The following is a 144,179-nucleotide window of genomic DNA, read 5'->3' as shown; positions in this document are numbered from 1 at the left end:
TGAATAAATTTCCTTGCGACGGAAAGGGTCAACTGCACTGCGAGGACTGAGAAAGGTCGCAGTACATCATCTATGGGTATATGTTTTTTATAAGAAAAGAGATACTACAAATGAAATGTATGAAACAATCTTTAGGTTACAAAAACACTTTCTATATGTTTAGGAATATTTTCTATAGGAATAAGTATAGCTTAATTAAGAAACTTCAATTATAACCCAATTCTAAATATCATCCGTATGCCTTTATTTATTGAGCACTAATTCTGGACCATGTGGGATGAAGAGCACTAATTAAGCACTAATTACCTATACCGTTTAATTTGAATTTTGAAACAACTTTTAGAAAGCGTGAAGTTGGCCCAACCTTCTTAATAATCAATATATCTCGAGAATAAATTGAGCACTAATTCTGGAACCATGCGGGATTGAAAGCACTAATTAAGCACTAATTCGTGACATGAAAATTTTGGATTTCTTTCGAAGTGGTTGGGCCAACTCACATTTACCCCAAAAATACATATGCCCCGTATACCCTTATTTATTGAGCACTAATTCTGGGACCATGTGGGATGAAGAGCACTAATTAAGCACTAATTACCTATACCGTTTAATTTGAATTTTGAAACAACTTTTAGAAAGCGTGAAGTTGGCCCAACCATCTTAATAATCAATATATCTCGAGAATAAATTGAGCACTAATTCTGGAACCATGCGGGATTGAAAGCACTAATTAAGCACTAATTCGTGACATGAAAATTTTGGATTTCTTTCGAAGTGGTTGGGAGTAGGGGACATACGTATGTTTTGCCCCACTTTCCCCCTCCACCTCCTAGCTACCCCAAAAAATTATGAACCTGCCACTAACCATTACACTTTAACGCAGAAGGAACCAACTAATTATACAAAGTTATAGAGCGCAAAGTATTCCCATAACTACAATGTTAAAGTGAGATTGAATATACTTTTATGACACTTAAAATCATAAAAACTTACATCTAAAACTTATAACTTATAGTGCTGTCTTTAATTTAACAGATACTTTTTGTTTGATTAAAATCGATTCACAAATGCCCGAGTAATAAGAAGATGAACTTAAACTGTATATGAGTATTGAATAAACGCACAGCCACAGTATATATATATATATATATATATATATATATATATATATATATATATATATATATATATATATATATATATTTTCATTCAACCAACTCACTGATACATGCACACAGACACACACAATCCAGTTTGCTTGGTGAGAATAAAAAAATAAGTTGGACTAAAGCCAAGGTTATCCACTTCCATTGTATATGAGGATGATTCCGCATGCAAGCTGCTTACGTGACTTCCATATGAAATAGCTGTAGTAGAAGTCACAAGTTGCATTTCCCTCAGGCAGTCATACATGTCTTTCTTTTCTTTTTAGTAATCAAGCAGTATATGGAAGTGTAGTAATAACAATACCAAAACTGTCACGTTATAACTAAAACTAAGAAGTTTAAAACTTTTTCGATTGTGAAGAGAGAAAATTGTAGCTAGATAACGTGACAATGTAACGTGATGATTTTTACCTTCATGTGACAAACAGTGTTGGAAACTAATTCTTTTTATCATGTTTTTCCAGAATTGTTAAAATTATGAATTAAGCTCTGAAACTTACAAATGAACTAGTACTAAATAAGGTAAATATGATAATTTTTTGAAGCGATAATCAACACGTTTTAATGGCGGCTCATGAGGGAAAATATTTCCAGATCTTTATAACTTTGTTGTTTATTAACCGATTTTCAAAATTCAAACGACAATCGATAAAGAAAAAAATTTGCTATTTTTTGATTGTATTGCAGGTTGCATAACTCTAAAGATACTATTTCGAATTTGCTATAACTTCGTCAAATATTAACCTATTTTCAAAATTCAAACGACAATCAATAGACAAATAAATTTCCTATCTATTGAATGTCTTATAAATTGCATAACTCTAAGGATATAATTACAAAAAACATAAATAAATCCCTTATTTATATATGTATCTTTAAAATTCAAATGACATTGTGTTCTATATATCCAAAGGTCTTAGTTTTTTATAGTCTGATACTATAAAAACACTTATACACTTAAAATTACAAGTTCGGATATTGATAATGAAATCATAAAAACACTTATACACTTAAAATTACAAGTTTTATTTTTTGGATTCATTTCTAAAGTAAAACTGATGTATTTTATAACCATTATCTAAATCTTTCAAACTTTCATACTTAACAAAAAACTTACTCTTTTTCAAATCTTTCAATACTTGCTCAGTTTCATCATTATATCTTTGTGGTAATAACGTCTTATATTTCTCATCTAAATGTACTAAAACTCTTTGACCATAACGCTGTGCTTGAATCAATTTCCATAATGTTATCTCGTACGCTTTACCTTTTTCTAACTCATCTATGCGAAGGAATCTCAATGCTATAACATCATTTTTTTTATTCAAATAATTAGCCATAGTTTATTTATTATAAGGAAAATGCTCGTTTTATGAGAAATTCATAAAAACGATTCTCATTTACATACAGAAAATTTACATACAGAACTCAACAGTTGGATAATTATCTTTTAAACCAGTGTATTTGATTTTTATTCCATCTTTAACGATCTCATCAATCATTTTATCTGTTAAGTGTTTTGTAAATCTAGGTGGAAGAAATACCTTAAACTCCTCATACTCAACTAAAATACTCTTTCCAAACTTAGTTTTATTTAATCTTTTCCATTTTCACAATCTTATATTCTGTATTTAATTCTAATTCTCTTAATCCAATAATTTGTTTTTGTTCAAGACTTCCAAGTTTATTTAAAAGCTCAATATGACTCGACATCGTATTTATTATATAGAAAATCAATGAACACTCTTCAATTTTTATCTTCACCAAAATATATTTAATCATTTTTTATCAATTTCGTTTATGGAAAAACTTTAATACAAACATACATTTAACTATTTAAAACTCTTCTACTACTTTCTCATTCTTGGGATCGTATGTAAAGTTCTTTTGTCCAATTAAAATCGCATAACATATAGTATTAGCAGCCACAGCTTCTGCAAAGTCTACTACAATCTTTATGTTTGTTCTCTCATTTACCGATACATTCTTCCTCTTACTACAATTAATCACATACATTGGTCTATTATCTATAAACTCTTTAGGGTCATAGTACATTTCGGTATTGCCACATGTTATTCTCTTAAATGCAGTATAATCTTCATACATCTTAAAATAATCCTTGTTAGCAATATCTAAGTTTCTTGATTCTTTTGGAAATACCTCATTCCTCCCATTCTTAAGATAGATATTCTTTACCTTACAATGATCAAACTTACTTGCATCTGCTGTTTGTTTACCACTTCTATCAGTTTGGAACATTACAACTACGAAATCAGGCATATCAAATTGTCTTGAATTAAATTGAGTAGTAACATCAAACTCCAAGAAAGAACCTACAACAGTCTTCTGAACACATTGATAAGTATGGAATGAAAACATGATTTTAGGCTCTTTAAGAATATTCAACTTTAACTTGTTTTCATAATTAGATTCGTATTCAATAATAGGCATTCTTATCTCCATACTTTTTATTGTTATTTTTCCATCATGAGGAGCTGCTGCACCTGCCCCTGCTCCAACCCATTTGTACAAGACATCGTTATTGTTGTTAGCTTTTGTAAATGTTATTCTCAATCCACCTTTCCACATAACCTCTTTATAATCACTTAAGAAGCCAGGAATTAATCTTAATGGGTACAAAACACTAAAGTCCTTTCTTAGACAAAGTTTATCATCTGTTTCAAACCCGGCTTGTTTTAAATATTCAACTTCTGGTTTGGAAATCTTTAATGTTCCAATAGCTGTAGATGTTATTCCTGGTAGTTCAATCTTATCTATAACAACTCCATGCTTTCTAACCTCAATTTGAGAAAAGAAGAATGGGAAGAAGTTATCTATAAGTTTTATAGTGTCATTTGCACCAAATGTTCCTCCAACTGATGCACCAACAACTTCAAAAGTCATATGACAATCTGCTTTGTGTGGATGTACGAACCCATCCCCCACATCGAAATCGAACTCAATATCTTTGTTAGCTTCATTCAAATTATTAAATGTTCTTGTGTTAGCTTTAAAGCTCTGTAACTCGTAACTCTCAACACTATCCATTTATTATAAAGAAAATCTTGAAACAACGCTTTTATGGGATATACCCATAAAAGATTCATGCATAATAACAATTAAAAACTTATAATCCCCATCCTAACTTAACCTTAGCATTCATAGCAGTACCAACCCCAAAAGCAGCTAATCGTTCACCAATTGACGCATCACTACTAAATGCTCTTTTCCATGCTTTACTTTCTAATTCCTTATCTGCAATATGTCTTGATTCTGTATATTTATTGTCTCTGTAGTATATATCGTGTTCTTTACAAGCCTCATCTAATGGGTTAATACCTTCATTACCTCTCTCTAACCTTTCTTGAAGCTTCGTAAAAGGCCCGCAAAATCTAAAGCCTGGTATATGTAACTCCGGTATTCCCTTCATGTTTAAAATCTTATTCATTAGTCCTTTCCCAAGCTTCTCATCATTCCAGAATCGTGGTGGTAATGTATTTCAGATCTTAATCAAATAACTCATACCTTTTGGATCATTAGGAATAAATTGTGAAAGCTTATTATTAATCATACTCACTATACCTACTTTCTCATTATAAAAGTTATTATTACCAGCCTTTTCTTCTCCATCTATAACTATTAGCCGATCAATTAACTTTCTCACATCATCCATCCATATATATTCTTTAGGTATCTCTTTATATTGTTTAATTCCTTCACCAGTCCTTTTAGGAGTTGGAGGTAAAGATGGTTTAATATAATTATCCCAAATAGGCTTGATAATATTAATGTACTTTGAACCTCTACTAGATGCTACTTTTTTATCTCGATTATATTTTTGGAAGGCAGCATCTGATTCTATTATTATTTCCTTGTACTGTTCAAAATCATCATCGTCATAGTCTTCAATGGTTTTATTAGTATTCATCGTTAACAACTCCCATAGACCTTCTGTTCCTTTATAAGTTTTACCATTAATTATCAAATCATCACCATTCACTTTAACTTCAGAATTTCCTATCTTATTTATTATTTTTCCATCTTCTTCTACAGTTCTTATTCCAAATACACTTTCATTTCTTTTACTATAATATTTCGTTGCAATCTTACCAAATGATTGTGCTGTTGTTAAAGACTCTACTCCTTCCACTTTGTCTTTAATTTGTTTTCTCATTTGTTTTATTTCTCCCGTTATAGGCGTATCACTACTACTTGGAGAACTATCATAAGTTATCTTTTTAGGTGTTTCTAGTAGACTAGGATCTATTGAACCCGACTTATGTACAACTGGAACAAGTTCAGTTATTAGATTTTTATTTTGTTCTGCTACTTCTTTGATCTCACTTCCCAAGTTTTGAATAGCATCAATTACAGGTTGCTCTTGTGCTTTAAATTTATCGTATATACCTGCTCTTTCTTTCTTCCAAGATTTGAAGCCCTTTATCAAGAACTCCTTTAACTTTATATTCTTATTAATATCTTTCTCATCCATTTATTATATAGCAAACGAACAAACGTCAATAAATGTCAAAGAACGTGAAAAAACGTCAATAAACGTCAAAGAACGTCAAACGTTATAAGGTCAAACGTCAATAAACATCAAACGTTCAAGAAGTGTTTTATCTTGTTCCTATACTTACCATTGTTTACCTTCCTTGTCATATCAGTTACTATAAAACCATAATCTTCTTCCCAACATTTTGAACACATCTCTTTAAATTTATCATAAGACATATCTCCCCCCACAAACTCATTATACACATGTTTGAGATTAGTATCATCTTGTCTGAATATGCATAGGAAGTTAACGTTATCTCTTATAAGCTGTTTAGGTACTTTTGAATATGTTTGTGCAAGATAGAAACAGTCTAAATGTCTATGCCTACCTCTTGTAAAGTAATTTCTAACAGTATCTTGATTCTCCAAAATGTAATCGTCAAATACAACCACAGAGTATTTTTCACATTCATCAATAGGTACAATAGAATCATTACCGCTTAAGAACGTTGCTATTTGTTTCTTAAACTTTAGTTCTGCTTTTTCAAATCGATCTTTTAACTGCTCATACTTTGGCTGATTCATGCTTTTAGAATATATGTAGAAGTAATTATTGTTTAACCAACCTGGCTGTAATAAAAAATTAAATAACAAAAAAGTTTTACCACACGCCGACGGACCCACTATAAGACAACGAACATCATCAGGTATAAGCTCTCCATTTCTTTTCTTAGCTGTTGTTTCTTCTATCATCTCTTTTACATACCAATTAATAGTTTTCTTACTCATTTATTATAGAAAAAATCGACTCTTTTATGATCTTATATCTTTAAGTTGTTCTCTGATCTTAAGCAACGTATCTTTTATATATTCGCTATCCATTTCACCATTTAGTGTTATTATCATCTCTAACTGTTCTTTAAATGAGTTAATACAAGTGACAATGGTTTTATATTCATCTTTTCTTTTGCTCATGTTTAACTTAGAAGACAAACCTGTTATAATAGCACTTCCAGTTGCAAGAGACGTTGTTAATATCGAGTAAATTGTTACAGGTATGAAAATATTAATAAACCCAGTTGTTGCAGAAAGTATGACTGATAACGTGATCAAAGTGTAGTATGCATATTTAACAATTCGTAGTTTTCTCTTTTTCTTCTTTAAACTGTATTCTAACTTTTGAATGACATCATCAATTAACTTGATTACTTTCTCTCTTGGAATATCTCTAGGTAAATCAAACTCATTCATTTATTATATAATAAATGGCTAAGATATTTAAGCTAACGAGTGATACTTCTGTTTTAAAGAAGAAACTCCATTATAAATTAGACAACAGTAGCAACTATTTAAGTATAGGACTAGTTGGGTTTTACAGTACATATCTAAATCCAAACATAACAACAGAAAAAAACAGTTTCTCATATGGTGATAGACAAGTTTTTATACCAGAAGGTCAATATAATTTAAAATCACTTAATGAATATTTAAAATCTCAATCCATCAACATAACATTATCAGAAGATCATTTAAGAAATAGAGTTAAAATTGAAACTGATAGTAATGATGTTACAATTGGGAGTATAGGTACTGTCCTCGGGTTTAATGTTTTTGAAATTTTAGAAAAGAACAAAACACATATTGGAAGTAAGTTGCCAAAGTTTCATCCGTTTGATACTATAAATGTTCACTGTAATATAGCAGATGGCATGTTTGTGAAAGATACAGAATATACACATAGGGAAACAGGAATTTTAGCATTATTCAAAACAGATGCCGAGTTCAAACATAGTATTATTTACGAGCCTACTTATCCATTATTTTTCCCTATATCCAAAGACAAGGTTGACAATTTTGAGATAAGGATAACAGATGAGAATGATTCCTTAATTGATTTTGGTGGAGCAACAACAACTGTATTTTTACAAACTAAGATTTTCTCTTAAATAAATAGGAAGATGTGTTCTATTAAAGGTTGTATGTTTAGTGTTCCTTATAACGAACTAAAGGATTTAAATATTGATCATGTATTAACAAAGAAACAACTTAACGATAAATCTAAGAAAATTAAAGAAGGTAAAGGAATGGATTTAACTTTAACTACTGCACAAATGAAAAAGATTAAGAAAGAGCATATGGGTGGTTTTATCTTTACAATTCCAGCCATTTTAGCAGCTATAGGAGCAGTTGGCTCATTAGCAGGTGGTGCAGCAGCGATTACTGAAACTGTACTTGATGCTAAGAAGAATAAACAAGAACTTGAAGAACAAAAAAGGCACAATATGGCTATGGAAGAAAAGCAGGGAGCAGGTAAACCAAAGAAGTCAAAAAACTAAAACCATTGACCAACTTCGATATAGAGAGATTGGTTAAAGAATTAAAGATAAAACAATTTAGAGGCGTATTTATGAGTGATGAACTTCCACAAAAACCCTATATAAATGAATGTGGTGTAGTTAACTTTGATAAATCAGAAAACATTGGTACTCATTGGATATGCTATTGGAAAGATAACAACATAAAGTACGTGTTCGATTCTTATGGTGGTGTTCCTCCTAAACAACTAGTACAATATCTTGGTACCGAAAACTTATTTTACAATGACGAACGAATACAAGACTTTAGTTCAGTTATATGTGGTCATCTTTGTGTTAAGGTTTTAAATCTTCTAAATCAAGGGTATTCTTTTAGTGATTGTATGTATATGATTAAAAATGATTAAGTTTAAGTACTTTTATGGCTTATATTCATAAAAGTTTTGTTTTAAGATAAATATGGAAGCTATACACAATAAATTTTTAGATTATTTTGAGAAAAATGAGGATGAACTAGATGCACTAGTTACATTTAATTTTAATTGGTATTTTCGGGATGTTAGTAAGATAGACTTAAAAGATAGAAACAACGCATATACAGTTGTTCAGTTATGGAAAATGTTAATACCTAAATTTTTGTATACGGAAGAAGAGTTGGTAAAGTTATATCCAATAATTACCTTAAAGGAGTTGTTGAAAAATTATAGTTCTAGACCATTAAAATGCAGTAATTGTGGTAGTAAGTCATTAACAAAAGGTAGGAGTACATACATTTGCGATAATTGTTTTTAGCGAATGGTTTTGTTTACAGTACTAATGAAGGAATGAGAGCTTGCGTAAGAAAACCATGGTATGATACTATAAAAAGATTTAAGTTGCAGTTATCTCGTTTGCAAGCTTTACAGGATAGAATTATTCCTGAAGATGTGTTCAAGGTGTTAAATGATGAATTTAGAGATATATCAAAAGATTTAATATCAACAAAAGATGTTCTAGAAGTACTAAAGAAAAACAAATACACAAAATATTATGATGATGTCTATTTAATACACCATCATTTTACCGATCAGAAACCATTAAACTTACGACATATGGAAGAAACACTTATAGACGACTTCGAAAACTTATACAAAACCTTTAAAGAACTGTATCCGAAAAGAGTATTGTTTATTAACTTGAAATGTGTATTGTACCATCTGTTGAAAAAGCACGATGTTCATGTTGATATTGATTTTAAACACTCATCTAAGCAAATAGAGATGTTAAAGAAATGTTTTGAAAAATTAGGATGGACATTTTCTGTATAATAAATGAGTATGGATATATTTGGTAATGTTAAAGATAGAAAAGGTGATGTTGATATTAGTGAAGAAAAATTAAAATTGTTGGAGAATTTAAATGATATTGTTAGCTTAAGTCAACTTAGGTCAATAGAAGCCCAATTAGAGAACGATAGAAAACGATTTGAAGATGCATTAGAAACGTTACAAGACACATACGTCAAGAAAGATTTTCAAAAGGTTAGGATGGATACTACTAAATTGATTATGCAGAAAGAAACTATACCCTTATTATATCGATTAAGAGCTAAAAACGTTAAGGAGCCAATCTTTAGAATATTTAATCTCTCTAATGGTTACAAATTTCTCTATAATGGGAAAATAATGCACATGGAATTAAGTTTGGATAAATACTTTCTAGAGATACATTTGGGTGATACTTTGATTGAAAATTTACCTTTTAACTTTAACAAGAACGATATAATTACAATTAAACCAAATAAAAATTCAGCTATGGAAGAAGGTCAATTATTGTTTGTTGTAATCTACATAGAAAGAGAGCTTTCCTAAAGACGTTTGCTATACAATAAATATGGATATCTTTGGTAATGTTAAAATGATATCAGAGTTAGATAATACAGTTGTGAGAAAAGATATTGCTATGTTAAAAGAAGAGCTTAACTTCATCAAACGGAGTTATGTTATAGAGCTTCCAGGTCGATTGATATCAGAAAATGTTGAAACTCCGTTCTTTTTAATACATAATCAATCTACCGCATACAAATTTCTTTATAAAGGTAGGATAATGCATATAGAATCATCTTATAATACGTATTATATAGATATATATTTAAATGGTTCTCTAGTTGAAACTTTTCCATTACACTTTAATATAAATGATCTATTAGCAGTTAGGCCATCTAAAGATTCTGATCTGAAACATGGTAAATTACTATTGCTTCTTATGCATGTAGAAAGAGAAGACGAAGATAGTGATGATGATGGTGAGAATGTTGATAGCATAATATTAAATAGCGATAGTTATTGATTTTCTATATAATGTTGAGGCATGTCATTGATTTTATTCAAAAAGAGATTATTTTGGTAAAGGAAAGTATATTTAATAAATTGAAATGTTAAGAAACTCAACGTTATCATGTAATGTAAACACGTGTGTGTGGTTATGTGTTGACATCAATGTTGTGTGTATGTAATGAATGTTCTACGGCTAGACGCTTGGTCGTCAATTCGTAAGATATTGTAATTTGTATTTGTAATGTTTTTGAATTGTCATCAGATTGTCACATTGTAACATTGACACACTTTGACTGTGATATAATCGTTGAGTTCGCAGAAATTTGTGAGTCTGAGAATTTGATCACGATGTAATTCGGGTGAAACCAACGTTTTACCAATAGCTGAGATATACAGAAAGTCGACGACAATGGATTCCAAGATGTCTGGAATATTCGTATAAAACCTTATAGTTTTTAGAGATTGGGATCAGTCTCGAGGATCAGTCTCAGGAGATCATTCTCTGTAGAGCTTTTGTCTCAGAGTTCAGTCTAAGAGATCATCGTACATCGAGTATTCACATAGTTACTCATGTCACAGTAGTTACTTATCTGTGTTTCGAAGTCCAGTATTAGATCAGGAGATCTAATAGTTCAGCAGACCATTATAGTGGATAATGGTACACAATAGTCGACCATTCTAGACTATTGGCAGCAATATAAAGATCGTCCAGAACATCGATAGCAGTTCCAGTCATCAGCTGTATAAAAGGTACGTGTATCTCAGCTATGTTTGAGTTCATCGTGGTTAACTTCCTAGCTGCTTAAAGATATGTGATCTTGCGTTTATATTCAGTCGACGATCAATCACAATAGTACACAAGCTTTAATGAAAATACAAAGTTTTAATTCAAAGTCAATTAATGTGGTTTCTTTCCGTCATCCTGTACCTACTCATTCTAGATGGTGAGTAGCAGCGATCTTCGACCGTCATTTACATTCATCCCCATGCTATATAGGCACGACGGTGGAAGGTTTTTATGGTGGAGATAGCTGTGGTTCGATTCCCGAATAGTGCTAAGTGTAGTTCCCACCATTGTTATGGTGGAGTATGCTTAGGGTTCGATTCCAGGCGGAACTAGTGTAGCCATCGTGTTATGGTAGAGATGCTGGTTTTTGTAGCGATTCCAGGGCAGTTTTATGGTGGAGATACTTTGGTTCGATTTCCGAACAGTGCTAAAAGTAGGTCGCACCAATCTTACGGTGAAATTAGCTATGACTCGAATCCCGAAACGGAATAATTTTAGTGTTTAGAATATATTTTATTAGGTTAAGTTTGGTTATATTTAAGTTATTTAGTATGTTAAGAGTTTGTATTATAATCGTTCACCACTCAAAGATGAGAGTTGGTTCGGATCTCGAATAACTAAGGCAATTGACTCAAGTAGAATAAGTAATACGTTAACCCTCACCACCCACCCTCACTTCGTAATTAAAGTTGAATTAAGTATTAAGTTAAATGAATCAAAGAACTGTGTTGACTAGAGCACAGAAAGCGAGTAAGGGAATAAATATTGATGTGAATTTATTTGGTGTGAGGACACCAGAAAGACAAAATACTTCTTGTAGTCACGATAAAGTCGCGAGTCCTAAAATTGTTTTGAGTAAAGAACCAGTTTTTAATTTCCCAAGTAGTCCGGTGACGAAATCTGTATCGGAAGACTTTCCGTCAATCATAACTTTAGATCCGAAATTAGTAAATAGTGAAAATAAGGATTTTACGATGGCGTCTAACATTACGTTTTACGCAGATATTAATAAATTGCCTAAATTCGATCTCAAGAACGATAATGACATCGTGTCGTTTTTCGATGAATTCGACGATGCTTGTCAAATGGCAGGCATCGCCGAAAGCAAACGAAAGGAATTACTGCCCAATATTTTCAAAGGAGTAGGGAGGCAATGGATTAAATTGTTCCTGAAACGGAGAAACACGGCAGAAATACAGTATAAACAGTTGCAGTCGGAAATAATAGACGAGTTTACGAAATCTAATGTAACTATAGATATTGAAGATAGAATTAAGGAGCGGTTACAGCATGAAGACGAAGCTGTAATTAATTACGTTTATGACATGCTCGTTCTTTGTGAACGACTAGATTCAAAAATGAATGATATTAAGAAGATAGGTATTATAGTTGGAGGTCTACATCCATACTATATGGAAAAGGTCGGAACGCGAGAATACTCTAGCTTAGACAAATTTGTGGAGGATTTGCAGAAGATAGAAAAGAATAAGTGTAAGATAATAAAGCGTGAGAAAAAGGAATCCGGCAAGGTTACAATCAAAGATCTTGTTAAGAAAATTAGGGAGCAAGTAGAAGATGACGAGAGTGGATCTGATTCAGATCACGTAGTTGTAAGAAAACATAAAGAAGAGAGTAAGATAAAACAAGAACCTCCGAGTATTACGCAAATTGCGGAATTAGAAAAGAAAATAGACAAATTACAGTTAGCATTGTCGGCGAAAACACAAGACGAAGAGAAACAAGAGAATAACGCGAGAAAACAAGGGAAAAATCAGTATTATCGGAATAATAAGCAGAATAGAGGTAATCATCGAAATAATTACCGTGGAAATGGAAATAAAAATAAGAATTTGTACAGTAATAGTAACAAAAGTCAAAATAACAATAGAGGTAACACCGGTTATTACAGTAAGCGTGGTAATCGAGGAAATTATTGGAGGAATAATAGAGGACGTGGTCAACAAGGAAACTGGCAAGGACATTGTCAGAATTCGTGTTGTCACCAGTCTTATAATTTCGAAAACCCGAATCAGCAGAGATTTGTGCAAGTGGTACCAGCACAAGTAAATGGTACTACTTATTATCAAACACCAGGCTCGAGTAATTTAAACGGAACACATCTGTAAATGGGAGAGGCGCATTTACAGGCAATCGAAATGGCCGAATAAGAGAAATAATTGCCTCAGTTAATTTAGACAACAACATGGTATATTTACCACTAGAAATCGATGATAGACAGATTAAAGCGTTACTCGATAGTGGGTCGCAAATTTCAATAATTAACGAGAAATTAGTGCCACCGAGTGCAAAAATAATCCCACAACAAACTAAGATCAAAGGGATCACGCAGAACACGCTGGTAATTAACAAATTAGCCATAATTAAGTTCAAAATTTTAAATCAAACGTTTCATCAGGCTTTTAGGATAATAAAAGACTTCCCATATCAAATGTTGATTGGGAATGATTTTTTGCAAACGCAAAATTGTAAAATTGATTATGGAACTAGTAAAATTATTGTTCAAAGATTTGGGAAACCAATTAAACATTGTAGAAACGATCAGGAAACCAGAACAGTTTCTGATAATGTTGCAATTAGTATAAAATCAAGTTTAAAGCCAAAATAGGTTCTTGGTCATAGGGTGAAGTTGTTACCAAGAACTAGGACAACTGTCGAAGTTAACCTAGTTAATTCTTGGGCGAACAATGAATTTCTATTAGAGCCAGATAAATTGTTGGAATCTCAATATAACATATTTGTACCTAGAGTAATATTGTCGAATGAAAATAAGTGTTTAGAAGTAATCAATCCGTCAAATAAGACGATCATGTTGACGAAAAATTTGAAAATTGGAGATGCAGAAGCATGCATGAATGAATCGGAATTAAGAAAAGAAGGATTATCAGAGGATGAAATTGAAGAAGTGTTAGAGGCGAGAAAAAACTACGATAAATCGCGGTTAAAATTTGGCAATAATATCAAACCAGAAATCAAAAAGAAATTAGAGAAATTGTGCTACGATTACGCAGATGTTTTTGCGTGGCGAGAAAATGAATTAGGAAGAGTCAAGGGAGTAGAACATAAGATAGAGTTGGAAACGGAAGTTCCGTTTCGACGTCAACAGTATCCAATACCTATAGCTATGAAAGATAAAGTTAAAGAACAGATCAACATTTTACTCGAACAAAACATCATCGAGGAAAGTAGTAGCTCGTATAACTCACCTATGTTATTCGTAAAGAAGCCAAACGGATCGATTAGGGCCGTTTTGGACTGTAGATTGCTGAATCGGCACGTACGGTTCCATTCCGTGGCGTTGCCGTCTATCCATCAAATTCTTACAAGTATGGATGGTCACAAATTCTTTAGTGTGTTGGACGTTAAGAGTGCCTATCATACGGTATCAATTTCTAAGGATTCTAGGAAGTATACTGCATTCAATATTCCAGGCGTAGGGGCGTATCAATACTCTAAACTCCCAATGGGATACATCCAATCGCCCGCTATATATACAAAAATCATGGCAATGACATTAGCTAACGTTCATCCGGAGGCGGTGTCATTTTACATGGATGATATATTTTTATATGTAAACAATCAGGAGAAAATGGTATCTGTGTTACACTCAGTTTTTCAAAGGTTAAGGAAATATGGTTTAAAGTTATCAGTAGAGAAATGTCACTTCATGGAAGAGAAAGTAATGGCTTTAGGTCACATCGTGAGTGAAGCTGGTTACGAAATCAGTCCTAAAGTGATTCAAGCAATAAAAGCTTGTAAGCCACCTACAAGCGCGAAAGAGTTGAAATCATTCCTTGGGTTGACTAATTATGTGAGGAAGTTTTGTAAAAACTACGCGGAAATGACATCTAATTTCCAACAATTATTAAGAAAAAACCATAAATTTGTGTGGACGGAAGAACACCAACTTAGTTTTGAAAAACTAAAAGAAGCGTTAATGAGTGCACCTTTATTGGCACCTTTCCGTGAAAAGCTGGAAACTAGAGTGTATACGGATGCATCTACAAAATCAATAGGGGCTGTACTAATGCAGAAACAATTGAATGGAGAGTGGACACCTATAGCGTATTATAGCAGAGTATTGAGACCAAACGAAACACGAAGACATATAGTGGAACTAGAAATTTTGGCCGTGGTTAGTGCTTTCAAAGCATTTAACTATTATTTGTACAATAAAGAATTTGAGCTATACACTGATTGCAGGTGTATAAAATACCTTCAAACAACGCCAAAATTATCGCCGAAACTGTTACGGTATAGTCTAGAGATGGCGCAGTATCAGTACACGCCAGTACATTGTCCAGGAGAAAAAAATCCTAGCGATGTATTATCAAGAAACACGAACATCCAACCAACTGATGAAGACATCGATTTAGATGCATTACCAGTCAAGACGGAAGACCTTGAAGTCAACATCACGTTCGACGAAGATGTGAACGTGGCTGAGTTGCAACGGAAAGACCCTTTCTTCGGTGCAATAATGAAGGCTATAGAACATCCGGAAGAAGCAGATGAAAAAGCAGAAAAACAGGCACGCTGGTATGAAATTAAGGACGGAAAACTTTTCAGAACTCAAAAGATGGCTAATGGGAAGAAATTCCTATTATGCATTCCTTTTTCTTTGCTGGAACAAGTTTTCAAAAACTTGCATTGTTCGATATATGGAGGAGGACATTATTCCTATACGAAGTGTTATAATCGAGCATTGAAATCCATCTATTTCCCAAACATGAAAAGATTTTTCCAAGAGAAGGTCAGCCAGTGCATCAGTTGCCAAATCCAGAAACGTAAAGCTGGTAGGACACCACTGCATCCGCAAACATACCCGAGTTATATGCCATTCCAGCATGTAACTATGGATGAGATTGGGCCGTTTAAAAGATCGAAGAATCACAGGAATAAATATGTTATTGTATTTGTTGACAGCGCTACTCGATACGTAATTGCAAGAGCAGTTCCTGCTATAACTTCTGAAATTATAGCAGAAGCAATTTTTGAAGAAATAATTACAAAACATGGGATTCCTGAAATTCTTGCGATGGACCGGCATAGCACACACCGGAGCCGAGTGATGGAAGAGATGGCTGAACGGTTTGGTACGCGGTTAAATTTTGCCAATACAGATGCCCATTATAATATTGGAACATCGGAGAGAGCCATCGGGTCAATTCAACAAATTATGAAGCACTATATAGACCGTGAGTTTACAAACTGGGACGAGATCTTACCTTCGATTGTGTTTACCATGAATACACAGATTCATGACGGAACAAAACACTCGCCTTATTATTTGCTTACAGGGCGTGAACCCAGAACGTTCTTGGAACAGGATCTGGACATACCTTGTGAGTATGTGGAAAACGAAGAGCGAATACGAAATGTAAAGGAAGCCAGGAAGATCGCGTATCAGAATTTGCAGAAGCGGTTCAAATCCCAAAAGAAACAAATTGAGAAGAAGTTCTCTCAACCAAACTTCGACGTGGGACAAAAAGTTTGGATTCGTGAAATGCCAAGAGCAGGCATTCCAGCTTGTTTTGGAAAGCGATATAACATTCGAGGAGTAATAGTGCAAAAGTTGAATAATAACTCATATAAAGTGAGATACGAGACTAAGAAAGGACAAGAGAAGACAGATTCTGTTGACATAAGACGTTTGAAACCATTTGTAAGTGCAAATGAGGAAGATTCGGATAGACCAGAAGAAGAATCGGATTTAGACAGTGATGTCTAATGAAAAAAAAAAAACAACGCGTGGGAAAAACCAAAACGTTTTTTCAAAAGGACTACATCACAGAAAAAAAAAGTTTTTGCAACTATGAAAACACGAATAAGTTTTAGTAGACAAGTTTAATATTTTTTTTTTAGGTATCTGTAGACAATATGTTTTTGTCAGTGAAACAGCGAGGTGGACCGCTGTTTATCAACAAAAGTCCGTGTCCCGAAATCAAAGTAAATGTTGATTTCCATCTAAAATCCCTTAACTGGTAAAAGTATATTGTTTACAGAGCATAAAGTGACTAGGAAATTAGAGAATTTTTTTTTAAATTAGAGAGATATTTAGTAAATATATTTAAATTGGTAAAATAATCCAAGGTACACATACACAGTAAACTAAATAAATGAAAACATAAGTATTAAATAAATAAGAGATATAGAAATAATTAAAATAAATAAGTAAAGTCAGAATAGTAATTCTAAGTTTTAATTGTTACAGTTATCATCATGTTCAAGATTGTCGTTTGTCTAGTACTATTGATTAGTATTGGGGTAGCTGAAGAAGAACATCAACAAATTACGTTATCAGATATTGGACTAGCATTGACACAGAATGCTTATGCTGTTCATGCGACGAACATGGTGTTTACGACCGTTAAAATGCATTTAAATTTTCAAGAATCAGTGCCAGTACACGACAAATGTACTGACGCATACGAGATTTTAAATGATTATGCAGTAAAAGTGAGAGAGTTTAGACAGAATATAGTAAATTTATTGCCATGCCATTTTGTTTATGAAAATGGTATAACGAGATGTAATAATAATCACAGAAATAAAAGATTTATATTTTCGTGGTTACTGGGATTGTCGTCCATTGGTTTATCGACGTATAATTTAATACATAATAAACAATTGTCTCAGTCTATTGATAAGTTAAGTAAACATGAGAATGTATTAACTAATGAAATTAAAAATCTAAAAGAATCATTTAATAATGAGATAACAGTAGTCCACGGGATAGTCGTAAAAGTACAACAGGTGTTGCAAGATTTTAAAAATAAAATTCAGGAGCTATACTGTTATTTACATCAATCCCAACGCAGGATAATGGCAAACTTGTTTGTTCATCTTGTACAGGAGAGAGTAAATAAAATAGTAAATAGCATTTTAAATAATGAGTTAACATATCATATATTATCTAATGCTGATGTTAAAAAGTTAATTAATTTTCATGATGTTTTGAAAAATACTATTTATAGGTCAGACATTGGAATGTTTTACCAAATGTCTAGCGTATATTTAGTAAAATACCATTACGAAGATAATAATGTTGATTTAATAATAAAGACTCCGATAATATATGATACTAGCATTTCAATAATGTATGACGTTACATCAATGGGCTACTTAATAAATAACACAAGAATATTTTATCAATTACCGGAAGCAGTCTATTTGGCTGAAGGTAAATTTCATTCATTGGATAAAAGTAAATGCGAATTTAAAAGTTTTCTATATTTTTGTGAGAGCATAACTATGGACCATGAATCGAAATGTTTGAATAATATTATTTTAAATAAATCTCTAAAAGGATGCCAGCAAAATTCGGAAAAATTTTTGGGGAATGTGATATTCAGATATACACACGCTGGTGTGATGTATTCTTCTATTGAAGAAGCGTACATGACAAAAGTGGGTGTACATCAAGAAGTTACTTCAACAAAACTTGATCAAACAAAAGCTAAATCAAATTTCATAAACTATGATAAATTTGATAACATAATAATTGGAGAGTTGGTCATTCCATCTAAACGGATAATTCAGATTCAAAATAAACACATTAAATTGATCGGTAATTGGACTGAGAGACAAATAAATTTCACCTTGCATACGCAAGAGCTAAATAGTTTAACTGAAAAATTGTTAAAATTGAAAGTCGATACGTCGATCCCAGAACTACATTTAAAAACAGACTATATCATGTATGTAATTTTTGGAGTAATAATATCATTAATTTTGACAACAATATTGTTATTAGTACTGTATTGTAGGTTTTATAGAGCAATACGGAAATATAAAATTCAAAATCAGGAATAATAATAATAATAATAATAATAATAATAATAATAATAATAATAATAATAATAATAATAATAATAATAATCATAATAATAATAAACATCAAAAAGTAATAATAAAGTAAGCGTAGTATGTAAATCAATATCGTATGTGCCTTGGGTTATGAAAAAAAAAAGTTTTTACATTTATGGATATGAAGAAGAATGGAGTTTATTTAAAAAAAAAAAAAGAATCTAAGTTGCAATAAAAATCTGAAAAGGAATATCGGATTAACATTTAAAACAATTGGTAATAGGTAGAGATACTTACCTAACAGCATGAAGTAGTCGTGAGTTGAAAAGCCTTTGGTTATGTCATCCTAGATAAAACTAGGATTGGTCTAGTTGAGTCGGTGGAAAACGATTAAATCGTTGAATAAAAATGGTTATGTAGTACTAATACGGCAAAACTCTTTGTTTTGGTTGAAAAAAAAGCAATAGAAAATAAGCATAGATAATAGATCATCATAGATAAGCATATATAAAAGCATGTAAATAGATAATAGCTAAGTTAAATAACATCAGAATATTAGTGAAATCAGTAGCTTCAAGCTATAGAAAACAAAAGCGAAAAGAAGAAAATAGAAAAGTTGTCTATTAGTAAAAGCTAGATAAATAGACAAATCATAGATAAAGTAGATGCTAGTGTTATAAACTAGTTCAAGTAAGCTTACAAATCTACAATAAGAAGTCGTTAAAAGTACGGAAAAGTACGAAAAAGTCGTTAAAAAGAAGTAAATAGGTTCAATAGAAAAGTAGGAAAATCATAGATAAGAGATGAGAAATAGTTGGAAATAGAATACAATCATAATGCATCATATCAATAATCATCATTAAGTTATATGAAAACACATTATTTTTATCAAAATTCATTTTCTAAATTCACGTTTTTTTTAAAATGAGAGAAGAATTATTGATTTATTATTATTATCAAATGATCAATTGGCGTATAGATTATTTGTATAATAATAAGTTATTGTATTCAGTTGATGGATATTTTCGATATTCATGAGGATACAATAGTCCGTTTAGTAGTTTTCTGTTTTCTAAAACATACTACTTGCGGAAGGTCCGACGGAAGCCTGTTGCTTGCAGCTCGGGAGGACGAGAGAAGATGCGTTGCTAGGGGGCGTGACTTACGAGAAGATGGCCGCCGTCTTGGCAACGAAACCACTCCCACTGTAGATGAGTGTCGCTCATTCACAATGATTTTGATGCTTTATGAATGATTTCTAAGTACAGAGAGTGTTGGAATGTTAAAATAAGATAGATTGAACATTAATAAAGATAATTGCACCTACAAACAATGTTAAAACTAGTAATAAAGTGTATTTAAGAGCTGAAATATGCACGAAAATGTAGGATTTTACGACTTTAAAAAAAATACAATAACAGCGTCAAACGAATGAAAATGTAACAAGGATAGCATTTTTGTATCCGAATAGGTTACATAGTGATTAGAACACTAGTCATTATTTAGAATATGCATCGATTATGCATTTTATAGAGAATAATGAACGATTAATGAACATTAACATTAGGCCTATGCTAAAAGTATGAGTATATTATTCAGAAGAGAGTCATAGACCGCGATATAGTTATATTAGTTTTAAGGAAAATAAGAACGCGATTTCACACTTAGATTATCTATATTTACAGGTATTATGGAAAAGAAGTTTACCGTACTAGCTATTGCTTTAACATCGTTAACAACCTTAGTACTAGCAACGTCTATAGTTATCATTTATTTGATTATTAAATTACGTAGATTTAGTAGAAAGAAAAAACAGGAAGGAAGAGTAGAGAATAAAAAGGTATATGACGATATTAGTAACGTAGAAAACTGCGGATTATTTCCAATCTATGCAGAGATAAATAAAAACCACACTAAAAAGCACACTATTTGCACAAAACAAAATGCAGATCACTATCTTAAGCACAGAGAGGAACCACAAGGTAACTTGAACATTGTTGGTATGCACTGCACCAAAACCAAAGAGGGATGTATCACAAATCACGAATTATCCGGTTTTGAAGCAGAAAAAACGGATAAACATTTTGTCACAAACTTGAAACACGAAAAACTATACATTCGTCCATGCGACGTAGTGGTCCTGTGAACATTTTGCCGAAATTTTCACGAAAAATGCGGAGCACGTATTCAAAGTTAACTTTATCCATCGAAGCAACGCGGCAAACAGGATAAGACGTGGAAGTTTTTCAAGATCAGTGTCACAAAACGTTGCTGATACAACATTTTCGGAAGGAAGTGCATCAAGAGTTGCTAACTCTATAGATAGCAAACTTACCATAAGTGAAGTGAATAATATTTTCAAATTTTATTTTTGTGTTCTAAAATCATGCAACGACAAGAGACGTTGTTGATTAGTGTATTAGTGGTTTATAACAACATATCTAGTGTATATCGAAGTGCATTATATTTATGGAAGGCATCAGTGATATGGTCACTGGTATTAGTGGAAACTATGCGGAGACAATAAACACTGAGTTGAACTTTGCGACTGAATTCAGTGGAAACTTTTCAAGAACGAGAACGGAAAAATATATATATGAGCAGTTCCGAGCACAGGAAATGCAACACAACTTCAAGTAGTTATATATGTAACTCAATAGATGGCAGGAGCTCATATTTTTATGAGGACTCTTGACAAGTATTTTTTTTTTAAAAAAAAGGAAACAATGATTGTAAATAAATAATGTTTTGATGATTTCTTTCGAATGTGAAAAATGAATATAAAGATATATACAGGGTGATGGTTGAATATATATGATTATTTTATGTAATATATGTAATTAGTTTTCGGTCAATTTCAGGGAAGAAATTGAGTCGAGAACGGAGTTCTCTCATTTTGAAGGAGGGGCATGTTGAGGCATGTCATTGATTTTATTCAAAAAGAGATTATTTTGGTAAAGGAAAGTATATTTAATAAATTGAAATGTTAAGAAACTCAATGTTATCATGTAATGTAAACACGTGTGTGTGGTTATGTGTTGACATCAATGTTGTGTGTATGTAATGAATGTTCTACGGCTAGACGCTTGGTCGTCAATTCGTAAGATATTGTAATTTGTATTTGTAATGTTTTTGAATTGTCATCAGATTGTCACATTGTAACATTGACACACTTTGACTGTGATATAATCGTTGAGTTCGCAGAAATTTGTGAGTCTGAGAATTTGATCACGATGTAATTCGGGTGAAACCAACGTTTTACCAATAGCTGAGATATACAGAAAGTCGACGACAATGGATTCCAAGATGTCTGGAATATTCGTATAAAACCTTATAGTTTTTAGAGATTGGGATCAGTCTCGAGGATCAGTCTCAGGAGATCATTCTCTGTAGAGCTTTTGTCTCAGAGTTCAGTCTAAGAGATCATCGTACATCGAGTATTCACATAGTTACTCATGTCACAGTAGTTACTTATCTGTGTTTCGAAGTCCAGTATTAGATCAGGAGATCTAATAGTTCAGCAGACCATTATAGTGGATAATGGTACACAATAGTCGACCATTCTAGACTATTGGCAGCAATATAAAGATCGTCCAGAACATCGATAGCAGTTCCAGTCATCAGCTGTATAAAAGGTACGTGTATCTCAGCTATGTTTGAGTTCATCGTGGTTAACTTCCTAGCTGCTTAAAGATATGTGATCTTGCGTTTATATTCAGTCGACGATCAATCACAATAGTACACAAGCTTTAATGAAAATACAAAGTTTTAATTCAAAGTCAATTAATGTGGTTTCTTTCCGTCATCCTGTACCTACTCATTCTAGATGGTGAGTAGCAGCGATCTTCGACCGTCATTTACATTCATCCCCATGCTATATAGGCACGACGGTGGAAGGTTGTTAATAATAAACAGGATGTATTGTGTTAAGTGTAAGTGTAAGAAATCAACAGATACGAAGAAAGATACCATTAGAATAGAACAAAGAATGGAAGATATCTAAAGAAAGGTATTTGTTCTGTGTGTGGTGTTACTAAAACTCAATTCGTTAAAAAGCCCGATTGACTAGAAGAAGGTAAAGGTGTTAGAGAAGACATTATAGAAGAAATTCACAAACCATCTAGAAAAAACTTTGACAGATTAAACGTAGTTATAAAAGGTATCGATGATCTTTGGCAAGCTGATCTTGTTGAAATGGATAGTGGAGTATTAAAAGGTGTTTCCAAATTAAATAAAGGTTATAAGTATCTGCTAACGATTATAGATGTGTTCTCGAAATATGCATTTGCTGTTCCTGTTAAAGATAAGAGTGGAAAGAATGTTACAGAAGCATTCGAATCCATATTAAAAACGAGAAAACCTAGTAACTTACAAACTGATCAAGGTAAAGAGTTTCACAATAAAGAGTTTAAGAAGTTAATGGAGGAAAATAAGATTAATCATTACTCAACCTATAGTGGTAAGAAAGCTTCTGTTGTTGAGAGATTTAATAGAACACTTAAACAAAACATGTGGAAAAGGTTTACAACACAAGGAAATTACAAATGGATAGATACATTACCAACACTAGTTAAAGAGTATAATCATCAAATTCATAGAACAATTGGTTTAAAGCCTATAGAAGTTATTAAGAAAAATGAGCAAACAATATTGGAGAAAGTGTATCAAAAAGAATATAAGCATGTTAAGCCCAAATACAAGTTAGGTGATCATGTTCGTATAAGTAAATCGAAAGGGTTATTTGAGAAAGGATATACAACTAATTGGTCAACAGAAGTATTTGTTATTAGTGAAGCTATCCCATCTAATCCGCTACATATAGAATTAAAGATTTAGAAGAAGAGGATGTACAAGGTAGATTTTATGAACCAGAACTATTAAAGACGAAACATAAAGATGAATACTTGGTGGAGAAAGTGTTAAGAAAGAAAGGTGATAAAGCATATGTCAAATGGCTAGGTTTTGATGATTCACATAATAGTTGGGTTGATAAGAGTAATGTTGTAGTGTAAATATAAATGTTTGTCTTTTATGGAATAAGAGCCATAAAAGGATAGCAAACCGTTACTCTCTGTGTTAGATATTATGTAAGGGTGTAACGATTTCGAAAGAGTTAATACTTGATATGACAAGATGGTGAAATGAGAATTTATTTGTGTGGGTAAAAACTTCGCAAATGATTAAATTAACATTTTTATATAATAGATATGAGTACTATGGATAGTTCACTTAGTTTAAATGATATTTGCTATGAACAGATCAAAGATAACTATTGGTACGGTTTGTTTGGTGACTTTAAACTAATTATTGATAAGAAGACTGGTTACTTCAATGCTAATAAACTGTGTCAAGATGGTGGGAAAAGATTTGATAATTGGTTAAGGAACAAAGAATTAACAACACTAATAAAAAGATTAGAAGAAGAGCATCAATCTCAAAAAATATATTATGTGGTTACTGGAGGAAGAATAACAATAATCAGGGGTACATATGTTCATCCAGACTTGTTCCAAGAAATAAAAAGATGGTCTCAATTGAAAAAAGATAATGATAAGTCAGGTTTTATTTATATAGCAACTACCAAACAGCACCAAGAGAAGAGTATATATAAAGTGGGTTATACAAAAAACCTTGAACAACGCCTAGGTCAGTTTAATGAGTTTAGACTTGACTTCGAGCTATTTCATTATGAAGAAACGTATAAGACAAATGATGCTAAAAAGTTAGTCACTTGTGCATAAACAATTAGATGAATTTAAATATAAAGGTGAATTTTTCAAGTGTGAACTCAACACGATCAAAGAAGTTATAGAAGAAATTCAAGATGATGAAGTAATCGAAAAATTAAAAGGATTGGAGTTATAAGTTGAATAGTTATGTAAGGGTGTAACGATTTCGAAAATGAAGTTAAAAATCGACATTTTCTATATAATAAATATGAGTACTATGTATAATTTGTATAGTTTAAATGATATTTGTTATGAACAGATTAAAGACAATTATTGGTATGGTATTTTTGGTGATTTCAAGTTGATTATAGATAAGAATACAGGTTACTTTAATGCTACTAAGTTGTGTCAGAGCGGAGGTAGAAGATTTAAAAAATGGTTAGAAAATAAAGATTCAAATGAAATATTAGAATATTACAATAACAAACTAAGTGGACCGAATTCGGGTCACTTCAAAAACTCATCTTACACAGTAAAACTAGCTGGTAACGAAATAAATAATCTAATATCAGGAACATATATGTATAAAAAGATATTTCTCGCTATTGCTTTATGGATATCACAAGACTTCTATGACAAATGCTATGATATTATCGAAGACTATTTCGTTTCTAATTTTAAACAAATTCAAGAAGATCAAGAAGAGTTACAAACAAGACTACAAGAAATAGAACAACAAATGAATGAATTACGTATAAACAATGAGAAACAAGAAAAGGAAATAAATCATCTTAAAACAATCCCAGCACCATATACAAACGATAATTCAAAAGATAATTGTCTAATCATATATAAGAAAAACAAACCTAATGATCCTTTCCCTTATTATGCTATCAGATGTCAAAAGAGAAGCCTATATAAGCCTCTCAATGAAGCAGAAGAAAAATATCCGAATCATGTAATAATATATGAAAAGTTTAGAGATCCTAACAGTATTAAGCTATTCAATCTAATGCAACAAGAACTAGATATTCGTAAAGGTAAGGGTAATGAGTTTTGGACGCCACTATCAGAAGAAGAATTGATTAAAGAAATTGATTGTTTATATGATAGGTTATTATCTGATAATTAAGGTTAATATTAAATAATTAAAGTTACAACTTTTATGATATAATAATCATAAAAGATAATTAAGGATAATATCTAATAATTAAGGTTACGACTTTTATGATATAATAGTCATAAAATATAATTAAGGTTAATATTAGATAATTAAGGTTACGACTTTTATGATATAATAATCATAAAAGTTAATTAGTTAAACATTAAACAAACCATCTGTTGTAACATTGAATGCTAAATTCAATATACCACCTAAATCAGGATTATTATGATATTTTCTTATTATAACTCTGGAATCTACGTAATGTCTAAATAAATATATAAACTCTACAGAGAGGTGCTGATATATTGAAATGTTATGCCAATGAACTCTGTCTTTGAACTCTGCAATAAATCCTTCTGTTAAATCTTGAAACAATGAAATTATTTCCCAATCTACTTTGTCACCGTAATCTCTTATAAGGTTTTCTGATAATTGTTGAGTTCCAGATAAGCGCCCTCAAGAAACTTTATCTGCATGTTTTCGTATAAAGGGTTCAGAGAGTTTGTTTCTATAAGATATAGCATCAAAATCAACTTTATCTATAAACTCACTAATAAATTCTTCGGATAGGTTTTGATTATACGATACTTCCCCCCAATCAACTCTATCTGCAAATTTTCTTATAAAGTTTTCTGATAAGTCTTGGCTTGCTGAAATAATCTCCCAATCAACTTTATCTGCAAATTCTCTTATAAACTCTTCCGATAACTTTTTCCATAAACATATTTCAATCAAATTAACTTTCTCCTGATATTTGCGTATGAAGTCTTCTGTAATGTGATCATAGTTATATTCCTCCTCATAATCATCATAACCTATAGATAACCATTGTTCATTAGTTAGTGAATCTAATATCTCATCAGACAAGTCCATAACGTTTGTATAGAGAATGTTTTGTATAAGAAATGAGTTGTTTTCTTTATTGGCTTTCTTGAACAAATGATCTAACATACCTATGGAGATGCTAAAATTTATTTTGTCTTCATCATTATAACCACCAATATCTAAATATTTACATACACAATCAAATATAGGTTTGTAAGATAATATTTCCTTAGCACTAGTCATGTTTGCTTTTATTCTTAGATTTTTAAATTTATTTCATTTTTGTTAGTTTTCTATATAATAAATATGGAGAAAGAATTTGATTTATTACATGATAGACTTAAACTTATTCATCATGATCTTAAACTCTTAGCAGCACTAGTAGAGAAGCAAATAATGTTAAAGGAGTAGTAGGATTTTATATATAATAAATAAGATGAGTAATTATAGTAAATTTACTGTAATAGAGTTAAGACGACAATGTAAAGAAAAGGGAATCAAAAGATATTCCCGATTAAGAAAAGCAGAACTAATAAACCTTCTTAAACAACATGACGATGAACAAAGCAGAAGGCAGATTAGAGATATATTCCCCTTTAAACAAGAAGTAATTGAAGAACCGAAACCAGCACGTATACCTATAAAAGTAGAATTAGAAGAAACAGCATTCAAGAAGCGCTTACAAACCGTTAAAGTTGAAAACACAGGAGGATATAAAGACCCAATAAAATTTTTAGATACAAGTGGAAGAGTTGCTATTAACAAAATCAAAGAGGAATTAAAATTTCATCCAGTTAAAGTAAACCTTGTTCTCATTTGTGATTATATAAAAGATAAAGAAATACAAGAACGCAATTTCAAAACATCAAACGAGAGAATATTAGAATCAACTGACTTAAGTGAATATATATCTTATGCCAAACAAAAACTTCGTAGAGAAATGGAAGAATTTCAAGGCCGAGGATCAGGATGGACGTTACATCAAATTAAACACCTAGAAATCAGATTAAATAAGTATGTACCATTAAGAGCTTCTTCCTATATTGAACTTCCAAAGCAGATTAAAGATAAGAAAGCAGTAATGAATATTCAAAATAAAGATAATAAATGTTTCTTATATTCTATTGCAAGTTATTTAAAACCTATTGATAGAACCGTTTCAAAAAATCCTCAAAGAAACTCTCATTATAAACAACTTGTTAATGAATTACAAAAGAAATACTGTGATGGTATTGAGTTTCCTGTACAGTTAAAAGATATAGTTAAGTTTGAAAAAAGAAGTAATATCTCCATCAATGTTTACAGCTATGACAAGAACTATAATGTATATCCACTTCAAATCACAAAAAATAAACAGGAAACTCATATCAATTTATTATATGTAAAGGATGAAAAAAACAGTCATTTTTGTTGGATAAAAGACCTATCACGATTAATAAGAAGTCAAGTGACAAAACATACTGAGAAGTTATACTTTTGTGATAGATGTTTAACAAGACACTTTAGAAATGAGAAGCAGCTGCAAAAACATGAATTAGATTGTAAAGAGCATGAAGCTGTCAGAATAGAGCTTCCAAAACCATACGAAAATCAAATAGAATTTCAAAACTATAATCGATCTTTGAGAGTACCATTTTCGATAATAGCTGACTTTGAATGTATCTTATGTAAGTTAAAAATAGAGCATAATTGTAGTAAAACAGTAAAATATCAAAAGCATAAACCAATGAGTTTTTGTTACTATGTCAAGTATTCAAATGGAGACTACAAAGCCCCTGTTAGTTATATAGGTTCAGATGCTGCGAAAGTATTTATTGAAATGTTACAAAAAGAAGCAATAGAAATTAAGAAAATATATAAAAGGGTAGTTGATATGAATCCCCTTACCGAAGAAGAAATGGAAGCTTATAACAGTTCGGATACTTGTCATATATGTGAGAAAAACTTGAATGACTTACCACCAGCTGTTGAGAAGAAGATAGGTGTATTAAAGAAGAAAATACAGTTTTACAAAGATAAAGATGATATGAGTGAAAAAATAGAAGAATGGAAGCATGAATTAAAAAAATGTTTGTATAAGATAAATAAAAATAAAGCAAAGGTAAGAGATCATGATCATTTAACTGGAAAGTTTAGAGGTGCAGCTCACAGTTATTGCAATTTAAACTATAAAAATCCCAACTTTGTTCCTGTATTTCTTCACAACTTAACTGGCTATGATACACATTTGTTTATTAAGGAGTTAGCTTATGATACACAGAAAATTAAACTGATTGCAAACAATGAAGAAAGGTACATAACATATGAAAAATATGTAAAAGCAGAATCAGAAAAAGATGGAATAAATTTAAGATTTGTTGATTCATTTAGATTTATGCCAAAGAGTTTAGCAGAGTTAACAAAGAATTTAAAGCCAGAACAATTTCGAGAAACATTAAAGTTTTTTTCCGATTGATAAACTTGACCTAGTTAATACTAAAGGTGATTATCCATTTGATTATGTTGATTCATTTGAAAAATTTAAAGAACCTGTTCCATTATCTCCAGACAAATTTACAAACAGATTAACAGGAGAAAAAATGAGTCCTGAACGTCATAAGCTTCATGTACGAGTTTGTAAAGAATTCAATCTAGAGTTATTGGAGGACTTAACTGAACATTATAACAAAACAGATGTCCTTCAATTAACAGATATATTTGAAAACTTTAGAGATGTGTGTTTAAAGGCATATGGATTAGATCCTGCTTGGTATTATACAGCACCAGGTCTATCGTGGGATGCAATGTTAAAGATGACTAAAATTAACTTAGAAATGTTGACTGATTATGATAAAATACTAATGTTAGAAAAGGGTATACGAGGGGGAATCTCACAATGCAGTAAAAGATATGTAAAAGCTAACAACAAATATATGCAAGATTATAATAAAGATGAGTGTTCAACATACCTAGTATATCTAGACGCAAACAACTTATATGGATGGGCTATGAGTCAATACATGCCTTATAAAGATTTTAAGTGGGTTAAACCTTACATAGATATAATGAACATTCCGGATGACTCAGAAACTGGTTACATATTAGAAGTAGATTTAGAATATCCAAAGCATTTACATAACAAGCATTCTGATTTACCATTAGCTCCAGAGAACATGTGTCCACCCGGCTCAAAATTATTAACAACGCTTTACAATAAGGAAAGATATGTAATTCACTATAGAAACTTAAAACTTTATATGTCACTTGGAATGAGATTGAAGAAAGTGCATAGGGTATTACAGTTTAAACAATCAAACTGGCTAAAGAAATACATTGATTTAAATACAGAGATGAGGACGCAAGCTAAAAACAAATTTGAACAAGATTTTTATAAGCTCATGAATAACTCGGTATTTGGAAAGACTATGGAAAATATTCGAAAAAGACAGCCCATACAATTAGAATGTGATCCTAAGAGGGTAGAAGCATTAATTGCTAAACCCAACTTTGATTACAGAACAATATTTAGTGAGAACTTGTGTGCTATACATATGAAAAAAGAGCGATCAACATTTAATAAGCCAATATATGTTGGTATGAGTGTGTTAGAACAATCGAAGCTATTAATGTATGATTTTCACTATAACACGATGAAGCCGAAATATGGAAACAATATAGATTTATGTTATATGGATACTGATAGCTTTATATATGAGATTGAGACTGAAGACTTTTACAAAGATATAGCAGAAATAGTTGACCAGTTTGACACGTGTGAATACAAGGAAAATAACATATATGGACTACCACTAATAAACAAAAAAGTAATAGGTAAGATGAAAGATGAAAATAAAGGTAAGATAATGACAGAGTTTATTGGATTGAGATCAAAGATGTATGCTTATAGAGTAGAAAATAAAGAAGAGAAAAAAGCTAAAGGAGTAACTAAATGCGTAGTTGCCAAGGAGTTGCAGTTTGATGATTATAAAGAAAGCTTATTTAAAAATGTTAAAACGTATAAAGACATAAACCTCATTAGAAGTTATAAGCACGATATATATAGCATACCCGTTCATAAGCTAGCATTAGATTCCTCAGACGATAAAAGATATATACTACGAGATGGTGTAAATACGCTAGCTTGGGGACATTATAAGATAGAATAGGAGTAGATATAATTATATGTAGTGTAGTTTTAGTTATAAGTTTTAGATGTAAGTTTTTATGATTTTAAGTGTCATAAAAGCATATTCAATCTCACTTTGGGGTATCCTTCTGTGTTAAAGTACAATAGTCAGGGGTGGCTTCATAATTTTTTTTGGGTAGTTAGGGGGTGGAGGGGGAAAGTGGGGCAAAACATACATATGTACCCTACTGTTGGGCCAACTCACATTTACCCCAAAAATACATATGCCCCGTATACCCTTATTTATTGAGCACTAATTCTGGGACCATGTGGGATGAAGAGCACTAATTAAGAACTAATTACCTATACCGTTTAATTTGAATTTTGAAACAACTTTTAGAAAGCGTGAAGTTGGCCCAACCATCTTAATAATCAATATATCTCGAGAATAAATTGAGCACTAATTCTGGGACCATGCGGGATTGAAAGCACTAATTAAGCACTAACTCATGACATGAAAATTTTTGATTTCTTTCGAAGTGGTTGGGCCAACTCACATTTACCCCAAAAATACATATGCCCCGTATAACCTTATTTATTGAGCACTAATTCTGGACCATGTGGGATGAAGAGCACTAATTAAGCACTAATTACCTATACCGTTTAATTTGAATTTTGAAACAACTTTTAGAAAGCGTGAAGTTGGCCCAACCATCTTAATAATCAATATATCTCGAGAATAAATTGAGCACTAATTCTGGGACCATGCGAGATTGAAAGCACTAATTAAGCACTAATTCGTGACATGAAAATTTTTGATTTCTTTCGAAGTGGTTGGGCCAACTCACATTTACCCCAAAAATACATATGCCCCGTATACCCTTATTTATTGAGCACTAATTCTGGGACCATGTGGGATGAAGAGCACTAATTAAGCACTAATTACCTATACCGTTTAATTTGAATTTTGAAACAACTTTTAGAAAGCGTGAAGTTGGCCCAACCATCTTAATAATCAATATATCTCGAGAATAAATTGAGCACTAATTTTGGGACCATGCGGGATTGAAAGCACTAATTAAGCACTAATTCGTGACATGAAAATTTTGGATTTCTGTCGAAGTGGTTGGGCCAACTCACATTTACCCCAAAAATACATATGCCCCGTATACCCTTATTTATTGAGCTCTAATTCTGGGACCATGTGGGATGAAGAGCACTAATTAAGAACTAATTACCTATACCGTTTAATTTGAATTTTGAAACAACTTTTAGAAAGCGTGAAGTTGGCCCAACCATCTTAATAATCAATATGTCTCGAGAATAAATTGAGCACTAATTCTGGGACCATGCGGGATTGAAAGCACTAATTAAGCACTAATTCGTGACATGAAAATTTTTGATTTCTTTCGAAGTGGTTGGGCCAACTCACATTTACCCCAAAAATACATATGCCCCGTATACCCTTATTTATTGAGCACTAATTCTGCGACCATGTGGGATGAAGAGCACTAATTAAGCACTAATTACCTATACCGTTTAATTTGAATTTTGAAACAACTTTTAGAAAGCGTGAAGTTGGCCCAACCATCTTAATAATCAATATATCTCGAAAACCAATTGAGCACTAATTCTGCGGTCTTGAACACTAAGTAGCACTAATTAAGCACTAAATCTTGACATATTTTTTTTGTATTTCTACGATGTGGTTGGGCCAACTTCACGCGGCTCTAAACATTCCTTCCTGAGTATATATAACTCGATGCAAGGAAATCCACCATACTTGCAAGGAATGATACCTTTTTCTGGATGATTGTCACTTCCTTGATTTGCTTCATCGATGGAATCAAAATCTTCAAACAGTACCGACTTCTTCGTTTCCCTTAAAAGAATATAATCAAAGAGACAATGGTCTTGGTGCCAATTCGTAGGAGAAGCAATCTTCCAGATCTTCGTCACATTTAACGACTCCAATTATTTGATGAAACAGTATGTAGTATTTACAGGTACAGTCACATCATGTATCCGCACACAGTTGTCACTTCTGTCAAAAGACTTACCTTACTGTGTCGCTTTAGTTTTACACCTTTGAAATTGATTTCAATATTACTTAGTACTGGTATCATCAAATTTCGAGAGAAGCATGACAGTTGATTGTATCATCTGTAATGCCGGTAATGCCAGTAGCAATCCAGAAAAGTTTGTTGTGCTCAGGAAAAGGATTATAGCGTCAAAGCCAGTAGACTAACATCAGCATCATCGTGAGCTTTCCTTGCATGTTTAAGTTTTACATGTTGGTTATAAGATTTGTATTTGACATCACAAAAGTTTTCGAGGCTGTCGCTAATTCCAGTTTTGGCTGAGATACCCAAAATCAATTTAGGCACAACATTGTCTGACAGTCCGCTATCGTGAGACAGAGTTCCAATACTCTTAACTGACTGCATGAGACATTACTCTATAGTCAAATCAGTCCACAAACCACTCCAGAACTTACCAGTTCTTCTGATGGTAAAATGTCCACTACCACAGTACTGGCCGTACTTAGAAGTGAACATTTTGCTTTGGAGAGCACACATTTCCTGAAGGTACAGTGGCATAACTCCGCATAATTTAAATATCCTGTAGCGTGGAAGTAGGCAAGCATGCCATTAACACACTGAAGATGTAACGACCAGTTTCCACTTCTTCCAGTATGTATGAATGCTCGCTAGACTTGAGCTTGGAGAAACGGCGGCTATTTTCCAATATGGCGGCTAAAGCTCCACTCGGATTTCCCAGGACTTTTAGTATGTTGATTGGACCACTATTCCACATATCTCTTCCCATTTTTATCTCTTTATGAATTATTTCCACCATTTTGACTAATTCGCCTACACCATAACCAGTAACCGACAATAGGATTAATATTTTCCTGGGGAAAATTCCGCCATCACTGCCGTCTTAACGGAAGTGACTACGTCTTCTAAGAGTTAATGCTTATTGATATCAATGTATATTGTGGTGATTGACTTTGTCCTTGAAATAACCAGGAACCTATAGGGGGTAATAGGAAACTGTTATTCCCCGTATTAAACTTTGAGATACAAAGCACCTTTCCCAAAGCGAATCAATATCCCAAGAGATTACATGCAATAATATCAAATTGTTGTGTAACTTCTGATTTGGTCTTTCAGGTTACCACAAAATTAACAAGAGGGATAAAGATTTGCAAAGGTCATTAATATTTTTTCCTTTGAAATAACCGAAAACCGACAAGGCTATAAAGGAATCGAGTGAATGTAATTTTCATGGTTAAAGATTTCCATGTGGGAAGAATATCTAGAGGTAAATATCCCGGTGACACCTTCTCTATTTTTCTTTATATAACTTAGTTTCAAAAGCACTGAGTGTTAGTGTTCCTCTTGAAAATTGTTAAAATAGAAATAACAATAAAACTAAATTGTAATAAGAAGCAGAATTCAGATATGACTTCGGAACAAAAACAAACTGAGCATTCATGCTCTTTCTTCGGGCACAAAGTGTTACAGTATTTTGTATTGGGCTGAAAGTGCCACAGAAGGAGGCACATACTCTGATTAGGATGTACAGTCATAGTGAACCTGTGCAAACCAATATATGTACAGGGTGTCCTAGGAGGAAGAGGCAATATTTTGGGAAATGGTAGTATGGGTGGTTCTAAGCAGAAAAGTTAATATGAACATAGGACTTATTCTCAACGGTTTGAGAGCTACAGATTGTGAACCATTTTTTACTTTATATTGATTATTGCGCACTCTGTAGTTATTCTACAGAAATAGTACATAGCGGATTTGAAAGGTGATGAAATTATCTTTCCAATGATATGCAATATGTGGCCATGGTATCTTTGGAAGAGAAGTTATTGAGGGATATTTTGGTATCAGTGTTGCCATCCAATTTCTTTAGATAACCTTAAATTTTCCCTCAATAGCTGCCCTTCCAAAGACAACACTGCCACATGCTGCACACCGTTGGAAAGGTTATTCCATCACTTTTCATATCCGCTATGTCTTACCTCTGTAAGATAGTTACAGGGCGAACAATACGCAACGAAGTCAAAATGGTTCACAACTTGTAGCTCTCAAACTGTTACGATTAGGACTTGTGTTCATATGACCTTTTTTCCTTAGAATCACTCATACTACCACTTCCCAAAATATTGCCCTTTCCTTCTGCGACACAGGCACGTAGCCAAAGGGGGGTCCGGACTCCTCCTTCGAGACCAGAAATGTAAAAAATTAAGGAAGGATGAAACAAAATGAAATTTGAAAAAGAAGGATCAGCGTTTAAAATAAAAGAAACTACAGGAAACTTTTGATTACTCTTTCTTAAGAGGAGATTTGTATTACTTGCAATACATGGTGGCAAGGTGAGCAAAATAACCTGGAAGAGCCAGGGAATTTGAAATTTCTAGAAAAGTTACTTAATTCTCAGAATTTCTGTTACTAGTCAGAGAGATTTCAAGCTTCCGAAAGCATAGTGCCGTTGTGAAACAGCGTGGATATTTTTTTACCATAATTTTTCGTCATTCCATCCTTGCAATATCAAACATGATATTTCACAAACAATTTTCTACTGCTCGTCTAACCTGTAATTTGGAACACAGTAGTTGACGGAATAATAAAAACAAAAACTTATGTGGAAAGAAACTTCTCTTAACATTTGATTCAACGAAGGAACGCAAATATTATAAAACATTTTACAAGACATTATTAAGTATGTACTTTTTATAATAGTGACTATGTACTTTTTTATAATAGCTAAGGTCATAATGAAAGGAAAATTTGTTATATTTGAATGAACAGAGGAAGAACGTAAATACATTGTAAAATCTTTTTCAATAGTTTTATTATTATTATTATTTTACTCGAGATTTCTTCATAGTATGTTATTAAAATACCAATATATCCTCATTTTATTGTCCTAACAAACCAATACATGTTGATAGTTAGGTAGTTTAAACTGATCGAGTTCCTGGACCTTCAGAATTTCAAGTCCCTTCCCTACCGTCCTTTACGAAATCATTGCTATGTGCCTGTGGGACACCCTGTTTATATATATATATATATATATATATATATATATATATATATATATATATATATATATATATATATATATATATATATATATATATATATATATATATATATATATATATATACAGGGTGGGCTATTTTAATTAATCCACGGAAATATCTGAAAAATGATAAAACATAAAAGAAATTTTGGAAGTACACGTTATATATTGCTAAGGGGGAAAACCAATTCCGCCAAAAGTACCGTAAATAGGGGTAACGGGGGGTAACTTTGAAATGTCAAATGGGAACATGCGTCGAGTAATACCTCGTTCGAAAGGTCTTGGAAAACTAAGTAACGCTGTACCAAAAGATGTTTCATATTTTGCACCAGTTTCAAAATGGCCGCCATAATATGGTTCGGAAACTCCAGTAGCCGTAGTATGAAAACCATGGAAGGTAAATGAATGGAACAAAATTGAAATACGTAAATATCATAGGACATATCGAATAATGTAATTCCTGTGATCCCAGTGGCCTCCCTGAAGGGGTCTTGTGGGCTAACTTCAAAATTTCAATGTCCGACCGGACAACGGTTCGGGCGTACGCTTGACCTACCCAATGCTGTTTGGAAGACAGACTTCATGCATAGAGAATTGGTGCACTAAGTTAACGCGGATGGCCACAGTTACATTTTGATTAACTATTAGCATTCATGTCATATTGTGAGCTTGAGGGACGAAACGGTGTGTACGTATATCCCCGAAATGTTTTCTGAATAACCAGCACGCATTGCATAAAAGTTTCTCTTTTTTTAGTCACTACAGCGTCATCCTTACAAACAAATGTTTCAACCACACCATACCTATTTGTAAGGTTAGCCTTAATTTACGAATTAAAGTAGAGTTCTCGTTTGAACTTTCACTTTACTTTCCACCCCACTCACATACAGAGCGCAGGGAGAGATTATTTTGCAGGACTTGGATTTCTCTCTATACATTATGGCAATTTTACTCTAATATTTTTATCTCTGTTGTATTATTCTCGAGCCTTGGAACGCCTCCGTGGGTTTCCTATTTAATTTTCGTTATTTTCATTTATGTCTAACCGTATTCATACCACGGGAAATAGACGTTTTCTTAGACACAGTCACCATGTATTTGCGATCATTTTGAAAACGGTGTTTCATGTCGAAAATTTTCTTACAGAAGCTGTTTGATATTAATTTGTCTATGTAATGTGATGTTACTCGCTTCAAGCTGCTATTTGAAATTTTCAAGTTGGCCCCGAATACCTTTCAGTTGGCCCTTGGAGTCACCCCGACAACACCTCTCGATGTGCCTTACGTCAGTTAGCTACTCCAGTTTTTCTTTTGTTGATTTATCTCCAATCGCTTTCATACTACGCGTACTAAACCTTTTCTCTGACACGGATACTATGTTTCGGTGGCCTTTTGAGAACACTGCCATTTCACATCAATCGTTTTCTCCTGCAATATGTTAGATTTTGCAAGATTTATCGAACAAGGTACCACTCGACTCATGTTACTATTTGAAATTTTGAAGTTAGCCCCCAAGACCCCTTTAGGGAGGCCACTGGGATCACAGGGATTACATCATTCGATATGCCCTATGATATTTACGTATTTCAATTTTGTTCCATTCATTTACCTTCCATGGTTTTCACACTACGGGTACTGGAGTTTCCGAACCATATTATGGCGGCCATTTTGAAACCGGTGCACAATATGGAGCATCTTTTGGTTCAGCGTTACTTAGTTTTCCAAGACCTTTCGAACGAGGTATTACTCGACCCATGTTCCCATTTGACATTTCAAAGTTACCCCCCGTTACCCCCATTTACGGGGGGCGGGGAGAGATACTTTTGGCGGAATTGGGTTTCCCCCTTAGCAATATATAACGTGTACTTGAAACATTTCTTCTATGTTTTATCATTTTTCAGATATTTCAGTGGATTAATTAAAATGGCCCACCCTGTATATATATAATTGTCTGGGCTCTAAAGTATTTTTGCGAAAAGGGCATGCATGTGAATTTTAATGATTGTTTCGTGTCCTTGATTTTTTCCTTCATTTACCAGTATTTTATAGCTCTTTATTAGAACCATTTCTCATCTAAATTCAATTTTGTGTGGAAACATTTTCAAGAACAAAGTGTCAAATTTGAAAATAATATACTTCAACGAACAAATGACAATCATCTTACTTAACAAGTATACTAATTATTAATTTACTATTTATTATTATTTCAACTTATTGCTATTTACACACTCATTAATACTTCAGGCATACGGCAATTTGCTCGTGTCAACATCTGCTTACATTGCAAAAATAATGTAATAATGTTCTAATTCAATTTCAAGATTCATTCTTAGAAGATACAATGCAAAGGCGGCGGACAATGTTTTAAATCCACAAAAGTTTATTATGAAAAATAAACTACAGTTTATAACAACTTTAACTCAGGTACAATTTAAGCCTAAAGACAATTTAAGAACTATACTCATTGCCGTTATACTATACTTTCATTGACTTATTATATATAAAAATAATATATACATAAATATAAAACAATTGCCATTTGTACCACATAGGAACAACACGTCTGCTGCACTTACTATTAATACGACCCGCTCCCGGCAGTACCTTTTGTCGCGTGCTACCCTAGTCAGCTATTTTACGCGCTACCCTAGCCGTCTGTTTTAAGTTGGTCAGAAAATTTATATCATGGGGGTTAAGGTCGAACAAAAAGAGCCCTGCGGGGCTTCTAACCCGTTCCTAGTACTGCTACTACTACTACTACTACTTATCTGTACAAAAGTAAGTAAATCACTTTTTGAGTATTATTTTTATCTAATTTTAATAGAAAAAGTGGTATGAAAATTAAAAAAAAAGGTTTTCTTGGGCATGGCTTGAACGTACACCAAAGTAGATTTCTACTACTAGCTAGTAGGGCAAGCACGCTCGGCCACGAGGGCCGAGAGCAACACACTTTTGTTTTCGGCTATATATATGCTACGTGACTAGAAACGTATAACGCCAACCAATCAGAATCATGTATTTAGTTACTATTTCCGGAAGCATTATTTCCCTGAGTGAGTCCCGTGTTAATCACCAATAATGTTGTTTTGAATGAATGAAAATGTTCTCTTGGATGAATCTCTAGTCTAGTAATGTATATTCTTGTTGTTTTGATATTACCTCTCTTCAGTAAGTATGTGATTCTTTCAGGGATATACGAATAGCGTATAAATAAAGGAATCAAGAGTGTTTTTATATTTTGCAGTAGTGAGGTCACTCTAAGGCAAAATTATGCATTTAGGGAACGTAATAATCGATTCTAATCTTTTACATAATGAGGTCGTTAGGTAATCAATATTGGCTCCGTTTATTAAGTCCCTTTTTTAATAACCTCCAATAAGATAAGCAGTGAATTGGATAAATATGGAATTCTAACAATTCGCATGCAACTTTTAAAGTCACAAAAAATACTACTCGCCGTGAATGATTAAGAATAATTAGACACCAAAAGTTTTTATTCAATCGCATGTTAATATAGTCAAACATACATTCGACAAGGAGAGGTAAATACAAATCAAATATGAGGAGCATGTAATATATAGTATAGTATTTATATATATACTATTGAATCAACCAGACAAGTCAGCATTAGCGCAAAATACACTAGAAAAATAGTATAAACTTTTATTGGAAATAGGTTGTCATAAGATTCAGATCCACTCGTGGATATAAAGAGATATGAATACATACACGACAACACATTTAGTGGAGAGGAAGATTCAAAATGTAGTGGTATTTGGAATGTTTATTACAATAATAATAAGGATATATATAAGTGTAACAAAATTATACCAGAATGATTGGTCGGCTCGGGGCAAAATAATTGTAAAGGACATTTTCTAACGTTCCAGTAAACTGGAAAACAAAGTCCAATGTTCCCCAGTAATGTAATTCAGTGAAAAAACACCAAACAAGCCTCCTTTCTCATCTGCTCACACAATTACGAACTTAAACTACCTGTGAACTGTTCTGTGGTCCGATCGTAACCCATTCTACCTAATGATTACTATTACCTTCCTCCAAAATCACTCACTTATACAGGCATGTAGCAAGGATTTCGTAAAGGAAGGGGGTCAGTGACATGAAGTATTGTAGTCATCATACCAAGGGCTCGATTATTCTAAACTATTTACTGGAACATATATTGGTTCGTTTAGCCAGGATTTCGTAATGAAGTGGGTGGGGGGGAGGTAACGTGAAATACTGAAGGTCCAAGAACTCCTTCAAATTAAACTACTTTACTTGCAACATACGTTGGTTTGTTAGGACAATAAAATAAGGAGTTGGTAAGTATTTTAATAAGAATCTATGAAGAAATCTCGAGTAAAGGAATAAGAAAAAAGTATTGATAAAGATTTTATAATATTTACGTTCCTTCCTCTGTTCATTCAAATATAATAATTTTCCTTTTATTGTGACCTCAACTATTATAAAAAGCACATACTCACTATTATGAAAAGTACATATTTAATAATGTCTTGCAAAATATTTCGCAATATCTGCGTTCATTTTTCTGTTGAATCAAATATTAACACAACTTTCTTTCAACATAACTATTTTTCTTCATTATTCCGTCAACTACTGTCTGCTGCAAATGACAGGTTAAAGTATTTTAATAAGAAAGTTTCTGAAATAACATGTTTGATACTGCAGAGAAACAATGACGAAAAATTAAAGTTTGTGAAACAATAACTGCATCACTTACTAAAAGTATGGCAGGACATGTAAAGAATAACAGTAGCTACTTTTAGTAGTGATATGCATTCATAGATTTTCATAAAAACAAATCACGTGTGGTTCTCTTACAAAGTCTTTTGCTTTGTTGTTCGGAAATTGAAGTCACTAGCGTTGCAGAAAAGAAGCATGAGTTCACGTCAACTGGCTGCACAAATGGAAATGGAGTTAGGTATTAGAGTAAGCCATTCAACAGTAGTGTCTAGACTGAAGTCTTTTGGATTTGACAAGAAAAAGCCGCGAAGAAAACCGCAACTGACAAAGAAACATAAGGATGCAAAGAACATTTGTGTGCAAAGGTACGGGGAATGGACAGAGGAAGACTGGGATCGTGTGAATTTTTCGGACGGAAAGAAGTTTAATATTGTTGGAAACGATGCTGGAGTGAAGCTTTGGATGCGTAGGGGGGAGGAATTAAATGATAATTGTATATCTGAGACACAGAAGATCTCGGTTAGTGTTTTGTTGTGGGGTTGCTTCACATCGAGAGGAGTTGGAAAAATTGAACTTTGTAATGGTTCAGTTAACAGCGAAAATACATACAAATTCTTGATCATAAATTAATTCCAACAGCTAGGACTTATTTTACAGGGGCAAATCTCAACAAATTGTACTTTCAGGATGACAATGCCTCATGGCATTGATCTCGTTCAGTCAATAATTGGTTTAAGGAGATTGATATAGAGAGCATCTGCTGGCCTCCTAATACACCAGATTTAAATCCTATCGAAAACCTGTGGCATATTATGAACAAGAAACTGCGGAGAAGGTGTTTTGAGAATAGGAACCAGCTAATGGCAGCAATTGTACATACTTGGCACCATGATTTAGACATGTTAACATGCCATAATCTTGTTCACAGTATGCCCAGAAGAATTCAGGCTGTCAGGAAAGCTAAAGGAGGCCATACAAAATACTAAATGAAAGACAGTATTAAAAATGGTGATATTGTGTTATTCAGTCGCTTGGAAATCAAAAAAACATATTTTTTCTTGCTAAATGTTACCTTATAAGATATTTTTTTCAATTAGTTTCTTGCAAAATATTTTTGTAATATAGTTATGTGTGTTCTAGGGGTACTTCATTTTACAGTAATTTTGTGAATAATTGTCGACAAAATGTGTTTGAACTAATTTAGCAGTTACAATAAATATCCAGTAACATGCTGGTTAAATTTTAAATATGTTATGCTGTATCATACAATTTATATGACCTAAATAAGAAAATTTATTGCCATAAATCTAAGTGATGCAGTTATTTTTTTACAAACTGTATAATAAAAAAAGTCTACGCTGTTACAAAATGACACTATGGTTTTGAAAGCTTGAAGTGTCCCTGACTAGTAGCAGAAATTCTGAAAATTCCGCAACTTTTCTAGAAATTTTAAATTCCCTGACTTTTCAAGAATATTCCGCTCATTCGCCACCATGTATTGCAAGTAATACAAATCTCCTCACAAGAAAAATAACCAAATGCTTGCTCTATCTTTTTATTTTTAACGCTGATTCTTCTTTTTCTCGTTTCTTTTTGTTTCATCTTTCCTTATTACCATTAAACATAATGGTAACGCTGAAACATAACCTAAGGCAATGTAATGAATCCGCGCGCGTGAAACTTGGGGGTCCGATCGGACCTACTTGTGTATTTTCTGTTTATCAGCTAGGGGATAAATTACAGTTGAACTGGCAACTCTGTTTGATAGTCATTTGTTCATTATTATAAAAGAAGTTAATGAGTTCCTGCTGCTTTTAGTGCTAATAAGTAGTTTCTTTGTGCAATGAAAAACGAAGAAATATGTGCAGAACTTAATGTCACTTGAAGTAACAATATAGTGATCTAGACATTTCTGAAAGTTCAAGAAATTGACGGGGACTTCACAATACTGCCATCTTGTTAAAATAAATTAGAGTAAGTCATTCAAAAAACAACACGTGAGTCCGATCGGCCGTACAGAAACAGCAAATGCTTGTTAATTGATATTCAGCGCCTCTAGCGGCGTTAATCAGCAACATCTAACAAAAAAATTACAGCATAAATATCTCCTATATTGTATGTGATAGAAACACTACAGATCATTAATACTAGAGGCAGCACTTTAAAATACAAGTACTGTAAGGACAACTCGACAAATTAAAAATCGTAGGTCCGATCGGACCCACATGGCAGCTAACGTGTTAATAGAACTATGGTAGTGAGCATATAGCGTTTGAAATATTAATTAAAATAAATAAAACACAAATAGAATGCCAAGAATTAATTTAATTACAGATAACTTTGTTTAAATTATATTTAGTAAGCTATATTTTAGAATGCGATTCAACGTAGAGTAGTAATTAACTTCCCGCCTTTGGTACGACCAGTCAAGAGTTCTATTCCCGGTAAAGACATTCGATTGGAAAGGTTTTCAGATCAGTCATTGTGAGTGAAGTTTTCTTGGGTATTCCTCATTCACAGAAGGCAATGCCGGGATAATGGTCCCAGTCCGCTTCCTTCCTTCCCCATTATTTTCTTCCTCCACAATATCCTGGGCACTGTGATCGCCAAGGGAAGCATTCTTCATACGCGACTGGTGACATGGCCATAGATACCAAGAAATCTAATTCCTAATTTTAACTATGTCTTAGAAAGCTTTATGAATGTATCCTCATGAATTGGTTGGATGGTTTGGATCTTACAACGATGTATCACTGTTTGTATCGGGAAAATTAATATTTTCATACAAATAGGAGGATTTGATCAGTAAAGTAACGCAAAAAGGTCTCCCCCTCGGAGGATTATATTTGGGCTCTTAGCATGACCATTCACTTCCCACTCTATTACGACCCTGTAGAAAACAGTAGTTCATAAATCATAATTAACATTTTGACCATGGAATACGAGGGTCACTACGAAAGTTTTCAGATGTGAAATAACTTACATACTTAAAATCAATTTAACACGTACATTTTTTCAAAGTATTCACCATTACACTGTATACACTTTTGCATCCTCGAAAATCAGTTTTAGAAGCAGTGTTGCCAGTCTTTTTGTGCAAGTGTTGAAAGTTCATTCTCGTAAGTCACTACAGCTTCTCCAGGGCTGCAAAATCTCTTCCCATGTATGCGATCTTTGATCCTGGGAACAGAAAAAAATCATGGGGCCAGGTCAGGGCTAAACGGCGGATAAGTTTGAGCTCCGTACATTCTTAAAACTGAATTGTGAAGTTGGCCGTGTGTGCGGACGCGTTGTTATGATGAAGCAGGATCCCACGCAATCCATTTCTTGGACGCCGTTCCCGAAGCTTCTCAAACACTTTTGTTAGGCAAACAGTGGTGTACCACTGAGCAGTAACAGTCCTTTGTTCTTCAAGTTGCAACATGGCCAGATTTGGAGAAGAAAGTAGCGACCATGTTCTTCCCCACACATCGCGGTCGCTTCACTTTCGTGGGTCGATTTTCGTCTGGAAAGATCCAAACTGTAGACTGTCGTTTATTTTCAGGGTCAAATTGATAGATCCAGGTTTCATCACCAGTAACAGTGTCAGACGCGTCGAAAATTGCTTCCATCAAATCTTGCAAGCATTTCTTCACACCATTCCACACGCATGCGCTTCTGCTGTTCAGTCAAAGTGTGAGGCACCCAACGAGATGAAACCTTCCTGAGCCGAAGATGATCATGAAGAATTTTTGTTACTGCTGGCGATCCAATGTGCACTGTAGATTCAATGTCCTTGAAAGTTGTTCGAGGATTTTTCGAATCGTTTGTTCCACAGCGGCAATGTATTCATCTGACACAACTGTTGCCGGACGTCCAACAACGGCTCTAAGCGATGTCCGGCCTCTTCTGAATTCAGAAAACCACCTAAAATTGTAGCACGGGAAGTAGCAAAATCCCCAAATGCCCTCTGCAAACGGTCAAGGCTTTGTGTCTCGTTCAAACCACTTTTGAAATCGTAAAGGACCATTGCCCTAAAATGTTCCCTTTCGAGCTCCATTCTAGAGAGCCGGATACTGCTCACATCAACAAACAAGTGAAGGCGATACGGCCACGCCGATAAGCGAGGCGAGTTGAAACTTGCTTCGCTTCTTCGCTCTGGATACCACTACCGAACGCAATTGTTGGAATTCAAATACTATGCCACAAGAATGCATATCTCAAAACTTTCATAGTGACCCTCGTATAGTAAAATTACAATTAAAATTAATACTCACTAAAATAGGCAAACGAACTACTGAATGTCGAAGTTCATTTGAAGCGGTGTAATTTTCTAGCATTTTTTGCTGTAAATAATTATGTTATATCAGTTACGCGTATTGCTTTAGCTCTTTCGCATTCATTCGGACAGAAGGTCGGTTATTATTTTATTTTGAATCTTTGGACTAAGATCCTTCTCAGATGACTTTCGTCCGCTGACAAGTTGCTTCAAAACATTGTCGTATTTGGCCAATAATTCTAGAACGGATATAAAATTTCCACTCTGCTTTTCCTATTTTATCTCTATGACCTCGAAATATTAGGTTGGATGCTGCATGTGTAAGGGTAACGTAAACAATAGGATCAATAATCTATTTCCACTTATTCACTTCCTTTTTTACTTCAGATTCCATCTATTGTTTCTGTTCTTTTCCACACATTGAATGTCACACATGCATTTAGATGAGATTTGCTACTTTCATGCTTTACTATTTTCTTTGATAACCCTTGCTAATCGCGAATTCATTTTACTCAACCTAGTTGAAAACCTGGCACACTACGATCTGCAGACAAATAACATGGTTTGCAATACGAAAAAACCGCTTTCACTGAATAGCAAAGAAAATCTCTAGTAATTTTAAAGCCACCTTTGTTGTTTTTTCATAGTAATTTTTGGAAAATGATATATTATTCTGTCCTGAGTTTTTAGGAAATAAGTCTCTGCGGCCTAAATAATCCATGATGAACAACAAATTCCTTGGATTCATTGTCTATGTTATCAGGATAGTCAGCACGACCAAGGGATTTTTTTTTGCACTATTTGATAATACTAAATTTAGATTCTTACTAGCAGTAGGAGCTGTTTCGGTAACAGTATGTCTAATACTACTACTAGTAGCAATACTAAACTTAGTACTAGTAATAGTAGTAGTTCTAGGTGAAGAATCAGATTCAGTGTGGATGGTATTCACATTTCCGATTTAAAAAAATGAATTTTGACCAATTTTAATATGCACTTTTCAACTTCTCTTCGTTGGATTTTACTTCTTTTAGTATCACTCAATTATTAATACTTTGGCTTAAACGGTTTCATGTTTTGTAAGTACAAAATACTCAGTTCACTAAAAGCGAGGGGAATATCAAAACTAAGAAATGCTTGTATAAGTCTATGCGGACTGAAGTTCAATATGAAAGATAAATAAAAATATGAGAAAGAGATTGATATACGAAAATCTTTCTACAGCATTCACGGAAAATTTAAGTGTTAGTGCTTTGTACGCATCATCGTGATGATAACACAGTTCACATTCAACAATCGGGAAGGAAAAAAAACGCATTGTAACATGTTTAATTTAAGTTCTGGACTGAATGTACAGTAATACGACTACGCATTGTTTCAGCTTAAATTTTTGCACTATAAAGAAGACATTTTCATCACACGTACAGTAGGCAACAAAACTACCTCTTCCTTAACCCTCGAGTGCTAAGATGATTTTCTTTTTAAACCGATCTACTACAATGAATGAATTTTCAGCCTGAGCACATTGTTTCCTTTCTAAAGTAAATAATGTTATTCAGGAAAATAGATATTGCGTATTGAGCTCACTTTTTTAAACTTATAGTTCTTGACATTTTCTTCGCGGTGGGCCCCTAAAGTCTACGGGCCCCCGTACGGCAGGCCCTGCAGGCCCCTCAGTTACGTTACTGGATTTGATTACCATTAATCCCCAGCGGCGTAGTATAAGGGAACGCAGGTATGCCCGGCATCCCCTGTTAATAAGAAAAAGTACATATTTCATTATATATAAATTGTTTGCTTGTAATTATCACGAATATTTCCACTGCAATCTTCTGAATGCGCTTTCTCGCCTTACGTTGACGAGTAGGACCTAAGCATGCATGCCACTCAGATGCACATTCATTCATTCCTCTTGTCGTATGCCATGTTCCTTGGGCATCCAGGCCTACTACAAGCATCGGGGGAGACCTTAGGTTGACAAAACCAGAGCACCACACAATATGACGTCACTGAATGTGAAAGTAAGTTGAGCAGTGTTTGCAACTGATTTGATGTCAACTTATTAATTTTATACTAGAGTAACAGACCGGTAAAGAAAATATGTTTAAAAATGATTATCTGTTAATGAAGTAATATACTTAAAGAGATATTTGTATATTTGTATGAAAACATAGCATCTCCACACGCGAAATTTGTTGACATGCTCCGCGAAAGATTTGTTGCCACAAAAAATTTGGAGATCCACAATATATAATTGACATAAATATTAATGATAGGTCTATATCATATTAGTATGTGACAGGCCCGTACCTATGGGGTCTAGGGGGAGGGCCCCCTCTAAATTTTTACTGATCCCTTAAAATTTTCACAGTACGCTTGCAAATGATTTATAACAGGATGCAAAATTTCAAAGTCAGACGCACTCGCCAATCCAAAAATAATGGTCGCCAGTATCTCTCACGTACAAATTGAGATGCCCCCCTCCCCCCGAAATAAAACGGCTTCGGTTTGAAAAAGAAAGACTTCACATTCCGTGTTTGATCTCTCTCAGTGACAATTATTTTCTTACGAAACAGAAAATGAACTCTGTTAGTTCAGGCAGAAACCATTCCTACTGAACACTGGTCGCCAGCTCTAAATTTCTAGTCGCCAATGGCGACTTGGTGACCGGGAAATTTGTGCGCTGAGTTATAATATGATGATTAACTATAACACGTTTGGATCGGGACCCCCTCCCAAACTTCTACCGGGCTTCCCTTAGATTTTTGGGCTGGCTACCAGCCTAGTATGTGATAAGTGACAGGGGCCTAACTTGAGGAGGGAGGGGGCAAATGCTTCCCCAAGGAAGCTCCCCGCCGTTCGAGGGGACACATTTTAAGACAAAATTTTCTTACTCCGTATACGATGCGAACATGAAATTATAAATGAAGTATCGAATATGTCCACTATATTACATAAACAAAACAACACATAAAAGATAAAGAAAACAAAAATGAATCGTGGGCCCATTTCAATAAAAAAGTTTACTATTAGGGGCCATAGAAATAATGTTTATTCGTATGGCTCTGATATTTGTCAATATTGTCCCCTTAATTCATTTGTCATGTATGGAACGGGCCCAAAGGTGTAACTAACGACCCGGGTCCATAAAGAGTAAGAAAAAGATGGAAAGAAGGAGCCCAAGTATTAGGGAAACAACTTTTTTCTAGGAGCACCAAATACGCGTATTAATGCTTACCCCACTCCCAAGAAAAAATCTAAGTTACGGCGCTGGATAAATGGATGCAGGTGTAGAATACATAAACATAAAAACAGTAATTTATGATTAATATGAATGACTGCGTATGAAAGAGGACTGTGCTACTAATTTAAAAAAAAAAAAAAAGAAAAAAAAATATATATATATATATAATGTTTACTGTATGTAGCATACGATGGTGCTGTCCTATTTTATGAGTTTGAATTTGCAAAATTTACGAAAGAAGTATGTAATAGTAGGATTACGGGGGTCCATAACTACGTAAAACACAATGTTTATAAGTGGAATGAGTTCATGTTGCGGAGAGATAATTGATATTGATATGTGAGTAATTTGTGAACTGATTAGACTGGAAATGCCGTGTGCGGAATGGAAAATTTTGCAATTAATTATAATGGACGAATACAACGTGCATTGCGGCGCTCTAACCCGACTTCGCTTGCTAGCGCTCGTTCGTCAATATTTATTTATTTATTTACTGATACAAGTCATGGCCATTACCGGCATCTATGGCGTTAAGCACGTCACGTTGGAGGGATGACATCCTCGGCGAGCACACAATCACGGTGCGGGGGAGGGATATAAGGAACGGATAAGTAAAGAAGCGGCCTGAGGCCTGTAAATTAGATACCATCCCGGAATTTATCTGGTGTGAATGAGGAAATCCCAGGAAAACCTCATTTAGGATAGCTAGCCTGAAAAAGCTGTTACACCTTTTCGACCGACTGACCCTGCCGGAAATCGAGCCAAGGACCAAAGGCGAGAGCATTAGCGATTACTCATGCTCAGCAATACTGTCTGTAACTCTTTAGTTAGTGGTATGTTTGGCTTTAGGTAGATTAACCTCAAAAACATTTAAGAAAACAACAATAATTTCCAACAAAAAATGCTTTCTCCCCGTAATCCGACATATGGCTAGTTTTCAAAGCACATACCGAGAAAACAAATTGTAGGTAGCGTACTTAAAACCCTGGAGTGCACTTAGCGCCCGTAGATTTAGCGCCCACATATAATATCGTGTACTTAGCGCCCAGAAAATATTTGATGCTTATCAGTGTGCTAGGGTTGACCAAAGAGAGAACTAGTTTATATGTATAAATGTAGTTTCGTACTCAAATCATCTATCCCATCCCCTCTCTTTTGACGACTAAAGAACAAAAATTTTTCACTTGAAAGATCCTGCCTAAGGGGTCTTAAAACTTCCTGCACAATTGTCATGTCACTTTTAAAACCCCTTAGGCAAGTTGAAAGAAATGTGTTCTTTTCTTCTTCTTCTTCTTCTTTCTTATAGTAAGTAATATTTTGATTTGATTTTTTTCAGTTTAACATCATGTTCAGCAGCGAAGCTATATGAGACGTGAACTTAATGATTAACGTAGAGTCCGAACCAGTTGAGCTCCCTCCGGGAATTGAACCCAGGTCTCCCACGTCAAAGGTGCGTACGTTAACCGCTTAGCCACGAAGGAGCTCAGTAAGGAATATATAATTTTGCAGTGTAATATACGAGTTTAGGGGTGTACATATACAGTATTGTTATACAATTAAATTTAGTAAATTCAACATAATTCTAGGTTTTAGGATTATTTTGTATAACTGGAATGTGGAGTGACTAAGTATTGTTGAGTTTTGATGTATTCCAAGAAAATGAAAACTGTATTTAATGGCAACGAACATGTTTCGGGAAGCTGCAAAAATATTTCTTTGAATGTCGTAGCATATGCTTGTAGTATTCACTGTCTTTCTAAGAGTAATAACACATATAATAACATGCGTGGAATTAAAAATATAAGTTGTTCATTAATTTCCAGTTTCAATATAACTTTTGCAAAACAAGCCTCATTATTCATTATTATGATAATTTGATTAATATTATCCTTTCTATTTATTTGTTTTGCAAATTTGTTATTAAATAGGACCCTAATCTGATCACAATTTTCCAGACAGAATTTTAAGATGCATGATTTTATGATTTTTTGATTTCATGAGCAAGGAATCAGATCTCTTCTTACACCTTCGTTGTATAAGAGTACAAAGAGTTAGTATCTTGTGTTGCTCTTGTCAATTTACGTAACAAAATATGAAACAAGATATACGGTATTTTAACTGAAAAAGATAGTTATACAGTTATACAGCCTTTAGTCTATATAACAGCCTCCTAATAGTTATACAGCCTTTAGTCTAACAAAGTATTACAAGCAACCAGGAAAAGTAACATTGACATACAAATACTGTATTCAGATCATGTCTTGCCTCCCCACTTTTAACGTCCAACCGCCGCCACTGCCTAGGACTACCAGGTGGGTCCATTGCACTCGTACGCATACTTTCTTTAATAATTACTAAGGCTTAATAAGTATTGAAATTCTATGACATTTCCCTGGTTGTGTTCTTGTATTATGTTATTTAAGTATTTTTTTTTATTTCCGTGAGTTAAGTGATAGTTTTTAAAATTTATAGCATTGGGTGCCGAGTGGGTCCATTAAACTCGAGCCTTAATGAAGAAATATGAGAATAGATTCAGAATAGATTGAGATTGTGGCTCGTAGCGGAGTGAACGTTCTGATAATCTTCTAACTGTCCCAATGAAGTCAGATATAACATATTGCAACTTTATGTGTTATTATTTAGTTTGATTGATTTAATTATTTGCAATTTTTATTATTTTAGTAGCAGCTTTTCTTTATTTATTCACTTATATAAGTCCATTATCAGAAGCATAATAGTTGCTTTTGTCTATCAAACTATTAATTTTTCCATTGTATGCAGTTGCGTATCCAGGGGGAGTTTCCCGGGATATGAACTCCCAAGAACCAAAATTTTAAAAAGTTGCTAGAATAAAATCTAAATTTGTGCTTTCAGTCTCCACATTAACAAAAAAGTTTTCCGGAGGAGGACACTGACCCCCCCTGAATAGAAATCCTGGCTTTGCCACTGATTGTATGTAAAGTTTTGTTTATTGTTAGTGTGTTTTGATCATTGCACGTGGTAGACAAACAGATCACTAACAATACACGTCACTATTGATGGTAGAGGAGGAATATTTTTGGTAAATCAATAAACAATGAAGAAATTGATTCCCGACAGACGATAAGATATTAGCGGAATGAAGAATACCTGATGATGAACTGTTCCTAATTTGTGAAGTTGCAGATTCTTCACACACTCTGCAATATAATTTTATTCTTACATATAATATGACTGTAGACGAACAATTTCTCATTTTTTGGGTGCGCTGTCTCTTTTGACAATATATACCCAGTAAGATCACCCATTGCAAAACACAATGCACAACTATCCTGAAGTGGTCACTTCTAGAGCGGAGGAAAAACTCAAAGTTATCATATATTACAACACAACAAAATCACACGTTCACACTAACAATCATATGGCTCGCTGTTAGATTACAAAACAATGAACAAAATGGCCTATAACAGTATTTTACATAAGTGATGTAAGTGGACTCAACACTTATGGTATTGTGTCATCAAAGCGTAATTTCAAAAGAGAAATAGACCTTAAAAAAGTTTGAAATGCCGTAAATTCATTTCGTCTGGTTAGCAGTTCGCCAACGTTGAGAAAAAATCACGGAGAATGGAAGCTTCCCTGCATACTGAAGAGGAACAGTCTAAGAAATTCTCTCCAGCAAAGAGGGAGCACAAAACAAGAACTTTCTGCCGCAAATGCAAGCTACATGAATGTACTGACATGTAACATTTTCGAAGTGTAACACTCCGACTTTGATAAAATTTGGCAGTTAGATATTACACATGAAATAAACGAATACGTGTTTTCTCTTGTTTGGGGAAAACTGTTTTAAGGGTAAAAGCCTCCACCGAAAATTTGGAGAAATTTGAGGTCCGAAAGACAAGAAGAAGTTAGCCGGAGTGAATGAAATTGTGCACAGATATTATAAACGTTAAATGATGGAATATGTGTTTCGTATTTTCCTGGGAAAAATGGTTGGGTGGGGCACAGACCCCTTCAAACCTTTGATCTCGAAATATCAAAAGCGCTAATAACAGTACGTCAAAAATGCCTACTGGACATGGAGAATTGCAACGAAACTATGTTTACATTTCATCACGACTTATCAAAGTGCTAATTAGTGTAGTGAAAAGTACCTAAAAAGACATGGAGAATTGTAAAACAATTACCTGTGACTAATTAATTTTTAATTTTGTTACGCAGAAATAAGTTTTCTTCTTGCAAATTTCAATATTATACTTCTGAATAGTGTTTTACTTCATAATAAAACCTCCCTTTGGCAAAAATAAAAAAATAAATAAATAAATAAACAATAATAATAATAATAATAAATAAAAATAATAAATAAATAGGTTTGTATTTAGTTTTATGTCCCATGGTTTTGCCAGGTAGGCTAAAGAAGACTTGAATTTACTGATTATAGTGGAATCCGAACCACTTTGGTCATTCAATGCTCTCCCACCAGGAATCGAATCTTGAACCTCATACGCCAAAGGCTTGCGTTCTTGCCACTAGACCAGCGAGGAGGGATAAAACAAACATATATAGGAATATGTAAATTAAACTCACAACCAGACGTGGCTAGTGAGGAAAGTCGTAAGCCAAAGCGTTCCAGACAAGTCACACGAACACGAAGTACATACTGCAGCACTTGGGATTGGCGAATTTTTACAGGGAGAATGAGAAAATCCGATTTCTATGGAATGGTGGACGGATTTGTTTTCCTTCTCTCTGGCAAGGGTCAGAAGTGATGGATTACTTACAGCAAATCGTAGCAGAAGAAACTGAAGAATTCCTAATTTATTTTGATCAACATTACGCATCAGGTAGTATCTGGAGTATGCGACTTTCATCTTACGGTTATCTTACGATTCAATTTCTTTGCTAGCCTCTTGTGTTTCCTCGCAACATACCCGTTCATATAGCAAAATTACAGAAAGAGAGACGAACGAGTAAATTGATAGAACCTTCGAATTTGAAATTCCAAAAGGTTGAACCTGTCCATCCTTCCTTGTGGATGGACATAACAAAAGGATGAGGACATGGTTTCAACCGCAACAAGAGCAGCGATATGAATTACCGAAGAAGAGGGTAAAATGGAAGACGACTAGCCTTCAAAGGCGCTTGTTCAACTTATGGATGATGGATTATTCTCAAAGAAACACCATACTCGTTCAATATCTGATTGGAATTGATTACTGCATAAGGCTGTAACTTTAGGGTATAATGTTAGCCGGTTCGTAGAGCGATTAACTTATTGGATCTTAAAGCAACGTTGTTTTTATTATAGAACGTTACGTTGTTTTTCAGTGCTTGTAGTGTATGATATCAATTGCTTAACTATATAGATTTATATTACGCATAAAGCTGTGAAATATGTATCAGATTTAATGCGGATAGCTTGTTAGATTTTTTTTTCTGAAACTGTGTAATACCATATGATAATATGACTTTTTTTCTTTTTTAGTATCAAACCCGATGTTGTTATATAGTCAGAGTTACCATATGACAGATTTTTACCGGGACAGTCCCGGTTTGGAAGCTCTTGAAATGAAATGAAATCTTTGGATTTTACATCCCACGATTAAGGAGATAGGAGTAGGATAGAGGAGATGGTGATTGTGAGAATGAATGAAATGGTGTAATGAAGAAAGTGAGAGAAAACGAGAGAACTCCGAGTTTATCCATGCACGCAACGTCTGACTACCACAAAGCCCATTTGACGCAAGATGGGATAAAACCAGGGATTGTATGAACCAAATGTGAGTGTTTCTACCACTGAACCACCGTGACCTCCATGAAGACTCTTATCCCGGTGTTTCACCAGTCTACATTTTGTCCCGGTTCTCAGTCGTGAGAATATGTTCACCGTTTTTTGTATGCCTTATCCTCATTGCGGTATTCTAGATTACGTCTATTTTACATAGTTTTTATATTAAAAGCTAAATATGTAACCTTAGTTTATAGTACATTTAAATATTGTAGAGCATTGCATACCACGGAGTACAGTTACATACATGCATACACACACACACACACACACATATATATATATATATATATATATATATATATATATATATATATATATATATATATATAAAACTACGTTTCTGCGTTTCACCCTTTCCCCCGGAGGTTATGATTCATTGAAGCGTCATAATCAGTGCTATTGGCTGGTCTCTCTGTCTCTCTCTCGCTCTCTCTCTCTCCCTCTTCATAACAGTTTTACTTAGTGGACGCTAAGTACACGGAACATGGATGTAAGAAAATAACAGGAATTAACGACCTGTGGAAAGAGTGGTAAAATGAACTGGACATCCCTGATTGTGAGATAAAATCAATATAAAATTCCTTCTGTGAGCCAGAAACACTGGGCGCTAAGTCTACGGGCGCTACATGCACGGAACCCTTAAAACGGTAGGTTACATGCGTAATTCCTGTAGTTTTTGGACTTAACGTACAGCAAATGTATAACTGAAAACGCATGTTTTATAATACTTTCTGTATAAGTGTTCCATCTATACGTATTTTTCGTATGAAACAATATAGGCGGTCAGATCTCACATGCAAATCGACGCAGAATGTCCATAGTAGAATAGAATATAGCTGCAGAATGTAACATAGGTGATATACGGAAAACTGTTAGATGTCAGATCCTGTAATGGCATGATGTTACATCTAAGAGCAGTGCGTATGTAGCATATGCTCCATACTGGTTTTTGTAGTGAGCAAGAGGATTTCGTATATTTGTACAATATACCTCTGTCCGGAGAACGGATTTTTCTTAGTGTGCAGTTCATAAGCAAGGGCGCCCATATTGTGATTTCCAAGGGGGGGGGCAAGTATAAGCGACGTTTCAAATATAGTTTCAAATTTTGCTGTAAGTAATGTAAACATTCTATTCGGTTTTCAATATTCCCAATTACAATTTCCTCTTAGGGGTCAAGCGTCCCACCTTGCCCCCCTTGATGGGTGCCCTTGTTCATAAGTAATACAGTTCAGGGGCAATTGCCCCCCCCAAGAGTTTGAGGAATACATATACTTTAATCGATTTTCTACTAATATAGACCTACTAGTACAAAACCGGAAAGTGGTTCTTTTGCCCCCCTCAAGCGAAGTCTGAAATGACGCTCCTATGGGGTTATGTGGGTTCAGTATTTCTTGGTAAATCCATTAAATGTTGTGCGTGTAATCCACAACGCACACAGATATAGGCGGGGATTCATGTCACTTAATGACCTTCCCATTTTAAGGCAGTAATAAATGCGAAAATTGTCGATAAGCGATTCGACTACTTTGATTTTGCGAATAGTTCGTACTATGTACGACTTTGTCCATGCTGCGTCTAGGGTATGGTCGACGTCGATAAGCTAATAAAACGAAATACTTCAAAAGTTGAGCCAGTGGGTGCGTAAACGTAAACCTCGTGTAGCTTAGGTATAGGCTGCATATTTTTTTTATTTCATCAGTGTTAATGTGCATCCTTAAATTGGGATAGAGCAGTTTCCGCAGTTCAGATCAACAATACGTGGACAAATTCATATTATTTGAAACTCACATTTCTTGATGTAAATAGTGTCATCACGCCTTCTAGACTGTACATGTGTTGGCGCATGCCAGTGATCCACCAGGAATAGGTAAAATTCAGGGGCGCTACAAGAGATTATTGTTCAAAAATTACATTTTTTTAAATTAATGGGTGCACACTTAGTAGTAGTAATAGTAGTAATGATAGTAGTAAGGCAGTAGTAGTAGGGTAGTAGTTTAGTAGTAGCCAGGCCCGCAACCAGAGGGGGCCAGGTCCCCTTAAACTTTTTGTGGCCCCTCCAGACTTCAATACAAAATTTTATTATTAATACAAAAAACACAATTTTGATATTTATAAGATAATTTTAATGACTTGGTTCCCCGTAACATATTCAAACCTTTGTAGCTGGTTTCGGTCCTGGTAGTAGCATTGATAGTATAATAATAGATAGTAGCAGTAGTAGTAGTGGTATATATAGTAAGGCAGTAACGGTAGTAGTTGAGTAGTAGTACAGTAGTATACTAGCATACTAGTATAATACTAGTACTAGTATAATACTATACTAGTATAATAGTATACTAGTAGTAGTAGAGTAGCATAGTTCGGGTTAGATTAGGGTAGGTTCAGCCAGGGAAATAGTCATATTTCAAGTCCCTTGCAGCCCTGGAATAACGCCCTTACGGAGAGTTTCATAGAAATGAAATCAACATCTTATTGCTGTATCTATGTTCACAGATGACTTACATATTCTGCGCCTTCATAAATAAATTCCCTAAACAGTTGTCTTTTGTTTTGAATTAACACCTTTTACCTGTAAATTGTAATTTTAAAAATGTCCACGTATTCTGAATCCCGTTTCTAAAACTCCAAAACACTTACTAAACCTACAACAGTTCATTTGGCGCTAAAAGAATTTGATATATCATGAATGTCAGTACATTTATAAAATAGAACATAACTGAGGAAACCTGAAATTTCAATCTTGATACACGTATCAGTGCGCAGAACGAAATGAGATTTTTAAAAAAAATCCCGGCGTTCTTCCCGCCTTTGATGGAACAAGCCGCAATTATTTACGCATTATTCAGTGCATTGTTTGTGTACAATCTTATTTGTTTGCTGAATGTAAAACGCAACTCACACAACGGCTGTAACAATATAATGACTTTTTTATTGCCCACCAGTACACGAACAAATTCCAGGTATGTCTTAAATTATAATCCACCTTGGCATATTATCTCAGCCGAAATGCTGTCAACATAGCTGCATTCCTTATGGATACACTGCACATGAAGTGCTCCAGGGTAGTGACGACATTAAGTGACATCACGTCCTGTTGCAGTGGTTATGTCAAATTAAGAACTCCCAAGCATCGGGGTCTTCGTCTACTTTCTGTCGAATGCGCATGCCCAACTGCTTGCTTCCCACTCCTCCTCATCCCTTGCAACTCTACATTTTCCTTTAGATATAAGCTGGCTTATTCTCAAGTATTTCCAACTGCATCTATTTTGAACTAAGCTATAGCTTCTGTGCAGAACGTACGACCTCTAACTGCAAGGAAATAGAACAAACAGAAGTGGCAAGTTCAATGCCTTTTTGAAGCATATCGGTTGTGTAAATAATACTATAAAAATAGTTTCACTTTAGTCGTAATTAAATACATCGTAATTAAAGGCAAACTACACCCTCCATTCTAAAAGAAACCGAACGTTTTAAAAAAACAAAAAAGCAATGTACATTTTGGAACAAATCATTTTTATTAATCAATGTATTCCCCTTCTGCATCGATACACATATTTGCACGCTCCAACAAGTTGTCAAACGACTTCTCCATGTCCTTTATTGGAATGGTCTTTAGGACGGCGGTCGTCGCCTTCTCAATGGCATCAATCGATGCGTGCCACTTTCCTTTCATCACCAAATGCAGTTTCGGGAACAGATAGAAATCGCACAGAGCGAGATCTGGTGAATAGGGCGGATGATGCAACCGAATAATGTGATTTTTGACCAAAAATTCAGTTACAAGTCGCGAACGATGTGATGGTGCATTATCGTCCAAAAGAGTCCAACTGCCGATTTAGCGATATTCGGACCGAATACGACGAATTGTTGCCAGCAAACGCTTCATGACGCCCAAGTAAAACTCTCCAGTGACTGTCTGGCCGGGCTGAACAAATTCTTTGTGGATAATTCCTTTTGAATCGTAAAAACAAATCAGCATCACCTTAACTTTTGACTTCACCAAGCGACTTTTTTTGGGTGTTCCTTCATCCGACGCTCTCCATTCAGCACTTTGCCGCTTTGTTTCGGGCTCATATTCAAAACACCACGTCTCGTCACCAGTTACAATCGATTTCAAGAAGTTTCGATCCTGCCGAGCACTTTTAACGATGTCTTTGCAATGCGCAATTCGATCAACTTTTTGGTCTTCGGTGAGTTTGTGTGGTACAAACCGCGAATTAACCTTCTTAAGGCCCAAAACTTCGGTCAAAATGCGGTATGCGGTTGTTTGAGGAATGCCTAATTCCATTTGAATAACTTTCACCGACGATTTTTTGTTATGTTTGATTAATTCACGCACTTTTTCGATGTTTTCTTCCGATAATCCGGTTCTGGGATGGCCTGATCTTTCGTCATCATCCAGCGTCTCTCTACCCGATTTGAATCGCCTGAACCACTCGTAAACTTGCGTACGGGATAGACACTCATCACCATATGCATTTTGTAGCATTTGGTGCGTTTCACTAAAAGTTTTACCCAGTTTAACACAAAACTCAATTGCAGCTCGTTGTTTGAAACTCATTTTCCGACCGATGTACACAACACACTGACAGTTGAAACGCAATAACTTTGTTGCCGTGCATCCAAATGTCATGACATTTATACCAGTTGTCAATGAGAGACTACGCTATCTACCGGTAAAATATTACAACAGATGGCACTAGTGATACTATTTGTTTTCAAAAGTTCGGTTTCTTTTGGAATGGAGGGTGTATTAATCTTCATTACAAATACATAGTATGCCTAGTGGCATAGCCAGAAACTCTTTGAGGGAGCTCACACACACAAAAATAAATATATAGCACTCTGTAGAATCACGGTTACCGATTTGGTAGGCCAAGAGAACCAGCACTTCCCACTCTTCGCAAAGATTACTTGGGCCTTTCAGTATCTGGATATCTGACAACGAAATAGACACACATAAACAGTCCCCCTGAGTTGTTTTAAGTGCTTTCTATTTGCATCTTCAAATGACAAGCGTATACAGTCACGCCACATTCACGAACGGATGTGTGAGTTCCGGATCAAAGATGACAAATTTATATATATATATCTATATATATCTATCTATCTATCTATCTATCTATATATATATATATATATATATATATATATATATATATATATATATATATATAGATAGATAGATAGATAGATAGATAGATAGATTCAGAAAACAAGCTTGAAGTATGGTATGCGGAGAAAGAAATAAAGGGAACTATATTGAAAACAATGTTCATACAACAGTCGAGTCGAGTTTTGTCGTCACAGCGGTAGTGGCAGTCGAGTCGAGTTTTGTCGTCACAGCGGTAGTGGCAAGAGGGAGCTGAAACAATTGTTTATTGGCTTCTAATGTAATCCACACATTTGCTTCTATATTCCCCACTATGCCACCAATTAGGGGATCCTGGCTCCCTAATCTTTTTATAATCCTATATTTCCCCTCGTATTGCTGATTGCAGCAATATTGTATCGCATAAGTGACTAACTTTGGCATCCCCATTTCGGAATACCACGGTAAGCTACTGTTACTCAATGTCCCTTCACATTGTCTAAGACAACAGGCACAGACAAAGTTTTGCCAGACTCATTAACAATACTATTAAAGAGTTTATGAATGCAACTGTTGAAATTGAGTATATCCTCAGGCTAATGAGAAGTCACAATACACAAGCAAGATACTTAATTTGACCACGTCCCCGCTGCTGACATAGCAAGAAAGTCGCTTTCTGTAAATATATATAAACTAAGTTCAGCTCGAATTTCTTTATGACATCTGTATTATTGTTCAAAATAATACCAAGAATCGGGTATGGAGTAAATTTCCTGAAATATTTCACTCTTTATAAAAATGCTGTTTTTTCGTAACTTTTTTATTCTATTCTACTAGTCTCTTTATACCATAGAATTTCGAGGTAATGCATATATTACTCCCTACTTATTCCTTGATAAAGCAATGACTTCATAGCAAACTATTAAAACCTTTCTTTGACGTAAAGAGAATATAATCCTTTGTAGGTTACTGACGTTTTTCCCATTTCAAGTTTCTTTCTTAAAGAAGCTATTATTCACGAAAGAACGTGTAGAGAAAAAAAATGTGATCTCTTTAGCTGTCATTCATAAAAGAATATAATGAAAATTCATGGCAGTCAACTATCTTCACTGAAATAGATTGATGCTGAACTTGAGCAGAATTTGCTGCATACAAATTTCTTTCTCAAATATGAATTTCGGTAAACTTATATTCACTGGTCTTTTCTTCGCTTCTTTAGTAAAGGTGTTCAGAAAAGATTCATCTATTCCTTTGACCATTCTGTCCACGCCTTCTATTTATTCTGGAAACAGAATAATCAAACTGAGTTTTCTATCCTGTAAAGAATAAGAAAAAGATATAATGTTTACAGGTCTTAAGCCAACGTTCAATTCCTTACATGCGTGGTTTTCAACCTGAAAGGCCGCCCCCTTTGTGGTCGTGAACGTGAAGAACTAGCTATGGAGGCGCAAGTTACTGACATAAAGAAACAGTGAAATATGATGGATGCACCACATATAGTGACTATTTAGAATTTTCTTTCAGCAAACTTCACATACGCTACATGTTTGACTACTAAGTGCTATATACTGCTCTCTTTCTACATTACCAGTAGGTATTACTTTTTAAAATTTCTATTAATATTAGCATTGATTTTGTTTTTATTGTCGGAAGAATTGTGGCTTATTTTATGGGCAAGCGAGGCTACCGGCGGTAGCCCTCCAACATTAAAAAAGAAAATTTGTAGAACACGTATAAACTAATTAAAAATAACAAGTTTACATTTTATTTTTTTCTTCATGGCACTAGTTTCTCTACATTTTTCGCAAACGTAAATAAGTACCAAGACAGCCTTTAACTCTTAGAACGCAAACCCTCTCGTTTTCTTGTAGACTGATGACGTGACAACTCCCTGGCAACCACTGTTTCCTGCCAGCAGAAAAAAAACGTATATAACTGTTTGCGCGCCCACGCAGGTTCGCAGTAACAATTTGCTTGAGACATTCGGGCTGGCAACCAGGCAGGTTACCACTGAGTGTATGGGTTTCCGTAGGCGGATCGAATAAATGGAAGTTAAGAGCAATGAAATAGCAGCTATTTTGGGTCTATCTGAGAATTTTGGTGCATCATTTCGAAGCGCTTTCCGTCAACGCAATGCAAAAGTTGTGCTTTACTTTAAAATTGTGTTATTGTAGTTATTGTTACTTATTACCTTATCTGTCTTGAACACTCAAATGTTGCGCCAACCGTTAGAAATGGAGCCCGCAGACAGTTTCTAGATTGGAGAATGTGTTGACGTTTATTTACTTTGATGGGCGTTGTGAGTTACATCTAGCGAGAAAATGGAATGCTACCAAGATTTTTTAAAATTTTTGTTAGAAAGTAAATTAATTATAGAACATTTGTTTGGAAGGCTAAAATCAGTACAATAATGGATTTATGGTCAAATAAAACACCCTGTTTCAAAAAGAATATACATATTTCGAATGCATATATTTATTAAAATTTAAGACATACGAATATGAAAATTTACACACATATTTACGAACCTCTGAAGTTCAAATTACAGTTCAAAGTTCTAACTACAGATGTTCAATATGTCCTCCATCAGCGACACGAACAATATCACATTGATACTCAAATTCCCCCCATATTCGGGCAAGCATGTCATGTGTCACTGATGTTATGGCAGTACGGATCCTGTTTTTCAACTTTTCCAGGTTCTGTGTTGGTGGTGGTACATAAACGTTGTCTTTAACAAAACCCCACAGGAAGACATCACATGGTGCCAAATCTGATGACCGTGGAGACCAGCTGAGACATCCTAAGTCGCCAGCTCCTTGATGACCAATCCAACGGTTCGATACAGTTTCATTCAGATATTCATGCACTTGGCCACTCCAGTGAGGGGGTGCCCCGTCTTGTTGAAATATGAAGTTGTCTTCGTGCAGCCTCGGAAACAATCAGTTTTGTAACATAACGAGATACTGCTGACTGGTCGGGATAAACATATGGTCGGGATATTGCACAAAACACATTGACTTTGGACAAATCTCGTACATGTTCAATGATTGCATGTGGGTTCTGTAGGCCCCAAATTCGAACATTTTGTTTGTTTACCTTACCACTAACACGAAAATTCGCTTCATCTCTGAACACGATGCGTTGTGCAAAAGTGTTATCATTGTCTATAGCATCCAGAATCTCGTTACAAAATTCCACACGTTTGTGTTTGTCATCAGGACGCAGAGCTTGTAACAGCTGTAACTTGTACGGCTTCATAACCAATCGACGACTCAAAACACGCCAAATTGTTGTTGTCGGCACTTGTAACCCTCGACTGGCACGTCAAGTTGATTCTGAAGGGCTAGGTTGGAAAGCAATTTGAATTCATGCAACATTTTCTTCAGGAACACGAGGAGGGTCAGGACTCTTTCTTTACATACACATCCTGTATCTATAAACTGTCGATACCATCTGCGAATGTTCCACTCATTCGGAGGATCAATTGGTACCTCAACCTGAAACGTCTTTGCACTGCAATCACGGAATTGCACTTCGCAAACTCGAGAACACAAGATGATTTCTGCTGCGGAGTAGCCATGTTAAACATATGACAGTTACCAAGCAAAACAGAAGACAACTGACATCTAGCAGTAATTAATATAAACTAGACTGTGTATTCGTTTCTCCAATAGCCGACCCGAGGTGCAGCGTTCGATAGTTTGGACAAAATAAATCTTCGCAATGCGCATATCAAACAGGGTATATAATCACGTTACATATTTCGTAATGCAAAGGATGGGTCATGATAAGGGTCGATTTCTGCCTATCGATGGAGTTTTATGAAAATTGATACCTGTTATCTACGCGATATTCCGCGTCAAAGATCGTTTAGGTTGTGTTGAGATCATTTCCGGTTGTCCCTGTAGAGCGTCCGGAAGTTACTTCTAACTCCAACCTTCGAAATGCTGACGTAGGTGCATGAGAAACGGATTTTCGTGGATAGCGCCAATATGGTGGCACAGTTCTTAATAATGTTTTGTTCTGCTGACGAAGGCACATAAAATAACCAAATAGCAAGACCACAGGGTGAATTTGTTACATCATGAAAGCAATTTTTTAAGGAAAAAGCGTGATCGGTTAACCTGTATTTCGCTATCAATATTCGTTTTCGGAGTTGTAGTAACAATAGAGTGGACACTCAGAACAACACCAAAAGTTGCCAAACTGTAGTCTGATATGTCTACTTGAACATACTAGATACCCAGATTCTTCTTGATGTCCGATATATATATAAAACAAAACGTTGCACTTGAACACGCATGTATGATATGAATCCACAGTAAAGCACAAACAAATTAATTATGCTAACAATAAACTATCGAAGAAAAATATGTGAAGACTTTTGTGTTAAATATCGTCCTGAAGAATGCTTGATCGTATTCTGCATCGTCAGTTCAGTCATCATTCCCTTTACCCTGGGCATCTTCAACATAATCCTCCTAAGATGTTGGGCCATGGAATGCGGTTGAGTCGTGCGTGCAAAACCCTAGATACCACAAGACCGTAGCTATGTGAGCACAGCAGCCTGTCACCATGGCACCGGCCTTACACGGAGAGTACGATTCCAGAATATCAGCGACTTCGTACTTTATCCAGAGAGTGTAGGTGTGGGAAGCCGTGTAGCGAGAGTGGATTTTAACACGACTGACATAATCCTTTTGATGATTGAAAGACAATTCATGGGCGAATCCAGGGCGCGCATGCTCCCTAGTATAGCTTTATGTTTGTTTCAATTGGAAAACGTTGATAGTTAGTTTAGGCAACATTTCTTCGTACAATACAGGAACGTTCAAGACGTCTACCGCATCCATCGGAGCAAATTTTGTTTTGTTCCGCTAGCGACCCCAACCTTTCTTGTTTAGTGTTGTTTGGAGTTCGTTTTCTTTGTGAAGAAGAGCATGCTTCCTTTGTGCAATGTACTTGTTGTGGGAGGTGTCAAGTATGAGTGGAGGCCTAAATATATTGCAAAACGCACAAACAATTCGCACATAGTCCCCAATAATGGAATATGGGTATTAGGCATAATATGTTACAGGGACTTCAATCTCTTCATTCTGGAATTGGCGGATTCGACAACACATTTTTGTTACCATACGTAATTGGTTGGCTTATTTCACGTTCACATCTGGCATCAAGTTCTTGTTATCTAAGTGATGTGCGCATCACCTGGAGCTGTCTGGCTCGATGAAATTAAACTTCATATATATCTGCGCTTTTGCCTGAGCGGGAATTACAATAAACTGTGAACTGTTTGGGCAGATAATGCACTGTTGTGAGCAGAAGTTGTCTTCGTCAGGAGAAATGTTATCGTTTATGGGCTTTTACACACTTTTGTGTTGCTTCTCGAACTTTGGATCCTTAGTCGCCTTTTACGAAATGTCGTTTGGTTGACTGTTCACCGTGACCTCCCGCTGGTCTGCCTCTGATCGGTGCTGAGGTTGGATCTGTTGGTTGACTATGGATTGCGTTGAGGGTTGGCTTGATGATTTATCTTTGGTTGGCGTGGCGGTACAGATTGGTGGCTTGTTTTGGGCCAAAGTTGCAGGCTGGTCGGATGCTGTATCCTGTGTAGTAGATTGTAGGATGTGTAGGATGCGGCAGATCTCTCGAACTTTTCAGTATTCTCCGAAGAAATGCTGCCTAAACTAACTATCAACGTTTCCCAACTCAAACAAACATAAAGCCATACTATGGAGCATGTGCACCCCGAATTCGCCTATGAATTGTTTTTTAATCAGCAAAAGGATTATGTCAGTCGTGTTAAAATCCAGTCTCGCTACACGGCTTCCCGCACCTACACTCTCTAGATAAAGTACGAAGTCGCTGATATTCAGGAATCATACTCCCCGTGTAAGGCCGGTGCCATGGTGACAGGCTGCTTTGCTCACATAGCTACGGTCTTGTGGTATCTAGGGTTTTGCACGCACGACCCAACCGCATTCCATGGCCCAAGATCTTAGGAGGATTATGTTGAAGATGCCTAGGGTAAAGGGGATGATGACTGAACTGACGATGCAGAATACGATCAAGCATTCTTCAGGACGATATTTAACACAAAAGTCTTCACATATTTTTCTTTGATAGTTTATTGTTTGCATAATTGATTTTTTTGTGCTTTACTGTGGATTCATATCATACATGCGTTTTCAAGTGCAACGTTTTGATTTATATATATATATATATCGGACATCAAGAACAATCTGGGTATCTAGTATGTTCAAGTAGATATATCAGACTACAGTTTGGCAACTTTTGGTGTTGTTCTGAGTGTCCACTCTAATGTTACTACAACTCCGAAAACGAATATAGATAGCAAAATACAGGTTGACCAAACATGCTTTCTACTACACAAATTGCTCTCATGATGTAACAAATCAACCTGTGGTGTTGCCATTTGGTTATTTTATGTGTCTTTATCAGCAGAACAAAACATTATTAAGAATTTTGCCATCATATTGGCGCTTTTCACGAAAATCTGTTTCTCACGCACCTACGTCGGCTTTCCGAAGGTTGGAGGCAACTTCCGGACGCTCTACAGGGACAACCGGAAGTGATCTCAGCATAATATAAGCAACCTTTGACGCGGAATATCGCGTAGATAACAGGTATCAATTTTTATATAAATCCATTGATAGCCAGAAATCGGCCCCTATCATGACCCATCCTTTATGAACGAAAAATATTGAATGGGATAACTGAGCACATTCTGTAATAGTTTGCGTTAATACAATGCAAAACTTGAGTTTTAGGCAACGATAATCGACAAAACAATTATAATGACTTGCATTTTTGTCTTGCGTTGGTGAACTCAGATATTTTACGAAGACTGGTACGGAATGACAATCAACGTCAGTAACAGAGGCGACTATTGAGGGAAGTGACAGTGGTAAAAATTAACATTTTATGAATGCAATCCACGAGAAGCTAATTGCGCAAAGGTTTGATGTCATTTCATTTACGGTGAAAAACATTAACGGATTCAAACATTAATTAAGTTCAAACAAAACACAGCAAATACTATTTGTTCATTCTTATGCATGTTTTGTATATTATTATTATTATTATTATTATTATTATTATTATTATTATTATTAGTAGTAGTAGTAGTAGTAGTAGTAGTAGTAGTAGTAATATTAATATACAAGGTAATTTGTAGCCCATGCCGTCAAACCAGTATATGCCACTGGGTTGTCGATGTTATTGGAAGTATGGAGAAAGCTGTAAAAGTGACATTTGAACCATTTATAACCGATTTGTGAGGTGTCAAACTTAATTACGCCGCACTTATGGTATTTTACTTAGTCGTTAGGGTATTACGAATAGTGTATCAAAAGGCACTAAGCCAAATACCTGACAAACATAGGTATTTAAGACAGACCAGACAAGATAAGTATTAAATAAGAACTGTGATCTCATTAAGAAATAAATTAGTATACAATACTATAAGGAAATCCTGCAGGAAATATATAAATTGTAAGAAAATATATATTATTACTATTTGCAGTAACTGACATAAAACGTAACCACATGGGAGGAGCGATCCGATATCGATGTTATGTGCTACCATTTGTGACAGCTAGAACGACCACCAGAGTACATTAGCGTCATCATCTCATGATTCTGTGATTTTATTTTACTAACCTCTCGGGGCTGGGTGCATCCACTGATTTGATTGAGAAGGGTTTTATACAGCTATTGTATCCTGTTCTTGAAGGAAGATAGTCCATTATTCTTGTAACTGGCACTGGGTAGGAGTTGACGTACTAGCTAGTCCAACAAATGTTGTATTAAGAACCGATCGGGAAATCTTATTGTACAAGGGAGTGCCTCAACATCATGCAGACAATTTGTAGAAATGCGTGCCATGTGTAAACAAGCGTTATCATGTTGAAATTTGGTAGCAGGTCCCATGTGAGGTAGTACATGGGGACGCAAGATCTCCGTGATGTATGTTGTGTCATCAGAGTTCCTTAAATCATTACCAGAGCTGATTTGAACTCGCACCCGACACCTCTCCACTCACACGATACTATGGGTAACAATAGTGTGTCTCTCCAAAACATCGGAAAATTACGTTATCTCCTTTCAAGCAGTCATACTCTCAGACAATGGTCATCGCAGTGATGCACAATCAAGACTCATCACTGAAAGCTATAGCGTTACCATTGGTCAGAATCCATGCTTCCCGGGTACTGCACCACTCTTGGCCCAACAGCATGTGTTGTGGTATTAACGGCAGCCTACAATTCGGACTTCAGTAGTTCAGCTGATACTAATCTCCCACCAATCGTGAGGGATTACACAGAACGGTTGCAGTGTTTCCATTGCTTCTTCTATCTGAATAGCAGATACAGATATGAAGGGGGGTTATGATGTTCTTAGGGCACAATACGCAGATTCTTTCTCGTTTTAATCCGACTTATTAGTAGATCAGAACGTTAACGAGATGTGACGGATGAGGTGGTTTTCCTCATTTTCACGTTCAGACCAATATCAGGAAACTGTTACATACGAATACCTGCATACCTGGATATTGGACGATTTCACAAAGCGACCACATGCAGACCGACACTGTGAAATGCTGGTAACATTGTTTCATACGAGCACGCGGCATTCTTTGTGGGTCATTCGAAATGCTTACGCACCATCTGACACTGCGCATACTCCTTATATATTAGGTCTCATGGTGACAATACTAATGCACTTTGGTGGTCGTTCTATCCGTCATAAATCATTGCTGCTTTAATTATTCACACACGCGTGGATGATACATCTACGAAATTATGTCGATGTTGAAACTCATCTTCCAGGTGCTCAAGTCTCTTTTATCAGTCAGGGCATTAATTGTATTATTATTATTATTATTATTATTATTATTATTATTATTATTATTATTATTATTATTATTAATGAGGAATTGAAAATTGAATGCTGCGTGCGAAAGAAGTGGGAAAAAATTGAATAGTAACTTACATTAATGGAATATTTGCAGATATCTGTACTAAATATTCTTGGAAATTACGAAAATTAATCACATGTCTTAAACATGGAACCTTTAGATAGAGTACATTTAATATTGTAGTTTCCTAAAATAAAGTGTAAAGTCATCTCCAATAACGTTTCCGGGAAGTGAGACATTTTAGTAGAATAGCAAAACAAGGAAGTCTGCTTGTCTGAAGCGAACATTATGATTTTATTGGCATTAACTCAGTTTCTAGCATTGTCATATATTCATACAAATATCAAAATATATTTTAGATATCATGGCATTAACTCTTCAGTACACGGGTTGTGCCTGAGAGGCACGCAGCATGCAGTAAGAATATATTTTTCTGTTTTTTCAGTAGATAAGAGATAGATATTATGCCAGTCAGTGTACCTTCCTTTGCGATTGTCAAGAGTCGATTGCTCATATTTGTATAGTTCGTGCTTGAGTTGTCTGTGAGTGGGAATGTATTGTTTTTGCTGTGTGCCTGTCAGGCACCCCCGTGTGCTCGTGTAACATAAAGCATTGATTGAAAATTTAATTGGGACGCTCGTAATTTGTGTTTTGTAGACAATGTCAAAGACATCGACTCTAGAAGAAACGTCAAATTTGACCGAAAACAGTGACCCGTCGGAATTGGATTTTTCGGATGATGATTCGAACTCAGACGCCACTTTTCAGCATGCTAGTTTTCATAACAGTGAAACTGAGCTTCAAAGCTGCCGAGGTTTCTTATGTTCCGAAGAAAGGGAGAAGTGTTACTTTCGTCATGTACCACAATGAAAGTATTGACAGTGAAACCTTTGATAGTAGCAAACATGAAATTATAAAATTTTACGACAGGACGAAGGGACGGATAGATGCGGCAGATGCAATGTGCGCAGAATATGGCGTAGGTAGAAATGTACGCAGACCACCACTGTGTTTCATCTACAGGTATATACTAATAAACATTTTTTGGTATAAACGCCTATATTGTGTTTCGATCAAATACTAATCCAGACAGCTCTATATCAAGAAGGCAGTTTCTCAAGAACTTAGTATACTTATTTACCGAATAAATTAGGAACAAGCTCAGCTGCGTTATCTGCCGCGACACATCAGGAGTCCGCTGCAAGACTATCTGATTTTATACCAGTACAAAAGGAAGACTCGCTGCAAGCAAAAAGATGGAGATGTTGCAAGTGCAAAAACAGTGGAAATTTGTGCAAAAAGTAGCTGCGCCGAAAACACTGTGCAATGTTATGCACGGAATGAATTGAGGACAGTTTGTATGGGTAAAAATGACTAGTTTTGACCTGTAGTTCAAACAATACACCGCACACTTATAAGCCTCAATACGATTGTTTATGCTAACACACATTATTCTTAATATTACATGCTTGCAATCAGGTACAATTTCTCAGAAGTTGCAATTTTACGGCGTAAGATTTGACTTCATCCGTTATTAATAAGGTAAATCAAACATGTTTAATAAATTCCGGAAAAGAACATAAACATGTTGAATTTCTTGTTTTGGATATTATATATCAACAAGTAACACATGTATACTTTGAAACATAAATGTATTTTATTTATAAAGTCTTTTATATATGTTTATCATAATTAGATTTTGAGGTGCCTCACAGGCAAAACCCGTGCACTCACGTAACAACAATTTCCCCCTTGTACTGAAGGGTTAATTATGTATAGTATACATTTGTAATATTGCATTGTATCATGTTATTTGTATCTTTGATTGTGTATCCGTGTGCTTGTGATCTAGCGGACGACTAGACACTCTGTTCGTCATACAGCCTTTTGACAATAGGAGACATCACGGTGCAATTCAATGTGGGAAGTTGCATTTCTGTTTTTGTAAGGGTAGTGTGTACGTTTACTTAGTGTTTTTGATCTATCTTGTATTTAGTGAATCTTGGCTTATATACACTGATAGCCAGAAATTGTCTTAATAATTTCATGCGTATGATTTGATCCAAATCACAAGCATAAGGAAGTTATTAATGTCTTGCAATATCAGATGAGTATGTTCCCACGGTGAACAAGTCTCATAGGCCACGCATGTCGAAACAAGAGGTGAAAAAGAAGCTACAGTGGCTCACAAAATTGGTAGCAGACTTGGCGCTGTGAAACAAATGAATATTTTGTTATGGTCATGTTTATGGGTTTCTTTATTTCTTTCATATTGCGCCACATGTTATATATAGTTTATCAACGCATTCCTGAAAACACGCGAGAACTAAACAAAATTTGGCCCAGTAAATTTCTGAAGTCGCCACCGCAGCAACTCGCCGCGGAAGAGAAGAAAAATTAATTTCTAAGTTCGTGTAGACACAGGAGTATACAAAAACGATATATAAAAATCACATTGTACGGATTATTATTTTTTCCGAAACGAACTTAGCCACAGCTAAGAAGATATTGATTTATCATTCTATCAATTATGGAAATAACTTTGAAAACAATCAAATACAATTTTGGAAACATTATATTATTAACTAAATTGTGCATGAAGAATTCAAAACAAAGTTACTTCGACGCATTCGAATTAATAACATATATGGAGTAGGTTCTCATCATTTGTTTTTTTTTTAAATAAAACAATCCTTCCATACATCACAATGCTTGGCCATTAAGGCTTAGTACATGTTTAGCAAAAGCTAGTTTTAACGTAATGATTCTTATGTGTACATAGTTTATATTAGAAGAAATTGAAATATATTACGTGAAAGGATCTTATAAACAAAATATATTTATCTCATTTCTTTACACAAAATCAGACCTAGACCTACACACAAAACATTTTCATACACAAACTTAAAAGTCACATAATTATTCGCACACCTTGTCCATTTATAAATTTGGAAAGTTCAGTAGCGAATTGCGATTTCGTTTCTTCTTATCACCTCGGCTAGTTTGTTGGGCATTGATTGTACCAACTTCTTTGTAACACTAGGTGTAATCTTGAACCACTCTTCTTTCAGGAACGTCTTCGGGTTTGCCAACTTATTCGGTTGGCGCTGCTCCATATTCTTCTCTAATTTCCATCATAGATTTTCTATGGGATTGAGATCTGGTGATTAAGGAGGGGTTGCGACAGTCTGGTGTCTTGTACAATAGTTATGAGCGCACAATGTAGCGGTATTTGTGGGATCGTTGTAGTTCTAAAACCTGTAAAACTGTCCAAATCCAAAGTTTTCTGTACTAATCCAAGTTTGTCTTCAATATGTTGAGATATGCAAACTTGTCCATTGTTCCCTCAATAAAGTGTAGATTTCCTAGACCAGATGCAAATTTGTCCATTGTTCCCTCAATAAACTGTAGATTTCCTAGACCAGAAGCTGCCATTCAGCCCCAAATTATGATTGATCCTCTTCCATGTTTTATTGTTTGTCTAGTGTGTTCCTTCTTAAATTCTGTATTAGTTTTTCTCAAAATAATTTTGTGTCCATCGGATCCATACAGGTTAAATTTGTACTCACCACTAAATATTACACTATTCCAAAAGCCTTCGTACCATTGCTTATGTTACAGAGAAAATTGAAGCCTGTTGCGTTGATTCGTCTTCTTAATATAGGACTTCTTCCTAGCATCTCGGCCATTAAATTCAGCTTTTCTTAAAGCTCTTCTCACTCTTTCTGTGGAAATTTGTTTCCCAATGGATGACGCCACTTCTGTTGTCAGTTTGCGTACACTTTGACAAGTATTCTTTTTTTACTTTTAAAATGATTCTTCGTTCGTCTCTTTCACTCAGTATATGTTTTCTTCCTCAACTAATTTATTTCTTATCCTGCCGTAGTACTTAAATCTGTTGACAACTGCCTGGATGGTTGAATGTGTTCTCCCAGTAACTTTTGCTATAGTTCTTAAAGATTTTCCCTCCGTAGCTAGTTCATATTAATTGACGTTCAAGTTTACACTCACCTCAAATATGTAGAATAACCTATGTGGATAACGTACTACTATAGTGACACACTCTTTCAGCTTTGTTTGTTTCTACCCCAACCTTCAACAAGAGCTAAATGTAAAGTGTATGATCAATTTTGTGGCTATTTTTGGAGCATAGATTTGGAAAATTCACCAACAACTGTAGACACGGAGGACAAGTGGAGCTAGTCGTAATGTTTTCACAACCGAGCTCTGATGAAAAGTAATTGTCAGTGTTTCAGCGAGTTAGACCTTACTTAGTCCTAGATAGAGAGTTTAGTCTTCGAATATTTGTAATTTAGTCTTGAACTATTCTGGTGATTCTTCAGTTAGTCTCCGGATAGACTTTAGTTAGTCTTCAATAGTTCGTTGGTTACTCTTCAGTGTTCTTTGAAAAGTTTAACAATAAGGCAGGTTAAACTTTAACGGGCAGTGGAAAAGTTGAAGTGGAGCGTATTTTGAGTTTGGTCTTCCAAACATCCATAACCATTACACACAATGGACTTAGTGGTCCTGTAACAAGTTATGTGCACTGAGAAAAAAATGTAGGTGGCATACTTAAAAAGATAGGTTACATGTGTAATTCCTGTAGTTTTTGGACTTAACGTACAGCAGACTTTAACTGAAAACGCATGTTTTATAATACTTTCTGTATAAGTGTTCCATCTATACGTACTTTTCGTATGAAACAATGAAGGCGGTCAGGATCTCACATACAAATGGACGTATATAACATATAGCCGACGAAGGCAACATAAGTATATTCATGCGATATACGGAAAACTGTTAGATGTCAGACATCCTGCAACGGCATGATGTAACATCTAAGGGCAGTGCCTATGTAGCATATGGATAACGTATGCTCCCTACTGATTTCTATAGTAAGCAAGAGGATACCGTATATTTGTACAACATATCGCTGTCCGGAGAACAGATCTTTCTCAGTGTATTTAATTCCTTTAATACATTTCAAATAATTTTATGCATTATACCTTTTATATCTCACTTAGTTTAAACATACGCTATGACTAGTGATGGGTAGTGGGAATATTCCCACTGGGAAGGAAAATAAAAATTGGGAATTTTCGTGGGTTTTTCACCGGCATATAAATTCCCGGGAAGAAATTTATTTTCATTTCTTTTTTTTTATTTTCTAAATTATAAGAACTATATGACTAATTACTTTATTTTCATTTATTATAATTTACTACCAGATATTAAATAATTTGGAGGTTAAAATATTGAAATTTGTTGACTATACTTTTTATGATAGTTAATAGTATGATTTTAAACTTTCCATTTGCATTTGTACTATAAAGTAGCAAAACACTAATTTATAAATGAAAAGGAACAACTCAGTAAAGTAATCTAGAAATTCTGTGGAGGTAGAGTTGAAGTACTATCAATACATCCCGAATCACCGTTAGTAATAGATGTGTCTGTCTGCTGTCTGACTCAGAGCTTCTGAATAGGTACTCAGGCTTCTTTTACATGTGAATTAACGCATGAAATTTCGAGATATGGGTAGGAAGAAAGGTCGTGTGTGGCAATGTTATGTCCAAAATTCTAAAGATAAGTCAGTATCTTGCAAATATTGTGGACAAATATGTATGCCCAAATGTTGATAAAATGGTAAGACATGTGTTTCCTGGCAGTTGCCCAACTTAATTTGTTTATAACATTTAAAAATTTATAACATCAGTAGTAGGGTCAACTTTAGAAAATCCACTTACATATAAATATAAACTGTTTAGTGGTGTAAAATTATGTGGACTTCCTATATCAAATGTTTTACAACATATTTACTCCCATAAAATATATTATAAGTAAATATTAATTTGTGCGTATTCTCTAAACATAATAAAATAACATAATACCGTTCAGTATATACATTTTAAAGAATCCTCTGGAGACAACAGTAATAAATATACAATGATTAAAAAAGGATTTTGATTTTTAAATCAATATAATAATAGAATGCAAGTTTCATTCGTTTACACATAAATTCCCGGAATATTCCCATTTTGGGGAATCTTCCCGGGAATGTTCCCTGGGAACATTCCCAAAAAATATATTCGCGGGAATTTACCCATCACTAGCTATCACACATAACACGTAGTATCTCCATTATTAGCTTTGACAGGTGACGGATAATAGAACCTTTTTTGACTTAATGCGATAGGGAATCTTCTGATGGTATACGTGGCTATTTCTTGTTTTCCATTGACTCAACATTTGATATAAACACGCGATTCACATTTGTTTATTATCTAGTACCTAGTCAATATACTGTTACATACGTTGATGAATATGTAAGAAGATTAATGATTATGATTGCTAATTATTGCTCCAAGCATTTGATTTGTCTGCATATTTCCTGCATGTTACAGCATCTCTTGTCTCAGAGATGATGCAGCTAGCAACAACTATGTTTATAATAAGGAATAAATATCTAAATATTTCGCTTATAGGTTTATTTAACGCGCTATTGTTCATTGTTTTGAAGTTTGCGTACACGCTAATATCATTTTGCTTTATATAAAGGATATAAGACTAGCTGAACCATAACTTCTTCAAACGGTGTTACGTGCGGAAATTTTATCCACACTTAAAAAAAAAAAAAAAATTCTTGGAGTGTATTGCCTGTCGGGTATGCAACCCGAAATAAAGATGTAATTTTTTTTAGCGCCTCTGTGAAAGTGGTGAATTACATACATACGACGGTGCTTGAAGAGGATGGCTTAGCCATTCGATTGCTACTGTGCAAGTGGGCACTATCTGTTCTACTATATTCAACTGTGTATAAGGTTATTATATATATATTACGCGTTTTCAGAATTAGTGAATTTTACCGTTTATTCCTGAAAAAGAAATCTATATTCAGATATTTCTAAAGTATTGGTATCTAATTTCTGAATAGTGTTATTTCGGTTTGGTGATATTGTGTGGATGAAAAGTTCTGTACTGTGACACCCACTTACTTAAATCGGGAGTGAATGGAATTAGATATCACTTTTGTAAATGGGTGAGTTGTTATACTAATTTGTTATATTCTCTGATTTAAGGTATTACATTAATTAGTACTAAATATATTTTATATCTATTTGAATTATAGAACGGTGTGTTATTAAAACAATTTTGAATATAATTTTTTTTTTTTAGAAAATTAATAATATGGAATTGTGGTAGGGTAGATGCTGCTACTCTATTAGACTCCTTAAATATACTTACAGTAAAAACAGTTTCATCCAGTATAAAAATATATATATCAGGATATAAATTTAGATATGTAGAAACTACTATTCTTGTTCAAATCCATTGAAAGTAGAGATTGCTTGATTGAATTATTGTTATAAAGTTTTCAATTCACATATATAACCTTTTATTTCAATATCCTAATAGCATCTTTCTGATTATTTATATCATGTTTTTTTGTTTTGCTAAGCTGAAATACGCAGAAATCCTATAGATGGGAATTATTATAGAAAATATAGTTAACATTTGCACTAGGAGGATCTCGCCTAATTTCCCTCATTTAACAATTATTATTGTAGGGCATGTTTCCCTTTATAGATATTTGTCCTGGTCATTAACGGCCGGTGGCCCACGACGGAGCCATACCTAAGGCACGTTACAAACAGTAGCAATCGAATCTTCAATAATAATAATAATAATAATAAAGTTGTTGAAATTAGTTACGGTACATGCCTTACATACTTGATAGGTTTAAAGTGCTGGAGTAAAATCTGTTTTCTTGAGACTATAGGAGGGAACGTACAACAGAATACATGTATACACATTTGTTAGTTTTTTACTTTGTAGGTTTCTTGTTGGAGTTGTTAAATATATCCGCATTCTTTTTGTAGCAAAAAAAAAAAAAAAAAGTTTCAATTTTGGAAGGTTAGAAGGCTGTATGGTAATACCAGATTTCTTGTACGAAACAAATGCTTGTAAGTGTGCAGTCGCTATTAGGCAGGAATATTTTTCTGGTGGGAATATTTTTGTATATTATAGCATTAACTTTTATTTCTTCATTATTCATAAATATGGAAAATCTTGCGGGAAGGCCTGGTCAGCTAGTATTAAATGGGTTTGTAGGAGGAGAAAGGGGAGTATTTATTCCACCTAATGTAGGTCAAGGTTGGCATTTGTCGTATTTGGAAGGGGAAGCTGAATCAAGTAGGCAACATTTATCGTCGTCCACTGCTGATAATGTAACTGACCTGTCTTCAACAGGTGTGTGTTCTGACTTTTCTGATAGCAGCGGAATGTTGAGGGACGAGTTGGAACCTTTGTGTGTGTCTACAACGAGTAGTCGTAGCTCCCTGAATCCGTTTATTGACCTTGATCAATCAGCTGAGGATATGATTGCTAAAGAAAAGAAAAGCACAATTCCATTTTGTGATAAAAATAAAGTTGAAATTATGCGCAATGAACCTCAGAACGTACGTTTACTGAATAGTTTTGTGCCTTTTAATTTTAATATGGAGAAATTAACGGTTAATGCTTCTTGTAATTTGTTTAATGAACACGTACGTAGAATTCCTGTAGTAGACGGATCAGATGATGTAAAGCTTTTTCAATTTATGAGTGTAGTCTATGGTATTATTAAATTGAAATTATTTCCAGTAGAAACCGTTCTAATTGCTGCGTTAGGAAAAGCGCAAGGTAGATTAAATCAAGAATTAATTTCCTTATACGAAATGACTATCGAATGGTCACAAATTACAAGTCATTTGTTTCAAAAATACATTACACCATTAGGTAAGCGAGCCATCATAAATAGATATATTAAGGTTATGCAAAAACCCGAGGAGAATTTATTAGATTATGTAAACAAAATAATAGACTCGTATATTGTTTGCTATGGATCCCTAAATTATGGGAATAGTAAAGAAGTTATACAAATCATTATGGAAGGAATGAATCCCCCTTAAAACATGACATATATAAGTATCGTTACCCAACGTCATTAGATGAGTTGTTCAGTGAATTAAATCAATATGACTTACATCAAAGGAATTTGGAGGTATACAGTGCATTAACCAAGGTTTCAAGTAGAGGAGGTGAAGAGCGTAAACAGGTTTCCTGTTATTTTTGTGGTGGACTGACCGAGTAGCCAATTATCCTGCTAATAAACAATATTTGCTGAATAAAAAGTTGTTGAAAGTGAACATGGGGATGAATATGGAAAGACGCTTTGCAGGGAATAGTGACCGGTCAGGGGCTCTGAATCAGGAACTGGGGTCCGGTGTTCAATCTTCTAATGGTGCGGGTGTTTCAAATTCTTTCAATAATCAGTTTATGAATAGTGATAGGAGGAATAAGAGACGCTTTGCAGCTAAGAGTGATCGGCAGCAGTATACGATACTATGGAGAGGTCCGAACTTAGAATCCCGGTAGATAACATTGAACATGGATACCCTAATGCGAGTGATGGTGTTTATAATGAAGTTTCTCAAATTAACAACATAAAAACAAAGCATTATGCATCTAGACCAGTGAGTAATTTAATGCATAGTGGTAATTTTAAAGGGAATCGAGTTTCAGTGTCTCGGAATGGTGTAGAAAATGAGAACTTAAACCTTTTTAGTTCGTCACCTGCTAATAATGAAAGTAGTAAGAACTTCCGTATTTTGAGACAAGTTCATGGAGAGGGAGGAACAGTACCCCGAAAATTTGTTGATAGAAATACAGTGAATATTAAACAAATGGATGGAACAATAGAAAATAATACTTCAAGAAAACTAATTGCAGCTTTTGTCGATGCTTTTGTGCTTGGAACTCGTAGGCGAGGGGGACTAGACACTTGTTCTTCAGCTTCGCTTATTGATAAACAAAAGTTTGATAGGTGGAATCAAAATTTAAAATATCCTGTGCAAGTGTTTAATGAAAAGTTTACAGGAGTAGGGATAGATAAACAGAAGTTAACTCTAGAACAATGTGTGAGGATTCCCATTAAATTAAAGAATAGAGTGTATCGATTAAAGTTTTTTTTGGTGGAAAATCTTGAACCAGTTTTTATTATGGGAATTAATGAACTTAAGCAGTTAAAGGCAAAGATCGATTTAGTGACCAACAAGTTAATCCTTCCTTTAGAGAACTCTGTGGTTTCTTTGAACTTTTCATTAAGGGACCCCCCACTTGATTTACATGAAGATACTTGTGCTGTTGATTTGTTTTGCAGAGAACCATCCCAAATTTCAACAAAATTATTTTTGAGGGAAGAATCTTCGAGTGAGTTACCTCCAAACGTTGGTCGGGAGTCATACGTTAGGGAATTTACTCAGGAACCGACCAGGGGACAGTCCAGTGTTGCCAGCTCAGTGGAGACCAATGGTTTTTCCAATACCAGTTTCAATAAGCAGTCTATCGAGAATCCATGTCAATTGAGAGTGGATCCGGAAGTCTTGGAGGAATATCCGGAATTACAAAGGTATGTGAATGAGTTACTTGATAAATTTCCTAATGTATTTTCACCCAATGTAGGAAAAATTAAAGATTTTAATTATAAAATTCTCTTAAATGATTATACTCCTATTCGTAAGAAAGCATATCCCATGTCACGAGCATCTCAAAGAGAACTTGATAAAATTATTGATGAGATGTTAAAATCTGATTTAATTCAACCTAGTAATAGTGAATATGCTTTTCCCTGTTTTCTTGTTAATAATAACGATGGATCTAAACGTATGGTCGTTAACTATTCTGCTTTGAATCGGCATCTTTGTTTAAATACACAGTTTACACCTCGGATTGAGGATATTTTAGCTGAATTATCAGATGCTAAAATTTATACCCATCTTGATATAAGAAAAGCATATTTAACAATACCATTGACGGAGGATTGTCGTCATTTGACGGCATTTCTTACGCATAGGGGTTTGTTTGAATTTAAGGTACTTCCATTTGGATTAGCTGCCGGAAGTCATGTGTTATCAAAAATACTAACTGAATTGTTATATCCGTTAAAAGATGAAGGTGTAGAGTGGTATATGGACGATCTAATTTGTAAAAGTAAAGATATAGAGAGTCATAAGGTTCTGTAAGAAAAAGTTTTAAAAAGGTTACAGGATAAAGGACTTACTTTATCAATTAAGAAGTGTACATTTTTTTCTCGTAAAATTTCTTATCTGGGTTTTATTACAGAAGATGGAAAAATCAAAATGGACCCATCTAGACTTGAGATTATTAAAAGATTGCCCGCTCCAAAGAATAAAAAGGGTTTGATATCTTTAGTTTCATTTTTACAATATTATGCAAAGTTTGTTCCACAATTTCATGAGGTTATGGAACCAATAGAAAGATTAAGGGCGGCTTCTGCAGTATTTAGGTGGGGACCAGAACAACAAAAGGCTTTAGATAATATAAAAGAACTATTTGCAAATTATGTTGTATTAAAATTGACTGATTTGAATAAAAAGTTTGTAATTAACAGTGATGCAACATTAAGAACTTTGGGAGGGGTGATCCAACAATATGATGATGATAATAACTTAGTTCCAGTGGGTTTTTATAGTAGACGTCTAAAGAAATACGACTTCAATAAGCCTATATATTTGTTAGAAATGTTAACGGCCATTGAAACCATGGAACGTTATAGAACTTATCTGCATAAACCTTTTGAGCTAAGAATGGATTACGCCGGTTTAGTGTATGCCTTAAGGAATATGAAAAGAGTGAAAAGATATGGATCGTTATTATATCGTCTCTTTTCCTTTAATTTTGAAGTAAAATCAATTTCTACTAATATGAATGTCTCTGCAGATTTTATTTCGAGATTGTATGACATTAGTAACTTTGAGGAAATAGAGATAGAACCTTCACATGCGGATAAAGTAACAAATTATTTTTTGATTAATCTGTGGAATATGCCTTATGTAAATATGTTTATCCGAGATCATCAGTTAAATGATCCTGAATTAAATAAGATTGTAAGGGATTTAAAAGCAGAAAGGGTGATTGAGGGATATAAGTTGATTAACAATATATTGTGTCGTAAAACTAAAGCTATTAGAAATCCGTATAAAATTTGTTTACCTAAAACTTTAGCTCCAAGTATAATTGAGTTCTTCCACGCGAGTATTTTACCCGGATCTCATGCCGGAATAAGTAAAACTATTGGGAAGATCTGTGCACGCTTTGTGTGGCCTGATATGCAAAAGGAAATTAGGGAATATGTTTCTGCTTGCAAGGAATGTCAGTTAAATAAAAGTAATAATGTAAAACCTGCAGGAAAGTTGATTTCTCAGTATGAGAAGATAGTAAATGGATGTTGGCAAATTGACATAATAGGCCCAATGGTAGAAAGTAAATCCGGACGTTATTGTCTGATAGTCGTAGATTCATTTTCGAAAAGAGTCTTTCTTGAACCAATAAAATTCCTTTCTAGTCAAAGTATTATTAATAAACTTTATAAATTAATGTGTAGAAACGGTTTTGTGTTTTCAATAGGTCATGACAATCACTCGGTGTTTACATCAGCTAAGTTTAAAGATTTTCTCTATGCAAATGGAATTAGGGACATAAGTATATCACCATATCACGCGGCGTCGAATCCGAGTGAAAGATACGTGTCTACGATAAAAAATTCTTTGAGAATATATTTTGGACAAAAACAAACATCTTGGGATAAAGGAATCTGGGAAATTGAGTATTCAGTAAATTGTGCTATTCACGAAGAAACAAAATGTAGTCCTATGGATTTAATTTTTAATTATGATGTATGTAATCCGTTGGATGTTAAATGGCAAATAAAAGCTTCAGATTTAAATACTCGTGAACCGGAGTTATGGTCAAAGGCTCTTCAGAACATGAGCAATGCGTGGAAACGTAAAAAGAAATTATATGATAGAAGGCATGTTGATCATAATTATAATATCGGGGATAAAATTTTGATTAAAACTCAGTTTCTTTCCTCTTTGAGTGATAAGAGAACTAAATCTTTGTGTCCAAAATGGAGTGGCCCTTATTCCATAGAACGTTTCTTGGGTGGAAACACTGTTCAAATTAGAAATACGGAAAATCCTAGAGATATTAGAAAGTGTCATGTGAGTCAAACAAAGATATTTAGGGAAAGGAGAAACATTGTAAAATAATCATAAATTCGATACCTCTCATACTATTAATTAGATAGGTGATATAGAGAATCTGTGATATGAAGAAATGATATTTATGGTCCAGCTTTAAAATAAATAAATAAATATATATATATATATATATATATATATATATATATATATATATATATATATATATATATATATATATATATATATATATATATATATATATGGATATATTTAATTTTTAATGTGTTACTAATACTTGTCTTTGTTAGTTTTGCAGATCTGGATGTGTTGTATAATTGTCATGGTTTTTTAATTGTCCAATGTAACGGTAATTCTCGGAAAATTTTATAGAAGATATATCAAGATGCGCAATTCATGTAGCGAGCAAGAATGGATGTAAGATGAGTACTATGATAAAATTGTAATATTTTATTGTTATTATTATGAATTATGGATAGTAATATTAAATTAATACAATTAGATTAACTCACCTGTGATAATATAATATATATATAATTAAAATGGTTATTAAACCTGAGAAAATGTCATTTTGAAATTTGTATATTTTATGAATAGGATAACGACTGATGACTTTTCTTTAACTAACGTGAGTGTTTGTGACTATAGTAATGAGTGAAAGTGTGTTTGTAGTTTAGGGGGATTTTTTTTCTTTAGTTTGGTTTTGTTTAGTTGGAGTGAATGATTTTGGCGAGAATGAGTTAGTTAGAAATAAATAGATGTAGGTGAGAGGTGTTAAATTACTAACAGCGACTGACAAGGACTAACGATAAATTAAATTCTATTCATAATTAAGAAAATAAGGATAATTACATGTTGCAAAAGTTGTTATAAAAAGTTGTGCCAACTTTTTATCGCTGAGTGGGCGATGTGTGTTACGTGCGGAAATTTTATCCATACTTAAAAAAAAAAAAAATATTCTTGGAGTGTATTGCCTGTCGGGTATGCAACCCGAAATAAAGATGTAATTTTTTTTAGCGCCTCTGTGAAAGTGGTGAATTACATACATACGACGGTGCTTGAAGAGGATGGCTTAGCCATTCGATTGCTACTGTGCAAGTGGGCACTATCTGTTCTACTATATTCAACTGTGTATAAGGTTATTATATATATATTACGCGTTTTCAGAATTAGTGAATTTTACCGTTTATTCCTGAAAAAGAAATCTATATTCAGATATTTCTAAAGTATTGGTATCTAATTTCTGAATAGTGTTATTTCGGTTTGGTGATATTGTGTGGATGAAAAGTTCTGTACTGTGACACCCACTTACTTAAATCGGGAGTGAATGGAATTAGATATCACTTTTGTAAATGGGTGAGTTGTTATACTAATTTGTTATATTCTCTGATTTAAGGTATTACATTAATTAGTACTAAATATATTTTATATCTATTTGAATTATAGAACGGTGTGTTATTAAAACAATTTTGAATATAATTTTTTTTTAGAAAATTAATGATATGGAATTGTGGTAGGGTAGATGCTGCTACTCTATTAGACTCCTTAAATATACTTACAGTAAAAACAGTTTCATCCAGTATAAAAATATAAATATCAGGATATAAATTTAGATATGTAGAAACTACTATTCTTGTTCAAATCCATTGAAAGTAGAGATTGCTTGATTGAATTATTGTTATAAAGTTTTCAATTCACATATATAACCTTTTATTTCAATATCCTAATTGCATCTTTCTGATTATTTATATCATGTTTTTTTTTGTTTTGCTAAGCTGAAATACGCAGAAATCCTATAGATGGGAATTATTATAGAAAATATAGTTAACATTTGCACTAGGAGGATCTCACCTAATTTCCCTCATTTAACAATTATTATTGTAGGGCATGTTTCCCTTTATAGATATTTGTCCTGGTCATTAACGGCCGGTGGCCCACAACGGAGCCATACCTAAGGCACGTTACAACGGGAAGAATAGTTTTATAGCAAATATTTAAAAGGTACAGTATATTTGAGACTCCTTCTCTATTACAATATGGACTTCAATGAAAGTCACATTATTAAACCCAGCTCAGGCATAGTGCTAATTAAGAACACCATCCAGAAACTAGAGAACGATTGCGCATCACGCGCGGTACTGAGCCCCCATAACTGCGATCACGTGGGCGGCAATTATCTTCAATATAAGGGTCCAATTCAACAATACAAAGCTAAGAATGCTGTGCTGTCTTTCTACTTGTTTCTGCATCGATTCAAAATGGCGGTGCACATTGAAAATCCTGCTGATGTGAAGTACGTAGTATCATTCGTTTTCTGAACGCGCAAAATGTTAAGCCTATTGAAATTTCTAAACAAATAAAGCATGTTTATTGCGTTACGGAATGAATAAGTCATCAGTGAGGAAACCGGTGCATTATGTTCAATCAAGGAAAAACCAGCGTGCATGATGAAGATCGGAGTCGGAGGCCATTACTTGTTCTGGAAGAACTGAAGGAAAATGTCGAAGAAAAATCAGGAAACCCGACATTTCACTCTGAGCACGTTACACGAATCTTTTCAGAAATTTCACGATCGCTTCTTCATGAAGTAGTGACAGTGTGTCTTGGATACAAGAAAATGTGTGCTCGGTGGCTGCCAAAGACTTTGACTGATGCGCATAAGGCAAGTCGAATGGAAGCAGCCCTAGAATTTTTGACCCGACGTAACAAACTTCCTGACCGCATTGTTACGGCAGATGAAACTTGAGTTTTACATGAGACTCCAAAAAACAAGCGCCAGTCAATGCAGTGGCATCACCCAAATTCGCCCTCAAAACCCAAGAAGGAAGAAACCAAATTTGAACACCCAAAACTGATGGAAACGATTTTCTTGGACCGAAAGTGTTTATTCTACATCGAGTTCATGCCAAGGGAAGCAAAAATAAACTCAAGATCCTCTTGTAAAATCCTCTAGTGACTTCGAGGCGCCATCCAAAATAAGATACATTTAGTTGAGTTAAGTTAAACGTCCTTTTCAGGAAGGTTACATGAGACGTGGACCTACAGATTAACATGGGATCCGAACCACATGAACTCCCGTCGGGAATCAAACCCTAGTCTTCCACGCGAAACGCGTGTACGCTAAGTGCTTATCCACAGAGGAGCTCTAGGAGACGTGGGACGCTGTCGACAGAAGTGTTTGTGATTCATGACAATGTCTGGTTTCATGCACCAGCACGAGTACAGTAGGAACTTCAACGTCTAAAGTGGAAAATCTTTGCTCATCCTTCTTTCAGTCCTGACTTGGCATCAAGTGATTTTCACTTAATCCCGAAACTTATGAAATTTTCGGGTGGAAAACCGTTCGGAAACAGTGACAGCCTGGCTCAAATCTTTGGCAGCAGATAAGCATAACAACGGCATTGAAAAACTGGCCCCACGTTATAACAAGTATATTGACAACTACAGTGATTACATAGAAAAATACAGTAAGGTCGTGTCGCCTTGTATATAAAGTTTTTGCTGATATCTTTTGTTTTCATTTAAGCATGCCAAAACATCCTTTACTTGGTATACGGACAAAATCTCGCGGCCGAAACATCGCCGGCCAAAACCTCGCGGGACAAAATCTCGCCGGGCCAAAACCTCGCGTGGCCAAAACCTCGCCGCCCAAAACCTCGCGGGACAAAATCTCGCCAGGCCAAAACCTCGCGTGGCCAAAACCTCGCCGCCCAAAACCTCGCGGGACAAAATCTCGCCGGGCCAAAACCTCGCCGTGCCAAAACCTCGCCGCGAATGAAACTTTTCTTTAAAATTAACCCAATGTGTTTCCTAATATTCAATTCCACATTACAAATAATAATAATAATAATAATAATAATAATAATAATAATAATAATAATAATAATAATAATAATAATAATATACAAAACATCGGGCTTTCTCGGGTTATTCCCGTTTCCTCCCACTTTCTTTATTCGATCATTTCCTTCATCCTTGTCATCTACGTCTCCTTTAACCTATAGGACATAATCAAGGGACGTTGTAAAAACTCATATATTGTTTCATATTTTCATAAATATTATTAGATTTTTGTTAAAATTTTAAGTTTTTGGATGTTCCAAAGTTCACGAAACTAACCTCGTTAGTTATCATTACTTTCCTTATGTAGACTTTCTTTCCCTATAACCAGTTTAAAAACATCCTGTCGCCCTACCTTCACATTGTAATCCTCTAATACAGAAATAGAATTTTCATATGGTATCGCGGGACTTGGTCAAATACCCGTGATACTTCTTCTGAAACAGCGTCTTTTATACCATCATCCTTATCATCTGTTGGAACATTTACATTTTGGTCAGGCGAGATTTTGGGTATGGCGATATTTTGGGGCGCGAGGTTTTGGCCCGGCGAGATTTTGGCCCGCGAGATTTTGGGCCGCGAGGTTTTGGGAGGCGAGGTTTTGGGAGGCGAGGTTTTGGCCAGGCGAGGTTTTGGTCCGCGAGGATGTCGGCGCGAGGTTCTGGCCACGAGGTTTTGTACCCAAACCCCTTTACTTTCTTGACGATCCTCGTATGTTCCGAAATACATCTCAAATGGTTCAGCGTTTTCTCATATTGATGAAACAGAAAATGAAAATATGAAAACTACCATCTCAACTCCCCAGAGAGACAATTTTCGAAAACGCTGGGGCACGTTACCAGTTACTTTCAGTAAGGAGTTTGTGTATCAAATTTCATCTGCGTAATCAAGAAGCTTCTGAGAGAAGCTCCGACTCAGCTTTATGATACGTGTTAATGACAGCGACGTGATACAAATCTAGTTCAACCCAAATGCTAATTATAAAAATGTGTTTAAATGCTTCAGCCGATTAAACCTGATAGCAAGACATACAAAGTCGACTACAAAACACATATAGAAATTGCCCAGTCCTCCTATTAAGCAGAACTTAAGACGACGCTGGGAAATGTTTTCATTTATTTTTAACGAGTTTATATACAGAGTTTCATGTCCGTCACTTAAAGGGCTCCTGACTGTGAGCTGCTCCATATTTTTCAATAAATTTTTGGACTATCCTTTTCCTTTAAAATACAGGCTTAATTCAAAGTGACATGATCAATATACACTTCGAGATACGTATTAACGCTAATCAAAAACTAACTGAAATCTTTCCGCCCTTTTTCCATTACAGTATTAACAAACAATATTGATTATACACACAGACAAACACACACAAACACATATATACATAAGATATGAAAGTTGATGTATTTATAAGCGTTCTTGTTTTCCCTTTATTATTATCTATTATACAAAGAATAGACCCCTATTATTGATTATGAAAAAAGAAATAAGAATTCACTTTGAGGATGGTATAAGAATTGCAATTACGTACATATATATACAATTAAATGAAAGGAAATTTTTGAGTTTTACGTCCCACGTGTGCCGGTTAGGCTAAAGGAGAAAATGGCGTATTTCTAGACAATATTTAAACTGATCGTGTTTTATTTCTCTTTTATAGCGTTGCAGGAATAACTTTTAGTAGGTGTAATTACAACGAGTCCTTGCAATTACATGATTTAAGCAATGTTGCAAACTTCAGCCATGTTTATCATATCTCCGGAACGATTTGAGATATAGAAGTGCTATAAACGGCAAAATGATTTGTTTGCAAATTGCAAACCACACAAATAACTAGATATGACACTTATCTAAGAATTTTCTTGAAATAAAGTCGTTTGAAAATATTCAAATTTTCAAGCCCTTGTGACTTTGTTGCCATTCATTCAAAACAAGTCATAGCATGACCATAGTATCCAACGCTAAGGTACTTTCGATGTGCACTGTCTTGTCCATATTCGTTGTCCTGTGTGTGTGATAGAGGCTCCCAAACTTTGGATGTTTGTGATATTATAACATCCTTAATTTGCAACAATGAGTAATAAATGTGATATTTTATATTTTGTTTAACATGTTGATTTGAAATATGTAATAATCTGACGTAGTGCCATTTAAAAACATATTACTTTATACTGGAATGAAAACAATGTTCACCTGGTGGTGTTGCTTAATACGTAAAACGATGTCCCCCTCCTTATAATTGCTTCATGCAAAGTTTCACTTTTCTCCCTCTTCTGGTTTCTCCGTTATCATTGATGTTCCAGATAAATTGTCTACCCTGTAAACACTATGTGATCAAAAGTATCCGAACACCCCAAAAACATACGTTTTCCATATTAGTTGCATTGTGCTGCCACCTACTGCCAGGTACGCATTATCAGCGACCTCAGTAGTCATTACACATCGTGAGAAAGCACAATGGGGAGCTCCGAGGAAATCACAGACTTCGAACGTGGTCAGGTAATTGGGTGTCACTTGTGTCAGAAGTCTGCAACCGAGATTTCCACACTCCTAAACATCCCTAGGTCCACACTGTGTCTGATGTGATAGTGAAGTGGAAACATGAAAGGACAAGCACAGCACAAAAGCGTACAGGCCGACCTTGTCTGTTGACTGACAGAGACCGCCGACATTTGAAAAGGGTCGTAAAGTGTAATAGGCACACATCTATCCAGACCATCACACAGGAATTCCAAACTGCATCAGGATCCACTCCAAGTACTATGACAGTTAGGCGTGAGGTGAGAGAACTTGGATTTCATGGTCGAGCGATTGCTCATAACCCACACATCACGCAGGTAAATACAAAACGACGCCTCGCTTGGTGTAAGGAGCGTAAACATCGGACGATTGAACAGTGGAAAAACGTTATGTGAACTGACGAATCACGGTACACAATGTGGCGATCGGATGGCAGGGTGTGGGTATGGCGAACGCTCGTTTAACGTCATCTGTCAGCGTGTGTAATGGCAAAAGTAAAATTTAGAGGTGGTGGTGTTATGGTGTAATCGTGTTTTTCTTGGATGGGGCTTGCACCCCTTGTTTTGCCTGACACTCTCACAGCGCAGACCATTATTGATGTTTTAAGCACCTTCTTGCTTCCCACTGTTGAAGAGCAATTCGGGGATGGCGATTGCATCTTTCAACACGATCGAGCAACTGTTCATACTGAATGGCTTGTGGCGGTGTGGTTACAGGACCATAATATCCCTGTAATGGACTGGCTTGCATAGAGTCCTGACTTGAATCCTATAGAAGACCTTGGGGATGTTTTGGAACGCCGACTTCGTGGCAGAGCTCACCGATCTACATCGATACCTCTCCTCAGTTCAGTACTCCGTGAAGAATGGACTGCCATTCCCCAAGAAACCTTCCAGCACCTGATTGAAAGATGCCTGCGGGAGTGGAAGCTGTCATCAAGGCTAAGGGTGGGCCAACACCATATTGAATTCCAGCAGTACTGATGGAGGGCTTCACGAACTTGTAAGTCATTTTCAGCCAGGTATACGGATACTTTTGATCACATAGTGTATATTGTAAAACTTTGTCCCATATAGGTTAAAGGTAGAGCGTTAGTAAAAAGAGCGTCTGGAATCGACTCCCACTAGCGACTTGTATTATAAAATTTCTGCTATAAAAAGTATTTTTACAAAATACTATATAAATAATCTCTCCAAATTTACAAGGTTGATTATAAGTAGTCTTTGACCCTAAAGTCACAGAGAGGATCTCTGCAAAGTCCCGAAGAGTGGAGTTTGTCCCAAAGCTCGAAGCAAGCAGTGGATTGGTTATGTGACCACGGAGCCCCGAAGCAGACTAGAGGCTGGGGTTAGGTTACTTCTAATGTTCCGAAGCAAAACTTAGGAGGGGCCAGACTGAACTTGTACAGAATTGCCGTCGTCCAGCCAATTTATAGATATCTTTTTGTGGCGGTGGCGCTGCTGCTCCGTTGACATCGTCTGCTCAGTGGGAGGGGCCAGAAGCCCGTTGTCTGCAAGTGATAGTAGATCCATCTAGTGTGTGGAATCCTCTTGCTAAACCACGTGGTGATGTTTGTAAACACTGGCGTGCAGAATTGTTTATACCCAGCATCGTGTGGGATATTACAATACATATAAAATCATCGAAAATGACCCATATTAGTGCCAAATCCATAGCTTTCGGGGTCGCTAAGATGAACAGTGATACTTCCTATGTCGTTTAAATCAAAGTTCAGCCCCGGATATTGGGGAGGGAGAGGGAGATGCATTTAAATAATGGAAAATGGCCAATATCTGAGAACGATTCACTAATAATAAAACGTGACTGACTAACGGAACGTATTACTAATTTTCATTATTTTAACCCAGCGAAGCGGTTAATTGACGATAGTCCAATTCTAGCACGAAGCAGAGTTGCGGCTGTATAGTGATGAGAATTTGGTTGCCACTGTTTTATATTGCTGGAGTATTCAAACAAAAATAGAAGTAGTTAATTTCTTTTCCAACAAAAAAAACAAAAACCGTGCTTTTGTGATGGGTAAACAACGGTACTGATTTTAATTTTATAACATATTTTCACTCATACCTGTGAATTCAAGATTTAGAGAAAGAAAAGAAATAAATATTTCCGCCTTCATTACGTCATTTCTGCATGAAATGTCATCAAAGCACTTGAGACGAAAGTGGAAGTCACAGTGAGAACAATATAATTCGCTATTCGTTCTTTTTATGCATACGAATTACCAGTAAGAACTCACTTGTATAATCTCGTTCAAGAGGTGAGATCATGAGCTCCGACTATATGGATGCTCCTGGGCTCCGGCACCCACACAAATAATCTTGTGGGTGCTGCACACCCACAAGATTTTTAGTTTGGACTCGGGTTTGCACGCGTTTCTCTTGCGTTTAAATCAGTATCCATATTCCTGCTCTCATATGAAAATTACATTATAGAATTATGCATTTTATATGGCTGTAATCTATATATATAAAAGAGAACGTACAATTTTTTGTCCGCTCATCACGCTAATACGGCTGAACCAATTTCTTTCATTTTTGGGGGGTTATTAGGATTTGGACCCTAGATGGTCTTTATCATATCACTTTAATTTTTAATTACCAGTGTCTTGAGATAATTGACCATTCAGGTGTCCATAACGTACAAATCCTTTGTTATTAGTTCATCATAGGTAAAAATAAACGTATTTATATGCAACCCGCATGACCGTGTCACTCGGCGGGTTAACATAAATGACAGGCGATATACAGCGGAAAATAGCTTGAATCTTCTGTTTAAAATTTTTAAATTGATTTGCTTATTTTTACAGACACTTTTACAATATGCCAGCACCGGGATGACCGCAGCGAAGCGGGGCGGGTTAACATAAATGACAGGCGATATAATGTTAAGATTTACTGCAATCTTCTATGGTTTTTATCATATCACTTGAAAGCGAAAAAGTAAAAATTATCTAAGTAACAAAGTTTATTGCGTTCCGGGGTGACCGCAGCGAAGCGGGGTGAACGCTGCTAGTATTGCTTTAAAAACAAATTGTGCTTCATACGTTACGAGTATATTATGTTCACTGCTACGAAACAACAAAATATAAATTTAAAAATTATGGCAATTTGAACTTAAGAGTGGCTGCATTCAGATGCGCCGTTTGAGATTTTCAAAATGTTTAAAAGCTTTCTCTTATTGCGACCCGCATATATCAAAATTCGCAAAATTAGACATTGTAATATTGGATATTTCATAATCAAGCTGGACACATTCAATGGTACAAAACATTAGAGGCATCCAAATTATCAATTTACAGCACTAGAAAAATTATATATTTTCCAACATTGAAACAACACTATCAAAAAAAAAAAAAAAAAAAGAGAGAGAGAGAGAGAGAGAGAATGGCAAGTATATACAGGGTGGTCCAGACAGCATGAATAAGAAATAACTGTGAATAAATTTTATATTTGTCATTAGTTTCCATTGATATTGCACAGAGTTAAAGACCAAGGATAGGGCATTCTTTACACTTATGTGTTGAATATACTGTAATCTCAGGTAGGTGTCCACCATTATGGGCTTCATAGATATAGTCTCGTATCGTAGTCGTGTATCACATAATTCATGACTGGAGTCAACATTTCTGGTTAGAATACCCGTATTTTGCACGAATATTGTCCTTAAGCTACTATTATTTGTGGTTTTGCAGTATAGCTGAATATCTGATATACAGGTTTTTGAGAGGATGTGTGTGCATTTGGTAAGTCAATTCTGTTAGATAATGAAAGATTTGGCTGATCCTGACGAATAGTACAGTTTCAATATATGCACCGCAAAGGCTTGCGTTCACCATGCAAGATGAGCTTTCAGTAATAGCACAATGTGTATATATATTGAAGAGACATCGTACTACCATGGCCGGATTAAGGGGGGAGGTGCGCCAATGCACGTGTACCCCCTTTGTTGTAAATATACATTGTCTAAAACGAGAAGCTAGCAGTGAAAATAGCAACACTTTCCGAAATTTTCTGCCGCCATGCTTCTGTTTGGGGCTTAAAAGAGAGAAGTTTTGCAAAAGCAATAGTTCATGTTGATTTTCTAAGGGTTGGAGGAAAAAGATTCACCAAGCAAAGTAATATAACCTATGTCAAGTAGAGAATAAAACAGAAACCAGGAAGAGAGAACAATTTTTCCTACACATCACTTGCGACCCTCTTTAGAATACTATCCCTTCCGTTCTATGTATCAGCGTTGTCAGGTGTAAAGAATATTGTCATATGTCACTTTGAAGAGTTTAATGAGACTGGTTATTTTGGTAGTTATGGTGCACCCAAGCAGAAAATCCTAGATTCAACCTTGCGTACCACTGTTCCCATTTTCGCGTTCCTTTTCCATTCCCCTGTATGAGTAACTCAACCAGTGCTATTTTCACATCACTCAACAGCACATCTCTGATCAACCGGTAACACCAGGTTTGTGGTAACCGAACACTTGGAATAGTGGTAGTCATGCTGGATTGAGTTGTACGAATGCCTACATTTTTTCTGAGTATATATTAAAGACTAGTGAGGTAGTTATTATCCTTAGTAGCAAGGATTGGAGCACCGTTGGGAATTGGTGGAATTTGATGTAAACGGTGGGTGATGGTCGATGCGAGCCTATAGCGGAAAAAGTGGGTTACGCCCACCTTGGTGAAATGTATGGTTAGCCAAAAAACTATTCTCTCGATCTTCTCGCAACGATACTAGAATTGACTGTTTCCCCAACCTATGGATAAATGTCGGGAACCGTTCTACGAAAAGCACTTTTCCTACCACTTAGCTTTATCGTTGGCTAATGGTTGCTAACTCCATCATACTTGATGCTAGTAGAGTGCGTCACTGCTCATGTGTAGTTCTTCATCTCTATCTTGTTGTGTTCCAATTGGGGAAACAAAAAGAGGAGTTCGTGTTGCGAATATTCAATCATTTTCCTATACATAGTATTTAATGAGCTTGTTTAATATGAAGATTTACAACACAAAACAACTGTGAAATAACCTACACAATTGTAAAATGTGTGACTATGGCCCAATTGCCCTCCCCGCTGGTCTAGTGGCTAGCATGTCCGCCTTTGTTGTACTGGTCCCGGGTTCGATTCCCGGTAGTAGACGCTTCGGAATTTTAACTGTCCTCCATATTTCTGTGTTCGTGTCTTTGTTGTTCTATGTTAGTGTAAAAGCAACAATTAGTAATAAGTAGTTGAAAAGTTTGAAAGCATGCCTGCTCGCCAAGAAGAGATACTTGGGTTTACGTCCCGTATACTGCTGTTTCCACTTTTTCTTTCTCTGCATGGTCGAAGTACAACTAAAAATTAACCGAATATTTAAAAACCCTAACTCTATTGAAACAATCAGAATATCTCAGAAATACAATAAAAAGTCAAACGTGTCAAACCGAATGCATCACCACCGTACTTCACTCGCCACGAGGACATGTTACGGATAGTCAGAGAATTATGCTAGATTTGGTTAGGTAAACGTCAACATTTGGATGGTGAATCACCATTCCACGTCAAGGTTTGCCTGGGCTAACGTAGGGAGACGGTTGCAATTTGGTTGGGGGAAAGAATTCCCATTATTATCAATTTCTTTGTGATTTGGTTGGTCCAATGTTGGGAGATGGTTGGGGAAAAGGAGGTCCAACCTTCCTTTGGTTAGGAAGTGGTTGCCAAAGCTGTCAACCCCGATGTTGAGCCACCGTTGATATGTCGCATCGCCACCATTTTTACAACATTGGGCCAATCGATTTTGCTACTAGGATGTTGCTTGTATAAAATGTAAACAAAAAGATTTCTCTTTCTTTATTTATTGAATTACCCTTTGAAGTTTTAAACAATAATAATAAATGATTGGTCCTAGTTGTGTTCGAATCTGAAATCCGTCTGAGGACAAACATTATGTCAGACGTTAATCTACATCTTAACCTGGGATCAAAACCTCATTAGCTCTCATTAAAAATTGAAACAGTGTATCCGATGCAAAGGGCACGTATAGGAACCATATAGCTAGACTTGCCAGATTTCTGAATCCCGAAACCGGGACATTTTTGTTAATGCCAATATATTTTCAATTCTTGTGATAAATTCTCAACTGAACCAGATACAATGAAAATTCATAGTGCACGTTTTTAAAAGTTCTAATAGACTTATTATTACACACTACTGAGAATTCAAACAAACTTTCACCCCATAGTAAGCACAAAAAGAGTATTTTGATTTGTAGTATCAAATAATAATAATAATAATAATAATAATAATAATAATAATAATAATAATAATAATAATAATAATAATAATAATAATAATAATAATGCAGAAATCAGTGTTAGTATTTTAGTATCAAAATTTGTTGCTCAGTAGTCAAATGTTGTGTTCTAATTTCTCAAGCTGTTCAATTTCTCTCAACTGCTGAAATATATACATTCAAAAAACGAATTTTAGTAAGACAAAATTTAACTAACTCGTTTAATATCCGCACAACGAAGAGGAAAGGAAAACTACTTATTCAAGCTTATACTTTTCACTTCAATGAACATTACTCCTAAAGCACTTATTTCTCTTTATCAAAGAATTCACTGCAAATCGTTGTGAAGTTAATTTTGCAGAGAATTAATACGACCCGCTCGGGAGAGTAATACTCCCGGAAGTACGTTTTTCCGACGCTACTATAGCCAGCTGTTTTACGCGCTATCCTAGCCAGCTGTTTTAAGTTGGTCACAAAATTTATATCATGAAGTACAAGGGGAACAAAACGAGCCCTATATCATGAAGTACAAGGGGAAGAAAACGAGCCCTGCGGGGCTTCTTAAAAGTAAATAAATCACTTTTTTAAGTATTATTTTCATATTATTTTAATTTAATAAGTGTTATAAAAATGAAAAAAAACTTTCCTCGGGCCGGATTTGAACTCACGCCAAAAGAGACTTTTATTACTAGCATACTGCGCTAGCCCACTCGGCCACGAAGGCCGATAGCAGCAAGCGTTTGATTTTTGCTATTTTAATGCAACGTGGAGAGAAGTGGATAACGCCAACCATTCAGAACTATGTTTCTCGTTTCTACTTCCGGGAGCATTACTCTCCCGAGCTAGTCCTGTATTAGTCATCTCACTGTTGACTTTTTCATTAAAGTTCTCTATGGTAAAAGTGCTAGAAGTTGTTAAATAACTTTGCGACTAGAAAATAAATTTCTCCCTCTGACCGGGACAAAACACGAAACCGGGCGGGACACAAGGACTCCTCCTCAAAACCGGGACATATGGCAAGCCTACATATAGCCATGACAACTAAACTTTATTGATTGAGCTCTCTATCAAGAGAAGAAAATAATTTGATATCATTAAATCCACTGAACAAATGGTCAGTTAATAAATATTATATCTGAATGTCTTAAGTAGTCACAGTGACAAAATAAGAACTGAGCACAGAAGATCAGAAGTAATCAAAACTTCTTTCTTTTTAAATGAAAGGAAACGAATATTAATGTATTCAAACATAATAAGATAACAAATCTCACACAAAACAAGATATATCCATGAAACATTTTTAAAACTGTCCTAGTAGTAAGAAGTACGAAAAATAAATGATTTTGTTTTTATTATTATTATAAATCCTTTACGTGAAAGAACATGACTGATAAGTGGAAAAGAATCATTACCGTGGAAACAAAATGTCAGAGGAAGAAGAGGCTCAGTAGTCCACAGTCTTGAATCACTAGCACCAGAAGTAAGCCATTGTGTTTTGTTACTAAGTAAAAGTGCATTTACAAAGTTTGAAAATATAAGGGCCGCGGTGGCTCAGTGGTACAACGTTCACCTCTTGTATGTGGGTCCCTGGGTCGATTACCGCTCACGTCAAGTGAACTTTGTGGTGGGAAAACACCGTGTGCATACTTTTACTCGGACTTCTCCCACTTCCTCCCATTTTCTTCATTCCACTATTTCATTTATTTCTCATCATAGTATTCTTTAGCCCATACGACACAATGGTCGGAAGTAAAACTAAATTTTATTTTCAATTTCATTTACAAATATAAGATTTCTATTCAGTAAGCAGCAAAAAATTCATAATTAATATAGATGTGAAAGATTAGATAAAAATACTTTGTCTTCATTTAATGATACTTCTAATATTGTATGTTGATTTTCTTGTAGTTATTTGTAATACAAGAGGTATGTTCTATTATGCCTATAATACCTTCGACGTCAAAATGAAATGAAATCTTTGAGTTTTACGTCCCACGGTTATACCTGTGAGGGTAAAGGAGATGGTTTTGATGAGTAATGAATGAAATGGTGGAATAAAGAAAGTGGGAGGAAACGGGAGAACCCCGAGAAAACCCACACACGGTGTTTGTCCACCACAAAGTTCACTTGGCGGGGCTGGGATCGAACCCGGGACCCAAAACACCAGAGGTGAACGCTCTACAAATCAGCAACCGCGGCCCCCACCTTCGAACTTCTTGTTTATTTTAACGTGTTTTATCATTTCTTCAAAAGAAAATAAATTTTGATTTATGTATATCCATTTTCTTTTATTGTATGGTTCTGATGTAATCAACCTAATTGTAAAAAAATACAAAAACTAGATGAAAATAATATTACGTTTTTGTATATTCTTATATTACACAGTAAAGTTAGTCCATATCTCGACGAACAAGATACATATGGATTTTCTCATAATAGTATAATATCTTATTGTGAAACAACACATTGATTCGTAAACAAGGAAAGCAGAAGGTAATATTTTAACCCAGAAATGAGTCGCATAATGAATAGTCTGTCAGATGTAATTTATTTGTTATGATACAATAAGAAACTTTCCTTTGTTTGTTAACTTATTAACCATCATATACTGTATCTTTCACAATACTTGCAGTATTATTTTTGTTTGAATAAGAGCCAATAAGTGATGAATCTAAATAACCCTAGGAAAGAATTTGGTATTGATTGCTGCAAGTAACAAAGAGTTTCCTGTTGTAAACTGAGAACAGAAAATCCAGACAGCACTGAAAATCTAAAATTAATGTTTACAAATAGTGAATATAAAGTGGATAAATAGCCTATAGTACAATAAATGTACAGCAGCAAAACTACAACACAAAAAAACACTTCAAGTAATAATTCGTGCTTCACATTTGATGGCAATTAGTTAACTACAGTACAATGGGAGATTTTTTTTCGGAATTTCTATCATGTTTTATTGCAGTTTTTATATGCAGAACTGTCAATTCACACAAGCAGGAAAATAACATCTGTGAATATATTTTCTCTGTCAGCTTTAAGATCTAATATATATATATTATTGAATAATTGTAAAATACATACGGATGAGTTAAAGGCGTGCCACCATTCAGGTCACCGAAAACTTATTCGACCTTGTCACGTGCATCAGGTAATATACTCAGCGGTTTGCTAAGGATGCATTTTACCTTTCTCATTTTCCATTCCTGCTTTACATAAAAACTTCTTTCACATCCGTTAGGAGAATATTTTATCCACACTGAAAAATAAATTCTAACCGCATTGAAGATCGAACATATGTCCAGAAATTGGCACGCCATCACGAATATTTAAGAATTTTTCAGCATCGTGACTTACAGTTAATTAGGGCGCATTGTATGTCGGGAAGCCAAATTTTCGAAAAACACTCTCAAGCTGTGCGATAGAAAAATTTTAATAAATAATAAGGCATTTTCTGAAAATAATTCCACATATTTTGTTAATACTCTGTTCTTCGTGGTACAAAGCTATTAAAAATAAATTACATGGATACGCAGATTTTAAAGTTGCCTTTATCTCTAATTTTGAAAATGATTTCATGCTAGCCAATCAAGACGCACAGGTCAGGTGTAGGCGCTTCAACCTAAATATAGACAAAAGTGTAACTTATTTTGGTATCTCAGTCAGTGATGTCAGATAGAGGGAAATTTCCCACGGACGTGGGAAAAATGGAGATAATTTTCAAAGTGTAGGGAAAAGAAAATAGAACGAAAACGTGGGAAATTTCAACATTCGTCTTAAATAGGTTTCTTTTTTTTTTTTTTTATAGTGGTCAAGTCAAGCGAATAAAAATTTCTTATATTCAAAGAGCAGGAAATATAATGGGTTTTCTAGCAATAATATTTTAAAGAATCACACTCCTAACGGGTTAAGGAGAAATAGTTTTATTCCCCTCTGTACAATATGTTGATAATGTCTCCTTTTGCTGCAAAAAAATGAAACCAATATAATAACCCTATTACAGTATCACAATCACCTCAGAATATTTAGAGTACATTGTTGGGTTCTGATAAGTAAACGTCAACCAAAGAAGGAACCGCACCAACCACTGCGATTTCACAACAATTACAATAAGAGGAAGATAGATGAATGAAAGCATGTCAACAGTCAAGAGTTATACAATTCACGCATTGTCTTTTTCTTCTTCCACAATATATATAAACAAATCTGTCAACTCTCGAGAAAATTCAACTCACAGACATCTAATTTAAGGAGTAGACCTCCAGTCACTATATCGAAAGCATTATGTAGGAGGAAGCCAAAACTGGAGTAGGGTAGGCGGAGTTTAAACTTTACTATATTCAGCTACTGATTTCCAATCAATTACCGTTTGTATGATTATTGTTATGTGTAAATGTTAAGTAACGTACTGCACATAATATTTTCTTTCGTTAGATTATTTGTGTTATTGCGGTGAGGGTAGAATGTGGCATTCCGTCCACACGTATTAAAAATATTTGTGCGTCTTGTTTGAAACTGAGCGTCATATAAAATATCGTCATTTGGAAAAAAATGAAAATGAAATGAAATCTTTGAGTTTTACGTCCCACGGTTATCCCGGTTAGGCTAAAGGAGACGGCGATGATGAGTGATGAATGAAATGGTGGAATGAAGAAAGTGGGAGGAAACGGGAGAACCCCGAGAAAACCCACGCACACGGTGTTTGTCCACCACAAAGTTCACTTGACGGGGGCTGGGATCGTCCCCCCCCCACTCTGTACAATATGTTGATAATGTCTCCTTTTGCTGCAAAAAAATGAAGCCAATATAATAACCCTATTACAGTATCACATTCACCTCAGAATATTTAGAGTACATTGTTGGGTTCTGATAAGTAAACGTCAATCAAAGAAAGAACCGCACCAACCGCTGCGATTTCACAACAATTACAATAAGAGGAAGATAGATGAATGAAAGCATGTCAGCAATCAAGAGTTATACAATTCACGCATTGTCTTTTTCTTCTTCCACAATATATATAAACAAATCTGTCAACTCTCGAGAAAATTCAACTCACAGACATCTAATTTAAGGAGTAGACCTCCAGTCACTATATCGAAAGCATTATGTAGGAGGAAGCCAAAACTGGAGTAGGGTAGGCGGAGTTTAAACTTTACTATATTCAGCTACTGATTTCCAATCAATTACCGTTTGTATGATTATTGTTATGTGTAAATGTTAAGTAACGTACTGCACATAATATTTTCTTTCGTTAGATTATTTGTGTTATTGCGGTGAGGGTAGAATGTGGCATTCCGTCCACACGTATTAAAAATATTTGTGCGTCTTGTTTGAAACTGAGCGTCATATAAAATATCGTCATTTGGAAAAAAAAATGAAAATGAAATGAAATCTTTGAGTTTTACGTCCCACGGTTATCCCGGTTAGGCTAAAGGAGACGGTGATGATGAGTGATGAATGAAATGGTGGAATGAAGAAAGTGGGAGGAAACGGGAGAACCCCGAGAAAACCCACGCACACGGTGTTTGTCCACCACAAAGTTCACTTGACGGGGGCTGGGATCGTCCCCCCCACTCTGTACAATATGTTGATAATGTCTCCTTTTGCTGCAAAAAAATGAAGCCAATATAATAACCCTATTACAGTATCACATTCACCTCAGAATATTTAGAGTACATTGTTGGGTTCTGATAAGTAAACGTCAATCAAAGAAAGAACCGCACCAACCGCTGCGATTTCACAACAATTACAATAAGAGGAAGATAGATGAATGAAAGCATGTCAGCAATCAAGAGTTATACAATTCACGCATTGTCTTTTTCTTCTTCCACAATATATATAAACAAATCTGTCAACTCTCGAGAAAATTCAACTCACAGACATCTATTTTAAGGAGTAGACCTCCAGTCACTATATCGAAAGCATTATGTAGGAGGAAGCCAAAACTGGAGTAGGGTAGGCGGAGTTTAAACTTTACTATATTCAGCTACTGATTTCCAATCAATTACCGTTTGTATGATTATTGTTATGTGTAAATGTTAAGTAACGTACTGCACATAATATTTTCTTTCGTTAGATTATTTGTGTTATTGCGGTGAGGGTAGAATGTGGCATTCCGTCCACACGTATTAAAAATATTTGTGCGTCTTGTTTGAAACTGAGCGTCATATAAAATATCGTCATTTGGAAAAAAAATGAAAATGAAATGAAATCTTTGAGTTTTACGTCCCACGGTTATGCCGGTTAGGCTAAAGGAGACGGTGATGATGAGTGAAATGGTGGAATGAAGAAAGTGGGAGGAAACGGGAGAACCCCGAGAAAACCCACGCACACGATGTTTGTCCACCACAAAGTTCACTTGACGGGGGCTGGGATCGAACCCGGGACCCCAAGCGCCAGAGGTGAACGCTCTACCACTGAGCCACCGCGGCCCCATCGTCATTTGGATTTCATTAGGCACGAAGCATAAGACGTAATAGGATTCTGGCAGTGTTTTGTCTGGATTACGAACATTTTCGATTGTGTGCAGTGTGTGGTGGTGTAGCGCTGTGTTCAGTAAAATGAGTAAAATACTAGGAACGCCAAAAAAAAAAAAAAAAAGAAAGAAAGAAAGAAAGAAAAGAAAAGGGAGATTCGCGGAGAACTTTCATCTGAAGAAAAAGGGGAACGAAGCAGAAAGAAAAAATTTCAAGAGGATTGGCTAAATGATCCAGATTTTAAAGGCTGGTTAAAACGAGTGCCGAGTAATTACTGTAAATGTGGATGTCTTGTATGCACTGTTGAACTACAATGTGGGAAAAGTGATCTTCAAAACCATAGCAAAGGTCTAGAACACAAAAACGCAATGAAATCATTTTCGGCAACACCATCAATCAGTGGATATGTGCAGAAAAATAAGGCAGATACTTAAGATACTCCTACGTCTTCAACGAAAGTGAAAGTAGCTAAGATAAAACTAGCCGTTTTCTTCGCTGAGCACAACGTAGCGTTCCAAATAGTTGAGCACCTAGTTCCCGTTGTTCAAGATATTTTCAAAGATTCTACAATTGCTCAGGAACTAAAATTAAAACTAACGAAATGTACGAGTTTGATCAAGAATGTTGTTGCTCAGGTTGAAACAGATGAATTTGTGAACGATACCGTTTTCTCCATTTTAGTTGACGACAGTACAGATATTGGATTTAAAAAGTTTCTTTGTGTTCTTGTGCGCCATATTTCACCGATAACAGGGAGAGTGCAAACTCAGCTCTTGGAGCTGGTAAATCTAGATTCGCGAGACTGTTTGGCAGAAAACATATATACCACCTTTAAAGAGTGCCTTATTTCCAAGGATATACCCTTAAATAATATAGTCGGAGTTGCTTGTGATGAAGCCAGTATTATGATGAGGGCCAGAGACTCTTTTGTTTCGCGCCTTAAAAAGGATTCGAGTGACCTAATTTCCATGGGATGCATCTGTCACTCTGCAGCTTTAATCGTTAGCAAAGCCTATGAGAAATTCTCGCGGGCACCGAAGAACTCGTAAGGAATATTTCCTCCTATTTGTCATGCAGTTCAAAACGAAATGCACAATTTCACGAAATTCAAGAATTTTTGAAGAAGGAAAGGAAAAAATTCTCAAGCCTGCCCTTACGAGATGGTTAATAATGCATGCGTGCGTGTGTCGTATTCTTGAAAATTGGGAGGCGCTCAAAAGTTTTTTTTTTCAATTAGCTGTCTTCGAAGATAGATTGAAAAGTGCAGTTAGTGCTCTCAAACGGGTCGGGTCAATCGGGTCAGCTCGGGTCGGGTCAGATCGGATCGGGTTGTCGGGTCGTGTTATCGGGTCGGGTCAGTCGGGTCAGTTCACTTTGGTCAACTGAGTTTAGGTTGAGTTTACACTCGGCTGGAGTCGAAAGCTGCTGTTTGTCACTAGCTGCCTAATTAAAAATAGCAATTTTCAATTGATTTTATAGAAACCTTAAATGTATTTTGAACACTTGCAGCTAGTGTTTTTATGATAAATGCTTATTTTTCTACTTGTGTGTACTTTAATTTTTAAATGTGGAAGATTGATTTTACCAATTGACTGTAATATTAATATCTACGCCAATATGGAGTCTGGATTTAAAACAAAACTAGAAGTTGTTTAAGGAACGCCAAAAGAGAGATTGGATATGGACGACCAAGCCCAAGCAGGGCCGCGGTGGCTCAGTGGTACAGAATTCATCTCTGGTGCATGGTGTCCAGCAGCGTAGCTAGAGTTTTTTTCAGGGGGGGGCAATGAAGGGCCCAAGAGGGTTTTGAGGGGGACATCTCCAATATATATATATATATATATATATATATATATATATATATATATATATATATATATATATATATATATGTGTGAGTGTGTGTGTATTCAAGGTGAATGTTTCCATCTTTATTGTTCATGATTTTACTCTTTGGAAAACAGTGAAAATATAAGAATTTAGTACCTCAAACAACTAGGATTCATTAATGCAATTGATTTCTAATATAAGTAAATAGTTATTTAATCATGGCGTTTAAAATATGTGTAGCTGGTTGACTTAAGTGGAAGCAAATACACTTTTACAGGTAAAGAAAATAACTTATAGGTTCATGCCTCTACTTGAAGAGGATCATTCTATTCGTGTGGGCAGGAGCAAACATATCCATAACTTGTTAAAGATCTAATGATTTAGCAATTTTCTTCTCAATATAAAGTAGCACTAAGTTTTTCAACCTATCTTGAGTCATTGACTTGCGTATACAAGTCTTTAATCTTTTCAAAGAAGAGAATGACCTTTCACATGTAGCACTAGAAACTGATATAATCACAGAGATGATACCTAGCTTGTAGGTTTCTAGGAATGCGTTTTTGTAGACACAAAGAAGTTCAACGAAATTCGTTAAGGAATCTGCTTTCGTTTTCTTCTCGTCTTCATACAACTTAATTGTTAGAGCAACCCACATTATGCTTTATTTCTTGTTTAATTATGCTTTTTTAAAATTATGCTTTATTGTTAATTTCAATGATTATTTTACATTAATCGTGTATAATGTATATTTATTATACATCAAATATTCTAAATATCTTGATCTATTTATTGATATTTTTTTGCACATAGTTTCTCTCATATTTAATGAACTTTCTACTTAATTCAATGTAAAGAGATGTGCTTTGCTCGAATAAATTTTTTCTATCATTTGTGTGCGCCTTACAGGTACATATATACAGAAAGGGAAAGTAAAAGATGCCATCAAAAGTACAGAAAGTGCTTAAGTTCAAAAAGTAAACATAACAATACAGTGATGACGCCAGAAGGGGGCAAGGGGGGCGAGCGCCCCCCTAGTAGCTACTTCTGCCCCCCTGACTGCCACCTAGACTGCCCCCCCAGACTCGTACAATCTTTAAACATTCTTCATGTAGTATTATATATCAGTATCATAACCAATCTCATTGACAAATTGTAGTCTACTTTCCATGAATTTACTATGTGGCAGATTAATCCTCAAGCTTTTGTGATCGATATATACGTCGTGGTTCGGAGTGACTTTTATTTCTCATATATCCCCCTTTCCTCAATCTTAATTTCCAGTTACACTACGACGATTATGATCACTGCCCATGCCTACAATTCCAACTTGCGGTGACTCGAAACACGGCAGAAGAAAATGTAGACAACGTAAGATATCTGCTAAGCTACACATATAAAAGAGTCAAATATTAAATATACAACAAATGACAAAATCACTTTTCGGTAGAAAGAATGTAATATTACTGTATAAATACAAGTACTACATGCATTTACGTTTCAAATATATCTACAATTAACAATTCAGTATTCATGACGCGGCGGTGGCGTGGCTTGAATAATAAGTAACTCACGTGTTTCTTCGGCTAGCCTGACGAGTTGCTCCCTCGATGTCCTGTATTCGAATGCGTGCGCTGTTTCAGGGGTTGAAGTCCTAGGTTTGAGTCCCGATTGCTCTTTCTTCAGTAAGTATCCCAAATGGTGCTATGAGTATGATGTTGAATTCGTAGTCTCGGCCGATGCGTACTTGGAGACTTAGCTTACATTCGTTACAGTAAATGACAACTCCGATTGATTAGTCGTATTACAACGTTCTCGTAAATGAAACTATTATGTTCAACTTCCAACACTAATTAATGAACTGCTTAACTGGTTCACAAGTTCAAGCCTCTTCGTAATGAATGAGATACAACTTAAAAACGCACACGTTACATTCTAAGCAGCAGGGTACGCTGCTCTTAGAGGGTGCGCTACGACGCGAAAACTGGGAGTGTGAGAACTCCCTCAAACTGCTTGCTGCAGACTGAATGCTTTGTTCAGTTCGCTATTGTGTATATGTTCTCGGGGCTGGAGCACCCCGGTGATGACGTATGATAACGAGTTCACACTCTTTGGCTGAAGAAGTGCGGACATTTTAAATAATCAAATCAACGATGGGCGACGACAACAAGTAGAATGTTCTTGCAACTTTCCCGTTTTTTCGGACTCAGAGAGCGTTCACAAAGAAAATCATTGTCTCTGCAACGTATGTCCATATATGGTCACAAAAACTGACGGAGGCTTACTAGCACGGACGAAGAGACATGCCAAAGCGATGAGAGAATAGTTTCTAGAACATTGGAAATATACGAGGGTTGGTTAATAAAGTTCAGAATAAGTCTATTCTTCCTATATTTCTTTTAAATTCGACGCAAATGAGCTATAGGACGGCGACACTTTCTTCTTTGAGCGTCTGGGTATGCACGCATATTTCTGTTTTCTAATTTAGCCGCTTTTGAGGTAAATTTTAGTTATACTTCTTTCTTATGATTTTTAATAATTGTGCCTAGCGAACAATAGTAGATTTGGTCGACTTGTTTTCTTCTCATTGGATCAACTTCGATTGGAAACAAAAGAAAGGTAAAACCAGTTACGTAACTTGTTTGTATTTGTCCAGGTTTGAAGTTTTCAGTTTCATATTTTGTTTTATTTAAAACTTCTTTTTTCTGAAACATTATTCTCGGCTTCCAATATTCAGAGGATGTGCTTATAACAGCTTAGTTTGCAACTACCAGGGCTTAATTTTTTGAAGGAGATAAAAAGAGTTGTGTTTTCCCTTCCTGCAAATGATAATAATAAAATTATGGAATGAAATTGATTCCCAATAAAATGTATTGTCAGAGTGCTGATCTTTAGTTAGTAATTGGTTTATACTAGTGCTCCTTTACTTATTTTGTTTCAAAGTACTGACGAGACTTCTACCATATTGACTAGGAACTGCTGAAAAATTCGTAGCCCAACCCAGAAGGAGTGCACGTGGATTGGTGAGGTTTTACTTCTTCTGCCGAGAGTCAATATACTACCTTGTACAGTGCTCCAGCTTTTGCAGAAAAGTTAAAAAAAATCTAGATTTCCTAGCACCACTGTTCGTAGCACTACCCCTATCAGATCTAAAATGGCGTCTTTCAAGTGTTATTTAAGTTTGGGAAATAAGTACACGTAATAGTTAGACGGAGCTAAATCTGCAGAATAAGAATGATGATCTAGACATTGAAATCCTAGATTATGCAATGTCAGTTATGTTCGCAGGGGCTTGATGGACAGGTGTATTCTCCTAAAGGAATAGAATTCCTTTCTTTTCATTTTCCGCAGCGTTGTACTTTGAATTTTTCTTTCAGTTTTGTAAGTAATGTAGAGATTCTGGATTAAATATCTGACCATTGAGGAGGTAGTCTACCACTCCATACTTATACCAGAAGAATGTTCCAAACAGTTTCTCAACCTACTTCTGTGTCTTGAACTTCTTGGGGCGATGGAGAAATGAGTGCTACTACTCCATTGACTGTTGTTCCGATTCAGGATCATAGTGGTACAACCATATTTCATCTATGGTTACTATTCGTCAGCGAAATTGATCAGCATTACGGTCAAATTGGAAGAATACTTCTCTTAATGCCGTTACCCTTTTATTATCCTGACATATATTTTGGGAACCCATTATGCCGAGAACTTGCGCATACCCAAGCCATTCTGAATTATGCTACCGACGAGTTCCAAAGAAATGCCCAGAATCCCTGACACAAGTTTTGCCGAGAAGGTAAAAACTGAGAAAGCGGGGTGCAGACCTCAGACTATAATAAAATATAAATAGCTTAAATTATTTTTGTCACACAAAAACTGGGGTGGCCTAGGCCCTCCGGCCCCGGGCTATATCCACCACTGGCTGAAATGCTGCAATTTTCAAGAATAATGTCACAAATTTCATCCATAATTTCAGGAAGAGTCGTTGCTTTTAATCATCCTGGATGTAAAGCATAATTTGTTGAGAAATTGCTACGTTTATACTAAGCCACTTACTTCTTCACCACTATATATAACGGAGGAGAGTCCCGTGGTGTTTCACTGATTTCCTAATTAATTTACTTCGGTGACTTTCCTTGGTGGAACAAAAATGTTATAACAGTAAGGATCTGGATGTTCGTGAAATTATCTGTTTGGGCACACATAATCACTTCAGAGGCCTGAGAAGCAATAAGAATTTCATTATTAATATGAAAATTTATATTTGTACATACAGAGATATGTTTTTCTAAACTACGGTTTCATTTTTCTACCTAGTACCTACACTCCTTCTGGATTGGACTACATTTTCAGCAGCTCCTCGTAAATTCTCTCTCTGGCTCTCTCTCTCTACATATATATATATATATAAAGAGAGAGAGAGAGAGAGAGAGAGAGGGAGAGAGCGAGAGATACGTAGCATATAGACGAATGTGTTACTTGTAGCATACGCGAAGTAATTCAATTTATGTTTAGGCTTCAAAAGTTTCATTGAAAAATATTTCATGTGCAGACGTTACTTATTTGTTAGTTAGAAATTTTATTTGAAATAAGTTTAATTTATAATCATATAGATCTAACATAAAAACAACAACGAAATACACAATGTAATGTAAAATAAGTCAAACGTAATAAATATGTCATTTTTGGTATGGCAAATAGCCGCCCCCGAAAATGTATCTGCCCCTCCTTTGCCCCCCTAAGAACTTAAAGCTGGCGTCGTCACTGTAACAATATAGTATGGAGTTCTTGCATACTATTCATTGTTGGCGGAAAAATTTCTTCTTTTACTTTCTTTTCTCCACATCAAAGGATTACACCGAAAAGTTTACAGAAATGAAAATAAGCTTTTCATTGTTGCATTGTTATGTTCTCAATGATTTTGCATTGTAAATATTGGCTTTAAAAAATATTAACACAGTATGTTAAACTTTCAGTTAAAGAGAATTTTCCAAGAATTGTGCTATATATTTTAAATTATGCTTTATGCTTTATTTTCTAAAATTGTACTTTTAAAACTAGTTTCCCAATGTAAGTGCATTTTGGCGTTCACCCAGTGTCGTGACCATAGTGCTCTCAAACGGGTCGGGTTGACCCGACCCGACCCGTGACCCGACCCGACCCGACTCGGATCGGGTCAGTTCGGGTCGGGTTGTCGTGTCGGGTCAGTCGGGTCAGTTCGGGTCGGGCTGTCGGGTCGGGTCAATCGGGTCAGCTCGGGTCGGGTTATCGGGTCGGGTTATTCGAGTCGGGTTGTCGGGTCGGGTCAACCGGGTCAGCTCGGGTCGGGTTATCGGGTCAGGTCAATCAGATCGGATCACGGTTCGGGTCAGTCGGGTCGGGTCGGGTCAGTCAATTCGGGTCACGGGTCGGGTCGGGTTGGGTCGGGTCGGTCTTCAACCCAACCCGACCCGACCCGTTGAGAGCACTAGCAGAAATGATATTGGCGGAACTTAACAATCTATTCACAGACATACATGTTTTTCCTCAAACATGTGTTGAGTTACCTTAATACTTTTAATGTACTTTCTCAAGGTCGGAAAATACTTATTCATACCTTAAGCGGATCTTTTGTGCGTCTTCTGAAGGAGAGAGGGCAGAACTTTTTAGTGTCAAGTGCTTTACAAGATATAGAGACAGTGAATGCTTCATGTCCCAGAAACTTTCCTCCTTTGTGCGAAGTGTACCTTGGCCCGGACGCTGAGAATTTTGATAAGTGAGCTACCAACTTCACTTCATGAACTAAGGTTTCTGTCTCCCTCTGTAGCATTAGAAGTAAATTCTAGAAATGAGCTAAAAGAGCTTACACATTTAGCCAAACATTTGAGTAAGCGTATTGACGAAAACGATTTGTTTATTGAATGGAGTGTTCTGCACACTTCTTTAATGCCAACGAAAAAAGTAATTTAATGGATATGGAATTGGATATCATGTGGGATTTCATATCAAAATAGAAATATTTTAATGATGAACTTAAAGTTCCCTAACTTAGACAAGCTTGCAAGACTTGTACTCACATTGCCCCACTCAAATGCTGAATCGGAAAGAATTTTCTCCATTGTGAATTATATGAAAACAAAAAAGATGAACAGAATTGGAGATCAGCTCTTAATGCAGTGGCAGTAGTGAGATCAGCTTTTCAGGCGAAGAACATAGATTGCTTTTCCTTCAAGTTCAGCAGCGCTCATCTTTCTCTCCACAACTGCGATGATTTGTACGACTAATGATGCTGAAGGCCCTTCTGTACCCCCTGTTCTGATGTCCCTGTGGTGAGTTAATATTATTGTTAATTTTTGTCAGATTTCTTCAGTATGTGAAACTTTGATTTCTTGTTGTTTATGATTTCATTAATCTAATTGCTTATATACTGAATTAGAAATATGATGTTTTGCATCAACCAATGAAGCCGCTGTTTGATGCAAATCCAGGTTTATCAGCAAATGATAGTTTAAACTTCGATTTGCGCAGAACAATGGTTTAATTAGTTAATGCAAACCATCCTCGTATTAATTGCTAATATTTAGTCTGTAAACTTTTTTCTTCCTGTTAGTGAAGAGGGTTTTGTAGAAACCCATGTTAACTCGGTAATTGAAAGTTATATAAATGATAAAATAAATATTGTGGGAAAAATCAGGAAGATGTGAGAAAGTTTCATAATTGATGCGGGAAATTCAACTCTAGGCATCTGGCAACACTGGTCTCAGTATATATAGTGCGACACAAATGACGTTATGTCTGAACACCAATTTCTGCGTGGCGCTAAGGTCAGTTAGGCACTCTGAACACTCCCCACTTTCTCTCTGACAAGGCGGAGTTGCCATGTTCTCACCCTACCCTCCCTCTCCAACTTCGCTCTTCCTTTTACCCAAACGCTAAAAAAAATTAGAAAGGCGAAAGATTCTGTTCACTCAGGATCATTTGATATTGTGTTTGTAGTGGATACAAAATTTAATTTCAGTTCGTTTTGTAAAACTGTTTGCAAATTACATGTGTCTGTTAGTATTTAGGATCTGTATGAGTTTTTTGCACGTTAAGTATATATACCGGCACGTTTAGGTATATATTCTGCTTTTCTTTTATTATAATAATGAATTTAAATTTTCGTGCACTTTGATTCCTTAACACAATAATCACTGAAGATAAAATACTGCGAAAGACTTACTAACGATACAATAAACTTTGCTTTCTCACCTCATTTTATATCACGACCCCTTTTATCACATCCTTTTGCCTGTAATCCCCATAATTAATTTCCGGTTTCCAAGAAGCTTTTCATTATTGCTGCCAATCGCTTACAGTTGTAAGTTGTATTTTTTTGCTTCTGGTGTTTCAATTTGCAGTTTCTCACCAGTTTCTCCTTCTTTTATTCCAAATGTTTTTTTTACTAATCTTTATTTGTTTAATATTCTTTGCTGTATTTGGTAACAATGTATAGAAGTAAAAATATATCTATCAAAATAAGAAGTTTAAAAAATATATATTTTTTTAAAAAATACATATTTTTCTGCTACTAGTAGGTTCTAATTACAAGTATCGTTTTCATTTCCCTTCGCGATCCCAAGTTGAGAAACCCCCTAAGGGACAAAGTGGACAATTTATTGCGAAAAAAGGATGAGATTTTAGTTTAACGTCCCACATCTATGCCCTTTAGGCTAAAAGAAACAGATGATTGATTAAAATAAATATTTGACAAATTATTTTTTGCTGTCCCACCGGAAATGGAACCAGGGGCTACGTGCACCAAAGCCATACGCGCTAACCACTAGACCAGCGGGAAAGGCTAATTTATGATATAAAGAAAAATGAATTATGTTTGCAAAATAACCTTCAAAAGGCATAGCCCTATTTGTTTAGTTTATGTAGTAGTGATAAAGAATCGATCTGAGGAAAGAATGGAGAAATGGTTACTTTAGGGCAACACAATATGGATGTCGATTTGCTTCATATAATATAATATCATCGCACGCCTTGATTTTTATTAATATTAACGTGTTACAAGAAAAATGCAGTAGACCAATGTTTCTGTAAAAAAAAAAAAGTTTTGTTTTCAAAAAAGTAGTAGTAGTAGTTACATACGGAAAACAAATGTTATAATATTACTCCCCCATGAAAACAAGAAATATTACGAAAACACTTCTAACTTTTCTAATCTCAATTTACACACTGGTCTGTCTAGATCAAAATTCAAGGGGGGAACTCCTGAGGAATTTTCTCTGTGGAAGCAAAGTTCTGGACTAAATTTTGAACACTGGAATTAATAATACGGAAGAAATAATACATACATACATGAAATACCTTAACTTGCTCTAGGAAAAATGTTTCAATGATTTTATCATTGGTTTTAGACATAATTCGGTCCTTATCATGTGGGACCAGTGACGTACACAGAATTTCATTAACGACGTCCGAACTTAAATAGTTTCAACTATCAAAATACGCGCGTTACAAGAGGTCAACAAAGAGTGTGATATAACAACATTTCTTATTATAATATAATGATTTGTATATATTTGAACGTTGGTAAATGTTCTTCACTATATTCGCACAGTCACTTTAAAAATGTATAGTTTTTATACTATAAATCATGTAACACTAAAACCATTTTTGCGATCTAAGCTTTGGGTGAACTAGTTTCCCCATTACATTTGAAAGATGTTCATAACGATACAAGGATCATTACTTGTAAGTTTCTCGTCTCCTCTCTAAATTGAAAATGTACTCGTCTCGTGCGCAACACAGGCCCCCAACCAGCCTCAGAGGTTTGGGGGGCATGAATATGTTAAAGGGGCCAAGTCATTAAAAAATCTGTTACACATAGCTAAATTGTGTTTTTGGTATTAATAATAGCATTTGGTGTTAAGGTCTAGGGGGGCCACGAAAAGTTTGGGGGGAAGGTGCCCCGCTCTAGTTGTGGGCCTGGCGCAATACTACTTACAGTCCTACTTAAAACTGCCATATCGATGCAATTGATATGATAAGGTTACATTTAAAGAGTTATGTTACACGAAAGAACACTAATTTTGCACTAAAGAATGTCGAAAAACTTTGTTATGATGCAATAGACAAAGTTGACAATTTATTCTGGAATAATGTAATGAAACATGAATGGGACTTAATACAAAAGGCTTGGACAACGCGAGGAAGTTTTAAAAATTGTCAACAAACGTGTCACACTGTTAGGAAACAGTGACAGCAGCAATGATGATGATGATGATTATATCAATATTAACTCTCCATGATGGAATAGACGCTGATGATTAATATGTACTGTACATCAAGTGAGTTTGTCGCCACGGCATTTTATTTTTCATTTCTCAATAATAAAAAAATGTTGTTTGTTAAAATTGCATGTTCATTTGTAATATATCATTTTAAGGCATTATGTTCAAATGATGATAGTAAAAAGTTTAAATTAATATTCTTGGCGAAAGCGTATTTATGGTTACGGAGTACTCTTCTCCGCCTCTCTGTCCATTTTTTCTCTCTTTTCTTTTCATCTGTTGAGAGGAGCGCGAGGTAAACTTACCTTTCGGCGGCATGTGTGTAAGTATGGCAACTCAGCTCTGTTGACAGTCGCTCTGGGGGGGTGTAATGTGTTTGCAACCCCTATTGGTTGAAACTTTCTTGTCGTCTTGAAGAAGAGCGTTGCAATAACTGAGAACATTTCACTACTCTGATATAGAGTGATACTGGCATAGCTGCTAAGTTTACGATGAATTTCAAAGTACATTTAAGCATTGACCGGCATTTTAACAAAACTTCTTATTTACACATATAATCTTTATGAAATCGAAAAAGGACTATTATTTTCAATATAGGCCTATTTTAATTTCAAACAACTTTTGTACTTATAATGTGTTTCGGGTAGTAAGGGCAAACAACATTGGGTCTGCTTTTTTATTTACTCAAAATGAAATGAAATAAAATCTTTGAGTTTAACGTCCCGCGATTATACCTGTTAGGCTAAGGGAGACTATGATTAAAGAAAATGAATGATGGGAGAATTGGTTGAATGAGAAGGTAGGAGTAAACGGGAGTACCCGAGAAAACCTATGATGTTGTTCATCACAAGCTTACTTGCCGGAGCATCGAACCAGGGATGGCACACACTATAGGTAAGCGCTCTACCACTGAGCCACCGTGCTCTCTTATTTACTCAAAGAATTAATAAAAACAGAACTTAAACAATACTATTAACTATTTGGCGCGGTAGATCAGGGTTCGATTCTCGTGGAAGCTCATGTAATATTGATCCTATGCTAAATTGTAGGTTCACGTTTCACTTAACTTTGGTGCTGAAAAGGACGCTAAACTTAAATCACCACCAATAATAATAACTAATTAACAGATGAACATTTTGTTGAATATTCTCTTATGAAGACATTTTAAAATGCGCTTTCACCAAAGTATATTTTTGTTGAGTTGACCAAAACACCTCATATCTTTTTGCATACATTGAGCTTATATCGAACACTAATATTTATTTATATTACTTAATCAAGTTCCTGATACATTCTGAGACGGTTATTTATACTGGAAGAAAGCAACAATCAACAGCATAAAACGACGTGGAAGAAAGTTGGTCACTACTTACTGAAACGTTTCATTCATCTAATGAAGCTTGAAGAAGACATCTTGAAAAACCTCAGACACGATAAACGGACTTGAACATGGGATCATCAAATAAAGAACCAAGAATTCTAATATATATATGAAACGGTGGTTTAGGCAAATGAATAACGATAGAAGAATTGGTGGAATGAGAATCTGAAAGGAAACGGAAATACTCCGACAAAACCCACGGACACGATATTGCCCACCACAAACTTACTTGGCCGGGGATCGGAAAAGGGACCCCATGATTCAAAGGTAAACGCTCTACCACTGATCCACCGTGCCCCTCCTGACATAAGGCTGAAAATAATATTACTTTACTGAGAAAAAATCGTTATAATAAACAGGTTATAGTACGACTCGACAATGAAGCGGAAGGGAATAACATGAACAACAAAATTGAACATCTTTTTTCTTTCTGCATTAATAGCACAATATAGTTCTTATAACAACAGTAACTACTAGAGTTCATAAATTTGCAACACTGTTTTTAGTTCGCATATTTTCCGTCGAATTTGTCATCTGTGTTGCACTTTACTAAGCCACTTACTTCTTCACCACTACATATAACGGAGGAGAGTCCCGTGTTGTTTCACTGATTTCCTAATTAATTTACTTCGGTGACTTTCCTTGGTGGAACAAAAATGTTATAACAGTAAGGATCTGGATGTTCGTGAAATTATCAGTTTGGGCACACATAATCACTTCAGAGGCCTGAGAAACAATAAGAATTTCATTATTAATATGAAAATTTATATTTGTACATACAGAGATATGTTTTTCTAAACTACGGTTTCATTTTTCTACCTAGTACCTACACTCCTTCTGGATTGGACTACGACATTTTCAGCAGCTCCTCGTAAATTCTCTCTCTGGCTCTCTCTCTCTACATATATATCTATATATATATATATATATATATATATATATATATATATATATAGAGAGAGAGAGAGAGAGAGAGAGAGAGATGGAGGGAGAGAGCGAGAGATACGCAGCATATAGACTAATGTGTTACTTGTAGCATACGCGAAAGTAATTCAATTTATGTTTAGGCTTCAAAAGTTTCATTGAAAAATTTTTCATGTGCAGACGTTACTTATTTGTTAGTTAGAAATTTTATTTGAAATAAGTTTAATTTATAATCATATAGATCTAACATAAAAACAACAACGAAATACACAATGTAATGTAAAATAAGTCAAACGTAATAAATATGTCAGTTTTGGTATGGCAAATAGCCGCCCCCGAAAATGTATCTGCCCCTCCTTTGCCCCCCTAAGAACTTAAAGCTGGCGTCGTCACTGTAACAATATAATATGGAGTTCTTGCATACTATTCATTGTTGGCGGAAAAATTTCTTCTTTTACTTCCTTTTCTCCACATCAAAGGATTACACCGAAAAGTTTACAGAAATGAAAATAAGCTTTTCATTGTTGCATGTTATGTTCTCAATGATTTTGCATTGTAAATATTGGCTTTAAAAATATTAACACAGTATGTTAAACTTTCAGTTAAAGAGAATTTTCCAAGAATTGTGCTATATATTTTAAATTATGCTTTATGCTTTATTTTCTAAAATTATACTTTTAAAACTAGTTTCCCAATGTAAGTGCATTTTGGCGTTCACCCAGTGTCGTGACCATAGTGCTCTCAAACGGGTCGGGTCAGTCGGGTCAGTTCGGGTCGGGTTGTCGGGTCGGGTCAATCGGGTCATCTCGGGTCGGGTTGTCGGGTCAATCGGGTCATCTCGGGTTGGGTTATCGGGTCGGGTTGTCGGGTCGGGTCAACCAGGTCAGCTCGGGTCGGGTTATCGGGTCAGGTCAATTAGATCGGAACACGGTTCGGGTCAGTCGGGTCGGGTCGGGTCAGTCAATTCGGGTCACGGGTCGGGTCGGGTTGGGTCGGGTCGGTCTTCAACCCGACCCGACCCGACCCGTTGAGAGCACTAGCAGAAATGATATTGGCGGAACTTAACAATCTATTCACAGACATACATGTTTTTCCTCAAACATGTGTTGAGTTACCTAAATACTTTTAATATACTTTTTCAAGGTCGGAAAATACTTATTCATACCTTAAGCGGATCTTTTGTGCGTCTTCTGAAGGAGAGAGGGCAGAACTTTTTAGTGTCAAGTGCTTTACAAGATATAGAGACAGTGAAAGCATCATGTCCCAGAAACTTTCTTCCTTTGTCCGAAGTGTACCTTGGCCCGGACGCTGAGAATTTTGTTAAGTGAGCTACCAACTTCACTTCATGAACTAAGGTTTCTGTCTCCCTCTGTAGCATTAGAAGTAAATTCTAGAAATGAGCTAAAAGAGCTTACACATTTAGCCAAACATTTGAGTAATCGTATTGACGAAAACGATTTGTTTATTGAATGGAGTGTTCTGCACACTTCTTTAATGCCAACGAAAAAAGTAATTTAATGGCTATGGAATTGGATATCATATGGGATTTCATTTCAAAAACGAAAGATTTTAATGATGAACTTAAGTTCCCCAACTTAGGCAAGCTTGCAAGACTTGTACTCACATTGCCCCACTCAAATGCTGAATCGGAAAGAATTTTCTCCATTGTGAATGATGTGAAAACAAAAAAGATGAACAGAATTGGAGATGAGCTCTTAATGCAGTGGCAGTAGTGAGATCAGCTTTTCAGGCGAAGAACATAGATTGCTTTCCCTTCAAGTTCAGCAGCGCTCATCTTTCTCTCCACAACTGCGATGATTTGTACGACTAATGATGCTGAAGGCCCTTCTGTACCCCCTGTTCTGATGTCCCTGTGGTGAGTTAATATTATTGTTAATTTTTGTCAGATTTCTTCAGTATGTGAAACTTTGATTTCTTGTTGTTTATGATTTCATTAATCTAATTGCTTATATACTGAATTAGAAATATGATGTTTTGCATCAACCAATGAAGCCGCTGTTTGATGCAAATCCAGGTTTATCAGCAAATGATAGTTTAAACTTCGATTTGCGCAGAACAATGGTTTAATTAGTTAATGCAAACCATCCTCGTATTAATTGCTAATATTTAGTCTGTAAACTTTTTTCTTCCTGTTAGTGAAGAGGGTTTTGTAGAAACCCATGTTAACTCGGTAATTGAAAGTTATATAAATGATAAAATAAATATTGTGGGAAAAATCAGGAAGATGTGAGAAAGTTTCATAATTGATGCGGGAAATTCAACTCTAGGCATCTGGCAACACTGATCTCAGTATATATAGTGCGACACAAATGACGTTATGTCTGAACACCAATTTCTGCGTGGCGCTAAGGTCAGTTAGGCACTCTGAACACTCCCCACTTTCTCTCTGACAAGGCGGAGTTGCCATGTTCTCACCCTACCCTCCCTCTCCAACTTTGCTCTTCCTTTTACCCAAACGCTAAAAAAAAATTAGAAGGGCGAAAGATTCTGTTCACTCAGGATCATTTGATATTGTGTTTGTAGTGGATACAAAATTTAATTCCAGTTCGTTTTGTAAAACTGTTTGCAAATTACATGTGTCTGTTAGTATTTAGGATCTGTATGAGTTTTTTGCACGTTAAGTATATATACCGGCACGTTTAGGTATATATTCTGCTTTTCTTTTATTATAATAATGAATTTAAATTTTCGTGCACTTTGATTCCTTAACACAATAATCACTGAAGATAAAATACTACGAAAGACTTACTAACGATACAATAAACTTTGCTTTCTCACCTCATTTTATATCACGACCCCTTTTATCACATCCTCTTGCCTGTAATCCCCATAATTAATTTCCGGTTTCCAAGAAGCTTTTCATTATTGCTGCCAATCGCTTACAGTTGTAAGTTGTATTTTTTTGCTTCTGGTGTTTCAATTTGCAGTTTCTCACCAGTTTCTCCTTCTTTTATTCCAAATGTTTTTTTAACTAATCTTTATTTGTTTAATATTCTTTGCTGTATTTGGTAACAATGTATAGAAATAAAAATATGTCTAGAAAAATAAGAAGTTTAAAAAATATATATTTTTTTAAAAAATACATATTTTTCTGCTACTACTAGGTCCTAATTACAAGTATCGTTTTCATTTCCCTTCGCGATCCCAAGTTGAGAAACCCCCTAAGGGACAAAGAGGACAATTTATTGCGAAAAAAGGATGAGATTTTAGTTTAACGTCCCACATCTATGCCCTTTAGGCTAAAAGAAACAGATGATTGATTAAAATAAATATTTGACAAATTATTTTTTGCTGTCCCACCGGAAATGGAACCAGGGGCTACGTGCACCAAAGCCATACGCGCTAACCACTAGACCAGCGGGAAAGGCTAATTTATGATATAAAGAAAAATGAATTATGTTTGCAAAATAACCTTCAAAAGGCATAGCCCTATTTGTTTAGTTTATGTAGTAGTGATAAAGAATCGATCTGAGGAAAGAATGGAGAAATGGTTACTTTAGGGCAACACAATATGGATGTCGATTTGCTTCATATAATATAATATCATCGCACGCCTTGATTTTTATTAATATTAACGTGTTACAAGAAAAATGCAGTAGACCAATGTTTCTGTAAAAAAAAAAAAGTTTTGTTTTCAAAAAAGTAGTAGTAGTAGTTACATACGGAAAACAAATGTTATAATATTACTCCCCCATGAAAACAAGAAATATTACGAAAACACTTCTAACTTTTCTAATCTCAATTTACACACTGGTCTGTCTAGATCAAAATTCAAGGGGGGAACTCCTGAGGAATTTTCTCTGTGGAAGCAAAGTTCTGGACTAAATTTTGAACACTGGAATTAATAATACGGAAGAAATAATACATACATACATGAAATACCTTAACTTGCTCTAGGAAAAATGTTTCAATGATTTTATCATTGGTTTTAGACATAATTCGGTCCTTATCATGTGGGACCAGTGACGTATACAGAATTTCATTAACGACGTCCGAACTTAAATAGTTTCAACTATCAAAATACGCGCGTTACAAGAGGTCAACAAAGAGTGTGATATAACAACATTTCTTATTATAATATAATGATTTGTATATATTTGAACGTTGGTAAATGTTCTTCACTATATTCGCACAGTCACTTTAAAAATGTATAGTTTTTATACTATAAATCATGTAACACTAAAACCATTTTTGCGATCTAAGCTTTGGGTGAACTAGTTTCCCCATTACATTTGAAAGATGTTCATAACGATACAAGGATCATTACTTGTAAGTTTCTCGTCTCCTCTCTAAATTGAAAATGTACTCGTCTCGTGCGCAACACAGGCCCCCAACCAGCCTCAGAGGTTTGGGGGGCATGAATATGTTAAAGGGGCCAAGTCATTAAAAAATCTGTTACACATAGCTAAATTGTGTTTTTGGTATTAATAATAGCATTTGGTGTTAAGGTCTAGGGGGGCCACGAAAAGTTTGGGGGGAAGGTGCCCCGCTCTAGTTGTGGGCCTGGCGCAATACTACTTACAGTCCTACTTAAAACTGCCATATCGATGCAATTGATATGATAAGGTTACATTTAAAGAGTTATGTTACACGAAAGAACACTAATTTTGCACTAAAGAATGTCGAAAAACTTTGTTATGATGCAATAGACAAAGTTGACAATTTATTCTGGAATAATGTAATGAAACATGAATGGGACTTAATACAAAAGGCTTGGACAACGCGAGGAAGTTTTAAAAATTGTCAACAAACGTGTCACACTGTTAGGAAACAGTGACAGCAGCAATGATGATGATGATGATTATATCAATATTAACTCTCCATGATGGAATAGACGCTGATGATTAATATGTACTGTACATCAAGTGAGTTTGTCGCCACGGCATTTTATTTTTCATTTCTCAATAATAAAAAAATGTTGTTTGTTAAAATTGCATGTTCATTTGTATATCATTTTAAGGCATTATGTTCAAATGATGATAGTAAAAAGTTTAAATTAATATTCTTGGCGAAAGTGTATTTATGGTTACGGAGTACTCTTCTCCGCCTCTCTGTCCATTTTTTCTCTCTTTTCTTTTCATCTGTTGAGAGGAGCGCGAGGCAAACTTGCCTTTCGGCGGCATGTGTGTAAGTATGGCAACTCAGCTCTGTTGACAGTCGGTCTCGGGGTGTGTAATGTGTTTGCAACCCCTATTGGTTGAAACTTTCTTGTCGTCTTGAAGAAGAGCGTTGCAATAACTGAGAACATTTCACTACTCTGATATAGAGTGATACTGGCATAGCTGCTAAGTTTACGATGAATTTCAAAGTACATTTAAGCATTGACCGGCATTTTAACAAAACTTCTTATTTACACATATAATCTTTATGAAATCGAAAAAGGACTATTATTTTCAATATAGGCCTATTTTAATTTCAAACAACTTTTGTACTTATAATGTGTTTCGGGTAGTAAGGGCAAACAACATTGGGTCTGCTTTTTTATTTACTCAAAATGAAATGAAATAAAATCTTTGAGTTTAACGTCCCGCGATTATACCTGTTAGGCTAAGGGAGACTATGATTAAAGAAAATGAATAATGGGAGAATTGGTTGAATGAGAAGGTAGGAGTAAACGGGAGTACCCGAGAAAACCTATGATGTTGTTCATCACAAGCTTACTTGCCGGAGCATCGAACCAGGGATGGCACACACTATAGGTAAGCGCTCTACCACTGAGCCACCGTGCTCTCTTATTTACTCAAAGAATTAATAAAAACAGAACTTAAACAATACTATTAACTATTTGGCGCGGTAGATCAGGGTTCGATTCTCGTGGAAGCTCATGTAATATTGATCCTATGCTAAATTGTAGGTTCACGTTTCACTTAACTTTGGTGCTGAAAAGGACGCTAAACTTAAATCACCACCAATAATAATAACTAATTGATAGATGAACATTTTGTTGAATATTCTCTTATGAAGACATTTTAAAATGCGCTTTCACCAAAGTATATTTTTATTGAGTTGACCAAAACACCTCATATCTTTTTGCATACATTGAGCTTATATCGAACACTAATATTTATTTATATTACTTAATCAAGTTCCTGATACATTCTGAGACGGTTATTTATACTGGAAAAAAGCAACAATCAACAGCATAAAACGACGTGGAAGAAAGTTGGTCACTACTTACTGAAACGTTTCATTCATCTAATGAAGCTTGAAGAAAACATCTTGAAAAACCTCAGACACGATAAACGGACTTGAACATGGGATCATCAGATAAAGAACCAAGAATTCTAATGTATATATGAAACGGTGGTTTAGGCAAATGAATAACGATAGAAGAATTGGTGGAATGAGAATCTGAAAGGAAACGGAAATACTCCGACAAAACCCACGGACACGATATTGTCCACCACAAACTTACTTGGCCGGGGATCGGAAAAGGGACCCCATGATTCAAAGGTAAACGCTCTACCACTGATCCACCGTGCCCCTCCTGACATAAGGCTGAAAATAATATTACTCTACTGAGAAAAAATCGTTATAATAAACAGGTTATAGTACGACTCGACAATGAAGCGGAAGGGAATAACATGAACAACAAAATTGAACATTTTTTTTCTTTCTGCATTAATAGCACAATATAGTTCTTATAACAACAGTAACTACTAGAGTTCATAAATTTGCAACACTGTTTTTAGTTCGCATATTTTCCGTCGAATTTGTCATCTGTGTCGCACTTTACAATGATTTAAACTTCTAAATCCTGTTTAGCAAGAATCACGAATAATAGCGTCTATAGAGGTGTTATTACCTTTCAGGTTGCAACAACTATTAATTTCGATGCTTGTGTAGTTTTGCGCACCACATTTTGGAAGATTTACAGGTGGAATTGAATACTTTGTATGAAAAGACATATTCATAAGGAATACACTTCTGCAGGCGACACAAAGTTATACAAAGTAATACAGCTGTACTTTAGATTTACAAGTGTAGGGTTACTAGTGTAAAATCGTTACAATTGCTTCACGGTAGATAAAATAATCGAGTGCATATGAAAGATGACTTTATTACTTGTTATTTTTCAACGGCAGTATATTTCTACACAGTGTGCAAAAGCTGCATTTTACGTTTACAAGTGGAGCATGACTAGTATGAAACCACGTAAAGTGTTACTGAAACTCGTATCTTTGCCAAAGCTCACTTCTTTTCACTATCATTGCTTAAGCGTATACTCCCGATCGCTGACGCGCCTGGTCCATTCGGGAGCACCCCACGCGGGCCCAACAGCTTCGTCCTTTTTCTGACTTGGTTAGATAACTTTCGTACTTTTAGTGGCCACAAAGTACAGGTTGGTTTGTGTTTTTGCACTGTAGTTCTTATGTCATACATCCGGAAGCCGTATTTATAAGCAAATCGATTAAGAACTGGAATTTTTCAACAATTATTTCTGTTGGCCCCTTGAATTTTATCTATGAAAAGTGAGTCGCTCGCCCAGCGCAATTTTTAGGAGACAATGAGAAGGAAATAAGTAAGAGGATTTCGAGTGGTGTGACAAGAGTAAATCTGTACGTTAATTTCTTCCCAATGTGTTAATTTTAACCATTTGCTTGTAATTATACAGAATTACCGAATTCAACTAATGATACAAAATAACAGTAATAGGACCTGGCCTAATCAAGTGGCTGTGCATAATGTTAATATCAAAAAGGATATTGCAATACAAGAATTAATTTTCAATTTATGCATATTAGTAATAGAAATATTTCAAGCTACAAATCAAAATATTTTATTTAATAGGCCTAATTTCCCACGTAAAGTTAACTTTCTCAATAATTTTACAGGTACCAGAAATATTCGAGGGAATGTGCATCAAAATAATGAATGTCACAATATGCAAAGTTGTACTCCAGAACTTGCCAGTAATAATTTTAGAATTGGAAGAACTATCACAGATAATGAGGTACAGAGAAACTACGCCTGGCATAGTATAAGAAATTCGAGGAAGGAATGTGCTGTACAATGTGACATAATCCTAGTAATAATACTTGATATTAGATATAACTGGCGTGGAATAAATTAAGTTCACGTCAGTAACCTATTTCCTTGGTTACAAAAATAATTAAAGGCTATATTTGTTCTTATAAAATTACCCTAAATGCTTTAGTTGACTATTTTGAAAATGAATCCATTCTTGAAGTTCGTAATTATGTAAACGCATGAGAGTACATTTCAATTAACAGTTATTATCGATTCAGAGTCGTGCCTTGGAGGGGGGACGAGCGGGGCTACAGCCCCGGGCGCCAAAGTAAGAGGGGCGAAAATTTCGGGAGAAAAAAGGAAAAAAGATACGAAAAATTGTTTGGAATATATGTATGGGGGCGCCGTCGTATACTCTCGCCCCGGGCACTGATTTTACACAGCACGGCCCTGTATTGATTGTTATATGAATTTCCTGTTAATTAGATTTTTTGTTTAACATTTCGCAAGATACATGCGTTTACATCGTTACTAGAATAGATGCTTAATTCGCCCGTACGAAAATATCCATAAATTGGTTATTATGTAAAACTATTACAAATATATTAATTAACAGAGAAGATACAATAATGGACGAATTAATGTTTGTAATGTTTAACGCTCTTTCGAAATGCGGCTTCATGTTTATGAAAATAAGAATATATGAATATGAATAATTAAAATATAATATGAATAATAATATGAAATAATGATTAATTATAGTTACAAATGAAAAATAAAATGTGAATGTTTTCCAATTACATATTTTATATGAGGGCCATTCGAAAAGTAAGGGCACTATATGTTAAATCATATTATCTATCTTATTTCAGTTCAGGATTCTTTTCTAAGTTTTGAGAATTTAACCAAATTAACAATTCCCATATCTTCGGAGGCCACTTTATGTAACGATAATTCGTATAAATGTGTAAATATTGTTAAGGACAATGACCTGGTACGGAAGATATAATTTTTTTTATGACCAGACCTGCACATTTATGTTGTTATGGTTTGTGGCCAGACATATTTCTAGGCAATCAAAATATAATCTAAAAGGACATCATTTTGAAGGCATGTATGTTCAATTTAAAAGGAAGAAATATTGTAAAAATATAAGGCAAGGTAAAAAAGTCTTCGTAAAACACACAATCTTAAATTTATTTTGATTTGTATGTTATCGTTGAATATTAATTGAGAGAATTACATCATAAGTAGTTTAATAGTCATATTCTAGCAAACTTAGGGCAAGTATGTAACTAAATGTCCAAAAATAATTGAAGTTGGAATAAATGTTACAATGCTAAGCTACCGATAAATAAGTGGGACTTGCACTTGTAACTTAAATATATAATAAAATACCACAAACTAGAGGGTAGTCAATTGTCAAATCATACATTAATAATTTGAGCGTAGAATAGTCATGGGTGGTTGGTAAATTCGTTATCTGCTAGACTTGCGGAACATCATACATGTTTCTAAGTTTCCTCACTGGATATACAGGTAGCACTGACGTTATACCGAAAGTATATAAAGTATAAAGACTATATACAAAGTTTTTCCTTATTTTAAGTTACAAATAAATCTAACTTGCAATGAGTTCTGGATAGTATTGAGTGGTGTTAATTTTTAGCAGTGATATAAAGGATTATTCGAGAAGGGTGCCGGTTTTGGGTCGTCTGGCAAATTTTTGCTTCCCTGTTGCCGACATTCTTTCGTATTGTTGCTGTATTCACAAACATTCCGATTGTCACCTTAGTCTGAATTTCTCGCATTTCTTCTTACATTTTTCTAGCCATGTAGCAGTTTACTACAGCGCAACATATGCTAATTGTGAAAATTTATATCAGAACGGATCTCCTCATTTCGCATAATGCTGACCAGCAATAGTCCCCGACGTCATGCAACTTAACTCCTTGTGACCTTTTTCTTTTATTATTCTTAAATCATTGGTGTGTGTTAATAAACCCGGTTTCATCCGTGAATTAAACGAGGAAATTCGACGAGTCGTTGGCGAAATCCAAGTGGAAACTTGTCAGACAGTCGTAGTAAATTTCACGAAGAAGGGTATTGCATGCCAGCGCAGTAGAGGAGGTCACACCCGACGTTATTCACCGTACCTGAAATCGGAATGTCTTATGAACATGATTACCAATTTTGTTAGTGTGCTTTGAAAAAATGAAGTTCATGATTTGATGTAACCGTATATTATTTGGTTTATTATTTATTTTGCATAATAAATCTAATAAATATTTTTACTGTGCAATTCAGTAGAAACATTGCGCAATGTGTTCGAAATAAGTACGACCTATTTGAGGTATCAATATATTTTGATAATAGCAAATTACATTTCACCTGAAGTCTGCATCGCTAGCGTAGTTTGCTTGCCGTTAATTCCCAGCGATGAGAAACAATTTTAATGGCAAAGTAGCAAAACAATCTGTTAACCTAATATCGTAATCAGTTTTGAAATATTTTGTTAGTATCGAGTTTCAGCGATTATCAGATATTTCTGTACAAAAGCTCACACTGCTGCAATCGAACAAAACTTGAACGGCACAATGTAGCATAGAAGTCATACAATCCTCTCTAGATGACCTTCAGGTATTTGGAATATATATTTTGTATAATGCAAATTTTCGTTTGACGTCAAGTTGGTGCCGCTACTTAATTCTGCGTTCGTTTATTCTTACTGAAAAGAAAACGAAAATCAAAGGCTTAATCAAGCACAATTCATGATACTTAGGTCTAATGTAATCAGCTTTCAAATATCCTGAGTGATGACGATTTTCATTTATTCGCTTATTCTTTATTTCTTTTGATAACCCAAACGAAAATTCCAACGTACAACTAAACCCGAAAGATTGAACCTACTTTTGTTAGTAATTACACTGGTCAACACGATTTTTTTTCACAAAAGAAGTGATCGCTGATTCTGAAGCAGTTTATTCTCCTGAATTCAGAAATGCAATCAACATGTTTACATTAGGCACCGTTTTGTTGTGACATTCACTTGTTTTTTCACCCTTATATACGAAATAAAACGTATTTTCATGAAACATCTATATGTCTGAATCGGCATAACATAGTGATTTATTAATGGACGAGGATAATTTAAGTGGCACATTACTGGGAAAAATTAAAACGTCCATCTGGAGCAAGATTTGTGTCATCAATATCATGGACGTGGGACGTAATTGAATTTAGGTAAATATTTTGGAAATTTTATTTTTTTCAATTGCGCAAATTCTCCCTTACCTTTTACCGAACCGAAAAACAGTTGTATTTTCTGTTACTCATTAACGTGTTTTTACAAATCTATCTATCTATCTATCTATCTATCTATCTATCTATCTATCTATCTATCTATCTATCTATCTATCTATCTATCTATCTATCTATCTATCTATCTATATATATATATATATATATATATATATATATATATATATATATATAGAGAGAGAGAGAGAGAGAGAGAGAGAGAAAACGTGGGGAATCGTAATTCCATTCAAAACTGAAACAGCAGACTCATAATACCTTAACCTAAAAAGAAAACATTACATATCGTTTGGAATTCATCCAAAAGTGGCACTAAAATGTCTGTTTTCAAGCAAAACTGAACCAAATTACGGTTCGTTTTCTGAAATAAACGGACACATTCTGTTTCAAGTTTAAATCGAACCCAAACCAGTTAACCCAGAGATGGCATACGTCAATGAAAAGTTGAACCACATACACCACGGCCCACGACCCACTGACCCACGGCCAACCGTGACCCACTCTCACCCACCACCCACTATGACCCACTCCGACCCACCATCCACCATGAACCACTGACCCAGGAAAACACATGGTCATCAACTATGACACACGATTTACGTCCTCTTCTGCACCGACGAATTGTTTACACTTGTAATACAACCAGGTTGTGAAATTCTAAATAATCGGAGTTTGAATTTCTACGGTCCATCGCTCAAGTACCGCTCTGTTACAATAACCATGGATCTGACCTTTACGATATAAAATGGTAACGTGATTGTCATGGGTAAAATTACGATGAATTTTGATTAAATTATCATGGTCTAATTATTTTCTTGTTGAATTATCGATACTTTTCAGTAGAAAAACGGATGAAGTTTTTAAAGTTCCAAATCAAGGTAAGTAGACCATCGTACAGAAGCTTATATTACAAATTTTATGACTATTTTTCTCACAACTTTATGGGTTGATTGCCCTGTGCTATAAGCGCTCCATATAATAAACAAGCTTCAGCAATTTATATAGTAGAAAGCGCATGGTACGCAGGAGCGCATCCAGGGGGGCGATCGCCCCCCAGAAGAGGAAACTTCCTTAATATATATATTAAAAAACACATTTATGAGCTCTAAGTAGCTGTATTCCAACCCAACGCCTTCAAGGAGTGGATCCTGGATCCGCCCATGATGGTAAACATATGTGGATATATGATGCAAAGCACTGTATTGTTTGTTTCTCAACTAAAATCGATCATTTTCGATTATTTTTACAAACTAACCCATTATCAATTTACCATATATAAGAGAAAGTGCCGCCCCTCCCCATAAAGGAGAAATTTAAAAATGCTAGAAGACGTTCTGTCCATTTTCAATAAAGAGTTCATATACTGAATTTCAGCTCCGTATAACGGCTTGTGAGATACTCATTTTTTCGCAAAAATTCGGATTCCCACTATCCCTTAGAATATCATTATAATGAAAGCAACATAATAACATCCAAGTTTGGATTAAGGCCTAACTATATACCAAAATTCAGTTTATTTAACTGCAATTTGGCTGTAATGATTAGGTACACATAGTTGAAACCTTCATTTTTTCTATAATAATTTATATATTACAGTGATTCAAAAATGCATTATTTCGTGTAGTTAGCTCCTCTAAAACTCAAAGGCTGTTTGACTTGTAAACTGTTCGAAAGCCAAGTAGTAGTATAAGTCCTATTGGCATTATTACAATTACAAACATCAATATCCAAAATGCCTCAAGTTGCTATTTCACTTTGAGATGCTCATCTCAGGTAAATAAACAGAAACAAATGATAAAGGGAAATGGAGGCCATGAAAGTAAAACGTAGATAAATTCACCAGTGTTCACAAGCATATTTTCAAATCACGCTCGACCCTAGTAGTAAGAGCTAAACTCGCGGTTCTGATTAGTTGGAGTTATCAGTTTCTCTCCACGTAGCATATATAATACAGCAGAAATCAAGTGACTGTTACTGGTGGTCTTCGTGGACTAGCGTACTAGTGCAATGCGCTAGTATTTGTAATTGATTTTTGCGTGCGTTCAAACCCTGGCCAAGGAAATTAATACTCAAAAAAGTGTTTTACTTACGTAACGTGTGCAAGTTTGGTATACAATTCCACTGTATTATTAGTAGTAGCAGCAGTAGTAGCAGTAGTTCTAGTAGTAGTAGTAGTAGGAACGGGTTAGAAGCACCGACGGGCTCGTTTTGTTTAACCTTGACTGCCATGATATAAATTTAACCTTAACTGCTTCTTCAATTTGGTTCTTCAATTCCAACAAAGTGACAATTTTCTTCTATTACAACTACAATGCACAACACATACACCAAAAGGTTTGCACCAGACCCGCAACCAGCCACAGAATTTTGGAGAGGCCATGAATATGTTAGGCGGGGGACAAGTGATTAAAAATTCTCTTACACATATCTAAATTATGTTTTTAGTGTTGAGGTCCGGAGGGGCGACGAAAAATTTAGGGAGCCAAGCCCCTAGCCCCCTCTGGTTGCGGACCTGGTTTGTACAATCGCAAACTGCAACCATTCAGAAACGTGTTTTTAGTTCCTATCGCAAAATTGGAGTGTCAAAGGAAATATGCTGTTCACAAGATGATGTTTATAATGCAGTGAGCAGAATGGGTCGGTGGGTTGCAGTGGATCACATGCTCTTGACCAACGAGTCACTGACACTCAAAAAAATGGACCCACTTAACCAACCGACTCACTGACACACTCCAACTCTGGCACTTTTCACAATATCCGTACATATTTTGGAAAAGTTTCAAATGATATGTAATTGTTTCGTTTTAGGTTAAGGTATTTTGAGTCTACTGTTTCACTTTTGAATGGAATTACGAAACATATTTTTTTGTGAAAACACGTTAATAAGCAATAGAAAATACAATTGTTTTTCGATTTGAATTGGTTTTGGGTTAACAGCTAGAATATGTAATATTCACGTTTAGTGTCCCACGATTATGCCTGTTAGGTTGAGGAAGACTAAGATTAATGCATGTGAATTACGATGGACGAATTAATGGAATGAGAAAGTGGGAGTATCTCGAGAAAGTCCAAGAGTACGATGTTGTCCGTGTCAACCTTACTTGCCTTGGGAACGAACATGGCACCCCACCCATCAGATAGTTCAATAGGCGGGGTCTCAGTTTTGATTCCTGGTGAGAGAGCCTTTGAAATACTAAATGTCTTCGCTGTACCTGTGTTCGTGTCAATGCTGTTCAAGTTTACTGGAAATAACTGTAAACCGAGAATAACCGAAAATATTACAGATAAGATACGGATATACTTTCGTTTTTTGAAATTTAAACTTGAATTCTCTGGACTATAATATTTTGTCGTGACCAAACGCAGTGTTTCATCGTTAATAAAATATTGGAATCGTAAACGTTTGCAATTTGTTACATAAACGAGTGTCTCTTGACTCTTACTTGAAAGAGCAGTCTTAGGGTAGTGACTTGAGCACTCGTTTCGTGAGTTAGGGGTCTGCGGTTCGATTCACTCTGCGGAAATTCAGAAAAAAAAATTATAATTTACAATGTTGATATTTCTTATGTATAATAGCATTAAAAATAGTCAATTTCTCTCTTTCTTACAAGTTAGAGTTGAAACTATTTCCTTCACAGGGGAAAAACTAACATGACGTCATAGTCTACAATCTCGATTCCTACTGTCTGAAAACTTAACTTGTTTCGCAAACAATTCATGAATACAAAAGGGTTATCCTTAAGGCCTAGTATGAGTTATAAATTTGTCTGAAACGTCATTTTGGAATTGTTTCTAGGTTCTTCCACTCTTAGTAGAGAAAATGATAATATTTTCGTTCGCCATTATTAACACGTTCCATATATTCGTTCAACCAAATTTGGTAAATAGGAACTATTCTTTTTTATATTTGTATGTATATTTTCTTAAAATATCAATATAACGCAAACATAATCCAATGTCTTTTACCCAAAGAAAGGGCCTTACTATGTATTGTGATGAAGATAAATCCTACTTAGTTTCTGTTAAGGCATACGAAGTTTCGATTTTTATATTGTCCAGTAGCTGACACCTTCTTTCCCCCCCTCTTTTCCATCCAAAGTACCTGTTATAACGCAATTCATAGAGGGTCTAAAATTTCTTTACATATTTCTTAACTTCAGTATCCTTATTTGCATTCGAATATAGTACATAATATTGAGGTCTCAAATATTCAATAATAATAATAATAAAATAATAATAATAATAATAATAATAATAATAATAATAATAATAATAATAATAATGTAGACGAAAAATCAGTATGAGGACAGATTGTATTAAAATCTGTAAAATCGCCTTCAGCGTTAGGGAAAAGTTACAAAATAGTGGGGATCTGAGTTAAGTGTCAGGACCATCAGGACACCCTCTGCATACATCCCTACAAGTAGCTAAATGTTAAACGGAAAGTTTCCAGGCAAATTTTATGTAGAAAGTAGGGATACTGGAATCACAAGATCCATAAGAAAAGTCGTTTTTAAGTAATGGTTATGCCGGCCAAGCTACAGAAGACGTCGATGATGAAAATGAAAGAAATATATTAATAAAGAAAAGTGGGAGGAAGCGGAACCCGAAGAAAACCTATAGACACGGTGTGTGTTGAGCACAATAATAATAATAATAATAATAATAATAATAATAATAATAATAATAATAATAATAATAATAATAATAATAATAATAATAATAATAATAAAGGTTTTAAAGTTGCCCTAAAATTTGGCAAAACTTACTTAAATGTAGGGATTTCGGAGAAGGAGTTCCATACCATCAAGACACATCTCTGCAAGTACCCAAATTTAAACGAAAGCTTTCCACTAAAGTTTCATGGAGAAAGTATTGTACTGTACGTTTTAAGGAAAATAACTGTAATAAAAACATCTGAATATCAGTGAACAGTAAGGCATATAATAAACTAACTTGTAGAATATGCGGATGTAATTATGAAAGCTTTCCTATTAAAATATATATATAGACCAATATTCAGTGAGCTCTGAAATACAAAGTAACAAAATAACGTATAAGATTGACTCTACAGAGCAGTTGTTATTTAAAGAGTGGTATACACTATTTCGAGAATCGAGATAAGACGAGAAACGATACTTTTCGTGTCGTCTCGATTCTCATCTCAAAAGCGAGACGATAATTTGAGTTAGCCTTGTCGAGTGTAAAATGTAAAATGTTTAGCCTCATCCCTATTTTGTTTGATTTGTTTTAAAATTGAGATGAGAAATTCCTCTTCTCATAGGCAACATTAAACAAAACCGATAACTTTTTTCACCTAATATCACATATCTGCTTGTAATGGTATGACCTGAGCGATAATAAGTTCCTTATTTTTAATCTTCTAAGAGATAATAATAATTATTATTATTACTATTATTAATCCTGAAGATTTGATAGTTCAAGTATTGAAATATCCGAGTATTCAAATATCTGAATATAATAAAACGTGTGTCATCGCCGATGAATCACCATCAAAGTTCCTAAAGTTTAAAAATGCCGGGCATTGATTCGATCCAAGAAGCTCTAGATTATTGGCCAAGCGCCTTGACCACTGAACCACGATCACTATACTGTAAATTTTTCGTCTTTAGTCTGGTTACGTTAGGTTTCTCTGCCTCCGCTTGCAAAGTTGTATGTTATTTTTCTTCCTTTCAAAATGTCTTTCGTATTTCTGTTATGATGATATAAGTTAATAATCTTCGACAAAGTTTATATTAATAACATAATTTGTTCTTAAACTTTTGGTTCACAAGTTTGTTTCTTCTCCACACAAAACCAAAGATACGACAGATTTAGTTGTTATACTCTGCATTTCTTTCTGCAAAGCAGTCGCCATTACCTGGTCAAAGACTTATGTCCGCCATGATACAATTTCCTCATTTCACACGATCTAATGACACCCTTCCCGCTTCGTATGGAATCGATTGCAACAAACTCCATGTATGATATGAACTTTGTCCTTCCACTGACATCAATGCTATAAGCTTATGTTAATAAGCAGCTGAGTTATGCCGGTACAAACATAAGGATGTTTTAAGAAAATATGGGCCATTTCGCGTGTAAACATGAAAAAACAAATGACTGTCACACGAAAACCGTGCCTGATGGAGAAATTCTAATTTCATTTTTAAATTTAACAGGACAAGTTCATTTAGACTTAGTAACACTTATTCTTATGAAATAAAAAAAAAATATTTTTTATAGACCAGTATTATATAAGTGGCTATTTTGTTTTACACATTTTGTGTAAAGTCCGCAGCAAAAGTAAACCCTGCAACATGAGAATGTAAGTTTATTGTGAAACGACAAAGTTTTTTGCCCCAATATAACTGTGCAGGAGAGGACGTCGTGGTTTTTCCTGGCGTGATTCGTGCCACTTAGACGTTATGTTGATTCCCTGGACTATTAGACGTAGATTCACAATAAGCTTATATGCTCATGTTGCAGGTTTTTTACTGCGGGCTGTACAAGAATCAGTTTTATTATATAGAACCAAAACAAACCATATCAACATTTTTATTTTAACATACATATTTATTTATTCTAAGCAATTCCGCTCCAATTTGAGTTTCTCTTTCTTTTATAATTCACTAAGTCAAATACATTTTGAAACATTGATAACAGAAATCAATAGGCACGCGATCATAAAGCTCTCACTGCTAGTGTTAGAGATCCTTGGTTCGAATTCCATTCTATATGAATTTATGCTGGACAATTACGTGTCTGTGGGCTTTAAGCGCGGTTCACCTCTACTACTACTTCTCATTGCACTAACGTTTTCATAATCATTCCTTTTCATTAATCATATATGTATCTCTTTTTGATTGAAAGGAGGTTAAAATACAATTTTCGTTTTATTAATGGAGGAGAAATCAACAGTATTGTGATCTCACGCAACAATGTCATAGTTTCGCTTCTTGCTTGAGTCTTCCGAAAGCTCTGAGATAACACAGAGCCTTGTTAATAATTTAAACGAGGTGCGATAAATTTTTCTGAATACAATTACGGTGACAAATTTTCTTAGAAACAAAGTAAAATCTTTACATCGAATTTGATTTACCCTCCTTCAAAGTCTACTTCCCTTAGCTAGCAATGCACTTTTCCCAACGTTGAATCAATGACTGGTAACATTTCCGGAAGATGTTTTCTGCTCTGTCGTGGTCCTCTCTCTCATGATGTCAAAACGTCTTCCTTTAAGAATAGTTTTAATTTTTAGGAAGAGCCAGAAGTCATGTGGTGCTATATCTGCTGAGCACAACAAATATGGACAGACAAAATTACCTATTCGGCCAAAACCATGCGAACCAAAAATAAGGTCTGGCACGGCGCATTCTCGTGGTGATGAAGGAAGCAATTTGCAAATCTAATCGGCGGTTAAAATGCTTTTCTCAGACGCATACGATATGTTTAGTTCTTCGGAAAGCTTTCGAATAGTCATTCCCCTGTTCGAAAAAAAATATTTGTGCCACGTTTTGAACGTTTCCATCGGTTTTTAAGTCAAAGGACGTCTCGATCGTTGTTTGTTTTCAACCAATTCTTTGCCGCTTTTGAATCGCTCGTACCACTTGAAAACAGTCTCCAATGCCATTGCTTCATCGCCATACAGATGTTGACATTTCTTTTGTTTCTTTAGCACTTTTTACAGCCTAGAATAAAACATAATGTTGGTGCTACAGACACTCTTAACATATCTTCACTCTTCTGCCTCTGGAAACCTGCCAACATGTTCCAACCCGTACATACTCGACATTGACTGTATCAAAGAGTACAAATTGCCATTCTTCCTTGTGGAAATGGAGAGAACATCGATAGGTGGCACTTTGCAACTAAATTCATTGTACGTTTTTATCACACCTTGTATAGGCATGCTGACATAATAAATACTTTTAGTGTCAGTCCAATATAAATATCTTGTTTAAGGTACTGACATTTACAGATCACGAAAACTTACCAGGCAATATCAAATGAGAAGAAAATAGAAAGATCTACGTATTTTGTTAAAGTGCTTAGTCAGTCAGAGTTTCAGAAGTTGATCATCTATAACTAAGAAAGAATAATCCCAGCTTGGGTATACGATAATACAGCTCAAGCTGTTAGACAAAAACTTCCGTTAGCTGTGTGTGGCAGCCCCTGAGATGATTCCATTACAATTTATGCACATAAATAGAATTTGAACCAGAATTAGGCTATTCAAACATCCTTTTAGTCAAAATAAGTTAGGTAGAAAGATTCTTCGAATTTCTAAATTCTTTTTTCGGTGGATAATCAAAAGGAAAACTTGGTTGGGTGAACAAGAATGAGAGAGAGAAACTACGTAATACTGCTTCCCTTTTATAATGAGCTTTCTTTACATTACTTGTTTCTTTACATTAAAAGAAAAAAGTTTGATTTAACTATTGATTACGGATTACGTACCAAGGGATTGAATAAATTTTAGAAGGTTATATATAAGAAAAAGACTAGCTGTGACTGCATAATTTGAATAATGAATTTCTCTTACCTGCAGAAGATCTAGCACCTCTTTAAAATTCTTGAAAGCATATGCAATGTCTTCTGGAAGGTTCAAAAAAGTTTTCTTGCTTCCGCAGTTTCTCCTTTTGCGCCCAGAGGGACCGACTGCTGTCAAAGCAGAATATACGCTGAACGGAGAATAGATGTTTGCAGCTTTATTCTGTTGGGTAATATTCTGCAAAATAAAGTAGTTACCATTGGATTTGATCCTTATGTTTCTGTCAACTATTAGCATTTGGATAATCAAGACAGCAAACCAATATTCCTCTCATTATATTAAGCAAAAAAAAAAAATCGTAAAACATACTGTTATCCATGTAGTATTTACAAATTAGTAGTCTCTAACAAATATCGATACAGAACCTAAACTTATGAACGGGAGAGAAATGCAGTGAATTGCTCTTCTTTCCACCTACTTGTAAATTATTAGGCTATGAAACTCCTAATTTCAAACTCTGTTGACCTTGAAGATACTTTTCTACACAATTATATAAATTTTCATAAAAAATCTCCTTATGTAGGCGAAATAACAACAGTAGCTCAAAACTTTTAAGTAATTAATCACATCTCACAATATCGAAACTATATGTATGAAATATGGAATAATAACTCTTTATAACTGAATATTCTCTTCTTAGTTTTCTCTAGATAACATTTATGATCTCGTTAAAGATTTCTGTTACTCCAAAAAATATTCTTAGTATCAAAATCTCTGAAAAAATGTGTCAGGCACTGACTAAGGTTTATTGAATGATTTATGAGATTTTCTCCGTACTCACTGGTCTACTATTTATACTTTAAATAAAGAAAGCTGTGGTCTTGTCTTTTTCCAACATTTATAATACGGTTACGAGGAGAAAGTATCACGCACTTTGCTGAGTATATAATCTTTCAAAAACAATAACTTGTTTAATACAGAAAATAGCTGAGTTCCTTATGAGGAACAATCACTATTATTTCATACTAAATAAATTAGTATTTTAATATCACAAAGTACATTTTTCATCCTAGAAAATTTATTTGCTTGACCAAAGCAAACATTTGTTTAATCCTTACATAAACAAAACAATTTATTCTTACTGACTTAATTTTAACTTACTATCAAACGATTTGCTACGTTAACATAGTGTCAAACGATTTTCAACGTGTTATACCATATTGAAAAATAAATTATTTTAGTTTATCTTATTTCAAATTTGTCCATTACCTGTATTAGATTCTGTAGATAATTTCACCGCTAGATATCTTATACATTTTTACGATTTCCTTCCCCTAATTATATTCAAGTTCGATTCGTTTGATTTTATATCTTAGGGCACAATTAATTAATTTATATTTGTTCTTAAATTAAATTATTATTAACAGAGACTGGATGTTTAGGCACTAGAAACAAGGAAAAGAAGTAGGCAAATAGGCACTTCAAGTTGAAAAATAGACACTTATTCATAAAGAAGCAGTGAAATAGGCACTGAAATCTATGTCCGTGAACCTGGCCCCACCCACATCGGCACTAATTTTCAAACATATGCCAAAAATTAGTGCCCAATTAGTGCTGACGATCTGTAATGTTAAAAAATTTGTGCCGTTACACAAACGTCAAAAAACAAAAAAGATTCTGGGTGGGGCTAGGTTCACGCTAGCCCCACCCACTCAACCGATTGAGATGAAACCTATACCAAAAGTTAGTGTTAAATTAGTGCTGTCGATACCGCATAAAAAGAAAATTAGTGCTATTATCAGAAGGCCAAAATATATTGGAAAATGTTTAATGGGGGCATCATCAAAGAAAACAAAAGATCCCTCATTTTTATGATAAGATATATAGCGCTAACCTTCTTTCTATGCAGTATCGACAGCACTAATTTAGCACTAATTTTTGGCATAGTTTTCAAAATTAGTGCTGTTACACAAACGTCAAAAAACCAAGAATATGTGGCTGGGGCTAGCGTGAATCTGGCCCCACCCACTCAACCGATTGAGATGAAACCTATGCACAATGTTAGTGTTAAATTAGTGCTGTCGATACCGCATAAAAAGAAAATTAGTGCCATTATCAGTAGGCCAAATATATTCGAAAATCTAATATGGCGGCATCATCAAAGAAAACAATCGATCCTCATTTTTATCATACTATACATAGCACTAATTTTATTTCTATGTGGTATCGTTAGCACTAATTTAGCACTAATTTTTGGCATAGTTTTCAAAATTAGTGCTGTTACACAAACGTCAAAAAACCAAGAATATGTGGGTGGGGCTAGCGTGAACCTGGCCCCACTCACTCAACCGATTGAGATGAAACCTATGCACAACTTTAGTGTTAAATTAGTGCGGTCGATACCGCATAAAAAGAAAATTAGTGCCATTATCAGTAGGCCAAATATATTCGAAAATCTAATATGGCGGCATCATCAAAGAAAACAATCGATCTTCATTTTTATCATACTATACATAGCACTAATTTTATTTCTATGGGGTATCGTCAGCACTAACGTAGCACTAATTTTTGGCATAGTTTTCAAAATTAGTGCTGTTTCACAAACGACAAAAACGGCACTAATATTTTCGTTAATTCTGCCAAGTGAACGCTGTTTTCAAAGGTTTTGTATTTACTTGTTGTACCTACATTAATAAATCAGGAACGGTAGGTTTTTGTTCATTAAGAAGCACTAGCGATGCACTAACAATTGCGCTAGAATGGGTCATCAGTGCTTTTTATTTTGGTGGAAATTTAACGCAATGAAAACTTCCCCATGAATTTCCTATGGAGTTTCGTGACATGTAATTAGCCATATCTACATCAATAATTAAGCATTTACGAAACTATGTGTGTTTTTTAGAAGCACAAACGATGCATGAACGAATGAAACTTACTTTCTGTTAGTGCTTAAAATGGGAGCCAAATTCACGCTGGTCCCAAATGTTTTTCTACTTGTAGAGCCTACACTAATGGAGCGCTAACGTTAGTTGTCGGTGCACTAGGAAACACTAACGAATGACACTAAGTTTTTCATTAGTACTTGAAATTTCAGGTGCAGCGTCAAATTGGCGCCACAAAAGGTTTTTATTTGTAGCTCCTATAGTAATAAAGCATTAACGATAGGCGTTAATGCACTAAGAATCATTAACGATGCACTAGCGATTGACACTAAATTTATCGTTAGTGCGTGATGTGGAGGTTATGTTCAGGGACGTCGTTAGTTCTTCTTAATGAAGGTGTTAGAAGGAAAATACTTTCGTGGGACAATTTCTCGCTGCTACAGATACTTCAACCACTAACGGAAAAATTAGAACCATTCCTTAGCGCATGGTTAGTGCTTCTTAATGCACCAACACGTAACGTTAGTGCTTCATTAGTATAGGTGCAACAAGGAAAATACTTTGGGAAATAGTATGAACTTAGGCCCTACCAGGGCGCTTTAACTTATAAGTGGTGGAACTGGGGAAGTACAATGTTTCTGCCGCTTGGTGGTGCTAGTGCTGTTTGGTGAAAGAGAAACGGAGGAGATGCCAGAAAATGCATTGCTTAGCGCAAGAAAAACAAGTAAATATTTTTGCCCATATGCACACACTAGATGAAAAAAGAAATAGTAACCATAAAAATTCATTTACACTTTTCAAAATAACAAACTGAAGCTCAGTATGTAGAAAAAGAAATTTTAAATTTAAATTAAAAAGGCAAATGTTTTAAGAAATTCTACTTACCCTAGCTGGAGGAAAGTTTTGTCAATTTTCTCGCCGATTTTGCAACTGATGCAGATCTTCTTTCCCTTGACATTTCTTTCGCGCGAAAAATGAATCGACACTTAATGTAGTGGAATACTAACTTTGGTAAATACATGAACAGGTGATCCTCTGAACAACATAAATTTCGGAACACTGGTATTTCGTACAACATTTCCACACAATCAGAAAATACGTCACCCCAAAGTGCGTCTTCTTTTTGTAGCTTCTGTTCCAATACCTTGTCGACGTGTCTTATTACATCATAAAATGCTATAGAGGGGTATTTGAGGTAACTATAATCGTTGCCCCCAAAGTCTTTTAACCGAGTAAGAATATGAACGGCATTTGTATCGCTTGGAGATTCAGAATCACTTTGCAAAGATGCCAAGCAATTTTTGCACGAAACAAGTTTACTTGCACTGTGAAGCAAGTAGCCACACCAATAATAAATTACATTATTCACCCTTGCGGTTGTGCTTTGATCACTAGTGGATAAATTAAAATGGTCTAATTCCGGTTGAATGTCAGTTAGTGTAATTGATTTCTTTATTTGGTCTTGAATGCCTTCCTTTATTTCCTTGCTTTTGTTTATCTCCATTTGAGCCATAGATCTTATCTGATGCGTAAAGGATGTTAACTTTCCATCAACGGAATCTTCACAGTTTGCTTTTGAAGAAAGTGCTCCTTTCACGGGTACGTATATGGACTGAAGCAGGTGAAGGTGGAAGAAATCAATTGATGTCGGATGATCATCACTACTCAAACCACGTATAAGACCAAAATGTCTTTCAGCAGGATCTTGGTTAAATTTAGCTGTCAAAACATATTTGTAGCCTGAGGACCAAAGCAATTCACACAATTCAATAGTGCTTTTAACTGTTACTCGAAGAGATTCTAAAGTTTGTTTGGATGCAAAGGTGTTGTCTGAACGCTGAAGAATTTCGAAGAAACGTATCAATACATTGTGAAGTTTGTCTCCTTTCCGAAGTCCTTCTATTGGGCGTTTGGAATTCAATGCGTCAAAAACTTGATTTATGTCTTGTGTGAATAACTCTGTATATTCGCTGCTTTCGAAGCCGGGCACTCCAAGTTCTCGGTAAAATTTCATACCTGTTGCAACTGTTCTACTGAAAAGCTGTGTGGCTAATTTTACACTCATCTTCTGAAATGCCTTAGGGTTTATGTGAGAAGAAGTTATTTTCGGAACTACTCTCTTACTAGTGTGTGATTTGGTCTCGGAATCATATAGTTTTCTGTAGTAATCAAACCGCACAGAACGACCATTGTAAATTACACTTCCAAATTTTTGAAAATTATTCCTAATACATTTGATGATATGACAAATGTCTCCCATTGCAAAGTTTGTCTATTGGCATCGCAGGGATTAGAAATGAAATTCTTTATAGTGCCTAAATTTCCTGATATTCCTAAATTTTTCCAAGCCTTTTTGTTTGGTTCACTACCATCGCATGTGAAAGCCACTACCCTGACGTTATTATTTTCTAATTGGATAATTACTTGTAAGATGATTTTTGCAAGTGTATAACCATCAGTGGCATTCTTGCTTAAGTAAATTGCAATGGGTTGCACCCACGATTTCATAAGAGGAACGAGAAAAAACACTAAAGCATGGTCGCCTAAAACATTCTTATCTTCTTCTTTCGTGAATTCACCCATGTTCACAAAACCATCGAAACTACACTTGCTGGAATTGTATCTAATATCCTCACGTAATTTTACTTCATCAAAAATCAGAACACAATTACGACCATTTTCATCACTATCTTCCATGTCCTTAGCTATAGCTGAGAGAGCATGAGGATTTATGCCATAATTACACTTGAGACCGCGCAATAATTTACGTAGTAAAGAAACGGAAGGCAACGGTAACAATTGATGATTCGCACAATGTTCATATCCTTTCCTTGATTTTATTAAAAAAAGCAAACTTTCCAAAATGAATTCTGATTCATAGCGCATTCCGCATTTCTTTGATTCATTCTTCTTTGTCATTGTACGAACGACTAGTTTTTGTTTGTCCGGTAGTCTTTCCGTTTTGTACTGTCTTATAATAGTTCGTAATTTTTCAATTTCTTTGATGTGATCACGTCGCTTCTTCTGGTTTCGAGTGAGCATGTGTTTTAATCGTTTCACTTCTCTACGAAGACGCATTACTTCATTTGCAAGGTTATTTGAATTACTTGCACTTGAGCTTTCTTCAGCACTATAAACTACTGGTGTCGCACTACCTGGTTTTGGGTTCGAAATTACTTCCGATTTCTTTTTCTTCCGGGGAGAAGGGGGGCGCCGACGTTTAGAGGGGATTTTTCGTTTACGCGGGTTGAAACATAAATAGCTTGGAATCCCGGGAAAATTATGCGGCACAGCATTAGGGTTTAGTTTCCATTTGTCACGTTTTATTTCCACTAGTTTCCCTTCTACTGTAAAAGAATCTACTTTCACTAACATGTCATCACTGAAATGTATATCACAAACACGATCATTTAGGGTGAACGCAAGGTCACTTCTAGGAATTTTTCTGTTCCACTCGTCTAAACAATCTTTTGGAGGTCTAAAAAAATGCCTACCATCGCCTTTAGTATGTCCTGACTTACAACCTGGCACAAAACAACCCGGCATTATAAAAAAGACTTATTTCAAATGATTTTAAAACTCACACAAGAACCTCACCGGCACTAAACTTACACGTAGTATATACTTTGTTTTCCCTCTATTTTCACCAAACAAACGGCGCGCCGCATGGTGTTGGAATTTGGAACTATTTCAGTTTAACTACGGGGTCTTATGGAAGTTGCACCACTTGTAATTTAAAGCGCCCTGGGCCCTACTATAAGCACTTAGGAAAAAATTAGTGCGATTCGTTAATGCATCGTTAGTGCTTCTAGAAAAAGTTTCGTTAGTGTTTATAAGAAATTTATGAGGAATTTCTCAGTATATCAAAGTTCCACCACATTTAAAAGCACTCATGACCTCTTCTAGTGCAATCGTTAGTGCAGTGTTAGTGCTTGTTAGTGTACCAACCCCTAACGTTAGTGCTTCATTAGTGTAGGTGCTAAAACTAAAATATATTTGGAAGTTGGCTTGAACTTTCCCCACTTCAAGAACTAACGAGAAAGTTAGTGCCATTCATTAGTTCTAGAAGACACTAACAGCTTATATACAATTTGATATTTCTGTAGTTTGTCCCCACCGAAAGCCTTGAAGAAATACCAAAATATGGTAGCAATGACGTTAGTGCTTAGTGCGTTTAAGTATTCTAACAATGCACTAACGATTTGTCATTAAGCCCATGTTTCTACGTCAATTTGTATAGATTTGGATATTTCTGAAGTTGCCCTCACCAAAAATCTTGAATAAATCCCAATATGTGGTAGCACTAACGTTATTGCTTAGTGCGTTTAAGTGCACTTTCCATTCACTAACGATGTGCGACGTTTGGTATAATTTGGGAGAGGTGGGGGACCAACTTCAAGCACGTGTATACATAGTAATATTTTTATTTCTATGCGACGTGTTTGAAGTTGTCCTCTCCCTACATCTACCAAATTACAACAAACGTCGTACATTGTTAGTGCATCGTTAGTACACGTTAGTGCAATCACAATTTACGAGATATTGAAGATTTTTTGTAGGGGCTAACTTCATATGTAGTTATTCTCCCCACTAAAGATGGATTAGTGATTGCCGTTAACCCCATGTTTCTACGTCCATTTGTACGAATTTTGATATTTCTGAAGGAGCCCCACCACCAAAAGTATTCAATAAATCACAAAATATGATGGCACTAACGTTAGTGCTTAGTGCGTTTAACTGCACTAACGATGCACTAACGACTGCCGTTAACTCCATGTTTCTACATAAATTTGTATGGAATCTGATATTTCTGAAGTTCGCCCCTCACCAAAAATCTTCAATTACTCGTAAACTCAGATAGCACTACTCTTTGTGCTTAGTGCGTTTAAGTGCACTAACAATGCACTAACAATGTGTGACGTTTGGTGTAATTTGGAAGAGATGGGAGCCAACTACAAGCACGTTTATACATAGCACTAATATTCTTTCTATGCGACGTGTCTGAAGTTTGGCTCCCACCTTCCAAATTACAACAAACGTCGCAATTGTTAATGCATCATTATCCACTAAACGCACTAAGCACTAACGTTAATGATATCAGAGTTTACGAGTTATTGAAGATTTTTGGTGGGGGCCAACTTCAAAAATATCAAATTCCATATAAATTGACGTAGAAATTTGGGGTTAATGGCAATCCTTAGTGCATCGTTTGTGCGCGTAAACGCATTAAGCACTAACGTTAGTGGTATCAGAGTTTACGAGTTATTGGAGATTTTTGGTTGGGGGACAACTCCAGAAATATCCATATCTATAAAAGTTGATGTAGAAACATGGGGTTAACGTCAATCGTTATAGCATTGTTAGTGCATTTAAACGTACTAAGCATTAACGTTAGTGCTACCGTATATTGTGATTTATTGAAGATTTTTATTGAAGGGCTAACTTCAGAAACATCAAATTCCATACAAGCTGTTAGTGTTTAATGGAAGCACCATCGATATACTAATGAATATCACTAATTTTTTCGGGGGGGGGGGAGTTCAGGTAAACCTCGAAAGATATTTTACTTTTAGCACCTACACGAATGAAGCACTAGCGTTAGTGGTCGTTGCACTAAGAAGTACTAATGATGCACTTACGATTACACTAGAGGAGATCATTAGTGCTTTTTAATTTGGCGGAAATTTGACGCAATGAAAAATTCAACATACATTTCTTATCTGTGTTTCCTGACATGTAATTGGACATAAATACACTGACAGTGAAGCACTAACGAAATTGTTAGTGTTTCATACAACCACTAAAGATGCACTAAGGAATGGTACTAATATTTTCGTTAGTACTTGAAGTGGGGGCGCCAAGTTCACTCACGGCCTATACTAACGAAACACTAACATTAGGTGTTGGTCACAAAGAAGAACTAAAAATGCATTAACTATTTCCTTGGAAGAGATTATTAGTGCATATGAATTTGGCGAAAATCTATGCAATGAAAAATTCACCATACATTTCTTATGTGAATTTCATGACATGTAATTGGCCATAACTAAACTAATAGTCCAACATTATTGCAAGTGTTAGTTTTTTGAAGCACTAACGATGTACTAACGAATGCCTCATTTTTTAGTTAGTACGTGAAGTGGAACAACTAACTTCACACTAACGTTCAAACCTATTTTATTTGTAGCACCTATACTAATAAAGCATTAACTTCAGTTGTTGGTGCACTACGAAGCACTAACGAATCACTAACAATTGCACTATTAGAGGTAATTAGTGCCTTCGAATGTGATAGGATTTGGATCAATAAAATATCCCCATGTATTTCATATGGGAGATTCATGACATATAACTCACCATCTCCAGATAAGCAATAAAGGAAACATTAGAGCGGTTTTGGCAGTTTGTGTAATAGCACTGATTTTGTAAACTATGCCAAAAATTAGTGCTAAATTAGTGCTGACGATACCGCATAGAAATACAATTAGTGCTATGTATAGTATGATAAAAATAAAGATCGATTGTTTTCTTTGATGATGCCGCCATATTAGATTTTCGAATATATTTGGCCTACTGATAATGGCACTAATTTTCTTTTTATGCGGTATTGACAGCACTAATTTAACACTAACATTGTGCATAGGTTTCATCTCAATCGGTTGAGTGGGTGGGGCCAGGTTCACGCTAGCCCCACCCACATATTCTTGCTTTTTGACGTTTGTGTAACAGCACTAATTTTGAGAACTATGCCAAAAATTAGTGCTAAATTAGTGCTAACGATACCGCATAGAAAGAAAATTAGTGCTATGTATAGTATGATAAAAATGAGGATCGATTGTTTTCTTTGATGATGCCGCCATATTAGATTTTCGAATATATTTGGCCTACTGATAATGGCACTAATTTTCTTTTTATGCGGTATCGACAGCACTAATTTAACACTAACATTGTGCATAGGTTTCATCTCAATCGCTTGAGTGGGTGGGGCCAGGTTCACGCTAGCCCCACCCATATATTCTTGGTTTTTTGACGTTTGTGTAACAGCACTAATTTTGAAAACTATGCCAAAAATTAGTGCTAAATTAGTGCTAACGATACCGCATAGAAAGAAAATTAGGGCTATGTATAGTATGATAAAAATGAGGATCTATTGTTTTCTTTGATGATGCCGCCATATTAGATTTTCGAATATATTTGGCCTACTGATAATGGCACTAATTTTCTTTTTATGCGGTATCGACAGCACTAATTTAACACTAACATTGAGCATAGATTTCATCTCAATCGGTTGAGTGGGTGGGGCCAGGTTCACGCTAGCCCCACCCACATATTCTTGGTTTTTTGACGTTTGTGTAACAGCACTAATTTTGAAAACTATGCCAAAAATTAGTGCTAAATTAGTGCTGTCGATACTGCATAGAAAGAAGGTTAGTGCTATATATCTTATCATAAAAATGAGGGATCTTTTGTTTTCTTTGATGATGCCGCCATTGAACATTTTCCAATATATTTTGGCCTTCTGATAATAGCACTAATTTTCTTTTTATGCGGTATCAACAGCACTAATTTAACACTAACATTGTGCATAGATTTCATCTCAATCGGTTGAGTGGGTGGGGCCAGGTTCGCGCTAGCCCCACCCACATATTCTTGGTTTTTTGACGTTTGTGTAACAGCACTAATTTTGAAAACTATGCCAAAAATTAGTGCTAAATTAGTGCTGTCGATACTGCATAGAAAGAAGGTTAGTGCTATATATCTTATCATAAAAATGAGGGATCTTTTGTTTTCTTTGATGATGCCGCCATTGAACATTTTCCAATATATTTTGGCCTTCTGATAATAGCACTAATTTTCTTTTTATGCGGTATCAACAGCACTAATTTAACACTAACATTGTGCATAGATTTCATCTCAATCGGTTGAGTGGGTGGGGCCAGGTTCACGTTAGCCCCACCCATATATTCTTGGTATTTTGACGTTTGTGTAACAGCACTAATTTTGAAAACTATGCGAAAAATTAGTGCTAAATTAGTGCTGTCGATACTGCATAGAAAGAAGGTTAGTGCTATATATCTTATCATAAAAATGAGGGATCTTTTGTTTTCTTTGATGATGTCGCCATTGAA

The sequence above is a fragment of the Thermobia domestica genome, chromosome 15 (genome assembly GCF_964235325.1).
Source record: "Thermobia domestica chromosome 15, izTheDome1.hap1.1, whole genome shotgun sequence".
Lineage (NCBI taxonomy): Eukaryota > Metazoa > Arthropoda > Insecta > Zygentoma > Lepismatidae > Thermobia > Thermobia domestica.
This window is presented reverse-complemented; position numbering follows the sequence as displayed.